Source organism: Lepidochelys kempii, chromosome 6, assembly GCF_965140285.1.
Source record: "Lepidochelys kempii isolate rLepKem1 chromosome 6, rLepKem1.hap1, whole genome shotgun sequence".
Taxonomy (NCBI): domain Eukaryota; kingdom Metazoa; phylum Chordata; order Testudines; family Cheloniidae; genus Lepidochelys; species Lepidochelys kempii.
The window spans coordinates 126928118-127053467 of record NC_136385.1 but is presented as its reverse complement, the minus strand read 5'-3'; the positions used below and the strand labels follow the sequence as shown (position 1 = coordinate 127053467).

General features: G+C 49.0%; 2 protein-coding genes across 4 annotated transcripts; one reads left to right on the top strand and one right to left on the bottom strand.

The window, feature by feature from the left end:
• Positions 1-13632: 13632 nt before the first annotated feature.
• Positions 13633-37238, top strand: RTRAF (RNA transcription, translation and transport factor). 2 transcript variants are annotated; one of them, XM_073350142.2, is made up of 8 exons: positions 13633-13828; positions 18657-18781; positions 20894-20993; positions 21966-22052; positions 25432-25520; positions 29551-29619; positions 35991-36039; positions 36898-37238. In XM_073350142.2, exons 1-8 carry the CDS (start codon positions 13768-13770, stop codon positions 37050-37052), a joined length of 735 nt encoding a protein of 244 aa, XP_073206243.1. In that variant the 5' UTR covers positions 13633-13767; the 3' UTR covers positions 37053-37238. The 2 variants fall into 2 exon arrangements, with proteins under 2 accessions (XP_073206243.1, XP_073206241.1); XM_073350140.2 differs by lacking the exon at positions 13633-13828 and adding an exon at positions 15489-15794.
• A 188-nt stretch (positions 37239-37426) lies between these two features.
• NID2 (nidogen 2) lies at positions 37427-91322 on the bottom strand. 2 transcript variants are annotated; one of them, XM_073350138.2, is made up of 21 exons: positions 90986-91322; positions 89699-90010; positions 73922-74154; positions 69894-70609; positions 67470-67619; positions 67135-67380; positions 65590-65790; positions 64076-64306; positions 58531-58674; positions 54972-55100; positions 52093-52236; positions 50050-50169; positions 48247-48489; positions 46350-46571; positions 45526-45695; positions 43640-43769; positions 42750-42921; positions 41616-41773; positions 39310-39433; positions 38257-38369; positions 37427-38160 (listed from the first exon to the last, which is right to left on the bottom strand). In XM_073350138.2, the coding sequence occupies exons 1-21, from the start codon at positions 91196-91198 to the stop codon at positions 38150-38152; spliced, it is 4182 nt and encodes a 1393-aa protein (XP_073206239.2). In that variant the 5' UTR covers positions 91199-91322; the 3' UTR covers positions 37427-38149. The 2 variants fall into 2 exon arrangements, with proteins under 2 accessions (XP_073206239.2, XP_073206238.2); XM_073350137.2 differs by having other exon boundaries at positions 37427-38369; positions 90986-91317.
• Positions 91323-125350: the final 34028 nt, after the last annotated feature.

The window sequence follows — 125350 nt, the reverse complement described above, 5'->3', positions numbered from 1 at the left end:
GACCAGTCTGCCATCAGTAAAAGGTACCAGGAAGCAAAGGGTTCCAAGTTCACCTCCCCATCTCCGGCAGACGCTTTTGTCTCCCAGAAAAAGGCAGATCTCCTCTCTTGTGGGGGCACGTGCTCAGCCTTTCCAGGATGAGACTCCAAATTCCCGGTTGCTGCATGGGAGCTCTGTGTGAAACACCAGCTTAGTGTCACTCACCTAGGTTCACTTAAACTGGCCCAGCGTGTGGTCATGCCCCTGTGGAAATAATCCAGATTCCATTCTTTTTTTCCTATAAACTGTCTCCCCTTCCATACAAGCATACATCCACCCAGTGTGTGCAGCTGTCTTCTTCCTGGGGAAGCTTTGTTTTCCCACCATCTTCTCCTAAGGTCTTCACAGCATGAGTGGCTGCTTTACTTCCTCTGTGCGGACAACATAAGTGCATCCTTTCCCAGTCCAAAGGAAAGGCTCCCACTCCCTGTTGCAATGACCTTCCAGCTGGTCAGTGTAAGCTCCTTGTACTGTCTGTGTCCCGTACAGTGCTGAGCATGCTGGTACTTAACTAATAGCCTCTCCTTAACAAGAGGAATTAAATCAACATTTATCTTGAAGGGTGCTGCATTCCCCTGAGTCTCTCTCTATTGAAGCACTAACTGGAAATGAAATGCTTGCTCAGGGGATCAATACTGGCCCAGGATACAGAAAGCTTTCGCCTCTCGCTCATAGGCTCAGATATAGGACAGTACAATAGTAACTAACAGTCTTTACTATACAGAAGATGTATGTGAAATTCAGTTGGTCTCAGCTCAGTTGTTCCTAGGGGATGTCCACCTCGCAAAAGCTGACTAGTTAACTTGTAGTGAATTATTTGTTTTTGGTTTAATTTAGCATCTTTGTTCCCCATATGGAAAAGAACCGTAGAATTCCATTGGAACGATCCAACAGCATTCCACAGAAATGAACATAAGAATGACCATACTGGGTCAGGCCAGTGGACCATCTAGCCCAATATCCTGTCTTCCAACAGTGGCCAATGCCAGGTGTTTCAGAGGGAATGAATAGAACAGAACAAATATCAAGTGATCCATCCCCAGTGGTCCAGTCTCAGCTTCTGGCAGTCAGAGGTTTAGGGAGAGCCAGAGGATAGGGTTGTCCCTGACCATCTTGGCTAGTAGCCATTGATGGACCTATCCTCCATGTGTTATACCAAGAAAATAAAAAACAGCAGGATCTTATTAAAGGGAATAAGGCAAAATGCCACATTTATTGTGAATACAGAAAGAATCAGAGTAAGCAATCAGTTATCACTATAACATCTCATTCACTCACACACACATAGCCACACAAGTTCTGAAAAGTTGCTATAGTTACCAGCCTAGGAGTTGCTCATGCCAAGTCACTGGCCAGGTGGCCTGGACACGAGGGTGGAGCAGGGCCTTGTCAGATGCACATCCAATGCTCCTGGAGGTTGGTTTGCAGAATCAGACCCAAAGTCTTCAGGGTCTGTTTTCATAGGGATTTATCATCATACAAGTTTACAGGGTTTGCTTCATCATGCTGTTCTCATGTTTGAAGTGATAGTCAATCACTGTTCTCACGTTTGAGGTGATAGTCAATCATGCAGATGGCACAGCAATGACAGAATGTCAGTATGTTGTTATCTTGTTCTTTGGCCTTCCTGTCCTTGGGGCAAGTATGCCCTCAGGGTTATCGGGCTATCTCGTCCACTGTATTCTTCAGCCAAACAGTCTTATTTTAAGGCTGGCACCTCAACCTTTAATCTTTCATTCTTCATTCAATCATACATACATGGATACAATCACACTCGCACGCCAATGTATATCCTGTTACATCTGCATTTTATCATCTACCCATCCTTTAACATAACCATTCTAAAATCAGTGGGACGTGGCAGACTTCAATAAGTCTATTCATCCCACTTATTATATCTAAAAGGAAATGAACAAGATAAGCATGCAAGGGTGGGGGGTTCACACATCTTATTCCAGAGGTCAGGAAAACAAAGTTGTACCAACCAAAAAGGACAGCTGTTAGCTTGTTACTTTTGGAACAATCTCTTTGTCTCTGGATGTGCTTCTACAGTTCACAGTGACCTTGTAAAACTGACAGGCAATTTCAGTCGACATAGACTCAGCAGGGTGGCTGAGAAACCTATTTCTTTCTGGTTTCAGAGTAGCAGCCATGTTAATCTGTATTCGCGAAAAGAAAAGGAGGACTTGTGGCACCTTAGAGACTAACCAATTTATTTGAGCATAAGCTTTCGTGAGCTACAGCTCACTTCATCCGATGCATATTTCTTTCTAATGGTCAGACCAAATTCTGGGGTCTGCTGTGGAGTCACTCTTTCTTACATTTCCCATATCAGAAATATACCAGTTATCAATCTAGTCCAACACATGAAGGTATCTGGGTTCAAAAAAGAATTAGATATGATATTGGCCTTCACAACATCCCCGGCAACGAGTTCTACGGGTTGACTTTGTATTGTGTGAACAAGTACTTCCTTTTGTTTGTTTTAAATCTGCTACCAATTTCATTGGGTGAACCCTGGTCCTTGTGTTATGTGAAGGGGTAGATAATCACTTTCTCCACACCATTCAGGATTTTATAGCCCGCTATCATATCCCCCGTTTAGGCGTCTCTTTTCTAAATTGAGCAGCCCCGGTCTTTTTTATCTCTCCTTGTATGGAAGCTGTTCCATACTGTTACGATATAGATATTCAGGCCTGTCTGTAAAGGCCTGTACTTTAAGAATTTAGGTGTATTCTTATCACTTGGCTAGTTAGAGGTATAAAAGAAAGAATCAAAATCACTGTCTGCCAATGTAAGGTCCTTCTCTTACTGTGACAGTCTGGGGCCCTGTTCTTAGGCTAAGGCCTTTGGCTAAGCGACAGAGGCAGCCATAAGCTGGGAAGCGACCGGTCACATCCTCACATTCCAAAGTAGTCACATGGAAAGAAGGTGCTATTGGGCTGTTAGGAATACAATCCTGTCCTGATAGTGCCTATCAGCTCCAGAGAAAGGGAAGTGCCTGGAAAATGTAAAAGAAAACTTAGTTTGATAGCATCCTGTCTGGCAAGAACTCACTTATCAATACTGGGACGTGAAATCCTCACTTCTGTATTGTCTTGCCATTATAGTTCCCACTTTGCTATTGTTTGTCTGTATAATCTCTGTCTGGTTCTGTGATTGTTCCTGTCTGCTGTATAATTAATTTTGCTGGGTGTAAACTAATTAAGGTGGTGGGATATAATTGGTTACATAATCATGTTACAATATGTTAGGATTGGTTAGTTAAATTTTAGTAGAATGATTGGTTAAGGTATAGCTAAGAATATTACTATATAAATTAGGGGCAAACAGGAAGTAAGTTGGGATTCGGAAATAAGGAAAAGGAACTTGTATTTAAGCTTGCTGGAAGTTCACCCCAATAAACATCGAATTGTTTGCACCTTCGGACTTCGGGTATTGTTGCTCTCTGTTCATGTGAGAAGGACCAGGGAAGTGAGAGAGTGAAGGAATAAGCTCTCTAACACATACCCCTCATCTATTTTGTTGCCCTTTTCTGTCTTTTCCAAGATATATTCTAAAATATCTTTTTTGAGATGGGGTGACCAGACCTGCACGTAATATTCAAGGTGTGGGTGTACTATGGACTTATATAGTGGCATTATGATATTCACTGTTTTATTATCTATCCCTTTTCTAATGGTTTCTGTTACCTTTTTTGACTGCTGCTGCACACTGAGAGGATGTTTTCAGAGAATTATTCAGGGTTCTATGTAACAGGATTTTATATAAGGAACTCTGTGTGACACTCTGTACCTCGGGGGAGCACCCTGTAACCTCCGTGTTCCTCATTTGTATATAATTGTGATCTTGCATATAAAGCATGCCATGTATGGTATCGGGGAAAGGTTAGGATCTGCAGAAAGTCACTGTTCTATCTAAATATATATATCATTAGTGCACATGAAGTTATGAGATTGTGTTGTATGGTTGTCAGTCACACATGCTGTAAGTTGGGGAATCAGCCAGATATTATCTCCCCAGAGACAACAGCAAGGAAAATAACCAATGCCCGGGCAGGTGTCAAACAACCATCAACAGCCATTATCCAGCAAGGGAGATACAATTCAATGACTCACCTGCATAAGGCCACACCAGGGGAATTGTTCAACCTTGCATGTGGACTCAGCAATGCCCACCAGACATGGTTGGCCCTGGACTTGTATTCTCCAAGCACACAGACTAAGTGTATAAAACAGAACACAGGGGCCCCGTGCTTGGCCTTTATCTTTCCCCTACCTACGCTGCCAGTAACAAGGACACTGAGAAGACTGAAGTCTCCAACAGAAGGGACTGGCCCAGGTTTCAGGGGTGAAACCTGTGTACTATGAACTGCAGTAGCCAGTGGGGTGAGAAAAACTGCTTAATCTAGATGTTGCCCAGTCTTATAGGGTTGCGAGTTTAGACTGACTGCTTATATTTTCTTTTTCTTTGGTAAGTAACTCTGACTTTTTGCTTATCACTTATAATCACTTAAAATCTATCTTTTGTAGTCAATAACTTTGTTTAACTCTTTATCTTTACTGTAACTTCACCCTTACCAAATAGTTCAGGCATCTATCCACGTTCCACTGATGAAGTGGTGAGCCAATTAATAAATTTGCACTGCTTGTCTTGAGCAGTGCAAGATGTTATATTCCTGAGGTACAAGGTTGGGAGCTGGGGGGATTAGGCTGGTGCCTTTCTCTGTGTGATTCGTGCTTGGCTCTGGGAGCATTCATGCAATCTAGCTGGGTGTGGGGACTCCACATGTGGTTGTGCTGAGTGATAACAGCACCTGGAGGGGCTTGCTGCTTGTCACTAGCAAAGCGTTGTGAGAGACAGCCCAGACTGGAGAGTTAAGGGGGCACAGCAGTCTCATGGCCCCAGGTTGCACCCCGGGGATCCTGTCACGCTCTAAAAACCTGCAGAATTCAATAGAGAAGGATACCCTTTCACTGGTGCTTTGAATCTTCCTATAGAATGCTATAGCAGGGGTATAATTCTCTTTTAAATTCTATGCCAGTTCCAAAAACCTCTAGAAAAGCTAACAGGATCAAAAAGACTCCAGAATTCCAGTTGAATTCTATAAGGGTCATGACTTTTCACTGTTTTATTGAATGCATTTGTTAGAAATTACTTGGTGAATGTTTTTATGAAGAACTCTTAAAAGTGACCCAGGAAGGTCTTAGGCGGCAGTGTGTAGTCAGCATTCGAAATACAAGTCATGTTGGTTCATTTTGATTGGATATACAATAGGGTTCAGTTTCCTGAATGGATGAGCTCTAAGAATGAGGTTTCAGTTTTCAAGTCTCTTGTTTACAAATTGTACTGGAACCGTTCTGAGAACTACATCACTGTCATTTGGTACTTCTGCTTCCAGAGCGGCATGGAATGGAAACACAGCAGTAATATTTATGGTATGATGTAAAATACACAGTAGGGTCTGGTAGTCATCTGGCAGCAAATATTGGCATTTCCAAAGCCATATGGGCCATTTCTGGACTCCATGCCCTGGAGACTACCTTATAAGTCAGGAGCAATATGAGCTAAACAATTTTTGTAATACAATTTGGTGCAAAGAGACTTTAACTCAGCTGGAGTTACTTTAAATTCACTCTGGTGCAACAATGGCCAAATAAAAAGGCAATTTTTGCTCACAGTGAAAGCTTGGTTAGAAGCCACATGCTATCATGGCATTTTCCTTATCTGGTAGCTTAGCTTCCATGCACCTTAATCTGCCTAGCTGTAAAAATAGCACCTCCCTGAAAAGTGGATGTTGAACTGAAGTTGATCTTAGGAAAATAAATGTAAAGGAAAAGATGGGCAAAGCTAAAGCCAATAAAAGGAAAATTCTTATTTCATATCCATGGGCCTTGTGAGTTTATTATAGGAACAAGACTGCAATTGGCGAGTGTCTTAACAGAACTGCTCCATGGCCATATTTTTCCTAAAAGATAGGGACAGTGAGAGGAGGAAGTGGATTGTAGCAATAACAGGAAAGGTATGAAGAGAAGAAAAGGGTGTGCAAAATCATACGGTGTGTAGCCCTTTTAATATTTATTTTTTAAATGCCTGATAGAAATCTAACTTTCATCTTCATCCTCCTTTCTTTAATTTTGGTCATAAAACTCCGTATTTAGCTAGAAAGCAGTGTTTAAGTTCAGCTTTATGAACGGATGTTTGCATTTGCACCTAAAAGATGCATATCGTATCTAATTAAAATGTGAAAAACGTTACTATAAATGTATCACACTTTTCTTACAAATGCACTGTAAAGAATCAGGAATTAGTACATTTCTCATAAGCCCTCTGCTGGCCAGTTTGGACTTCTGCAGGCAAATTCTAACTTCATCCACCTAAAGCAGGCAGGTAAGGGAAACTCAATTCTTTCTCTTGTTTCCTGGCACAACAGTCTCATTGCCCATCTATCTCTGCGACTTCTACTGTACACAGCCTAACTGCTGGAGTACTTACCTTCTGTGGAGAATGCTGCAGCTTTGAAACACGTGTTCTAGTCTTATTTGAACTCAAATTCAAAAGGCGGTGAAAGCCAGAGATCCGTAAATGTAAATGTATTTTCTTATTTATAAAAAACCCACCCAAACTGTGCTTGGTACTGTCCATATAGCTAAGTTAAGATGGTCCTTGCCCTAGAGGTTGCACACTCTAAACAGCCAGTGACTAGACAAGGGACAGCAAATAGGATGTACCAAAAGCAGATGAATGAATAGTGATGTTAAGTATGTATCTTCCCCCCCCCCCAAATATTTATAATTTGTAAATACTTTGAGAGGATAATTTGGGCATGTAGCCTCTCAGAAGAAAGTGTTTGCAAGAAGAATGTGCAGGCAGATCAGCTTCGGAAAGGGCTCGAAAAAAGTGTCTCTCAACCTTTCTAGACGACTGTACCCTTTTCAGGAGTCCGATTTGTCTTGCGTACCCCCAAGTTTCACCTCACTTAAAAACTACTTGCTTACAAAATCAGACATAAAAATACAGAAGTATCACAGCGCAGTAGTACTGAACAATGGCTGACTTTCTCATTTTTACCATATAATTCTTAAATCAATCAACTGGAATATAAATACTGCACTTGCATTTCAGGGTAGAGTGGATAGAGCAGTATAAACAAGTTATTGTCTGTATGAAATTTTAGTTTGTCCTGACTTCGCTAGTGCTTTTTATGTAGCCTGTTGTAAAACTAGGCGAATATCTAGATGAGTTGTTGATGTACCTCCTGGAAGACGTCTGCATACATGTACCCCTGGTTGAGAACCACTGCTCTAAACCCACAGGACCATATGGAAGAAAGAATAAGAAAGGACACAAGAGGGGCAGTTAGACATGCAGTTTTGGCAGAGCAAAACGGGCACAAGCCCAGTGGTGGTTCACTACGCTATGTAAGCAACTTTTATTCAGGCCAGACATACTCACTACATCTAACACACTGTTGTCATAATCTATAACCAAAACGTGGCATGTAATGTATCATTGGAAAACTAATAACTCACTGATCATTAATATTCTTGCATGATGCATGCATGGCAAACCCACAACGGACTTTATAGATAATATGCCGGAAATAGGTGATTAAATTGTGTTTAAACCAGGTAAGTCAGGGGGAAGTTGATAAACCGGTTTTCTCCAAAGGAAAGATGCCAGCACCTGAAACCAGGTGTGACCAAATTCAGTGGGTTATTCCTTTGTATTGGAGGTTGCAGGAAGAGATCATTTGCATTGTGAAAATTACCAGTGGGAAGAAGACAGCGTGGTGTTCGCACCCAGCAGGGAAAAGGAACTCTATCTGGGGATACATTTCAGAAGAATACATTTCAAAGAGCGGAGGAGTGAACCCCTACATTATCCTTCACATAAGGAGACAAGGAAAAGCAGCACCTTGGACACTGTGGGGCGACTAAGAGCTAGTCAGCCACTGCTGGAAAAGGAAAATTGGTGAAGAAACCACCTTGAACAAAGACAGCAGCTTAAGTTAGGTCATAGCCATTAGCAAGAGTAGTTTTACTTTGTTTGTTTGTAACCCTTTCTATCTCTATCCCTTACACGTGAACTCCCTTAAAACCTGTTTTACTTTTATCTGAACCAATCCAATGCTTTGATTGAACTGATTTTTAGCTCCAGTCAAGATAACAAGTTGCTCTTTAAAGGAGCAGGGTATTTCATTACTTCTGTGAGTGTCCAAGGGCTGGATGTCGCAGGGAGACAATTTTGGGGAAATTCAGGACTGGGTGGTATTGGAGTCACTCTGAAAATAGCAACTGGACAGTGGAAGCCAGGGTGTGATCTGCATGCATGTATGCCAGCTGTTGGTGTCTGGGCTGTGAGCACCTTGGGCTGCAGGGCAAATGGTGACACAACCCCTCACTGGTCTGGTATGAATCCCAAAACATCACGGGTCCTACCCCAAATAGTTTACAATCTAAGTACAAAATGATAGCCAACAGGTGATGGGGGAGCACAAGGAAACAGTAAGAACAAAACTCTTACAGTTACTTGGCTTCTGCTCTCTAAAGGCAGTGGGAGAAGTGCCCATCTTTCCTAAATGTGAGCTGGCTGGGGACTGAAGATCTAAAGTGATTATCTTTACATGAATAATTTAATAATGCCAGCCACATACAGTGTGTGCTTACAGAAGGGAGTTTCCCTGGACATTTTAGTTATCCTACAATCATAACTATCGTTTTAGCTTAAATGCAAAGTGTGAGTGTAGATACTGGACTCGGTAACTTTCTTAATATTAAATGAGTGATATTTGACTCCTACACAGTTGCTGCCTTAAATGTTAAATTACTGTAATTTAGACTTCATATTTGAGGAGGAAGTCCATCCGTCTCTGACGGAAGCAGTCCTCCTAAAATGAATATTTAGAATAAGGTCAAATCTTGTCTTAAAGAATGTGTCCAAAATAAGGCTTCAGTATTGTAGTAGCATATGCTGCGACAAACCCTGCACTGTGCCATGTTCCATTAACTTCAGCAGCACAGAGGTGATCCTGGGGAGCCTACAACAGGGCGTAAAATCTGACTTTATAACAATTATAAGTCATCTTAAGGTGGCATTGGGCTCGGTTACTCAGTTGCCATCTATGGGAAAGCTCTGCCATGGCCTTCTAGTTCATTAAATGGATTTTTCTACAACCATGTAAAAAACAGAGGCTTGACTAAAGGTTTCAGAGTAGCAGCCGTGTTAGTCTGCATCTGCAAAAAGAAAAGGAGGACTTGTGGTACCTTCGAGACTAACACATTTATTTGAGCATAAGCTTTTGTGAGCTACAGCTCACTTCATCGGATGCATTCAGAGGCTTGACTGTCTTTTTGTTTTAAAAGGAGTCTTAATTTTGCCTCTAACTTTTCATTCATATTTCATCGACTGCATATGCATGCCTAGCACTCTTCCAGCCTTTCACCACATTAGAAGCAAATGGACTTGGTCCAGTTATGGCAGGAGTAAAAGCAGATGGACTGGCTTGAAGCCTGTATACTCGCTGACAGGTGTAGAGAAGTTGCTGGCAGATGAAATGGAAGAAGAGAGTAATAGGGTGTACACAAGATCTGTAGAGCCATTTGGTGGATGGGAATGACTAGGCCCAGGCAGATGGAGAAGAAGGGACTACCCAGATGGAGACAAACACAGAGCAGAAAAGCAGGGTCCTGTTGACAAATCCTCAGATGACCCTGATTTTTAGTTCACTGTTTTCCTTTTTGTTTTGGACTCGATCACTGCGGAAGGAGTAGGACTCTAGAATGCCTTCGCCAGAAGGCTAAGGCACTATGGCACTAGATTGGTGGGGGGTAACACCCAACAGTTGGGGACCCGCAGCGGTGAAGTTATGCCTGATCATAGAATCATAGAATATCAGGGTTGGAAGGGACCTCAGGAGGTCATCTAGTCCAACCCCCTGCTCAAAGCAGGACCAATCCCCAACTAAACCATCCCAGCCAGGGCTTTGTCAAGCCAGGCCTTAAAAACTTCAAAGGAAGGAGATTCCACCACCTCCCTAGGTAACGCATTCCAGTGTTTCACCACCCTCCTAGTGAAAAAGTTTTTCCTAATATCCAACCTAGACCTCCCCCACTGCAACTTGAGACCATTACTCCTTGTTCTGTCATCTGCTACCACTGAGAACAGTCTAGATCCATCCTCTTTGGAACCCCCTTTCAGGTAGTTGAAAGCAGCTATCAAATCCCGACTCATTCTTCTCGTCCGCAGACTAAACAAGCCCAGTTCCCTCAGCCTCTCCTCATAATTCATGTGTTCCAGTCCCCTAATCATTTTTGTTGCCCTCCACTGGACGCTTTCCAATTTTTTCACATCCTTCTTCTAATGTGGGGCCCAAAACTGGACACAGTACTTCAGATGAGGCCTCACCAATGCTGAACAGAGGGGAATGATCACGTCCCTCGATCTGCTGTCAATGCCCCTACTTATACATCCCAAAATGCCATTGGCCTTCTTGGCAACAAGGGCACACTGTTGACTCATATCCAGCTTCTCGTCCACCGTAACCCCTATGTCCTTTTCTGTAGAACTGCTACCTAGCTATTCGGTCCCCAGCCTGTAGCGGTGCATGGGATTCTTCCATCCTAAGTGCAGGACTCTGCACTTGTCCTTGTTGAACCTCATCAGATTTCTTTTGGCCCAATCATCCAATTTGTCTAAGTCCTTCTGTATTCTATCCCTACCCTCCAGCGTATCTACCTCTTCTCCCAGTTTAGTGCCATCTGCAAACTTGCTGAGGGTGCAATCCATGCCATCCTCCAGATCATTAATGAAGATATTGAACAAAACCGGCCCCAGGACCAACCCCTGGGACACTCCACTTGATACCAGCTGCCAACTAGACATGGAGCCATTGATCACTACCCATTGAGCCCGACAATCTAGCCAGCTTTCTATCCACCTTATAGTCCATTCATCCAGCCCATACTTCTTTAACGTGCTGACAAGAATACTGTGGGAGACCGTGTCAAAAGCTTTGCTAAAGTCAAGGAATAACACGTCCACTGCTTTCCCCTCATCCACAGAGCCAATTATCTCATCACAGAAGGCAATTAGATTAGTCAGGCATAACTTGCCCTTGGTGAATCCATGCTGACTGTTCCTGATCACTTTCCTCTCCTCTAAGTACTTCAGAATTGATTCCTTGAGGACCTGCTCCATGATTTTTCCAGGGACTGAGGTGAGGCTGACTGGCCTGTAGTTCCCATGATCCTCCTCCTTCCCTTTTTTAAAGATGGGCACTACACTATCCTTTTTCCAGTCATCTGGGACCTTCCCCGATCACCATGAGTTTTCAAAGATAATGGCCCATGGCTCTGCAATCACATCCGCCAACTCCTTTATCACTCTCGGATGCAGCGCATCAGGCCCCATGGAGGGGCCACAAGGGGGCACAACCGTACAAACTTGGTGGAGAATGTGGACATTGATCTAGCCGCTGGAGAAGGGAGCAGGTCAGGACTTTAAACAAAAAACAAAACCTAAGAAATGCATCCCCAGCAGCAGGGACATGGATCAACTGCTGTAACAGATGGCAGAGCAGAATGCCCAACACCAACAACACCTCCAGCAGATGGTTACACCGCAGCAGCAGCTGATCCAGGATTTAGCTGCCCGGCAGCAACCGCAACAACAGCTAGTGCAACAAGTCACAAACAGATTGTGATCTCCCACAGTGGCAGGGCCTTGCCTTTCTGATCCTATCAGACCAACAATGATGTGACCTGAGGATGATTCAGAGGGTCTTTCTCAAAATGTTTGAAAGGGCGGCAGTGGCAGCATGATGGCAACCTGAGCCATGGGTAATCTTTTTGGTCCTGTACTGGACCAGGATGGCGCAAACAGCCTCGTATAAGTTACCGCTAGTAACATCCTGAGTTTATGCGGGACTCATATTTTGGACCCCTTGGGTATCTTGGAGGAAACATTCCACCAGCAATTTCAGGAGTGGTATCCTCCAGGGGCCTGACCCTACATTGTGGCACAGAAATTGTGAGATCTGTGAAGGCGGTGGACAGGGGTCCAAGTACCAGCAATGATTTTGCTGGAACAATTTATGTAGATACCCCTCATCATGTGAGAAGACTGAGTCTTATACCACTGATCCAAGTCAACAGCTGAAGCCTTCCAGCTAATGAAGAATGATATAATGGCTAGGACAGCTATAGTGACATCCCGATAGGGACCCCTTAGGGCCAACGGATGGGCTCTGGTGAATGGGAACCTGCCTGGGAGGCTCCTAGGCCCAGTTGATCCTGCCTTACTAAACCTACAGCCAATGTCAGGTGTGGAGAGGGGAGTTAAAAGAAGGTGACCTAGACCAGTTGAGGGCTGACCAGCAAGGACAGCAGAGCTCTGCTACTTCCTCAGTGAGCCAGCCCCCACCCCATACCTCTTCCCCAGCCACCTCCCCTCCCCCTCCATCTGTAGCCCTCCCGCAGCCACCTCCCCTCCCCCTCCATCTGTAGCCCTCCCGCAGCCACCTCCCCTCCCCCTCCATCTGTAGCCCTCCCCAGCCACCTCCCCTCCCCCTCCATCTGTAGCCCTCCCCAGCCACCTCCCCTCCCCCTCCATCTGTAGCCCTCCCCAGCCACCTCCCCTCCCCCTCCATCTGTAGCCCTCCCGCAGCCACCTCCCCTCCCCCTCCATCTGTAGCCCTCCCCAGCCACCTCCCCTCCCCCTCCATCTGTAGCCCTCCCCAGCCACCTCCCCTCCCCCTCCATCTGTAGCCCTCCCGCAGCCACCTCCCCTCCCCTCCCCCTCCATCTGTAGCCCTCCCGCAGCCACCTCCCCTCCCCCTCCATCTGTAGCCCTCCCCAGCCACCTCCCCTCCCCCTCCATCTGTAGCCCTCCCCAGCCACCTCCCCTCCCCCTCCATCTGTAGCCCTCCCCAGCCACCTCCCCTCCCCCTCCATCTGTAGCCCTCCCGCAGCCACCTCCCCTCCCCTCCCCCTCCATCTGTAGCCCTCCCCAGCCACCTCCCCTCCCCCTCCATCTGTAGCCCTCCCCAGCCACCTCCCCTCCCCTCCCCCTCCATCTGTAGCCCTCCCCAGCCACCTCCCCTCCCCCTCCATCTGTAGCCCTCCCCAGCCACCTCCCCTCCCCTCCCCCTCCATCTGTAGCCCTCCCCAGCCACCTCCCCTCCCCCTCCATCTGTAGCCCTCCCCAGCCACCTCCCCTCCCCCTCCATCTGTAGCCCTCCCGCAGCCACCTCCCCTCCCCTCCCCCTCCATCTGTAGCCCTCCCCAGCCACCTCCCCTCCCCCTCCATCTGTAGCCCTCCCCAGCCACCTCCCCTCCCTTCCCTTTCCCCCATCTGTGCCTCTCCCTGTGCCCTAATTGCCCTTCTCCCTCCCTAAGCCCCGCCCACAGCCCCCACCCCCTCTCTCGGCCCCGCCCCCCGCCATCTATCCCTCTGCCCCGCCCCTCCGCTGCCTGCCCGTGTCCGCCTGCGGCGCTGTCAATAAAGTTGGTTGAACGCGAGACCCCTCTGCCGGCCTGCCTCCCCGCTGGCGTCGTCCCTCGCGCTCGCTCCGCGGGCAGCCGATTGGTCGCGGCCGCTGCCGCTCTCGGCCTTGGGCCAGTGGGCGGCCTAGGCCGCCCCTTTCTCCCCGCCCCTCTCCTGCTGCCCGGCGCTGCGAGCGAGCGGCTGCTGCGCGGAGGCTGAGGCGCTGCGGCCCGCGGAGGGACCATGTTCCGCCGAAAGCTGACGGCGCTGGATTACCACAACCCCGCCGGCTTCAACTGCAGAGGTGCGGGGCCGGGCGCCGCGAGCGAGGGGACGAGGCCGCGGGCCCCTCTCCCCGGGCGGGCTCCGCCTCCCGCAAGCTGCTCCGGGCCCTTCTCACCGTCCGCGGGCTACCCTGAGCCATGCCCCCGCCGCCTCCGCCTCCAAAGAGCTGACCCGCCCCTTCCCCCTCCGGCCTGCTCTGCCGCCTCCCCCGCGGCCCTTCCCCCTCCGGCCTGCTCTGCCCCCTCCCCCCCTGCCGCTGCCCCGCCCCTTCCCCCCTCAGGCCTGCTCTGCCCCGCCCCCCCGCGGCCCTTTCCCCTCAGGCCTGCTCTGCCCCCTCCCCCCCCTGCCGCTGCCCCGCCCCTTCCCCCCTCAGGCCTGGTCTGCCCCCTCCCCCCCGCGGCCCTTCCCCCTCCGGCCTGCTCTGCCCCCTCCCCTTCCCCCTCCGGCCTGCTCTGCCCCCTCCCGCCGCCGCCCCGCGGCCCTTCCCCCTCCGGCCTGCTCTGCCCCCTCCCCCCCCTGCCGCTCCCCCGCCCCTTCCCCCCTCAGGCCTGGTCTGCCCCCTCCCCCCCGCGGCCCTTCCCCCTCCGGCCTGCTCTGCCCCCTCCCCTTCCCCCTCCGGCCTGCTCTGCCCCCTCCCCCCCCTGCCGCTGCCCCGCCCCTTCCCCCCTCAGGCCTGGTCTGCCCCCTCCCCCCCGCGGCCCTTCCCCCTCTGGCCTGCTCTGCCCCCTCCCCCCCGCCCCTTCCCCCTCCGGCCTGCTCTGCCCCCTCCCGCCGCCGCCCCGCGGCCCTTCCCCCTCCGGCCTGCTCTGCCCCCTCCCCCCCCCTGCCGCTCCCCCGCCCCTTCCCCCCTCAGGCCTGGTCTGCCCCCTCCCCCCCGCGGCCCTTCCCCCCTCCGGCCTGCTCTGCCCCCTCCCCCCCCGCCCCGCCCCTCCCCTTCCCCCTCCGGCCTGCTCTGCCCCCTCCCCTTCCCCCTCCGGCCTGCTCTGCCCCCTCCCGCCGCCGCCCCGCGGCCCTTCCCCCTCCGGCCTGCTCTGCCCCCTCCCCCCCGCCCCGCCCCTTCCCCCTCCGGCCTGCTCTGCCCCCTCCCGCCGCCGCCCCGCGGCCCTTCCCCCTCCGGCCTGCTCTGCCCCCTCCCCAAAGACCTGACCTGCCCCTTCCCCCTCCGGCCTGCTCTGCCGCCCCCGCCGCCACGCCCCTTCCCTCCTCAGGCCTGGTCTGCCCCCCCACCCCCCAAAGAGCTGACCTGCCCCTTCCTTCTCAGGCCTACTCTGCCCCCTCCCCCGCGGCCCTTCCCCCTCCGGCCTGCTCTGCCGCCTCCCCCCCCCTGCCGCTGCCGCCACGCCCCTTCCCCCCTCAGGCCTGGTCTGCCCCCCCACCCCCCAAAGAGCTGACCTGCCCCTTCCTTCTCAGGCCTACTCTGCCCCCTCCCCCGCGGCCCTTCCCCCTCCGGCCTGCTATGCCCCCCCCCCCCAAAAAAGCTGACCTGTCCCTTCCCCCTCAGGCCTGCTCTCCCGCCCCCCCCCCGCTCTGGTGGCCCCCAGGGCACCCTGTCCTCCTCTGCTTTGGTAGCCCCCCTATCGTCATCCCTAGCTTTGGCCTTAGAGCGCCCCTCCCCTCCGGCTCCTGCAGAGCTCCAGGGCTGCTCCCAAATGCGCTACTGGACCCTTTGGCTTCCGCCCTCCAATAAAAACGCTTGCCGCCTCTGGCCCCATATGCCCAGCTGCTGGTTGGCAGCTGCTCCAGCCTTTATTGCTGGCTTCATGCACACAGGGTTGTGTGGCCCGGCGTCCTCCCCTCCCCTAGGAAAGAAAAGTGTGTGTTTGGGGTGGGTGGATTCCCCACTGCCGGCTTGCCTGGACTGGGGAAAGGCAGCGTTAGGAATGGTGTTAACTAACAATCCATGCAGACTAACACAGCTGCTACTCTGAAATCCATGCTTTGTCCTTCCTGGCAATCAGGCTATGAAAGAGATGTTCCTGGACAATGTACGATAAGGCTGTTTCTGGTCAAAATCTGTGTTTTTATTTTTTAATTCATTTTAAATTTAATTCATGAAGGTGGTGAAGTGACACTGTAAAAAGTTAGCAAATGCCAGAATTCAAGTTGCCTGTGCAACCTTACTTCAGCTGGGTGTGTGCATTGTTTTATAGTGTGTAATTACCTGATCATATTCAATTTTTTTTCCACAGGCTGCTGTCTCCGTGCATAGGATTTGCTTAGTTAATGAGCAGCTATTCTATATTTTGTTTCATCTTCGTTGTTAAGGATGTGGCCCTAGACCTACCTGACCGCACACTATTTAAACCCTTCCCTGATCACAGAATTATTTCCTCATGAGTTTTTCCATGGTGTTTATCACAACAGTACCTGAGTGCTTCCCAAACAGTAATGAATTTATTTTCACAAGACTTCTGGGGGCTAAGGTGGTGATATTATATACCCATGTTTGCAGTTATCGACCGGAGGAGGCACAGATGTCCAGTTTGAGATGCTTAGTAACTGATTTTTCAGAGTGCTTTCCATTATATATTGCTTTATGTGTTCAGACGCAGCTTGGATTGATTGACTTTGGTTGCAACTGTGAGTGCTCAGCACTTCTGTAGTTCAGATCCCAGGATCTCAAGTTGGACACCTAAAAAAATGAACACACAGTTTAGTTGCTACCTGTGAAAAGTCTGGTTTTAAGTAACCTACCAAGCCTGCTGTAGGAGCTCTGTGCCAGAGGCAGGGATAAAACCCAGTTCTGCAGTGCACCGTTTGGCTGACTTTTTACCATGAGACCATCCTTTCTCTTCCTGCAATCCCTACCTTGTTCACTACACACCTTCCAACATCAACAACCAAGGAGGTACAGTTGTCCTGCAGACAGGTCTCATTCACACATAGCCCTGATTCATTCCCCAGAGCAGGTCCAACCTTCACTGAATCAGGTGGTGTTCCTATGGAAAAAATAGTACCTGATCATGTAATTATAGACTGTATCATAATGCATGTGCACAGGCATCCCTACTTCTGGCACTTCCTAACTTTTCAGCGCTTGATTTTTGCAGCCTTAATGTTCTTTTACTGTAGTCTTTTGGGAGATAGACATATATAGATCGATAGATGTGTAGTTTGGCTTGTGTGTTCAGTTTTAAGCTTCAGGTGGTTTGTTGTCTTTTTCCATGGTGGCTCCTTCAGAAAGTGGAAAAGAGATGTTCTTGCATACTGACATTTGCCATTGTTGCTTGTCTAAAGTGCTTTGTGGTGCACCTTGATCACTGTTGAGTCTACCTTATCAAATCTATCTTGTCAGGCAGTTCCACTTCATTTAGGTTGGGAGCACATCTCTTTTTTGTTTTTTCCCTTCTGCTTTCAACAGGATTAGGGTACATTATTCTGCCAAAACATTTTTTCAGGCATTGGGAATATCGATTTCCACCCCTTCTGAAAGAATGGCTCACTGCAAGGATTGAAAATTAACCCTCGTCCGAGGTCCAGGAGTAGAATTTGCTACAGGATATTAAGCACTGAACCAATGCAAAATAGCCCTGCTGCTTTGAGGGGCCAATGTGAGATACTATAGCTTAAAAATATCCATCAACTGTGTGTAGAAATTAACGTGTTATATCACTGAAGAGCAGGTTTTTGTTTTCTGGATCTCATGGCCAAAGAGAGAACCATCTTGCACCCCTCCCTCCATCCCCAGACCTCAATTCGTCTAATTTAGTGATTGTTCTGTAGGACCTGTTAGATTTGAAATAAGCATTTTACATTGAATGAGAGCCAGGAAACCCAGGTCTACATTCGCCAAGGGGCTTAGGTGCTTAATTGCCATGTTAAGTGCCTAAATCCCAGAATCAAACCCCACTGGGATTCACAAAACCCCTGTTTATCTGCTCTGAACCCTGTAGGTGCCTGAACTCACTCAATACTTAAGTTTTTGCAAAAAAAAGTTTCCTAGGCATACGTTTTTCTGCGTCTGAGCATGCACAGTGCTTCGTCACTCGAGACATCCAGATGCCTAAGCTCTAGTGTGATGGTACGCTAGCTTGGGACACTAGCCTCCGAGAAACTAGACTGACAGGAAATTTTGAAAAGTGAAATAACACCCATACTCTAAGCACTGAAATTTTGCATTCTGACTAAGAATGCTTTCACAGATGGATACAGATACTGCTGGGGCCATTATGTGTTTCTGATTTAATGTAATTTAGCACAGTATCTTAATTATCTCACCCTAAGAATCTGCATGGACAGTTTTTAATATTTTAAGTTTGTTCATGTCAGTCCTGGATCACTGATCAGGAACAAAATTCTTTCTGCCTCATGAGGGGGTAGAGGGGCGTGTACATGTATCATATATATGAATGTTGTCTTTACAAGACAGTGTTGATGCACATTACAAAATGTAGCATCCTTGTTTCAGTGACCTGCTAGCCAATCCGTCTTGTAACCTGTGACTTGATAGAGTATTGAATTGCAATTTTTTCCTATCATTGCTTTGTTCTCCTTTCTCTTCATACTTTGCTTAGTTGTAATTATAACTACATTTTCTGACAAAAATCTGTTCTTGTTGTTGACTGATTAGAAGTTTAAGCCCATTTTTTAACATGATTAAACACTCAAGTAAATTCTCACCAAGAGACCACATGGTGAAAGATTATAAATTAAGGTGTATTATTGGAATCACTGGACAATAGAATTTAAAAAGAAAATTAATTGGCTGGGGACACAGGTATTTAAATTACCTCCATGCAGTGGATCAGAATTTAAGGGCCTGCTTCTTCCCTCATTGACTTCTGTTTCTAAGAAAACATTACTTTATTCTGATTTATTTCTTAGCTTATTTTTATTTCTGGCTTTAGATGAAACAGAATTTAGAAACTTTATTGTCTGGCTCGAAGACCAGAAAATCAGACACTACAAGATTGAAGACCGAGGAAATCTAAGAAACATACACAATGACGAATGGCCTAAAGCCTTTGAAAAGGTAACTTTGTACCTGAAATAGTAGAACACGTTATAGCCTATGTGTGGTGGTAGTTTTTGGTGATAAACCATTTCTCTTTTTACTCAATTTATATGTTACAACAAATATTTGAGAGAAAAGGTGGGTGAGGGAATATTTTTTTTATTGGACCAATTTTTGTTGGTGTGTGACACAAGTTTTTGTGCTTACACAAAGCTGAAGAAGAGACCAACAGAAGTTGGTCCAATCTAAGATATTCCCTCAAACATACTGTCTAATATCCTGGGGCCAAGGTGGCTATAACAGCACTGCATACAAAAAATATGTATGAAAGGGGGAAAATGATGAATTCGAAATTTGCTAGAAATCTAAATATTTTACAGAAACCAAAATGCAGGGGTGATTGAACGCTTTAATTTGTTGTACATAATTTCCACTTTAATCTAAACACTATCAGTTTTTGCAATATTTGGTATCTTTACCTCTTTACTGGATAAGGTATTTCTGCCTTTGATGCAGAAGGAAAGGGACTAAAAATAGTCAGTTTTTCTCTAAATGAAACTATACACCAAGGTGGAAACTGACTAGGATCAGATAATCCTAGTTTTAGCAGCATATAAAGGTCTACTGTAGCCAACTCCATCTGTTGCTACTTCTGATGGATGATTGTCCACTGCGTGCAGAAAGCATGGTAGACAGCCATCTATTTGTGGCAGACCTGCTGTGCATGAACACTTTGACACTCTCCTCACTGTCTGTGTGTGACATCCACATTCCTTTCTGTCTGAAGGCACAATCCTGCAAGGTGCTGAACACTCTCTGGATCTGATGCTGCAAAGCCGTTAGTCTTTCAGCACATTTATTTCAGTGGGACTGCTTGCATGCTTCAGTGTCTTGAGGGATGAGGCTAAAGTGCTCAGGACTTTGTAGAATTGAGCCCTAAAGCACTGGAGGTGTAGTTCTTCAGTTTTTCTGACCTGTCCTTTGCTTTCCCTGCTTGTGTTGTTGGAAGAAATGTGGGGGCTCAGGGTGGTGGCATAAAATATAAATTTAATTAGAATGTTTTAGAGTGTCTTAAATCTCTTGTGTATAATATTATAAGGAAAACATCAATTATTCACTAGCTCAGAAGCAGATATGATTCCAGTATAAGCTGTGTTATCCGGCCCTATACCAACTGGAAAGCTCTATAAACCGACATTTCTAATCTTCATAGAAAGTCCAGTGTATAGTCCAGTTGGCTTGGGGCCAGCAAGGCTGGCTCTGTGTGGCTCTCTGGAAGCTGCTCCTAGTGTGGGAGAGGGTGCGGGGCTGGGGGTTGGGGTCCAGGAGGGGGTGTGGGGTGTAGGCTCTGGAGGGAGTTTGGGTGCCGGAGGGGGCTTGGGGTGTGGGAGGGGTTTTGGGATCTGGGGGTAGGGCACTCACCTCAGGCAGCTCCCCGCAAGCCGCGACCTGTCCCAGCTGCTCCTAGGCGGCAGCTGTATGCTGCCTCTACCTGCACACACAACCCCCTCAGCTGCCATTGGCTGCGGTTCCCAGCCAATGGGAGCTGCGGAGCTAGTGATCAAGGCGGGGTGAGGGCAGCACGCAGAGCCACTTCCTGCACCTCTGCCTAGGAACAGCCGGGACAGGTTGCCGCTTGCAGGGAGCTTCTTGAGATGAGTGCCCCCCCCTCCAATCCAGCACCCCAAAACCCCTCCCACACCCCAAGCTGCTGCCTCGAGCTCCCTCCCAGAGCCCATACCCCCTCCCGTGACCCAGCCCCCTGCCCCCTCCCACACCCAAAGTCACTCCCTCTTAGTTAACCGGCATTTTTCACTCACTCATTGACATTCCCCCAACAAGCCGGATAAAAAAGCTTTTACTGTACTAAGCTGAGAGACATGGATGAATTGTGGCATGGGAAGCACTGAAATGCCTCAGAGGAACCACAGTGGGAGTATAACGAATTTCAGGATGACATCATTCATTAATATTAGCCTTCTGACAATACAGAGCTTGATAGAAGAGGTGATTGTCCATAATGCTTATTTATCAAAGCAGTTCTGCCCTGCTGACTCGTTCGTGGATATGTTCTCTCCCAACCAGCCATGATGATGGATGCGTTTTCCCTTTTTTTTCCCTCCTCTACAGTATCTGAAAGATGTTAACTGTCCCTTCAAGATACAAGAACGACAGGAAACAATTGATTGGCTTCTTGGGTTAGCTGTTAGGCTTGAGTATGGAGATAATGGTATGGTTGATTTTTTAAATACCTTTACTTAAAGGTGGTAGGGAAATGGTTTTGAATGATTTTTGTTAATATTTTACAGGATTTTTCAAACTGAGGCAAGGAGAACGCACAGAAAGTTTGTTTATTAAAAAGGTGTAATTTACTTTCAGCGTTTTTATGAATTCCTATTTTTATTTTGTAACATTCAAAATAAGAGTTTTTTCTCCTTTCCAGAGCAACTTCTCTGGGTTGATTTTTAACAGCAAACTCAAAATTGGTTTCCTAGTTTGTTGGCAGAGGAAGGATTGAAGTAATACACAGAGTTGACTTCACTATGGGATCAATGTGAGGCACGGAGGTGCAGAAAAAGACATCTTTGTCTGTCTTCAGCATATCTTTGATCTTCAGAAATAACAAGTCACATGTTCTTAGCAAGATATACTTAATTTTTTTCCCCAATATGAAAGCAAATGGCAATATTCCTATCATGTTATCCAATAGGAATGGTGTCAGTTGTATAGTAAAGTGTCATACTCATCCATCCAATGTCCAAGGATCAGGGTCAACTGAAATGTGTGACTAATGGTCCCATCTAGAGTGATTACTGAATGTCACCTTCATTAATATTGAAGCGGCTCTAACTTGGAAAGCTAGTTGACAACCTTTTTTTATAGTAGTTCTTAACTCTACAAGAATCAAATTGTTCCTTTGAGCTAGTACGTAGGCAGTAGTAACAACTCCTACTTGAGTAAGGTTTATTAGAATCTTACTCTTCTGGCGTTTCAGTAGTGGGGAAACAACTGAAACCTCTACAAACTGATTTGGCTGCCAGTCTTCTACCGTGTGGTGAAAATGCAGCTGGCCCAATTGCAGCTAACAATGTGCATTAATAATGCTTTTTTCTATGCTTTTGAGCTCTATTAATTTTTAACTAATTATTAGCTCTCACTTGAATTTTACATTCATGAAGCAAAACTGTTTTTATTTTGGCAGCTGATAAGTATAAGGACTCCACGCCTGACAGTGCTAAAAATACTGATAATGCAGCAAAAAATGCAGAGCCACTGATAAACTTGGATGGTAAGTATGTAGTAACTTTATCTTTTTGATCTCTAGAAAAACGTTTTTGTTGTTGCATCTTCCTTCAATCTGTTCCACTTAAATCTACAACCTCTATGTATATTTTAAGCGAGAACCTGAAAGTCAATATTTTAGCATTTTGGATACCAGATAAATTGAGAAAATCATCTTCTGAGTTTTTGAAATTTGTGGGTTCTGATATTCTAATCCTGTACTGAAAATACCTATCTCAGGGCATGCTATGTCTTTTGATGTTCATTTTGAAAGCTTTATTTCCCAAGATTCTGCATTTATACTGAAGGAGAGACGAGTGCTAGTGTTTTGCTCCAAAATAGCTACTCCATTTTAATTTCAGTCTTTTTTAATTGGATTGATGAAGAGCTTGTTTTGGTGGGAGAATCTTTTTCCTGTAGAGCAAAATACCTAGAGTTTTATTCGGGCATGAGGAGGAAGGAACGCAAGCCAGAAGAAGGGGGGTGGGGGGAAAGAGAATATTCTAAATAATCTAGTCTAGTCTAGTCTAGATGTAGTGTAGTCGGCAGGGCCTGATGAAATGCACCGTAAGTACTTAAGGAACTAGCTGAAGCAATGTCGGAATGATTAGTGTTCTCTTTGAGAACTCAAGGAGGATGGGTTATGTCCCAGAGGACTGGAGAAGGGCAAACAATAGTACGTATCTGTAAAAAGATGACCTGGGTAATTACACTGTAATTTTGATCCCTAGAAAGATATTGGAGCAAATTATTAAGTGACCAATTTGTAAGCACCTAGTGGATAATAAGTTGATAAGTAATAGCCAACATGAATGTCAAGAACAAATCATGCCAAACCAATCTAATTTCCTTCTTTGACAGGGTTACTGGACTAGTGGATGGGGGAGAGCAATCAACATGCTATGTCTTGATTTTTATTAATGCTTTTAACGCAGTCCCATGTGACATTCCCAGAAGCAAACTGGTAAATACACTTTACCAAGTGATCCAGATCCCTGTCCTCTTCATTATTTACCATTTCCCCAATCTCTGCGTTGTCTGCAAACTTGATCAGTGATGATTTCATGTTTGCTTTCAGATTATTCATAAAAAGCTTAAATAGCATAGGGCCAAGAACTGATTCTTGTGGGATCCCACTGGAAACATACCCGATTGATGATGATTTTACAGTTACATTTTGAGACCTATCAGTTAGCCAGTTTTTAATCCATTTTATACGAGCTACGTTAATTTTATTTAGTTCTATTTTTTTAATCAAAATGTCATGTGGTACCAAGTCAGATGACTTACAGAAGTCTAAGGATGTTATGTCAACACCACATTTATCAACCAAACTTGTAATTTAATGAAAAATATCAGGTTAGTTCGATAGGATCTATTTTCTAAAAACATGTTGATTTGCATTAATTACTTTACCCTCCTTTAAGTATTTGAGTCCCAGGATCGATGTCAAGCTGACAGGCCTAAAATTAAGGCTCTGATTTTGTCATGGATATTTTTAGTAAAAGCCATGGACAGGTCATGGGCAATAAACAAAAAGTCACAGAAGCTGTGACCTGTCCCTGACTTTTACTAAAAACATCCCTGACAAAATGGGGAGAGAGGAGGGTCCAGCACCTGGCCCCGCTGCATGCAGCGGCTGAGAGCTGCGGCCTCCCACCACTGGCCAGTGGCTGGGAGTTGTGTGTGGGGGGGTGTCCCCCACTGCTCTTGGTAACTAGGAGCTGTGGGGCGGGGCGCTGCCTGTGGGGGCTGGGAGCTGCAGGGGTCCACACCGCCGGTAGCACCTGGGGAGCTCTGGGGTCCCTCTGCTGCCCATGGGGCTGGGAGCTGGGAGGGATCCCTCACTGCCCTACAGGGCTGGGCAGCTTCCGGCTCCCCCTTCACCCCTGCCTGTGGCAGCTGCTGGGAAGCTGCCTGGTCCTCCCCACAGCAGCTGGGCAGCTGTGGTGCCCCAGTGTCTCGGAGGTCTCTGGAAGTCATGGATTCCGTGACTTCTGCGACCTCCTTGACGTAATCTTAGCCTTACCTATAATTACCTGGATCGTGCCATTGAGCCTTTTTAAAAATTGGCAAAAGATTAGCTTTCCTTCAGTTTTCTGTAACTGGTCCAGTATACTCCTCAGCCAGCTCTTTGAAAATTATTGGATGCAACTTACCTGGACTTTCTCATTTTAAAATGTTTTACTTTAGTTGCTTCTGTTTATCTTGCTCTGGAGATACTAGCAGAATGGAAAAAGTGGTTATCACCATAGGATGAGATTTTATCATCTGTCTCCCCCTCCCCCATAGAAAAGACAATTTGATTGAACACTTCTGCCTTTTCTGCATTATTATGATGATTCTACCATTTCCATCTAGTAATGTACCAGTACCATTGTTAGGGTTCTTTTTGTTCCTTGTATATTTAAAAAACTCCCTCTTATTCTCTCTAACTCTGCTGCCCATAGATTTCTCCTTGTGTCCCTTTGCTTCGTTTGTCCTAAAATTCTTAACTTCTGATTTATATTCATTATTGGGATGTAAATATTTTTAAAATTACCCATTGAATCTGTTAAAATTATATCTGTTTACTAATATTTTACATCCCTAGTTGCTACCCCGTCAACACCCCCTCCTGCACACTGTCATGGCAATGCGGGGAGGGGAACACCATCACATGATCTGGGAGTGTTATGGTGGTGGGGAGAACCTGTCATGTGACCGGGAGGTGTCATGGCGACATCAGCCTCCCCATCACATGACCCAGTCTCCCTCGGTACCTTGTGGGACTTTGGCAGTTGCCTGTACAATAGGAGTATGGATGATGTCCAGGGGCCCGGTGGAGTCCCCGGGGGGGGGCAAGGGGTATTCCGGGGGGCTAGGGCAGTGGCTGCTCCCCAGGCAAGGGGCCCATGTCTGTGGGGGAGGGGATGTGCCTGGCCACGGTCCCTGTGCTGGCTCCTGGAGGGGAGCAAGACACCCAGCCCTGGGAGCTGGTGCTGATCGCCCAAGAGCACAATGCATTCTGACTGCCTCTGGTCCCTGCTGTTCCGGACTGGCCTTCTGCTTCTTAAGACATTTCCATGTATTTAACATGCATACTGGGTTGAAAATAATGCTAATTACACTTTATTGCCATTTTTATATAATCAGTTTTCAGAATACAGCTTCACTTTAATTGCTCAGCAGTTCTCAGGGTTTGCTTGCTTTATAAAATGAAATGTAGATTAAACAAACATATTGCCAGATTGTGAATCCCTTACTCACCTATGTAGTCTTGTGGGATTACTCATGCAAGTTACTGTGAACCCCTTATTCAAATTTGTGATCAGTCTGATACATGCAGAGCTAGAAATCTGACCTGCATTTTAGAACCAAATATAATGACAGTATTTATCTTGCAGTGAATAATCCTGACTTTAAGGCTGGAGTGATGGCTTTGGCTAACCTTCTTCAAATCCAGCGACATGACGACTATTTGGTAATGCTTAAGGTGAGGTTCACATCTTTAGTTTTTCATCTTTTGGGAATCTGGTCTGAGCAACTATTATCTACCAGGAAACAAACTCACCCATAACATAGTGTGTGAAGACAGTAACTTTTGATTTTTTAGGTGCAAATAAAAGTTTGTCTGTTAATACATTTTGTACTTAATTTCTGGTTGGAGTAAAAGAAAAATGATCTTCCAAATTGAAGATATGGGCATTCAAAGATTTTCAACAAATGTTGGTAGAATTCCTGAAGTCGTTATCTGAGAATTCGTGTTCAGTACTTGGAATGCTTCTGAGCCATCTAAAGCTACTGCTTTGCACTTATTTCATGCCTTTTATTCCAGCATCTCTGAATGCTTTAAAAATGTTAATGAATGTAAACCTGACAACATACCTGTGAGATAAATAATGGTATTCTATTCTAGAGATGGGAGAAACTTAAAGACAGAGGCTAGGTGATATGTCCAGAGTCTCTTAAAAAATCTGTGGCAGAGCCAGAATTAGAACCTGTTTCTCCTGACTTCCAGTCCTGTACTTTTTCCACATGACTGTCATTCCACTTTGCCTTAACTAAAGCAGATTTTATTTTATCCTGTAAATTAATCAGACTTTCTAGTGGCCAGATAAAGCAAATTGGCTGATTAATTTTCTAATTTATGCTCCGATCCCAAGTACTAATTGAAAGGCACAGAAGATCTGTGGTTCAGTGATGGAACTCTGGAAGTCTTCTATGAATCTCAGTTCAAAACTGTATTCTTACATAATTGTACTGGATTGGAGCAAACTAACAAAATCATTTCCACATTTTATTATAAGCTTTGTTTTGTTCAGCAACCAAAAACCTGCTAGGTATTTCAGACAAATAAAAGGATAAGGTCCCTGCCCTGCAGAGTCTACAATCTAGTGTAAATTTGTTTTGGAGATAGTGTGGATTTAGAAGTTTGTAATGCCTTCTTATGAAGTATATGGAAACCTGTAATAGCTATGTTAAAAATGTAGTTTTTACATTTTCACTATATCCAGTGCTAGACAGCAATAATTGCTATATTTTAAGGCTGTCAGGCGATTTAAAAAATTAATCGCAATGTTAAACAAGAATGGAATAACATGTTTTTAGATGTAGTCTACACTTTCAAATGTAATTGAAATCAGTATAACACAAAATACAAAGTGTACAGTGTTCCCTTTATATTTATTTTTGATTACAAATATTTCCACTGTAAAAAACAAAATAGTACTTTTCAATTGCACTACAGTACTTGTATTAGGTTAATCTCATTATCATGAAAGTTGAATTTAAAAATGTAGAATTATGTACAAAAAGTAACTCCATTGCAAAAATAAAACCATGTAAAACTTTAGAGCCTATAAGTCCACTTAGTCCTACTTCTTGTTCAGCCAATGACCAAGACAAACAAGTTTGTTTACATTTGCAGGAGATAAGCCTGCCCACTTCTTGTTTACAGTGTCACCTGAAAGTGAGAACAGGTGTTCAACATGGCACGGTTGTAGCTGGTGTCGCAAGATATTTATGTGCTAGATGCTCTAAAGATTCATATGTCCCTTCATGCTTAACCACCATTCCAGAAGACTTGCGTCCATGCTGATGGGTTCTGCTCGATAATGAGCCAAAACAGTGCAGACCAGTGCATGTTCATTTTCATCATCCGAGTCAGATGCCACCAGCAGAAGGTTGATTTTCTTTTTTGGTGGTTTGGGTTCTGTAGTTTCCGCATCGGAGTGTTCTTTTAAGACTTCTGAAAGCATGCTCCACACCCCATCCCGATCAGATTTTGGAAGGCGTTGCAGATGCTTAAACCTCGCGTTGAATGCTGTAGCTATCTTTAGAAATTTCACATTGGTACCTTCTTTGCTTTTTTTCAAATCTGCAGTGAAAGTGTTCTTAAAACCAACAACATGTGTTAGGTCATCATCTGAGACTGCCATAACATAAAATATATGCAGGAGACCTACAATTCTTCCCCAAGGAGTTCAGTCACATTTAATTAATACATTATTTTTTTAACGAGTGTCATCAGCATGGAAGCATGTCCTCTGGAATGGAGGCCAATGCATGAAGGGGCGTCCTAATGTTTAGCATATCTGGCACATAAATACCTTGCAATGCTGGCTACAAAAGTGCTGTGCGAACACCTGTTCTCACTGTCAGGTGACATTGTAAATAAGAAGCCCGCAGCATTATCTCCCGTAAGTGTAAACAAACTTGTTTGTCTTAGTGATTGGCTGGACAAGAAATAGGACTGAGTGGACTTTTAGGCTCTAAAGTTTTACATTGTTTTGTTTTTGAGTGCAGTTATGTAACACACAAAAAAGTGTATTTGTAAGTTGTACTTTCATGATAAAGACATTGCACTACAGTACTTGTATGAGGTGAATTGTAAAATACTATTTCTTTATCATTTTTACTGTGCCAAATATTCGTAATGAATAATATAAAGTGAGCATTGCACACTTTGTATTCAGTGTTGTAATTGAAATCAATATATTTGAAAATGTAGAAAACATCCAAAATATTTAACAAATTTCAATTGGTATTCTATTGTTTAACAGTGAGATTAAAACTGCGATTAACTCAAATTAATCTTGATTTAAAATATTAATCACAATTCATCGCAAGTTAACTGCGATTAATTGACAGCCCTACTATATTTGTACTATGTTCTTCTATGTAAATGTGTTTGGGGAAAAAAAAAATTGAGAGAAAAGCAGTGAATAGGACCAGAAATGTGGAGAGGATGACAAAACAAATCAGGCAAGAGGAGAGTATGGCAAAGAACATCCTGAGAGAGCTCTTTTGCTCTTAACTGGGTTAAGACTAAAATTCCATGTTGGCAGTTCTGGCTACATAAACCACCCTAATTTTGTTCTCGTGGCTTGATATTGCTAGAATGTGTCGGTGGAATTGCGGTTTGTGCACAATTTTGTGATGCATAATATCTGTATGTGAACAATGTGATAATCTAAATTAATACTTGGATGTTATACAATGGCTGCTTTAGAAAAACCTAAGAGAGAACGAGTTCCAGCTAAAATTTACTAAACCTTAGTAGCTAGTAAAGCAAAAATTCCTTTATGTTCTCTTTGCCCAACTAACATTTTGAGAAGTTGGCCGGGAAGAACATCTTCCTCACAGGTACCAACTGTGCTAAAATAATTTTCTTTTTGCTACGTCTCATTATTTTGATGATCATCCGAGATGTAATGATTTCATGAGATATACTAAACAAATTCATATTCTTAGTCAAATTAATCTCTCTCAATGCTAGCTCCCCTGGTTTGAAAGAAAATTCTGTATTGCCATAGATCAATTTGTAATGTCACATGTCAACTTTAATCATATGCCAAGCAACAGGAGAAATAGAAAGTGAAGTGATGCATGAAGTAATTTTGAGTGCTTTTGTCAAACTTGGATAACTCAGCAAGGAAATGGTGAGAGAAACCGCTGTAATGAGCAGGCTTTTTGCTTTGTTATGGTCGAATTCTGGCTCGCTCATATCCCTTGTTATTTTTAGAGGCCTTTATACAGGCGTGTATCAATATGAATAGTCCTGGAGTGGTGCAAGTTGCCAAGTGCAGGAGCCAGTAAATTAATCAGATGGGCAGAAGGATTCTAAGATATCCAAGATCAAGGCTGGACTTTTTTCCCCCATTTTTAAATATTACAGGTCCTTTTGATTTCACATTTTATAAACAATTCAATAGCCAGATTTACTTCAGATTCTGTGCGCGTGGATGAGGGCTTAGATCATCGCAAAGGACTCCCAGCTGCAGAAAGCACATTCAATGGAAAGGTTCCAGTAGTGCAAAATTTTGGGGGCCTTGCAGTTGACAGCATAGCCTCAAAAGTAGGTACTGCTGACTTGGGAGGGGACCATGGCTAGTTCATCCTGGGGGTGAGCTAGCCTCTGGTAGAGGTTAAAGCTGCTTCAAGCTGTTTGACTTCCTTGGAGTACTGGAGAGACATGCATCAACATGGAATTCTTATGTTGGTCTTCAAATTTTGTTTCCTAGGCAATTCGCATTTTGGTTCAAGAGCGCTTGACTCAGGACGCCATAGGAAAGGCAAATCAATCAAAGGAGGTATGTGCATGTAACACAAGTCCACCTGATGTAATGAGTCTTTACAGTGTTCAGTCAAGTACATTTAAATATAGAAATGTTATTTGTATGTGGTAGCATTCAGGTAGGAGAAGTAGAAGATGATTTATCCACTTCATACAGCAAACCTGAATCTGAAAGAGCAAAGGAAAAGTCACAAAGCATAATCAAATGCATGTGATTTTTCATATTACAAATATAGCTATATTTGTAAATGATAGTTATTTAAACAAAAGTTTACTGCTTAATGGAGTGTAATCACAATCCTCTAACATTACAGTAATGTACACTACGACAGGTTTCAGTATCATTTCAGTGAAATTGGCAGAGAGGTCCTGGGCTGACTCTTGTTTCCAAGTAGTAGTGGTGGCTAAATAAACAAGTGGAAATATTTTATTTTCTTCTCTGTAGTGTAGAATATGCTGTTTCTAGCTTCTCATGTGACTTTTGTGGGAGTTTGGGAGGGAATCTAGGCTTCTTTCCCCCCCATCCAAGAGAAATGACGGAGATGTATAATTCCGTAATTAAAGAATTGCATGAATAATATATCTGTGCAAATACGGCTACAGAGCCATTTTGAATACTAATAGGTTTGTAAGGCATTCAGAATGCTTTTGGACAAACATCACAGAAGGAATGTTCACAGGGAATAATTCTGGTTTATCAGAGTCGTTTCTTAAACATTCTGGCCATTCATTCCATTACTTGCAGTACGAGCTGCTGGTGTGGTGTACTGAGTTCAGGTAGTAAAGGCAACTTGTACACCTTTAGGGCAAAGCATCGTCCAGAACTGTTCCTAAAAAGCATCTATATGTGCTCAAGAGTAGCAGGTCCCTTCATTCCTCATAATACCTACATCACAGCACACATACTGTATGATAAATAGATGGCACTTCTTGTACTTGTTAACTGGTGACTACAAATGAGTCTTGAGTTATAACCCACACTGACTTAGTAAGCAGTGGTGCAATAAACAAAGGCCGAAATGTACATGTGATAGGTTCCCCAGTTCCAGTTGGCACCTTGGGTGGTTCCACTGAGCCCTCTGACCCACCAGCCTGGGCTCCCTCTCACACTGTGCTGCTGGGACAAGCTGCAGACTGCTCCCAGTTCTACACTCCCACCAGCATTCACGTGGGCAGGGACACACTGAGCTACCGTTACATGCCAGCTGTCCAGCCACTGCATGAACCAACAATAGAGAGGCTACAGCCAAGATATCCCCAGCTTCCCAGCCTAGGACCCCAGAGCTGTACCGCTCTGCCCTGGTCGAAACTCCAACCGGTATGAATTTATTTTCCGGTTCACCTCTCCCTCAACATGGAGAGAAACATGCAACAAACTTGTGTTAACCAAGTTGAGATTTTTTTTCCCAGACACTTCACTTAAAGGCAAACAGGTTTAGGTCAAAACATAAAACAAGTTTATAAACTAAAAAAAGATAGATTTTAAGTGATAGCAAACCGATCAAAGCAGATTACCTAGTAAATACACAAAACCACAACCTAAACCTAAGATATTAGAAAGATTGGGTGTGAATTAGCTATTTCTCACCCTGACTGATGATACAAGAAGGCTTGCAGATTCTCAAGGCACAAGCTGCACTTGCTTTGCAGTTGGGCTCCCTGCTGCCATTCCAAGTCCTTTTCTTTTAGAGCTTCTTTCAGGTGTTCAGTTGTGGAGGAGTGAAGAACAGATGATGTCACTCCCTGCCTTATATAGCTTTTCCATATAGTGGGAACCCTTTGTTTCAAACTTGGTTCCCAGACCAGTTTGTGGAAAAAATACAGGTACCCGAAATGGAGTATAGAGTCATGTGGTCTGGTCAGATGCCCTTGAGTCATAGCAGCCATTACTGACAGGCTGTCTGGAGTTCTCAGGAAGGCTCACCAGGTGGGGGATAAGCTTCTCCTAAGGCTTATTGTTTTTCCTAATGGCCCATTATCCTAAATAGGCCCTTCACCACCAGCTGTCTAGCTGGAAGCATTTTGCCTAGTGGGTGTTACCCAGGTGTAACCACATTTGAAATACAGATATATATATATATATATATATATATATATATAGTCAATATTCATAACTTCAGATACAAAAATGATACATGCATACAAATAGGATAATCATATTTAGCAAATCATAACTTTTCCAATGACCGCTTACATGACCCATCCTGTATGAAATGCATCATTATTATGCCATAATCCTATCATCATAATATTACTATGACCAATATGAGGTGCATTGTCACAGTACCTTAGTGGTTGAATTAGATTTTAAAACTATTACCAGAAGAGAAATGTGAACAGCTGAGATTACGATATCAATTTCAGTTATAGGATGTTAAGCTTGTAAAATTGAAAGCTAACCCTCTGCTGCTGTGACTTGCGTCACTACGGTGTTGGAGTAGGAAAACAGAAGTTTGATTTCTCCCCGCCCTGCCCCCCCACTAGTAACTGCTATGAGAAAACATAAGCCTATTCTTTGTTTGGGAGAGGGTAGAATTCCATTTTGTTCTCTACTTTCGGCAATCAGGGTTATCTGTTAATATTTTGTAGTTCCCAGAGGTGTGTTTGGCTCTTCACAGAAGGCATAGAACGAGCCAGTAACTAGCCCAGAGTTCTTATGGACTAAATTTTTAGAGTGATGCAGTAAGTGACCAAGACAAATAGTAAGGAGGAAATCGGTTTGTGAGAGGATGAGTGTTTTGGTAACATAACCACTCAGATACTTAGTTAATGAATGTACACAACTTGGTGGTGCTGCATAGAGTTGGGAAATCAGATTAGCAGAATAAATAGATTATATAATGAACTACTGGATCTTCCACAACACACCTTCTAGGAGGAAGAAAGACCAAAGGTGCCAAATTGATCAAAATGTCTTTTAGGAAGTTAAATCATTAGGAATTTAATGGGATAGAGAGGGTAACAAACTTTTCAGACTTTGCCCAACTTTGGACACTACCAACCTGAGCTGTCTGATGGCTATTAAATAACTGCTTTCAGTGAAGCTATGGTCTCTTTCCTGTGCCCCTTGGACAAGACTCTGCATAAAAATTGTCGTACTGACATTCTTGGCAGCCTCAACACAATGGCTAAGGATTAAATGGATGTAGAAATGGAACTCCTAGAGATGATTTCTCCAACTGAAGGATGAGGCATGCTGCCAGGACTCTGTGGGGAGACTTGCACAACCCCACCTGTTTTTTACCAGCTCTGTGAATAAACTGAAAACTTAAGTTGGCTAGGACTCTCAAAAACTACATCTTTTAAGGTCAGTAGATTTACTTACTTAAATAGGAACTAGGATTTTTTTTAACTGACACTTTATAGCTCTAGGTCAATATTTAATCAGAGTCTAGACTAAGATTCTGATTATACTTTTAGCTGAAGAGAAACTTTTATCACTGACTTGAATATGAACACTTTCCAATTCCTGTAATGTACCTTAGGTATATTTGAAATATGAAAACAAATTCCGTCTATAAACATAAGAAGCTTTCAGTACAAGATCATTTTATCTGTATTACAGTATTTAAAGGTTTGCAATCAGTGTCCATACTGTAAAGTCTTTACAGTAGACACAAGGGAGAGGAAGTAGTTACATTAATTATTTTGGTGTCTTGCCACAAGACCACATTCTCATCCCTTCATAAAGCCTCTTTATGACACAAAGGGGATATAAAGCTGCCTTAAGACAGCATCTGATTCCTGGGGTTTTTCTGACATAGGGAGTGTCAGAGGTAGGAAGGGGTAGGTCAAGTCCAATGTGCTCCAGTGAATCTGGCCAACAGAGAGGCCCTTTGAGAGGGCCATTAACGGTCAGCACGAGTTAACGAATACCCCAGGGGCTGGTTCAGGAGCTCAAGTGTAAAACGGACAAGGGCATTTTTACCACCATATTGTCTAGACCTTGCTGTACAGTGCACATGATTCAATGCAGCACTGCTTACTTCATCTGGTATAAATGTATACTAGAGTCACTGGAAAACAATAACTGTCTTGTGTAACAAATTGTATAATGGCATCCCTCAGTGCTTCTAAAGAAAAGATAGCCCTCTATTTTAAGGGACTAGTATTTAAAATTTTAGTGACACTTCCGTGCTGGATAAAACGTGCATGGAACGGCTAGTCTTGAAGCAAAGGTTTTGCACAGCCTGAAATCAGGCAGGCTTTCATTTTATTTGCACTGGATTGCAAAAACGATAGGTGACTTCAATTATTTTTGGTCACACAAAATTGAAATTGGTTGCTTATTAAATTTGATTCTTCCTGGACATGAGTCTGTAAAGTGAATTAGTGTAGTGGATGGAGGGGATTTTAAATGACCACTTGTTTCCTTTTCTTTATGTATTGTAGTCAGGGCCTAATTTCAGGTTGCCAGCTCACCATTAGAGAACTAAAAATCACTTTGGGCAAAAAGCCTGGAGCCACTGGGGGAATAAGAGCACACCCACTGTTGCTGCAGAAACATCTGTTGCTCCCACAGCTCCTTGCCTGCCCCAATAACAGATACCACATGATCCAGGAAGAGAATGACTTCCCTGCCGCTTTGCCAGGATGAACAGCTGCTATGAGAGCCATAGATCACTGTGTATCACCAAAAGGACTCTCTGTTCCAGGGACAGAGCTGACGCCATGTCCATGTGGGAAGGAGGCATTACCAAATAGTATTTCTCATCAGAAAAGTAACATTAGTGGCCTCAGTCCTCCAACACACTTTAAAACTAACAAGTCACCAATTTACGACTGGTTGTTGTCATGTTTATGTTGTAGAAATATTTTTTTCGCTTTCTTCCGAAACGAAGAATTTCACATGGATTATCTGGCCCCCGGAAGCTAGGGGCTTTCATATGTGGGTAACAACTTTCTGAGTAGTAGCTTCAAAGCCTGCTGTAGATCTTGCATGAGTAGTTCCTAAACACCGAATTTGCATTGAAACATTGGGCCATGACTGTTTTGAAAGTGTGTCCATGCTCATTCAAGACTGAAGATGCTAGTTGTAGCTTTGTGGGGTTTCTTTGTATGTGGGAACCAGTCCACAAGGAACTGACTGAGTTCACTTACGTCCACAGGCCTCTAAGGCCCCATAAGGCAATGAGGGTCAACTTAGGTCCCAAGTTTGGGTTTTTTTTAAATGCGTGTTTATAGAAAACATCTATAGCGGTTCACAAATTTTAAAAATTGTTTCCATTGAAATTTAATGTTCTTCTGGAGCGTTTGCAATACAAACATATAGCATCTTGTGAATGTACAGTATGATACTGATTAGAGAAAATTGTTTTCATCGTGTCAGATGAATGTAGTAGAAGAGGTAAACAGAATAAATTGTGGGAAATAAGACTTTAGATGATTACAAGTAAAGACTTAAAAAATCTAAGAGGTAGGAAATTTAATATAAAAGTTTGAATCTGACAGTTACCCTTTACAGGTTGGAGATGGAGAGAACATTGCATATAAAGGACCACTTACTTTCCTCATGCTCTAGGAGCCTTTGTGTAGCTGGACTGAGGGTGTTGTGCTACATTTAACTTAATTCGCTTGGTTTGGCTGTGACCTCTCAGTCTTACATAAAATTTGAACTGCCTTAGTAATTGGATTGTTCCCTCTTGTGTTTAAGTAGTCTTGTATTATCCTTGTCCATGGACTTCTGTCTCCCAGCCAGTAAAATCTCAGCTGAAACTATTAGGCCTGGTCTGCACCTAAAACTAAATTTTAATCTAGCCACGTCACTCAGGGCATGCAAATTTTTCATAGCCCTGAATACCATAGTTAGGTAGACCTAATCCCTGGTGTAGATGCGTGTAGGCCTTCAGAAACCTTCTTCCATTGATGTACCTACCACTTCTCAGGGATGTAGATTATCTACGTTGAGGGGAAAAAACCTTTTTTGTCAATGTAGGAAGTGTCTAAACTGGGGCTCTACAGTGGCGTAGCTGCGTCACTGCAGTGTAGACGTAACCTTACAGTGGTGCCACTGTGAGATTGTCTTGGCATTTCTATTAGCAATGCTGTAGAAATAGGACTTAGAAACTTGGCTACCGCAATCTGCTCGAAAGCTGGAAGGTGATCCAAAGTGTGCACTCTGTGCTCTACGAGCAGGCAAGAGAATGAATGAATGTAGGGAATGGTGTTAAGGATGAAACTTTCCCTTTGATGTACAGCTAGATTACACATTGCACTAAACTGGGTCAAATGCTGTCCTTGTGAGGAACATGGTACTCAGGTGGGTTCAACCGGAATGATCACATTTGTGTTTTAGTTAGACTAAACTTTGGAATAAAATGGACCATAATTTTGCCCAATTTTTTCCCAAGCATTTCTAATGGCATTTTAATTTTTTTTCCTTTTAAGGGTTTGCCTGTTGCTTTAGAAAAGCACATTCTTGGTTTTGACACAGGAGGTAAGAGATTTTATTCTTTATATGCTGTTTTAAACATGATGCTGCATTGGACGAAGTACATAGTTAATCTCTAGAAGTACATGACATGTTCAGTAAAAAGGCATAATTTTTCCAGAAGCGGATAGAAGCCAAAAAGGGATGGTTTTTCTTACTTGCAGGAATTTGTTTACAAAAGTTCTTCTACTTTTATGCTCCAGCAGAAGATGGAAGACTACTGGTATATTGATAGAGTAGAATATGTCTCAGGATAATGTTTACATGTTGCTGCCATATAAAGACTGACATAGTTTATTGCAGGAGGGATTTATCCTTTTGAAAGTGTCTTGTTTATAAAACCTTGTTTCTCCTGGCAGAGGACTTCTGTTGATTTAATGGTTGCCAAAGGAACCAGTGTTGATCTGCTGTGTTTTGATTATTGGTTTGCAGGTAGCATACTTGAGCCAGACATAATAGTACAAACTGATGTGCTCTCTGTTTGAGTGAATAATGGTTAACTGTCTACAGTCTAGTCTACTCTGACTGCCACAGATATAGTTTTTACCCTTAAACTACTACTCAAAACTAATTCATTTTCAGGTCTGCTGCAGCTCCCTTGTTCACTTAATCCTGGGCAGCTTCAGATTTGGAGTACCACAGAGGTTGTGTAAAGCCAATTTAGGTCTTGCACAGAACACGCTGGCCAGGCCTGAGAATCAGGCCCATTATTACAAAAGGGTTCATGGCAAATTTGGAATACTTTAGTTTGTGCTCTGAGCTTTTCATACAACTGTGAATTATTCTTGTCTGAGTGTCTCCATGTTTTAAAAGGGAAAGTGCTTATTAGCTATTAATCCATTTCTCCTTTTGCCAATGAACTAGATGCTGTTCTTAATGAAGCTGCCCAAATTCTTCGATTGCTGCATATAGAGGAACTCCGAGAGCTGCAAACAAAAATTAATGAAGCTATCGTAGCAGTTCAGGCAATTATTGCTGATCCAAAGACAGACCACAGACTGGGGAAAGTTGGAAGATGAGCAAGTGAAGACTATAGTCTCCTGTGTACTTAGTACAATTAGGAGCTATGTACAACTCTGGCATGCATTTTGAAGTGGATATTCCACTCTCTTGAAAGAAAGCAGAGGAAATGGAATCCTGACTGGTCTAGTGGACTACCATCATTTTTCTTTTAAATAAAGTTGGGGAAATGCTAAACAGAACAATGTGTATCTATAAGTTGCCAAGTATAGTAGTCATTCTTATTCCTTGCTTTGTTTTTGTGTTTGCAAATCTTTATATAACACGCCCTTTTAGAGTTCTGTGTTGCTATATTCTGCATTATGAAATCCTAGTTTTGGTACAGTTACTACTACTCTGAACTCTGCTATGCAACAAAAACCTAGATCATATGGAAAATTCAAAACATACTTTATTTAATTACTGAAATAACCTAGAAAAAGTGAGAAGTTACATTTCAACAGATATTTACGAACATGGATTGGTCAATAATGGGTAGGTCTCTGGAGGCACTTAAGGACCATAGTTAGCATATTCTTCTAATATAAATACTAAAAGACATGCATTGAGGCAGAGGGAAAGATATCTAGAACTGTATGTTGGAAAATCTTTAATGCATTTGCCATTTCCCAGCACAGTTTCTAAAATACACACAAGATCAGGGCTGTAGATTAATTGACCCAGGTAAGACACTGCATTAAAATCTTTCCATTCACATTTAAGTTTTTGGCTAAAAAGAACCTATTGGTCAGATTGTCGATTTTGTTTTAATTTCCTCCCATAAAATACTGGATTAAGAAAGTTACACTAAATTTTTTTTAAATTGCTTACATAAGCAAAAATTAGAGTAATGGCATAGTATTCCCAGAGCCATTATATTTTCTTGCAATATATCAAAATGTCATCTTAAAAAAATACAGTAGTAAAGATTGAGGTATAACTTAAAAAATACTTGATAATCTTTTGCATTAAACTAGATCACTTCATTGCCTTCAGTAAATATCAATGGCCTTTTTTGTAGTTTCTTCCCCTCAGTGGTGTGCAGTGATAATTTTCTGGGTCTGGAATTCTTCCTCCTGGTGTAAAGATTGAACTTTTTTTCACTTGAAGTAGCAGATTATTTTCTTGCTGCAGAGGGAGAGGAAATAGATGGAAGTTCATGTTAAGATAGTGAAATTTACATATTGGCAGTAGCTGGTCTACACTAAACAAGATGGACTTTACCTCCTGGGCAGTATGGGTAAACTGCAGTTATTCCATAGAGATGTGATCTCTGCTCTGGAAGATACTCATCAGTAAGGAAGCCATTGTCTTTATTCACAGCTATAACACCATCCCTATGAACAAAAGTGAGAAATCCTTTAGTCTCCCACAGAAATAAATAGTCTTTCAATCTTCAGAATAAATTATAATGGTTCCTTGTGTCTTAAATTCTATGACCACCTGCATAACACAGGCCAGAGACCCTCACCCAGTAACTCTGCATCAAGCCACTTCGTTGTGCTAATGTTATTTTAATCAGCACAGGGCAGAATCATTAAGGGAACTTTCAAAGGCAGTGGTATTACGTCCCAAATGTCTGTCATTAAAAATTTGGAAAGGACACACAGGTTTAAATTGAAAATAATGGAATGAGGTTGGGAGTGGTTCTTTGTTGCCACTACTGTCACTATAAGGGTTTTTTGGAGTGGGTGGAAGAAACAGGAAGAGGACCTTAGTTATGGGGCATGTTTCCCATTTGGAAATGGGAGTCTCAAGATTTTTCCTAACACCAAGAATGTTTTATAAAAATGTAGCTGTGGCCCCATTCATACTTTTTTTGCATTGATAATGTGAAAGCTGGGGTAGGTTCTTTTAAAATCATCATATACCTTTGTACGCTGCTTTTAATACAAAGCGCATATTCCATTTGGGCCTCCATTGAAAGGACTACTAACCAGAACTGGCTTGAAGAATATGGGGTTGATTTTGCAGTCTATTTGACACAAATGGTTTCTGTAAAAATGACTAACTTGTATATTAGTTAAAATTCAGTTGAAAACCCCTGCCTATAGTACCAAGGCAACTTGGAAAACAAGAACCTGATATTCTAGTGAGTTAACATCATTCAGTGTAGGCTGAACAATTGCGATGGAACAGAAACTTCCCAAACCATGCCATAACTGTTACTAATACAACTCTCAGAATAGGCTGTGCTTGCTGCTTAATATGACATGCTGGCATTTTGCCTTTTAAATAGTTAGGTGACCATCCAGGGTGTAATAGTTACTAGCCTACCTTCTCCAGTCAGTGTGATAAAAGTGATTGGCATAACTAACAATGCTGAAGGGGTAGTTGAGGTTATGCTGAATGACACGCCTTCGTGTTCCATCTGGTAACGTGCACTCCAGCTTTTTAGTACCTTTTACAAATAAAACATTTAATCAGGCAAGAAATAGTGTATTTTCCATGGAATTTTACTCAAGCTAGAAGTTGATAATAATCAGAACAGTCCTGATCAGTAAACTTGTATCCTAGGTCCCTTCCTTCTAAAGAATGTGAAAATCCACATAATTCAGGAGGACTAGAATTTTGGTTTTTAGGGTGTTTTCTTTACCCTAGAGGAATTAGAATCATAGAATATCAGGGTTGGAAGGGACCTCAGGAGGTCATCTAGTCCAACCCCCTGCTCAAAAGCAGGACCGATCCCCAAAATTAAATCATCCCAGCCAGGCCTTTGTCAAGCCTGACCTTCTCTAAGGAAGGAGATTCCACCACCTCCCTAGGTTACGCATTCCAGTGTTTCACCACCCTCCTAGTGAAAAAGTTTGTCCTGATATCCAACTTAAATCTCCCCCACTGCAACTTGAGACCATTAATCCTTGTCCTGTCATCCACTACCACTGAGAATAGTTTAGATCCATCCTCTTTGGAACCCCCTTTCAGGTAGTTGAAAGCAGCTATCAAACCCCCCCTCATTCTTCTCTTCCGCAGACTAAACAATCCCAGTTCCCTCAGCTTCTCCTCAGAAGTCATGTGTTCCAGTCCCCTAATCATTTTTGTTGCCCTCCGCTGGACTCTCTCCAATTTTTCCACATCCTTCTTGTAGTGTGGGGCCCAAAACTGGACCCAGTACTCCAGACGAGGCCTCACCAATGTCGAATTGATTCTATCCTGGGAGTATAGTGACAAATGGCATTCCCACTTTGACTGGGTACATACGCACGCACCTCTACTCAATCCACTATAGGGATGTAAAGGAAAGCATTTACCATATATACTTGTTCATAAGCTGAATTTTTTTGGTTAAAAAGTGAAGCATTAAAGAGAAGGGGTTGGCTTATTGATGGGTCTACACCAAAATTTGACGATTTTAAGCTCTATTGAATATCTAATACATTGTTGTTTTGCTTACCTGGAGCGTTCACAGGCACAGAGCCCCTCAGCTCCCAGTGGCCGCGGTTCGTTGTTCCCAGCCCATAGGAGTTGTGGGATATGGTGGCCAGCATGTTCCTCGGCCCGCGCCACTTCCCGCAGCTCCCATTGGCTGGGAATGGCAAACCGCGGCCACTGGGAGCTGAGGGGCTCCGTGCCTGCGAACGTTCGAGGTAAACAAGATGTCCTGACCCAGTAGCAGCTTACCCTGATGGGCCGGGAGCGAAAGTTTGCCAACTCCTGAAATGAAAGGTTCATATAGTTTTTGCCATTTTTACCTATCCATCTTGGGGGGGTCAGCTTATAAACAAACGGGCTAATGAACAAGTATATAGGGTACTTTATTTTTGTCTGTGCGCCTGAGTACAGAGGCTCAGTTCTTCAATCTGTGCCATATATACAGTATTCACTGAAAGACCCATGTAGACTCTAAACTCGGTCCTGAAACATATCTCAGTACAAAATGCATCTACACCTGCATTCTCCTTAGATGCTGTATAGGTACAGAAAATGTCCATCTGTGTATAGCAGCCAATACACCCTTGTGATGAAGTACGAGCTGTTGTGTGTTAAATGTTACAATTCCACATTAATATTCATGACAGTCAAAACAGCATGCAAAAGAACTGTGGAGAAATCCAAACAAGGAACGCTTTTGTAGAAACTATAAAGGGGCATCCCAATTTTAGAAGTTAAATTATTTCACCTTTCCTTTAAAAATAAAAATCTCCTATCTACGTTGAGTTTCTACATTCTACTGCTTGAAGTTGGAAGCCTTTGTTCTATATACAGCCCTCTGCCGGTGGCTCTAAAGCTGGTCTGCCCTACGCTCACTTAACCTGTGAAGACATCCACACTTTATTCACATACATAATCCTAATTCGTGGTAGAGGAATATCGTCCACAATCTTTTAGCTGACAGAGGCCAGCTAACACACTTACACAGCCTCAGCAAGACCATATTATTCAGTAGGACATTTTCAGAAGTCAGTAAAGTATTTTTTGCCTTTTCAATCTAAAATTTGTCATGTTTAGACAGGCAATGTGTGAAAAAAGTCTACTGTGTTTGTTTGTTATGGGGGGATGATGGGAGGTGAGGAAGCGTAAGGAGAATTTTTATAGCTGTGCTTTGTTTCCAGTATGTTTCAATCTGTATTAGCTTAAGTTACCTGCGTCTGCCCAGCAAATCAGTTTGGAGAACGGGTCAAAAGTCAAGCCATTTGGTAAGCCGATGTCCTTATTCACCAGAATCCTCCTGTTAGCTCCATCTATGGTTGAGGTTTCAATTTTAGGTGCTTCACGATTCCAGTCAGTCCAGTAAAGGTTGCTGTGAGGGAACCAATTAAAAAACCTCAGTAAGGATGCACAGTGGGTGAACCAATTTAAAAAAAAACAAAAACAGAATTTGCAATAACTATCAGAAAAGTCCCAGACCTCTCAGTCTGCTTTCTGGAACAGATCATTAGCGGATTTGAAAGTCCATAAAAGGAAAGCTGAACAAGCTCCAGAACGTTTTTTTACAACCAATCATTTGCAATGATTAGATTAAAGATATTCTTCCGTGATTAGGGCCAGTCCCATTAACTTTCTAGATAGCAACTGTACATACATGGGGGGTTATAACAATCGTCATAAAACCTGTGTTCCAAATTTGCACAAGATTCAAACCTTTCAATAATATTTTAAATCTGAACACAGAATATAATTGGCAAATTTAGCCAAATACTAGATTAGTAAATAAAAGGGGACAATGCATAGGGCAAAAGTGTTTCACGCTCTGACTGTTGCGATTTTGAGAGCTTCCTTCCTACACACCCTTAAGGAAATAACTAGCTGGAGCGTGTGCACATGAGAGAAATGTCTATCATGCCAGACAGTACCACTATTACTTGATTTGCAGCTAGGTAGCATTTACTCATTATTTAGAGCACAGAGAGTTTTGTCTCAGTGACTGATTAATAAATTACTGTAGGGGGCAGCATGTACATGAGGAAAATTCAGATCACTTAGCCACCGGTGCTTTTCCAGCAGGGTAGCCAGGAGGCCAATGTATTTACTAGCAGGTTTCTCTAACCCTGTTCTGAGACTTGTCTACACTACAGCTTCCACTATTGCAGCGGTGCTAGAGGTGAATTGTGGGTCTGACTTTTAACACTGAAAATGCGGCTCCTAGGTCCAGCATTGTAGTCAGTGGCCCTGTAGGTGAATCTCATTTCATTCCAACCCACCCTATGAACATACTGACACAAAGGTCTGTGAGAAGACAGCCTTTTCCAAAGCATGGGTGCTGTGCTGCCATTTACCCTCTGATTGCATCCACAGCGATTGCACGAGGATTCACAAGGTCTGCATCAAACAGAACTCGGCGCTCAGAACCATCCAATCTTGCACGCTCAATTTTGTCCAGGCCGCTATCTGTCCAAAACATGGTTCTGCGGAAGTGGTCGATGGCGAGTCCTTCGGGACTCATCAGGCCTGGAAGGATATGCAAAGAGGAGCACGGTCAGTATATGTGCAAGGGAGTATTTCATGCTCATACTTGGTATTTATGTACAGTAGAACATCAGGGTTACGAACACCTCGAGAATGGAGGTTGTTCGTAACTCTGAACAAAACGTTCTGATTCTTTCAAAAATTTACAGCGGAACATGGACTTAATACAGCTTTGAAACGTTACTTTGCGGAAGAAAAATGCTGCTTTCCCTTGATTTTTTTAGTAGTTTACATTTAACACAGCACTTTACTGTATTTGCTTTTCTTTTTTCTTCCCCCCGTCTCTGCTGCTGGCTGATTGCATACTTCTGCTTCCAAACGAGGTGTGTGGTTGACTGGTCACTTTGTAACTCTGGTGTTGGTAACTCAGGTTCTACTGTAATACATTATATTACAAAATTTAAAGTAATTAATCCTCCCTGTACCCCTGTCTGGCGGTTTACTATTATCCCTGTTGTTCCATCTTGCTTGGTAATCATAGTTCTCCTCCCCAGAATCTATCATAATTTGTGATGCCTAATTGGGAAAGCCAGGCAGATAATGGCTTGCCAAAGGTTATAGAGAGTGACCGCGTCAAAGCTGGGATTAGAGCTCAAAAATTCCTCATTCCCAGCCCCACTGTGATTCTGCTATGTGGACGACAGCTTCAATGTCTGTGTTCAAACCCGCCATATTCAATCCCAAGGAAATGGTGTTTTACCTGAGTTAATAATGGTTTCAGGTTCAGCCCCTGGTTCTAAACTTGCTCGGTTAACTGTCCGACCAGCAACGTCTGTCCAATAGACCATTTTTTCTCGACAATCATAATCTAGTCCAACCACTATGGAACCCTGTAGGGATAAATATATCTATAAATTATTTTTACTTATTCTTCTCCACTGCAAAGGTCTTTACGTGGCTGCAGCTGATGGGAGGCAGAGCTGACGCAGGCAATCCTGGATGCCTGGCTCGGCGTTCTAGCCGTAGCTTGAGGTTTGTCACTTTAGTTCTGCTGGGTACAATTTGGTTAAAATGAGCAACCTTTCTGTGTGCGGGAATAAGATTGTAAGACATCAAAGTTCAAAATGGGTGGTTATACTTTAATTCAACCAGCGGGGCCAAATTCTGTGCTGCTGTAAGTGGCTGCAGCTCTACCAACTTGAGTTGCGTTTCAGCCAGCAGAGAATTTGAACCGCTCTATTTGTCTGACTTTTGTTTGGTTTGAGAGACTCAGGCTGGAAGAATGTAGAAGTGCTTCCTTCTACGCTGAAGCACTGGTGTGTTACTGTCCAGGTTTTGTTAGTTGCACGGCCTAAGGGTTTGTACTGAAATCTTTGGGAATTCTTATTTAAGACAGATGTCCAAGCCACATGTCTGTCTCCAGCTGGGCTTTAAAAAAACCTCCGGGATCAAGCAGAGACTTGTACAAGATTGTAGCCAACACATGTAATGCCCTTCAAGCTTTCAGGAGGGAATATTTCACAAGTATATTTTCCACCAAGATACAGATTTGATGGTCATGCCCCAATTCTTAGTGTCTGTCTGCCTGTTTAACCCCTTTTGAGATATGTGTGACTAAGTGGCTTGTCTCTAATGGGGAGGAGGAGGAGGAGGGAGAAAAGATATAAAAAGAGAAGGGGCTGGGGAAAGGTTCAAATACTTTCTCAACGGAGTATCTGAAGCAAAAGCTCAAATGGACGTTACACCTTGGAATCATTTGTATAGTTGAGAGCAATCTCTTATTTGGCCTGAAAAGAGATATTTACAGAGTGACGATGTGGATAGTGTCTTAAAAACAGACTGGGGCAGAGGAGAGCAAAAAAGTCGCTCAGGAACGTTGAGAGGAGGGAGACGAATGCTGCCCATGTTGCTGGGGTAGTGGAGGCAAGTGACTGGGAAAGAGGAGGGGCTGTCTTTCATACAGTAGGGATAACTGACCGGTTTTGCCTCCTGTTTTCTGGTCGTTGGAACCTCACCACCTCAGAGTCTGGTTTTATTTTATTGGATGGAGAAAGAGGAGAGAGATGACAAAACTGAAAATATTATCCTGATACACAAGCCAGGCCCACTGGGTGAGGGGCTTTGTGTCCCTCTAGTGGTGGCCATGGCACAGCAAGGTCGATGAGTCTACTACAGCCTTGTCTCCAAGACCTGGGTCTTGCAGTTCAGGAAGCAGAAGCACATACATTCAGAGCCGGAGGTTCAATCCCCGGCTCTGACAACACACGCGGGGCATGGCAATACAAGTGGTGGCCTGTACAGAGAACTCAACTGGGAAACCTCAAGTTCAAGCTGGCCAGGTGGAATGCGTAAGCCATGTCCGCTTGGCGTAGTGCTCGGTCTCCTCCTGGTGGGGGCTAGGCCGCACTGCGATTGATTAGCCTGCTCCAGTTTGGGCAAGAGAGTTGGGTTTGTTTTTAACTTAGTCAGACAATTCCCATCACCCGGCCCCTCTCCCCGGGGTACTGGTGTTACATACATATACATTACTTATACAGACAGCTCATCTCCCGAGGCAAAGATTCTGTATCGACTTGTCACCACAGAATACGCATCCTTTAAAGCCTGAGCTGCTGGACTCAACGCATTCTGAAGAAGATACTTTACATGCAATGAGAGCAGGGTCTTTGCCATCTCTTTCTGAAGCCTTGTGCCGTTCAGCGGTAAATAGCCTATTTGCTGTCCCTGAGCATACAGCAGGAAGGTGCCTGCAGTGGGCGGAGTCACATCAGGACGAGGAGAGGGCTGGACCGTGGGAGGAGCAAGGCTGGGGAGACCTGTCAGTCAAACACAAAGATTACATTCCTGCTTGACCTCACACAGAGAGACTTTAAGGATGCAGTGACCTCCGGAAGGGGAAGATCAGCTGTTCTGAGCAGAGTTCAAGGTGGAGACGTGTGCGTGTGTGGGGGGGGGAGAGGGGGGGAACACTCTCGTTTGCCCCTCGCTCCACCACCATTTTCTTTGTCAAAACTTTGTTTTGATGGGAATTTTCCACCCAGCTCTAAGACTGTGTGTGGGCAAGTGCACGCACACACAGAGACAATGTGGGAGAGGTCGTATCTTTTATCGGACCCCCTTCTCTTGGTGGGAGAGAGACCAGCTTTCAAGCTACACCGAGTTCTTCCTCCGGTTCCACACTTCTGAAATCTACCACACTGGAATCATTGCTAGATGGATGACAGTTCAGCTTCCTGATGATTGATTTAGGGCCTGATCCTGCACTTGGAGCAGCACAGACATCTGGATCCCATTGCAGCATCAGGACCTTAATCAGTTATATCCTCTGATCTGCAATGTCTATAGACCCTTGGCTGTGACCCAAGTGAATCTACGAGCATTAGACTAGCAGCAGTGTGACTGTTTTCCTTGCCCCAACAAGCCTTTTGTTTCATACACCATTTCCCCCCAGCAAATCATTGCGTACTCACACGGAGGGGGAATGCCAGGTTGCGATCTCGTTCCTTGAACCTCTCTGCCGCTTTCATCCACGCACCAACAATACCCACTGTTGCCATGACACTGCAGCGGGTTAAAGTTGCCCAGAGCATCACACTGGGGTACGTACTGGTCTTCACGTGGCCTGCCACCGTAGTGCTCAAGAAGGCTTTGCCTCCAGCGTTCACACATCGTCTGCGGTCTCTGGGTGGGCTCTACAGCGAAGGGTAAGAGGTTCGGATGGGAGCAGGGCCAGACTCTCCTTACAACACACACAAGCCCTACGCACAGGCTCCACCTTGCAAGGCTCACCGGCGTTCCTGCACCAGGCCCATCAATGACGCTAAAAAAAGTTTAGCGCCCAAAATAATTAAAATTGACTCGAGCTTAATGGAAAACGTGCAGCCATCTGAAGTATTTTCAGGCTGGTTTATAATAGCTTTCAATGGGACGGCGTCCCTTTAAGGACTTACTCATCGCTCCCAACCCAGGTCATTCTAACCCGTACAATGCCAGCCTTGGCAATCGGTATCCATGAAAAGAGACGGTGGCATTTACTACAGTAAAGAGAAGATACATTTTGAGGACCGAAGCAGGGTCAAGTACAGGAATTGACACTTTGACTCTGGGCTCTGGAAACCGTCTGAGCCAATGATAAGCCCTGGAGAGCAGCCGACTGGTTTATACAGAACACAGCGGGAACTCTGCTTAGGAAAGTATTTAGAGGTTAAGCAAAAGGCTATAGCCTTACGGCTAAAGAAGGGGGGTGGTTTCTGTTTGAATTATTTTCTGAACAGCTTTTAGCACCGGTTACACAACCCACTGAGCTGAGTGCAATTTGGAAATGGGGGGTGCTGATCGTAAGCTGGGCCATCCCCGATCGCGTGCCCAGAAGGGCAAAATATAACCAGCCAGCGAGGACAGTGATGGGATGGGAATGGAAGGGAGAATGGAGAAATCCCTTTTGTACCAATGCAGCTCTGACCCCAGGTGTGAGCACTGGGCATCTCACAACCTCCCTAGGAAGGGCCTTTGCCTTTAGCTCAGGAACGGTACGAGAAAAGGCTCCGATTTGTGGGGCTGGGATCTCAAAGGGGAGCTGAAAACAGAAAAGGTCACGTTGATTTGGGAAGCTCCCCAGTGACCTTCTTCCTCCCCCAAAGCAGCAGGGGGCCGAGGCTCAGCACCTCAAAGGGATTTAGGTGCTTAACTTCCAGAGATTTCAATGGGAGTCAGGTGTCACAATATCCTTAAGCATCTGGGCCCGAGTGGCTTCAGCCTGCTTGGACTTCACCGGGGGCAGGGGGGGCTTGTTCCATCATGGGACAAGCCCTGCTCCACGTACTTTGCCTTACTCAGCAGACAGATTAGTAACCCTCTCTGTTCACTCTCAGCAGAGGGACCTTAATACACCTGCTGCTCTGGGCCTGATGCTGAGAGGTGTGGTGCACCCACAGCTCCAGTATATTATGACAATAGCTAGTGTGCTAGGTGCTGTACAAATACCTAGGGAGGGACCGTCCCTGCCCCAGAGAGCTTCCAATCGAAAGCGGTAAAGTGAGTTACGCAAGCTCAGTGGCAGAGCTGGAAATAGACCCTCTGGCACCTGGAGCCCAATCCAGTGCCCGGGCCCCACTGCCAGCCAATATGTGTGGAGGAGCAGGAGGGAACAGGGCTCAAAGCCTCAACATCAGCCCCTAAGCCAGGGCTCATAGACCTACAGCGCCACCTCCCCCATTGCCACCCCCCGTGCCCAGGGCTGGGGCTGCGTAGTACTCAGGAACCCAGGTGCATTTTGGCTGTGCACGCTGAAAAGCGGGCGTCCTTGGTACCGGTGTCACGGCCCCCGGCAGTTCCCACGGTGGCCTCAGGAGGGCGGGGCTCACTCACCCGATGTCCCGCAGCGCGGCGGGGCGGTGCCCGGTGGGCGTCTGCTCCCAGCGATCTCCTGCCCAGCTCCGTCCACACACCAGCAAGAGCCAGTGCTACCGTGGCACTGTAGCGGCCTGTAGCGCCCCTCGGCGTCGCACTGGGGTCTGTGGAGCCCCAGGCGGGCGGAAACCCCCCCCGGCCCACCGGCGGGCTTTGGATAGAGGCGCTCCTGCTCACACGGCGTCAGGCGCTGGGCGGCTTCTGCCCACAGGCACGCAACAGCGAGCAACCGACACAGCAACGAAAGAGGGGTGAGGCCGAGGTAAAAATCAAACACTCGTGGACAGCCCCGGATAGCCGGGGCCAGGGGAGGCTAAGTCTCCCCAAACAGTCCGGGTGACCCCGCCCATGCTCCACCGCAAGACCCCCCTCCTGCCTCCCGCTCTTCCCTTGTGGGCCCAGACCAGGCTGCTCCTCTGCCCACCCTTGCTCAGCCTCTCCCCCGAAGCGGGCAGGGGCTAGCGTGGGCCGGCAGCCTGGACTCGGGGTGGCTGGGGCCGGTGCTTGGGCTGGCCGGTTGGGGCCAGGGCTGGCCAGCACTCCGGGCTGGCTGGTGGGCTGGGACTCAGGGCTCCTCTGGTCGTGGTGGGGGGCTTGGGGCTCTGGCGGGGGAGGGGGAGAAGGGTGGGGCTTCAGTCTGAAGGGACGGGGCTGGGGACTAGTCCCACCGCCCATGGGGACAGTCGTTCCCCCCAGCCTCTCTGAGCTTGTTCCGGGCAGTGCTCCAGCCTTAGGCACCTTTGCATGGGAAGCAAATAGCACAATCCCCTTTCTATTGGTAAACTGAGACACAGAGAGGTCGGGTGATCAGCCAAGGCCACACAGCACGTCACTGGCAGAGTCAGGACTAGACCCCATGAGTCGCAACTGCTTCTCCCTTGCTCTAACCACTTGACACCCCCCCTCCCCACCTTGCAATCCAGCTTCCTTTACTTGCCCAGATTTTGGGTATTTGTTTTCATATTGCCCCCCATGGCAAACATTGGCCAAACCAGACAGATAAGCTTTGGCCACATACATACTCATGCTGTACATACACCAGTGAATGGTGCTATAAATTACAATCCGCCCGTTAAAGTACTCATTACTTGTTCTGCCCAGCATCAGCAGGGTTTGTCCCTGGCCCCTTCAGCAGGGCCTCTACCATTTGAGCGAATGGCGCACCTCTGGTAGCAGTAGTAGGCAATTATCCTCTAGCAGTGCAGTCAATAGAAAGGGGAGCATGGTATACACGTTGCCAGTGTGCTCAGCTAAAGAGAACTAGGCTCATGTGTTCAGTGACTTTTGTCCAACCTTGGGCAAGAACACACAAAACAGGCTGCACGAGGGAAGCCAATACAAGGCTAGCAGTCAGAGTCGGTGGGTATAAGAGGCCAGGGGAGGCTAAGCCTCCCCAAACAGCCGGCCCCACGGCCTTTGGTATGCGCCACCACCAAAATAGTGGGTGCTTTGGCTGCGGCCCCACCATCACACCCCGCTCCAACTCGTCCTCCTCCCCTGAGGGGCGAGCGGCAGACGGGGTGGTCAGGGGTGGGGGCCTTGAGGAGGGGGCCGAGCAGGGCCGGTGATGGAGTGTGGGTGGGGCTTTGAGGGGAGGAGGCTGAATGGGGGTGGGGCCACAGTCTGAGCACGGACCGCCTCCCCCCCCAACGGAGCAGTCACACGCCTTCCACGCGAGCAGTGTTTATATGATGCTCAGACGACGCATGGGCCTGTCCTGACGTTCGTACTGCATCAGGCCTTCAGCCCGTGAGCCCTTACCAGGTGTGCAGTGGAAGCCGTCCCCTTGGTAGCCTGGTTTACAGCGGCATGAAAAGGAGCCGGGCGTGTTGTAGCACGCGGCGGCTTGGTGACATCTGCCTTCGGCGCATTCATCCACATCTGCAGTAGAGTCAGAATCTCAGGGTTGGAAGGGACCTCAGGAGGGCATCTAGTCCAACCCCCTGCTCAAAGCAGGACTAAATCCCCAGATCCCTAAATGGCCCCCTCAAGGATTGAACTCACAACCCTGGGTTTAGCAGGCCAATGCTCCAACCACTGAGCTATCCCAGGTAGCAGTTTACAGCTGGTCTATACCACCATGTTTAACCCTCCCCTGCCCCACCCCAGGTGCAGGCTCAGCGGTGCCATGGTAGAGCCCGGGTTGTCGGTTTCGCACTCACCCACCCGGGGGATGCAGCAAGCGAGGGCGTAGTCCTGCTTATTCCCAGACCCAGGCTCCAGGTTGCCGGCGCAGGAGCGTGAGTGGGGGACTGACTCCCTTGCACGTCACCCTTGACCCCACAGAGCGCAACCCGCATTGAAGACCCGATTGAAACTGACCGACCCTGTTGCTATCGATTGTCCCCAGCCCAGAGCTCTGTGTCGGGAAGCAGGCCAGCGTCCCATCCCATCGGTTTCCACGGCGGCTAGGAATATAGCTACAGCCTACAGCCTGCTTCATTGATACGTTTCCCTAGTCGTGTTAGGGCAGTACACCGGGATCAGGAAAGTGCAAGGCACGTGTGAGTGTCTGGGTTCCTGCACGCGGTCATTCTGCCCATCCCTTCCGGCTAGCCCAGGGCGCGCCCGTCGGCACTGCTCTCGCGGCCCGGCTGCCGCAGCGACACCTCCAGCTGCAGAAAGGCAGCGAATGTATTGGGCACGGTAAATACAGATGTGGAGCAGGACAGAGCCTAAGGGGAGGGAAGGAGAAGCCCCCCGGCAGAAGAATGTTCAGGGCCTCCGCCAAGACGCTGGCTTTCCCCCTTCTGCAGGGAGCGGTTTGGCTGTCCACGGCCCCGGCTGCGGGCATCACCCGAGCCTCGAGGGGTGGACTCGATCAACGGGTTGCAAACCCTCCATGCTGCAGAAACTGATGCCCTCGACAGCTGGCTGTGGTGATGCGTACCACGGCAGCCCCTGCTGAGCCCAGTTGTACCAGACTCTCGGGCCATGGTCTGCAGGGGCTTGTGGAGAGGAATGCAGCGAGTTCAGACCCTGGACTATGCATCTGTGTAAGAGAATAAAATCCCTCCTTACGCTGGATCTCCAGTCCTTGGGCAAGGGACTAAACCGGACTAAGAATCCTTTTGCTCCATCCCTGAAGCACGGGGATGGGGCGTGGGCAGGGCCTTGGCTCGTCCCACCCACTCACCAGCCAGCACAGCTGAGTTGGCACAGGGGTTGGGATTGCCATAATTTACTCCTGGTCCAAGCCAGCAACAAGTCGCTACCCCATTCCCACGCCTCTCCCCAGAGGGCAATGAGGAGGCAGAAGAGGATTCTGGGTCTAAAGTCACAACCCAGTCCTGAGGCTAAAGGAGGATCCAGTCCTGCTCCTGCTGAAGACACTGGCCCAATGCCCACTGGCATCAATGAACATAGGAGCTGGATCCTGGGCGAGGTGCCCGCTTGCGAGGAAAATCCAACAGGCATAAGGCTCGCAGTAACCCTGCCTCCTCCTGCCCAGGCTGTACGTTCTGTTGCCCAACAAGGGCCAGGACACACCTGGGGATAAGTTAATGTACAGATGGGCCCAGAACAGCCCCTCAGCTCCAAAGGACCCCGTCCTTTAGGAGTGTTCACAGTCTGAACCCAGAAACGTGGCTGAATTTTGCAAATGGCCTCTCTCTTTGGAATGGGGCCATGCCAACATCCCCTGAATGTTGAGTCCAGATCCGGATTTTGCAGCATGTTATCACCAACCCAAACTGGCATCTCCCCCTGACGGTCCAAGCAGAGAACAGTGGTCCTGACAGGGGAGCACTCCAGAGGGAAAGAGGTAGGTGGGGAGCCCAGCAAGGCCAGTCTGAGTGAACATACCAGAGCAATTATGCCCGTTGCCCGTATAACCCGAGAGACACACGCAGCTGAATGAGCCGCCTCCGTGGTGAACGCAGTGGGCCCGGTCTGCCGAAGCGCAGGTGTGGCTGCCGTCTTCGCAGGGGTTGGACGGCGGGGGGATTGCTGGAAAGGGAACAACATGATACGAGGATTGTGAGTGGCCTGGGGCTGCCTGCTCTCTCGGACTCCTAGACTTTAAGGCCAAAAGGGACCATCATGATCATCTAGTCTGACCATGGAACCTCACCCACTCCTGGAATAGACCCCTAACCTCTGACTGAGTTACTGACGTCCTTGAATCATGGTTTAAAGACTTCGAGTTACAGAGAATCCACCATTTACACTAGTTTAAACCTGCAAGTGACCCATGTCCCACGCTGCAAGGGAAGGTGAAAAAGCCCCAGGGTCTCTGCCAATCTGACCTGGGGGAAATTCCTTCCTGACCCAAAATCTGGCAATCAGTTAGACCAGGGGTGGATACTTTTTGGCCCAAGGGCCACATCTGGGAGGGGAAATTGCATGCAGAGCTGGGGCAGGGGGTTGGGGTGCGGGAAGGAGTGCAGTGTGTGGGAGGGGATGTAGTGTGCAGGAAGGGGCTCAGGGCAAGGGGTTGGGGTGCAGGAGGGGTGCGGCAGGGGGCTAGGGGTCTCAGGGTTGGGGTGCAGGGTGCACGAGGGGTTCAACATTCACACTCCGGCCTGACGCCACTTACCTTGAGTGACTCCGGGATGGCAGCAGCATGCAGTGGGGCTAAGGCAGGCTCCCTGCCTCCCCTGGCCCCGCGTTGCTCCCGAAAGTGCCCAGCGTGTCCAGCAGTGGCTCCTGAGGGTTGGGTGGGGCAAGCGCTTCTGCCCCACGCTGCCCTTGCCTGCGGGTCCCACCCCCAAGCTCCCATTGGCCACAGTTCCCCGTTCCCGGCCAATGGGAGCTGAGGGGGCAATGCCTGGAGGTGAGGGCAGCACACGGAGCCCTCCGCCCCCCCACTCCAAGGGCCACAGGGACATTGTGCTGGCCACTTCTGGGAGCGGCACGGGGCCAGGGCAGGCAGGGCGCCTGCCTTAGCCCTGCAGCGCCATGGGGTTGGCAATCCCGTGGGCCAGATTGTAAGCCCTGATGGGCCGGATCCAGCTCGAGCCCAAGTTTGCCCTCCCCTGAGTTAGGCCCTGAGCCTGTGGGTGAGATCCCCCAGCCAGGCACCTGGGAAAGAATTCTCTGTAGTCGCTCAGAGCCCTCCCCATCTAGTGTCCCATCACCGGCCGTTGCAGATATTTGCTGCTGGCAGTGGCAGATCGGCTACGTGCCATTGTAGGCAGGCTCACCAGAGCGCTGGGTACAGCAGCGAGAGGGCCCAGCCCTGGCCCGTCTGCCATTCAAAGGAATAGGCCCAACAAGAGCCCCTACAAGGAAAGCATCTTCCCCTGTGGGCGTGGGTTTTACATTGTCACATAAATGACCAGCAGCCAGCCAGCCCTCTCCATCCCACCGCACTGTCACAGGGCAAATGGGTCAGGCCCTGGCACAGCATCGCCATCTCTATGCTTCCACTCCCATTGCACAGAAGGGCCTGGCAGGGCTGCGGGGGGGCCTGGCCAGAGTGTGCTGAGCTCTGGTGATGCCCACTGGCTTTACAGCCCTCGCGGGGGCATTACAAGCCATCACAGCCCCCAGGCTGCTTTAACTTGTGCTGTTGGCCTGCGCCAGGCTGAAAGATGGTGGAAGGCCACCTTTGCCCCATCCCACCTCCCTGGGCCTGGGTTATTGCAGGGTTAGCCCGGGGAGTTGCACCCGGGTCCGAGCTCCAAGTCAGCCTCGCCCAGGTGCGAGCAGCCACCCTGCAAAGCCCCGCCTGCGTGACTGGGTCCTCACTGGTGCTGCGGTCCCCCGTGCGTGTCGGCAGGGTTTCTGGGGAGGGGCGCACCCCGTGGCGCACAGGGTGCTGAGCCGCAGTGAGTGGCGGGAGAATGTGTCTGTCCTTCTGGGTGCACAGGGGGCATTGTGGGAAGGCGATGGAGGACGAGCAGCACTCGGGTGAGCTATCTGCATGAAAGCAGCCCCCGAGCTCAGGGAAGAGGGCTCTGTGTGCGGGCCAACACCTTGGCAAGCGCCAGCCCTAACTCCACCACCCCTGAGCACGGTAATTAACAAATGCTCACCAGGGTGGTCCCCTGGCAATCAACGGGGGCAGCTCACGGGAGTGCAGCGCTGATCAGGGTGAATACGGGTGGCCCAGCAAGGCCCCAACTCAGGGGTGGCCAACCTGAGCCTGAGAAGGAGCTAGAATCTACCGATGTACATTGCCAAAGAGCCACAGTAATAGATCAGCAGCCCCCCACCCCATCAGCTCCCCCGCCCCCCACGCCTCCCGCCCACCAGCAGCCCCGCCAATCAGCACCTCCCCGCACCTCCTAATCAGCTGTTTCGTGGCGTGCAGGAGGCTCTGGGGGGGAAGAGGGGAGGAGCAAGGACATGGCAGGCTCAGGGGAGGCGGCGGGAAGGGGTGGAGTGGGGGCAGAGCCAGGGGTTGAGCGGTGAGCGCCCCCCCAGCACATTGGAAAGTTGGCGCCTGTAGGTCCAGCCCCGGAGTCTGTGACTAGACAAGGAGCCGCATGTTAACTTCTGAAGAGCCGAGTGTGGCTCTGGAGATGCTGGTTGGCCACCCCGCCCCAACTGAACGGGCCCCGGCGAGTGCTTGGGGCCAACTCTCGATTAACTGCCAGGCGATGGCAAAGCTCCCTCCGACTCCAGTGGGAGCAGGATCCTGGGAAAGACGCCTTTGACCCGTGCTATAGCATGCAGGGAATGTACAGCTGGGGTCGCGGGGAGGGGGAGGAAGACTCGCAAATGGGCTCGACACTTACGCACGCAGGTGTGTCTGTCAACAGCCAGCTGGTACCCGCCGGGGCACTCGCACCGGTAGCTGCCTGGAGAGTTGATGCACATGGAGCGGTGGCCGCATCTGCTGAGGCTCTCCGCACACTCGTCGACGTCTGAGCAGGAAGAGAAGAATCCGATTACACAGACAGATGGGGAAAACATTTGCTTTTAACACTTCCCGGGGGCCTCAGCGCAGGGGTCTCCGTTTAAACCGGCTGATCAGGAGCGTAAACGTTTCCTTCCTAAGCACTGGTTTGGCTCTCTTTCAGCGGGAACATTTCGCCCCCCTCCACTAGAGCCAACACAGAGAGAGAGAAATGTCTGCAGATGTTTTTAAGGGGAAGCAGATCTATGAGCTCCTTCCTGTACTAACAAACATCAGCTCAGTCTGAGAAAAACACCAACTCGGCTCAAACGCACAGAGCCCGAGCCGGACCTCGCTTACACCAGTGTAACCCCACCGACGTCAGTGAAGCTGCTCCCAAATTCCATGACAGTCACTGAGGGCAGAATCAGGCTCCGAATATCCCACTTCCCCCCAAACATGTGTCTATAATTTCCTCCCTTCCAGCAAAGTTCTTGGAAGACTTTTTTCCCTCCCCCACTAAAAATGTTCAACATAATTAGAGCATAATTAGATGACGGGGCTACACCCTGGAGCTGGGCCAAAACCCGCAACCAAGCTCCCGGAAACTTTGGATTCCAGTTCAGCAGGTAGGCCCAGCACTACTAGACTTCAGGGAATCTATTCCCGCCTCTGTCACAGGCCCACAAAGGAGGCAGCATGGTCCAGGGGATAGAGCGCAGGCCTGAGCGTCAGGAGACCTACGGTCTATTGGCCTGAAGAGTCACCATGGGCAAGTCATTGTGCCTCCCTGCCTCAGTTTCCCCATTTGTACAATGTGGGTACTGCTGCTGCTGACCTTCTTTCGTAAAGTGCTTGGGGCTGCATGGACGAAGGATGCTACCTACTAGGTAAGTATTATTCTATTACGACGTGGCTTTTGGCAAGTCGCTGGCCCAGATCCTCCAAGGCACATAGGCGTCGCTCGGCAGCATTGCAACACCTCCCCCCTCGGCGGCCTGAGGCATTCTCTGCCCCAAGCGAGGCACCCGTGCTCTCTGTACAACGCATGGGGTGAGTGAGGCTCCTCCGACAAGGATCCTCAGAAGCCAGCACGCTGCAGGGGGTGCTGCCAAAGCTAGCCAGGAGGGAAATGCCAAGGAGCGGGGCAGGGAAGGAGCAGGACTCAAGACGCCTAGGCCGTGGCCTGGTGTTCCAGGCTGATGCACCAGAGATGGGCACCTTCCTCTGCCACAAACCTGCTCCTGGAGACAGGCCCCTGAGCCAGGTCAGTCGCTGAGGCAGCTGATACCAGTCAGCTCTGTGTTCTTGGGGAACCAGGGTGCAGTATCCAGCCTGTGGGACTCATGAAAGACACCCCCTCCCCTCGTTTAAACCAAAATCCATCAGAGGAAAAAACTTGCAGAGAGCAGGGAAGGGTGTTGGGAGACACACTTAGACCCCTCCTGACAAGGGTGACGAGATTAACACATCTCCATTAGCATACAGAATGAAGAACAGAAACAACTCCCCTAGCCTCATCTGCATGAGAGATGGGACAGGGAGACATCTCAATTTGCATACAGAATGGAGACTGGAGAACCGCACTGAACTCTGGGACCAGAAAAGCAGGCACACACTGCATCATGGGAATCTCTGCTCCAGATGTTAATGAACCTACACCGGCCCACACCCAGCTCAGCAGTTATCAGACCAATTCTAGCAATAAATCCTTGACTGATAGTCCAAAATACTGACAGGTTTCAGAGTAACAGCCGTGTTAGTCTGTATTCGCAAAAAGAAAAGGAGGACTTGTGGCACCTTAGAGACTAACCACTTTATCTGAGCATTTCCGAAATACTGAAGCAGCCTAGTTGCACTGTGAGCTCCCTGGAAGAAAACACCGCCAAGAGTGATCGGCTTCTATTGTCTAGCCTAAAGAAAACCCTTGAGTCATCAGTTTATCTATAAACAAATCTAGTGTTCGCCCTTGAACCATTGTATTTTCTCTGTAAATACCCCTACCTATGCCCAAGTAAGTGTTCTGATGCTTAGATCCAAACTTTGCATCAGTTCCACTGGGAATCCATCTTCTCCTGACTGACCATGCTGGGGGCTCTGCCTGTCTCCAGCCCTCAGCACCCTGAGCTACCCCCATCACCTGGGAACCCCGACCAGTTCAAGCCTCCTGGAGTGGGTGAGAGCCCCCTCTTTCTCTCCATTTTCCTTTCTACCTCAGGTATTAACCTTTAACCATGTACGTTATGTTGGTTTAGCCCTCCTTGTGTAGTGATCACTATTATTCAGTAAATAACTGTTATGGTTAAGCAGGTTGCTTCTCTCTCTGAACTTTACTCTTTTGTGTTTTTAGCTTCCCCCATGCTAGATCCCTGTAGTGCCCCAGAATACTGTGGGGTTTGCTCATCAAGTGCTACCATCAGTACAACTGTGAGGTGAAAGTGGGAGAGGGACGTGTTAAACCTGTGGCCTTGACAGTGCTGCTCAATCCAGCCCACTGAGTACGGGGACAGATAAGGGGATCAGCTGGAGAGCGCTGATTGACCCGGTCAGACTTGCTCTGTTAGTGTGTGAGCCCATCTAGTTCTAGGGCTGGAGGAACCCAGCCCCGGGGAACCTGGGGCCTGCAGGAGAGCTCCATTGGGAGGGGACTTGCAGAAGGAAGGAGTAGAGCTCCATACGAAGACACAAGTGACATAAGCAGTACATTAATAGAATTACAGAATCCCCCCCGCCCAGAAGAGTAACCCTAATAAATGAGCATACCCCAAAGTAACGGGCACACCTGGTAACACAGCCCAGGCCCTAGCAGTCTGCTGCTCACACTCTCCCGCCCACCCTACATTTCCATGGGCACTGGCGGTCTTTGTGTGGGTGCTGTGAGCACCCCCTAGTATCAGCAGCCTGCTTCCAGCCCTCCTCCTGACAGGTGTCAGGCCTGAGGCAGACTCAGAACATGCCTCTGGGGTCAGGCCCTGCTGGTGAGACAGGATCCCTGCCTGGTCTGAGAATCCTCTGGGCCCACAAGGCTTCAGCTTGAGCGGGGCTCAGAGCAGCTTGTTAGCTGGGAGGTGGCATCGGCGGGGAGGCTGCTTTGCAGAAACTTAGGAGCCTGGGGGATTTAGGCACCTCCTGGGTTAGACGGCAGCTGAACAGTGGCTTTGGAAATGCCAGTAGCACCTAAATGGCGGATAGGTACCTAAATACCTGTGCAGATCGGGGCCGTACCTGCTGGGTGCCTCAGTTTCCCCATGACCATGATACTGACCCTACTTTGAGCTCATCCGGTGAAAAGTGCTGGGTACACTCCCACTAAGCAAGTATCATTATAAATCTCCCTTCGGCCGTTCAGTAAGGACATACAGAGACAGGCAAGATGGTGGACTGTAGATCACGACGCCTGACCCGCAGAATTGAGCCTGCGATCGGGCGAGCAGCCGCTAGCGGGGTTCTCCACTTACCCACACAGTCTCTGCCATCTCCCCGATAGCCGGCCGTGCACTCACAGGCGTAATCCAGACCGGTGCCCGGCTGGCACCGTGCTGTCGTGTCACACGCATGGGTGCCGTCATAACAGGGGTTCACTGTGCTCAAGTCGGCGCCACCTAGATTGGCCAGAAAGCAAAAGGCAAAGCTGGCTGAGGAGCCTCGGGACAGGTATTTATATTACAGGAGAAGCCAGAAGCCCCCACTGAGCTCAGAACCCCGTTGTACTAGGCACAGACACCTAGCAAGAGTCTCCCTGCCCCAAAGTGAGGGAAGGAAGGAAAACAGAAATGAGGTGACTTGCCCAAGGTCACCCAGCAGGGCAGTGGCAGAGCTCAGAACAGAACCCAGCTCTCCCGACTCCCAGTCCAGGGCCTTACCCACTGAACCACACTGCCTCCCCAGGGCACACAGCTGTACGGCATGGGCTAGGCAATGAAGATGCCGCTGGTGCCACTACAGCTTGCCCCTTGGCCACCGTATCACTCGCACACAGAGCAGAAGGGCGAAGTTCTCTAACCCACCAGGCGAACCTGGCCTGTGGCATTCTGCTCCCCTTACATGCGTCGGATGCAGAGAGGGGGAAGAACATCCCAGTGCTGTGCAGATCGGGAGGATAATGGTGTCCTAGAGGTGCAGAAAGACCCAGGCACGCAATGGTGAGTGAATGCACCTTGCCTGCTGGCACTTTCTAAAGCTAAACCAAGCACAGCTGGTCACCCAAATAAAGGAAGAACCACAGTACATGCTGCTGGGGATGCAGCTATTGGCTAATTTGGGGCTGGACGCTGCTCTGTCCTGCATCCCATATAGACCATAAGGAGGTGGAAGGCACCCCCTTAATCCGCTAGACGGGCTCCCCATAGATAGGCTCCTCCTGCACGTGAAAGGATGGAAAACAGTGCAGCTTTGGCTCGAGCCTGCCAACACAACAGCCAACGCACCTGTGCCAGGGTGCGTCCCCCACGGAGCAGGGGGAAACCAGGACGCAGAGTGTGACTCCGAAACAATCTGCCCCCAGTCTGTTCCTATGTGCTGCCCCCTGCACGGTGCCTGGGCAAAGCCAGGACTGGCTCTTGAAGTTCCTTGTTTAGGGAAGTCAGGGAGAGATTGAATTCGGCTTTGGACTTTGTCTCTAGGTTACCTCTTAATTCACTGGCAAGATCAGTTCATAATGGAGAGGAGCCTGACCCAACACCCAGTGGAGTCCAAGGGGGTCTTTCCCATGGAGTCTGCATGGCTTCAATGGGTGCTGGATTGGGCCCTTGAGTAGAAATTTCAAAAGCCCCTGAGTGATTTAGGATTCTAATTCCCATTTTCAATAGCACCTAGGTGGCTTAGGAGCCTAAGTCTCAGGGAAGTCATTGATTTCAATGGGAGTTAGATGCCTGAATGCCTTTGAGGATCTGGGCCTAGGTGACATAGGTGCTTTTGAAAATGTTTACCCTGACCAGCTGCAAGTTTGCGAGGAAATCGAGAACTGCTGGTTAAGGTCTCCTAGAAACAACCCTGAAAAACTCAACGAAAGGACTTTCCAGGATGGTAAAGTTCCACCAGCTTTAAATAAATACAGACCAGTCAGGACCAAACCCTGAAGTCTATATTCCGTTCTTACACGAGCAAAACGCCTGTTGACCTCACCTTACGAAGTGAGTAAAGACTCGCCAGCTTTCAACCAAGCTCGTAATTCAAATGATTTAGCCTCTGCTTCTGCGTTTTCATGGGGTTTCCTGATGGAAACTGGCATGATCTACATTGGCCCATCTGAAAACCAGCTGGAAGAACACCCTGATTTATAATGTTACCGTCTCGACTCTAGAGGGAGCAGGTGTGATCTACTGTACATTTGGACAGGTCCCAGAATACCCCTCTGGGTAACGAATGCAAACCACAAAATCATTCCAATGGCTGGAAGTTGAGACCAGATAAATTCAGACTGGAAATAAGGTGTACATTTTTAAGGGCGAGTGTAATTAACCAGGGGAACAATTTGCCAAGAGTTGTGGTGGATTCTCCATCGGTGACTTTTAAATCAAGGTTGGCTGTTTTTCCAAAAGCCCTGTGGCAGGAATTATCCAGGGGCAGTTCTCTGGCCTGGGCTATGCAGGCAGTCAGATTGGACGATCACAATGGTCCTGTCTGGCCTTGGACTCCATGAATCGGATTCCATAGGGCTGGACTGTGTTTTCACCAGAAGCCCTGAGTAAGGGACTGGGTGTAGCTGTGCTGGCCAATGCACGAGGGCTGGGACTTCCCCCACTCCCCATCAACCTGCACAGGGACCAGGGGCTTGCAAGGGCTGCTCTCCTACCAGGCTGTGATGTGTGATCCAGGAAGCCCAGCCGGGGGAGCACTCAGGCATTTTACAGCTCCTTACTCACCAGGGCACATGCTCTGGGCCAGAGACAAGCTGCCCGGCCCAGCGTAGATTCAGCCCAGCATGCAGGAGCGGCTTTAGCAGCAGAACTCCCACTAGCGTGGGACTAACATGACTCCGGCAGCTCCAGCCAGAAGCGTATTGCTGAGAATGCATCGGACCGGCACTGGGAACGTTCCAGCCCAAGGCCCCCGGGCACACACTGCCTGGCTTTCGGGAGGCTGCCGGGGCTTCTGCTGGCTGTGGCCGGAGCACAGCCCCACCTACAAATCGCAGCTGCTAACTCCAGCCCCAGCCTTCCCGCGGACCCGGTTTTGCTTTGCCCCTTTACACCGAGAAGGGCTGGCAGCGGAGCAGCCTGCGGATCTGAATCTCCCCCAAGTTCTGGGGGTGCTGGGACCTGGGTTCTCATGCCCATCTCTGCGATCAGCCCAGGTGGGCGCTACGCAGCCTTGGCCGTGATCCTGGTGTAATTCGTTTGCTACAAGCCCCCGACACTGAGACGTCCCTGAGTTGCAGACTCTGAATCCCTCTCACATTCGGTCCTGGTTGTGCTCTCAAAAGCTTCCTCCTCTATCTCATTATTGCACTTGGCTAGCCAACAGGAGCATCCCCCTTTGGATCCTTTATGGCCTCTATTAAATGGCTTGACTTCCTGACCCCAAGAGCTGGAGCTAATTTACTTGCTTGGAGTAGGAGGCTGGGGAGGCTTTTGTCCAAGGAGCGGCTCCTTAAGCAGAGCACATCCACCCTGCACGCTCCCTCTCTCTTCACCCTGTAGGGGGAAGAGCGCTCCACTCCCAGGTGATTGCCCCCGCGAGAGTCAACGTGCCCTTTAAATTCCACACAGTCAGGAAGGGAAGAGGGGGGTCAATAGCTCTGGCTCCCAATTACTGATTCAGGAAGGACACGGCCCTTTGACTCCATCCTCCTGGAAACAATGAGGCTCCCAGAAAGCGCAGACAGCTGTGTTGTCCTACACGCATTCCAATTAGATAACAGCTCCCTGGGGACCAACAGGGAGATTGGGTTTCAGGCTCCACTCAGAGGAAGATCCCTCTTCGGAGGGATTACCAGCTTTCTACTCTGAGGGCAGCAGCGGGAGACAGAGAAGAGCCAGCGTCCCCCACCTAACCAACCAGACGGTGGCTAGCACCCACCCACCTGGCCTTAATCAGCTCTCTCCCATGGTATATCCACACTTCAGGCCTTCCGGCTTCTCTGTCTTTTCGCCACCGATGGTGATATGCAACTCAACAGGTAACGATGCAGACACAGCCGGGGCCTGATCCAGCGCCCCTGGAGTCTTTACACTGCTGCCAGACGCACCCAGAACAATGCCCACTGCACACATGGTACTACGAAATACACTCGGCACCACCTCTGATCACCCCACTCCCACTCCGGGAAATAAAAGGAATACAGCATCTGGCTCCAAATCTGGTCCTGTACAGACATAGAGAGAGCTTTTCTTCTATCTTTTCTTGAGCAACTCCTGGGCCAGTAGATTAGACAGAGATTACTTACACACACACACACACACACCCCGTACACAGAACTCCCAGTAAGGTTTAATGTAGAATCTGCTTTGGCTGGAGAGCAAAAATAATGAAGCAGCAATGTGGAATTTCCACCCCACTCTGCAAACGGGCTGTCCTGATGCTGTGCAAGAAGGGATGGAAATGGCTAGATGGGTAACACGTGGATGTCCCGGTGCATTTTTGAATGAGGAGACACCAAGTCCGTTTGTAGCTGTGTTACCAACCTAGCTATTTCGTTCTCCTCTAACACAGGACACCACCACAGTAGAGCTGGGTGGAAAAAAATCCCCATTTTTGCTACTTTACTTTTGTCTTAGAGCCAAAGCGGAATCGTGTGAAAGTTCACAAAGCCGGGGTAAATGGTACCACTTTCTTGACTAAAGTTTTGAAGTTGTAGGAAGCAGCAGTGGCTGCTGGGAAATGGGGTTCATTGTATTTCAAACTATGGGCCACCGTATCACTGGCTATGCCAGCCTGGAGACAGACCTCTGCCAAGAGAAGGCAGGAGGAGATGGGGGTGGGAGGTGTGGGGCGGGGAGGGTACTTGCTTTCCACCTGGCCTGTCACTACATTTTTTCATGGCTGGGGAGGGTTTGCAAGTCCAACAAACCAACCAGACCCCAGAGTTCTGCCTTTCAACACTGAGAATAAAACTCAGCACGAAGCAACACTGCAGGGCGATTCTGGACCAGCTCTGCCCGCAGCATGGATAGCTTTGTACCCAGCCGTGCAGCAGAGTTTACAGCGGGAAAAAGCTGCCTACAAACAACGTGTCTCAAAGCACAGCATAGGCCTGCCAGCAAAACCCTCGCTGGTACCCCAGGCACTCAAACTAACAGCTTTTGCTGGGGGGCAAATCCTGAGCAGATGAAGTCCTGCAGGGATCTATCATCATGGCAGGTGCTTAGCAGGACAAAAAATCCAATCCCTTCATAGTCATCTAACAGCTGTGGGGAAACTCCACCTGGGTGAAAACGGGGCAAAGCCAGAGAGGTCAGCGGCATTTGGCCCCTGTCCACACGGCCTACAGGAGCTCCACAGATATTTTCTACAGGGAAAATTGGAGCGTGTACAAGCCTGGGTGTGCTCACAGGAACTGTATCATTCCACCAGCAGTTACACCCAGGGCCAGACTGCCACGTGGACCATGTGTCTGTGCAGAGGAGGAAAAATTCACCTTGCCCTTGCGCATGGGCTACCGAGACCTTTGGTCTGGGGCCACTGGAGTCAGCCGGTCACTCCTCCTAGAGCAGATGAACAGAGAGCTCTGACTCTATCCCGTCCACCCCCTGCCCAGCCCCGCTGAGCCACTGGGGGGTGGTGCAATTTACTGCTAGGAAATCACAACCCCCAGGGACCAAGGGGAAGCAGGGGAGGGTTGTGACTCAGTGGCACAAGGCCCCCCAGGTCTAGTCCCGGTGATGCAGCTCATCGCTCCGCTCACAGCCATGCCTGTAGTCACGGTAGACTGACACCGATCTTCCTTCTCCTTGCCGCCTGCTGTTTTAGGCCTCGCTGAAAGTGGGGGCGTTGCACCGGCAGGGAATTCGGCCCTTGCTTTCAACAGGCCAACGGAGTCGGGGAGGACTCGGCAGAGCTCACCTTCGCTGGAGCCAATCTGGTTGGCGATGGCGTAGCGCAGGACCCGTTCCTCGTCGTTGTACAAAGCGAAGATCCGATCCACGCTCAGCCGCTGAACGGCAGGAACGACCCTGTGGTGGCGGGCGGGCAGGCAGTCCTGGAAGGTAATGTTCTGGTGCAGTCGGTAGGCAAAGGTCTGGTTGATACTCCCAAAGGTGAGGAAATACCGCCGGTAAGCTGTGGAAGTCACGGCTGCAAAACAGCGTAAAGGACCCTGGTCACACAAGCACGCGGTAGCTTGATGAATTATTATTATTTGCACCGCAGCAGTGCCTAGAGGCTCCCATCAGGGATGCAGGCCCTGCTGGGCTGGGCACTTTCCAAACATGGAGTCCCTGCTCCAAGGAGTAATGCAACAACTGGTGGATAAGCCCAAGCAATGGGGAAGGGGTGGGGGAGAAGACGAAGAAAGGAATAAATACAACCGTGTTTTCACAGACTAATTCTGTGCACTGATGACTATGATACTTTCGCTCTCTGGAGATGTGAGCACTGGGCTTGGGCCAATGGCCTTTGGTTAGCCCTGAGCACTGCCATGCAGGAAATAGGGTGGCCAGATTGAAAAGCGGACCTGATAGCGTCCAGTCAGATCTACTGACCGGACAACCAAAGTCCAGTTACTGCGGGCGGGGGAGGCTCTGGGTCATCACCCACGCCAGCCCCTACTCAGCCAGAGCCGCTTCCTACCTGCATCGGGCAGCTGCAGCTCCCACCCCAGCTCCGCAGGAGAGTCCCTCCTGAACCAGGCTGTGGGGGGGAAGCCATGAAGACCAGCGGGCGACAGGGGGAGGGGGAATGAGGAGCAAATGGAGGCAGGGCAGAGGCAGGGCCCCGGGGGGGGAAGAGGCAGGGCGGGAGAGATTCCATTTTTAAATATTACGAAGTTGGCAACCCTAGCAGGAAACGTAGTGATTTCATGATGAGCAAGCATGCACAGCACAGGGTGGGGGAGGAAGATGATGGGAGGGAGGCGGTCTATCACTCAAACGTGACTCCTGCAGCCACGTTACAATGGCAGCCATGCCAATCTGAGATTACAAAATCCGAGTCAGGGCTCAGCTCTGGATTCCAAACACCCCAATATTCTGGACTGTTCGGTTCCTGGCTTTCGGCTGATCCCTTCAACGAGGCAGAGCCCATCTGCCAAATTCAGGGGAGGATTTTGATCTGGGATTTGGACTCCATCTCTGCAGTCCAGCCCTTTTCGGCTGGGAGAATGTTATAGGAGACCCGGAAATGCACTGAGTCCTTCTGCCTAGAAAAGGGAGAGCGTGAGTGCTGCAAGGAAGCAGTTTCTCAGCAGATACTGGTGGAAAAAAATTAAAAATGACCATTGGTTACTTGAAAAAACCCTGCAGAACACTGCGGAATTCCAGTGTGTATATCAAGCTGTGGGCAGCCTGGCTAAGAGCAGGCGAACAACATTTGCTCTGCAAAACAAAAACACACAATGCATGAGAGTCCTTCAGTCCTACCTGAGTGAGAGTAGTGGTAAAGCTCCTTGTACGGTGCAATGTGGACAGTAAAGTTCTCCGGAATAAAAGGCACCTGGCCCTGAATATTTGTCTTAAGGCTTAGGTAATTTTCTGGACCCAGGCCATCAGCTGTTTGAGTGATATGGACCTTCTCCTCTCCTGGGTAGAAAGTGACTTCCAAACTGTGGGTGAATTTAGCACCTACAATGAACAGGGAAGAAAACCAAGCTCTGCTACAGCCGTTTTAATGGATAAACGAACAATCTTTTTACCCATTCCTTAGAGTATATTTGAGACAGATAACACAAACCGATCATTAGCACAGAGCGGCACCAGAAAATACCAGTCAATAATACCGACCTTTTCTGAAGCCTTTTGATTCAAGAGGCTGTTTTAAAGATCTGCATGTGCTAATATCACACACTGCCTGCATCTACAAAGGGGAGACTAATCGGTTACACATCCAAGTCGTTACCCAGCCCGGAATAGGTCAACGCTGCTAGTCACTTGGAGTCCAAACCCGAGTTCGCACTACGCGTTCAGAAGTTTTTTGGCAATAACGTTTTCAGTGTAAAGGCTGGGCCAACACTGGTGTAATGGGATCACAGGGAGATGGAGATTCTGCTTGGTGCTTTAGCTTCCAAGTCTGCGGGGTCTGGGAGCACCCAGAGACAGCACACTTAAGCCCCAGTCCTCGGAGGTATTGCGGCACCTACCTCCCACTGGCTATGGGCCTTAGTCCCGGGGGGAGAGAAATGCCTCTTGCCCCTGTAGTGAACCCTCTGGCCACTCCAGGAGAGCTCCAGAGAAGACCAGCCAGCAGACAGGGAGTGTCACATAAGGGGAATAAAAAGGAGGAATGGGGGTTAGGGCGCTCAAGGTTGAAAGACATCAGGTGTGAGGAGAGGAGGGGAAATTTAAGGAAGTATATAACCATTACACAAGACAACTTAATACCCCTGTCCCAGAGGCCCGAGGCCTAGCCAGGCCTGATTACAAAGGAGCCACACCTGGGTTGGATCAGGTGGTCCCACCAGAAGGCTCCCACCGTGACGGCGGTCTGGAGAGTTGCTGAGGGGCAGGGTCAGAGCCTCAGCCCAGCAGGGGAATAGTTACTGTGTCAGACGTAGCTCTGGTTTGCCGTATGGGGAAAAGGAAATAAAAGCCTGGCCAGGAGGGCCTGGGAGAAGGGAATGTAACGGGAGAGCCCTGAAGAGGGGAGAAATTGTTAGCAGGGCACCACAGAAGCATGCCTGGCTGGGGGGGAGGGTGTGGATGGCAGGCAGCTAACCCTGCCACAATCCCCCAGAATAACTAGTTTCCTCCATCAGTAGAACCAGCCCCATAACTTTGGAGATTCAGAAGGAGAAAACAAGCAGCAGCTCAGAAGACACTGGGCGTTCCTGACGATTAGCTGTTTCATGCCACCCCTCTCACTCCTTGAGAGCCCCCCAAAGTCAACGGGAGAGGCTCCCCTGGGGAACAATGGGCCCCAGCCCATGCCCTGTTTGCACTGCGTAGTCAAACGTGACACACTCCACTTACCAGTGACACTAAAGCCGTTCTCGTAGCCTGGTTTTTCCAGAGCAAAAAGCCACCCGAAGAGACCTCCGATTGGAGTCAGCGGCATGAGCGCACGAGCTGCCGGCTGAGGTATATGGCTAATGGCGGTGTAGGCTCTCCCATCGTTTCCAACTATGTAGGCATGTAAGTCAACGGCACTAAACCGCACGGGCGTTTGTCCCACAAGGAGATTCCCACTTACTTTACCGTTGAGACGGTGAGCGGCCCCTGGAAGAAGACACGACGCCTTGGATCAGTCTCAAAGAACAAGTCAATGCCAGAAGCTTTGAAGCCTGCAAACACCCGCTACAATTTACCTTCTGGCAAGCAGTGTCTGCCGTTCCCATAGAACTTGGGCTGGCAGTGGCAGCAGAAGCCAGTGGCGTAGTCCGTGCAGAAGGCATGCTGGGAACACAGGCTCTGGTTCCACTGGCAGGTTTCCTTGCTGGCGGTATTGTACGTGAACCCTACACGCAAAGCACAGGTTAGCACGTAGTAAGGAACCATGCCTTCGCACATCGCCAGTTGCACAGCAGTCTACTAGCAAAGCTGTACAAAGAAGGACAAAACCTTCAGATCTTAAAGGAAACCTGACAACACCTGCCATCTCGCCGTCGTTGTTTGGAGTTGGACAGTCAGCTGTCCCTTCAAGGTGGGTGGGATTCTGCACAGACAAAGCTCTCGCTGACCCCAAAGGGAGTTTAGCCTGCAGCAGGACTGAAGGATCGGGGCCTGCAAACACCCGCTACAACTGAAAACACGATAGGTGTTCCACGGGTGAACAAGACAATAGGTGCCTTATAAATGCCCTAGAGAGACAGCCAGTGGTTTCCACCATTCCCCAGTTCTACCCAGGTGCCAGGCATGTAGTAATGGAAAAATCCTTCCCAAGGAGAATTGCAGAGGTACAGGAAACCTGCAAACTCTATTCCATCATGGGGTCTGCAGCCAGCCAGTGTCCCCATCCACAGGGGTGAACTCCCCCCTGCCACAGACTGGGGTGGGATTGGTGACTGTGTGAATGATGAAACCCAACACCTCCACTGGCCATTCTCAAGGGTGTACACGGGGAGATGTTCTTAATTACCGCCCTGTACTGTAGGAAAGGACAGTTGTAAAATTCATGTAGGCTGGGAGGTTTGAAGGGGCTTAGGGAGTTAGGCACCCAACCGCAACTGAAGATCAATGGGATTTTAGCACCTAACTCCTTAGCCCCAAGTGAAAACTCCAGCCTGCATCCCTCCTAGATACTGAGAGACACGATCACCATTGGTCTGCCCTGGGCCCGTGCGTGACCTCATTTCATATGCCACGATTCACTAGAGCGAAGTGGCTTACAAAGCTGCAGCCTTTGTGGGCATCACCGTAAAAGAGCCGACGTCCTTGAGTTCAGTGCAATCACACCTGGGGCGAGTTTGGCCCAGCGTACGTCAAACTTCACACACAACTACAGCTGGCCTTGGTGCTCTCGAGCATTTGCCTTGGTAAGGGCCAGTTCTCAACTGCCCGTCGTTGCAATGGCTGAAAGGTTCAATTTCTGGAATTTCTTGCTTTTCACCTTCCTGGCCAACTTTTTCTCATGCAGCTTGTAATTCTCACCCAACAGCCAGGCTACGTCCTTTATCTGGCAGCTGTTAAACATCATGCCTCATCCTTCAGAAGGGCTGGAATCCCCAACCCCGCTCTCTCTGCACATCAATAACAACAACTCCTTACTCTCCTTCCCTGTCAGCTCACTCAGGAGGACATCTGGCAGAGCTCCCTCCGGCTTGTGCCAGCTGTCATAGGGACAGACAAGCACAATGAGCCAGCCAATGCAAGCTTCTCACACAAAGACGCTACCTCCCACCGAGACGGTTCTGCTGTTGGGGACTCATTACCTTCTCCCACATTCCTGCCCCCCCCATCCCCGGTGTAGGACCAAGGGATCTGGCCCCATTACCATGTCCTTAAAAAGTCTCCAAAAAACTCTCAGGCAATCTCGTCACCTCCACCTGGTCCTTGTGGAGTATGAAGCTTGGAGTAAGCTTGGAGTTCGCTCTGTTCTGGATCGTCCAATCCCCCTAAGAGTTCACGTAGCTCCCCTGCCTTTTGGGAGCCGGGGCAGCCCCTCATACCCTTGTTACAGGAAGTTAAAAAATAAGATTTCTAAATATTAGAAGCATTTGTCAAATGTGTTATCTTGGCAATTAGTTCCCTGCGGTGGAGAAATCTCTCTCACCCAAAGCCAGTGTAGGGTTATACCGTGACCCCCTCCCAACAATGCCCAAAATAACAATGCTCCTGCCACTGTATTATCTGTACTTCCACACTCCGAACCTTAAGCTAAATCTCCCTTCCCTTTGATGTAGCTGAATTCTAGGTAAGGGTATCAGAATCTGGCCTTGTGTTACTCTGCTTTCAGTTCACACTGCTGGGGTGAAGGTCATTTACTGCTCAGTGGATATGATATTCAAAGTTCTGCGGGACATCGCCAAGTTAAATCGCTCACGATGGGCCACATCCTCAGCTGGTGTGAATCGGCGTCGCTCCCCGGACTTCAGTGGAAGTCAACTCCTAAGTCCAGCTGGCTTCAATGCAGTCGATGCCAGTTTACGCTAGGGAAGGTTCTGGCTCAGTGGATCTTAATTTCACTCATTTCCTGATCAACAAACAGGTCCTTTTGGTGAAAACGTTGTTAGCTACAAAGAAACCCAACAGCTGGAAATCAGTTACAGACACTTTGGATTCAATTCACTTACCCTCCCGGTTAAAGCTGCCGTCTTCGTCCACACCAACTACCTGCCTCCCACGATTAAAGGGAGGGGAGTTCTCTGGGTAGCCCTGAAGCATGACCTCCCCCTGTGGGTAGACTGAAAAGATGTCCGTCTCGGACGGTACAGTTCCACTGTCTGGGTAGGGCTGGGCATTGTCCTGTTCAGGGTTTGCTGGCAGCCCCTGGGTCGTTAGCTCCAGCAGGCTGTCCTCGGTCTCTAGTGAGGATGGGTTTCTGATTCCTGTTTCTTGGGAGGACTCCACTTCATCTTCCAACGCAGGAGGCAGCTGGGATGGGCCTTCCTTCATCCCGGGCACTTCAGGATAGGCCGGGCGACGGCTGGACACCGGATACGGCAATGTGGATTCCAGCTCCGAATCCAGCCTGGCACCGGAGTGTCTTGGCTCGCTGTACAAAACATCAAGTCTCGTGTAAACATCAGGCACCAGCTCGGTCGGGTACTCAATGTCGTCTTCTTCGTTCTCATCGTAAAAGGGCTCGGCATAGTCTATGTTCTCATCGGGGTAGTCAGCATCCAGGATGTTCTGCTCCAAGGTGGCACTGCTGAGCGTGCTCTCCGGAGTTTGCTGGGAATGCCCCTCAGAAGGCTTTTCACCAACTCGAGCTGGCATGACATTGTCCAGCGGGGAGGTGCTGCCAATGTGGAAGGCCCATACGCCAGGAATCCCTGAGTTGCTTGTTCTAGAGACAAATTACAAACAGTTACATGCCACTGCTATTTACAGCTGCTTACAAATCACAGAGCGTCCCATCCAGCAACTCCTGCTCAGACAAAATCTCCCACTGTGCTCCATGGGAGATCTGCCTGAGAAAAGACTGTACAACTGGAGCTATGGGTCAAAACGGTCAGAAATGGCGAGTAATTTGGGGGGGCAAACACCTGAAACACCTTAAAGGGGCCTGATTTTCAGAAAGTGCTAACTACTCACCCTCTCAATAAACAGACCCCTTTAATAATACCTAGCCCCTGTCATCGGTAGATCTCCAAGTGCTTTACAAAGGAGGACCAGTATCATCATCTCCATTTTACAGATGGGGAAACTGAGGAACAAAGCAGGGCAGTGACTTGCCCAAGGTCACCCAACAAGCCAATGGCCAAGCCAGGTCTCCTGAGTGCAGTATTCTCTCCACTACACTGCCTCCCTTAAGGGGCCTCAAATTGGCCCCCCTTAATTTGGAATCACTCATCCCATTTGAAAATTTCAGCAATGATCTTTCTGGCACAGGAGAGGGTCAATATTTATTAGGTCAGGAGGAAAAATCAAAAGTTTATTTCTTATAAAATCCCATTCCATATGTTTTCACAGCTGTTTTTTAATTCAATTTGATCAGCTCTAACCAGCCTGCGATTTGAGCTGCGCCCGGCCTTAAAAGGCACTAGTGCCTTGTGGGAAAAAACGTTTCTTTAGAAACAGTTGTGTTTTTATGTCACATTTTCTGCATTTTTTTTTTTCTTTTTCTTCCCTTGTTCTTTACGGCTGAGGTCAGCTGTGCGCAGAACAGCTGGTCCTTGAGAACAGTGATAATGTACAGAACGGCTGCCATTTCACAAGCTCAACGGCTCCCATTGTTTGGATGAAATCCCCCCTCTGTGCAGAAGGCCAATACAAGGCCTATAGGACACTTCAGGATCATATAAGCCCAGCTTTGACGGCTTCACCGGTGTTCTGCCTCTCTGTACGTGGGTGAGTTTCAGCCCTACTGAAGTCTGTAACGGGTTGGTGACATCACAATCGCTTCCACAGCAACCGATTCTGATGTCTCCGGCTCTAACTTTCTCAGAATTCATACACTCCTAGACACCTAGGGCTAAAAGGGAGCTCCAGAGGTCATCTAGTCCATCCTGTGTGCTGATGCAGAAGTAAGTACACCTCAACAAGCCCTGACAGGTACTTGTCTAACCTGTTCTTCAAAACCTCCAATGACGGGTTTCCACAACTGGCCTTGGTAACCTATTCTAGTGCTTAACTATCCTTAGAGTTAGAAAGTTTTTTCCTAATATCTAACTTCAGTCTCCCTGGCTGCAACATAAACTGATCACTTCTTGTCCTACCCTTGGTGGACATGGAGAACAACTGATCACCTAAGTTCCCTGTAAGCCGTGTGGCCATGCAGCCACCTATTTAGTGCCGCTCAGGCACTCAGGGAACCCGGCCAGATCTGCTGCTACGGGGCACCCCTCTTCCAACCCCAACTTAGCCTGCGGCCTGGACCTGCCGCGGCTGGGGCGGCATGGCCAGATCGGGCCCAGACGCAGCCAGGGAGGTGTGGCGCGGCCCAGCCCGACCCCGGAGTGGCCTGGCCCAGACCCAGGCATGGCAGGGGCAGCCCTCCCCCAGCCTGGAGCTGCTGGGGTGCGCTGCCCCTACCATGCCTGGAGGGACCCCTATCCTTCAGCCCCAGCTCCAGAGCTGCTGTGGCAGGGAGAGTGTGGGGGGGTGGGAGGGCGGGAAGAAGAGTCCTCTCTCCCCACCGTAGCCTGATCACCCTCCTGCACCCCAAACCCCTCATTCCTGGTCCCACTCCAGAGCCCGCACCCCCCCCAGCGCCCAATCCTCTGCCCCAGCCCTGAGCCCCTCATCCCTGGGCCCATGCCAGAGCCTGCACCCCCAGCCAGAGCCTTCACACCCCTGCACTCCAACCCTCTGCCCCAGCCCTGAGCCCCAGCCCTGAGCCCCGGCCCCATCCCAGCCACATGGATGTTGTTATGTGCACCACTATTGAGGTGATGTGTCAGAAATATTGATGCACATAACAAAATTCATTCTGCACATGGGTGGGAAAAATTAGAGGGACCACTGCTGATCACCCTCCTCTTTCTAACCACCTTTGACACACCTGAAAACAGCGAGCATGTTGCTATAACGATAGCCTGTTCCACAAAACTTGGACTATGTTCTACCTCATCAAAAGCACCGAGGAGCATTGGCAAGAACAGGTGAAATTCTGGAGCTGCTAAAGTCAACGGCAAACCTCTCATTGACTTCCATGGAGCCGGGGCTTCACCCAACATATGGGCTTGACCAATGTCAATACACAACCCATCCAGCCTGCTTGTTTCCATATTTTCCATGTCTTAATAGCACCTATTATGATCTCCAAGCCAGCCAGCTCATCAAGTGATCCATCCCCTGTGGCCCAGTTCCAGCTTCTGGCAAACAGAGGCTAGGGACACCATCCCTGCCCAATCGCCATTGATGGACCTATCCTCCAGGAACTTGTCTAGGTCTTTTTTGAACCCCTGTTATAGTCTTGGCCTTCTCTAGCAAGGAGTTCCACAGGTTGACTGTGCGTTTTACAAAGAAATACTTCCTTTTGTTTTCAACCTGCTGCCTATTAATTTCATTTGGTGACCCCCTAGTTCTTGTGTTATGAGAAGGAGTAAATAACACTGATTCAGCTAGTCCAGTGGTCCCCAAACTTTTTAGCTCGCGACCCCCAAAGCCCTGTCCGCACCCTCCCCCACAGGGCCGGGAGCGGGGTCACGGCTCCGGGAGGATGGGTAAGGGTGTCAAGGCTGGGGCCGCAGCTGGGGCGGGGGCAGCGTTTCGGCCAGGGCCAAGGCCGACAGTTGGGACCCCAATTGTAGGGCAGGCAGCCAGGACCAGCAGCCGGAGTCGGGGCCAGGAGCAGAGCTGGGTGGCGCTTGCTCCCTCCCTGCCCCGCAAGGGGGCTGGCCTGGGCCCCAGACACGCCCCCCGAATGTTCTTCTAGACCCCCGTAGGGGGACCTCTGAGCTAGTCATTACCTAAGTGCAATAACAGGGGTAAGTAAACAGTAGGAAACCAGCAATCAAGGCAACATGATCAGTATGCATTTCTGCGTAACAGGATCCCAAAGCAGAAGACGGTTTCCAAAGGGGATGTTTTCCCTGAGGCAGCCTCTGCTTTTAGTTCTGACAGATCCAGCATTTCAGCAGCCTGGGGTTTTAACTGATGAAAGAACCGCGTTATACAGACACGCCGTTCAACGCGCTCCCATCGCGCTACTTACTGGTAGAGATTTTTCACAGATTGCTCGCTGCTGGTGACAGTGTAATACGGCCCTTCTCTCTTTACGTAATCCGTTTCGCCTCTGCTGAAACCCACTCTGGCTGGCAGCTCCAGTTGGACGTTGTAAGACTCCTTGGGCCGAGTCCCAAAGAACTGAAGGCCGTCATCGGGATAAAGGAAAAGGGCGTAGGTGTCGGAGTCATCATAGGCTAAGACTGCCTGGAAGGTATTCAGCTGCAGAAGAAAGCATCATCACAAACGTATGGGAGACTTGTTAAAGGCCTGGATGCGTGAGAGAAAGCCCTGGAATGAGGGACACAAACTGACCTCAGCTACATGGGACTTTGGTTTTGATGCAATTAGTTTACAGCAGTGGTTCCCAAATTTTAACAACCGGTGTACCCCTTTCACTAAAATGTCAAGTCTCGCAAACCCCCTCCTAAAAATGAATATTTCCAGGGATTTTCTCCTTTACCTGAGTATAAATGATAAAAGCAGTGATCTTGGAAATATAAAATTTGTTTTTATGACATGCTTATTACACACTATTATTAATTATTATTTATCATTACAGTATTTTTATCACATTATGAAAATGGCAACACTCTTCCAAGATCTCACTTTCGTAGCCTGTATCACTTGGAATAAGCCTGTTATAAGACAAGGCTCCTATGGTTCGTCAAGGAGTATCAGATGTGAGAAAGCATGACAGTATTTAAGAAGCCAACTCAAATCGTTCCTCCTACACACGCATTCAGGGCCTTGAGCAGTCCAGGCAAACGATGCACGGTACAACAAAGCTTAAACTTGTTCTTCATAATAATTTTAGAAAACAAGACTAGCTATTTAATTTTAAAAACAGCAAAAAATATCTACCTCCCTTTCCATTTCTTATAAGGAGTCTTGAAGTTTAAATCTCCTCAATGTGACAGATACGCTTGCTTTGATCTGCTTAGTTCTTGGAAGTCCAGGGGCTCCGTGCTGCCCGGGGTCCCAAGCGACAGCTCTGTGCACCATTAGGGAATTTTTTCCCCCCGAGAACCCCCTGTAACATTTCACGAACCACCAGGGGTTCACAAACCCCAGTTTGGGAACCACTGGTTTACAGCAATTAAAAATAAGGGTGCATCAAAGGGGCTTGGGACTTTGGGACCAGACTGGATAACATCTCCTGTGATGAAAACTTGAGAGGTAGGGACAACGGCTATGTTAGGGTTCCCTCCCCACTCTGAACTCTAGGGTACAGATGTGGAGACCTGCATGAAAGACCCCCTAAGCTTATTTTAACCAGCTTAGGTTAAAAACTTCCCCAAGGCACAAATTCTTCCTTGTCCTTGGAACAGTATCGCTGCCACCACCAAGTGAGTTAGACAAAGATTTAGGAAAAGGACCACTTGGAGTTCCTGTTTCCTCAAAAAAAATATCCCCCAAAGCCCTTCAACCCCTTTCCTGGGGAGGCTTGAGAGTAAACAAGGTGAGCACAGACCAGACCCTTGGGTTTATAGGACACTACAAACCCCAATCAGGTTCTTAAAAGCAGAACTTTATTATAAAGAAAAAGTAAAAGAAGCACCTCTGTAAAATCAGGATGGAAGGTAATTTTACAGGGTAATCAGATTCAAAACACAGAGGATGCCCCTCTAGGCAAAACTTTAAAGTTACCAAAAAAAACCAGGAATAAACCTCCCTCTTAGCCTAGGGAAAATTCACAAGTTAAAACAAAAGATAATCTAACATATTTCCTTCCTATTACTTACAATTTGTAATCTTAGATGCTTAGTTCAGGTATGGCTTTAGGAGCTGTATTTTCCCTGCCCTGATTCCTCACTGACCCGGAGAGAACACAAAGAAACACAAAACAAAAACCTTCCCCCACAGATTTGAAAGTATCTTCTCCCCTTATTGGTCCTTTTGGTCAGCTGCCAACCAGGTTATCTGAGGTTCTTAACCCTTTACAGGTAAAGGAGGGATTTTATGCTACCTTAGCTGTATGTTTATGACAGACTAGGATTTCACAGGAGAGTTATGCCTCTCTGAAATTCTCTGGGAACCTCATTCCCTTGGAAAATCCCACTCAACGTGCTTAACCAGAAAAATGTGTCAATAGCAATGTGTCTCTTTCCCCCTTCCCCATGTATGGCCAGCATTAGAATTATTACAAACCCCCACGTCTCTTTCATTGAGGAGCGAATTATTACAATCATCGCCTTTTGAATCTAGGAAAATAATTTAGTGTCACAATCTTACATGTGTTACAAAATGATCCGTAAGTGTGATCTGTTCTGGGTGTTTAAAACAGGAAAGGGGGGAAATTGTCTCCAACACACAGACAGAGAGAGAGCACGCTGGCATTCAAGAGAAGAGAATGAGGGCCCAGAATATTAGCTGGAACTACAAGAAATGTGCAATCTGGGGCTTTAACGCTGAAGAGAGACCTCCTAGCATATCATAGGGAATGCCATGCAAAAAAATTGAGTCTGGAATGTGCTAATAGAATTGCTGTTACCAACCCCAGCACTGTACAGAGGAACAAATGCAGTGTGTGCCTGCCACTTTTCATGTAATTTGTGTTTGACTGAATGCTAACATTGAATTCTTGCCTCAGCTCACACAGGAAAGCAGCCAGAGATCAATAGCGGCTCAGGAAGAACCAAAACCATACCACATTCAGCATTCGTTATTTTGTATGAGAGAGAGATGGCTCATTGGCTCAACAGGATGTGGTTTAAATTTGGCTTAATGAGATTTTTTTGTGGAATTGGTGCAAATGGTCCACTTCAAACAAGGAGAGAATGATCAGTTCACACCACAATGATCCCATCATAAGGAGTTTCCACTGTTTGGAAATCCAGGCATAAACTTCTACAGTACTGCCCACCAGCCAGTCAGACCACGAGACTCACCATCTGTCCATAGATTAGTCCTCAGTCTCCAGACATGTTACATGTGAAACAAATTTTGCTGGCCCCAGACACAGTCCCTAGGGAGCAAGACAGCCCAGATGGCAACCTCTGGTCAGGACAGCAGAGGACCAAACAAGGGCAGGAGAACAGGGCTGCGGTCAGGAACAGAGATCATTCACCAGACTGTGTGGGGACTATGGTTTCCACAGCTCTTCCTCCCATTACTCACCTGCCTTTCACGCTGATCTGATGTTCAGACATAAACAACCCTCCCAAGACTGTCAGCGTCCCTTGTTACATAAACAGGGGGCTGTGTAGGAATTAGCGATGACGAACACAGCACCCTAGCTCACCCCCACCAAGTGGTGATGCCTCAAGCTTCTGTCCAACTCAGACAGGGGCAAGAGAGACACCTGAATTTGCCACTGTGAGCCAGGAAATGCCCCTGTGAAGTGTTTTTGAGCATCCTCCGGCTACAGGAAGACACATTATTAACAACGTGAGGCTAGATTCTGTTCTCACTTATACCTGGAGTCCCTATCTCTAGTTTCTATCTCTCTAGTCATAGAATCATAGAAATGTAGGGCTGGAAGGGATCTCAAAAGGGGGGCCAGCACCACATGATGAGGCAGAGTTAAATATACCTAGTCCAGGGGTTCTCAAGACAAAATTTTTGGTGGCTTCAGATTGCGGCCATCAATTCTTGCTGGTGGCCACTCTCATACTTTTTCCTACAATACTTCATTAGCTTTAGGAAAAACAAACAAATATGCACATAGACACGTCCAAATCATTGTAGTTTGTTTATTGCTAGCTAGTGAGACTGCTGTGAAAAGTGATATTAACAAACATACAAGTATCACTTTTCACAGCAGACTTACTCAGCCCAGGCAAGCCTGGGGACAAATTCAACCCTGGGTAAGGGTCAGGGGAGGCAGTGAGGGTGGGTGGGTGGCCGGGGGAGGTTGGAGCACGAAGCCCTGTGGTCAGATCCCAAAGCCCCACGGCTGGGGAACGGGGCCCGGGGACAGAGCCCGAAGCTCTGTGGCTGGAGCCCAGGGCTGGAACCTGGACCCCCGTGGCCAGAGCCTGCCGCCTCCCCAGGGCTAATGCCCAAAGCCTGAGCTCCACCACCTCTGGGATGGTGGGGAACTCACTGGCTGCCTGCTCCTCCAGTTTTGTGTCCCAGATGTCCCCAGACCCAACCCCTGCTGACAGCCCCAGCAACAGCCACCAACACCAAGGCAGTACATCCAGCAGCAACAAGGAGTGGCCTCTACTTTCCCTCTTTCCCACCCATCACAGCCCAGGAGATTGTGGCGTCAAGAAAAGCCCCTTGGTGGCTGCATGCGGCCACATTTGAGAAACGCTGACCTAGACCAGCCCTGACAGGACTTTGTCCAACCTGACCTTAAAATCCTCCACGGATGGAGATTCCACAACCTCCCTAGGTAGCCTCTTCCTGTGCTTAGCTACCCTTAGCGTCAGTAAGCCTTTCCAAACATCTAACCTCAATCTTCCTGGCTGCAGATTAAGCCACTTCTTGTCCTTGTCATGGAGAACAACCGATCACTGTCCTCTTTATAACAACCTTGGACATATTTGAGGGCTGAGATCATTTCCCCCCTCAGCCTTCTCTTCTCTAGATAAACATGCCCAGTTCTTTCAACCTTTCCGCAGAGGTCAGGTTCTGTTAACCTCCTCTCCTTTCTGCTGCTCTCCGCTGGACTCTCTCCAATTTGCTTGCAGTCTTTCTTCAAGCGCGTTGTCCATTGGATCAGAGGAGATCAGAATCTGTTCCAAAATCCTGAGATTGTCAGTTTACGACTACTTAGGCTATGTCTGTGTAACCCACACACCTCCTGGGTGTGGTGTTCTGCCCCACCTAGTGGTACTGAGACCACGTGAAGGTTAATGAGTCTGCTCTACAGCCTTAGAGAAGTGCCACAAGGCTTTTGGCTCACGCACTAAGCTCCAGAGGTCCCAGGTTCAATCCCACCCGCTGATGACCAGGGTCGGTCGGCGTTACATCTACACTAGAAGTGCTTGACCAGCACACTATACTCCCAGTGTGGATGCAGCTATGCTAGCAAAGCCGCAGTTCGTATGAGTGTCGTACAACAACTACACTGGTAAAAGGGCAGGTTTGCGGCTATATCTACATTGTGCTGGCACGGCTCAGTCGGTCAGGGATCACACCTCTTTGCACCCCTGACTGACACAGCTACACCTGCAGAAGGTTGTAGCGTAGACGTGGCTGTAGCCCTTGTCTACACACAGGTTTTGTACTGTTATCAATGTGAATTTTTTCCCAACATAGTTTTACTGGTACAACCCCACATGTGGACATAATTATATCAGTATAAAGGTGCCTTCTACCAGTGTAGCTTATTCCTCTTCCCAGTCACTGTACGATATCCCAGTATAAACACATTTATACCGGCATAACTGTCCCAACACTAGTGGCTTGGTGCAACTTGTGTGTGGAGACAAGGCCCAATGCACTGGAAGGAAGCTGCTAATTCCTCAGAAGGTGACTCAGTATATCACAGGTCTCCTTGGAGGAGATGTACCTTGTAACCAACACCGGGCCATGTAAATGGCATCGCCCCAGTGAAGCCAGTAGACCTGTGCTGATTTACACTGGCCTTGTCTAAAAACTAGTTATAAGCAGGAATTTTTAGACTGATCAAGGAGCGGCTCCAGTTAGCGAAGCTCATAGGGCGTCCCAAAATTAAAATAGGTCCCTGGTCCATTGTCCTTGGGTGAAATTCACCCTGGGCAGCCACCCAGCACATCTATCTGAGAACTTCACCAACACTATTTGATTTCATCCCCAGTCCCCATCTGAGCTATAGCAGTGCTATTAGCCCCATAGGAAACTGACGCTCGGGGAAGATTAAATGACTTGCCCAAGGTCACACAGGAATTCTGTGACTCAGCCAGGAACTGAGTCCAAGTCCAGTGCCCTATCCCCATCCTTCCTCCTCAAAAGAAGTGCTGAGCAGGTCTCGTACTGGTCCTCTGTCCAGGGCTGAATTCCATCACCTGAGGGGCGATCAGCCACATAACAAGCACTGCATTGTGACACTTGCATGGCTCCAGGGTGAGACATTCATCTGCTTCAACGCCATCCTAAACAAATTCCACTTCCCTCCCTTCCTCCCCACAGGCTCCCAGTGAGTTATTACCAGGACGTTCTATTCCCCTGCAATGGGGCTCTTCCATCATTTTCTCTACTTTATCTTCTGGGCTCTTAACCCCAGCTCTTCTTTTCCTGAGCATACAAGAAACTCCTCCACAACATCTGATTTTTCCTTCACAACCAGGAGACTTTTATCCTTCTGCCGTCACCTAATCTCCCAAACTCTCTCTCCAAACTGAGCCCCAAGGCCTGGCTTCACATCAACACCCTTGGTCAGAACATTGGGAGAATAGAGAGAAAACACATCGCTGGCCACATTCTGGACTCCGGTACATTGCTTGCTCAGAAGTTGACCCCCTAGTACAAGATCATCAGGACCTGCATAAAACTGCTGTCTCTGTTACCACAGTGCGCTGCTACCAGGTGGGCATTTCGAGAGGTCCTGAAAATTTGGGGTGAAATCCTGGCACCAGCGCAATCAATGGGAGCTTTGTCACTGACTTCGGCAAAGCCAGGAGGTTATCCTCAATCAGGTGCATGTTTCCCCTGAATGTTCCGCGGAGCGTTCATGAGCAGCGGGCATTCACAGCTAGCCCCTTGCAGGGTAACTAGTCCTAACTCATCCTGAGCGAGCTACCTTGCAGGACAACCCACACCTCTGATATGCTGAACTCCTTTGGACTTGCCTTTCAACCTTGCCTCTAGGTTTAAAGGAACCTTTGTACTGCATTCTGAGTGATCCTGAAACACGATTCTCCTGTATCTCACATCAGCCCTCTCATGGCTGTAACCCCATTAGCTGCTTTGGAGTTACTCCTTCTTTGCACCAGCGGGAGTAGAATCCGTCCCCCAGTCTCTACGAAAACATTTTTCCCCCCTGAGTTTTGGGCTCCCTGATTTAATGAGGCTGAATCTCTGTGTCCATCAATTCCCCAGCTGGAAATTGCATGATAATACTTCCTTTCTCACTGTCTTTGTCTTGTCCTTTCATACCGGCAGGGACTGTCTCCTACTATGTGTATGTACCACGTGCCTAGTGTAACACCAACAGACCCCAGCTGTTGGTGGGTGGGATCGAACCTAGGATCTCTGGAGCTAAACACATGAGCCTCTACTGCATGGGCTAAAAGCCACCTGGCTCTTAGCCAACGCTGTAGCAGACTCGTTAATCTCTTGCTGGTCTAGGTACCACTAGAGGGGACAGCGCGTCACACCAAGCAGGCATGGGTTATGTACTTCCCCTCGCCGAGGAAGCAGACCCCAAGCTTCTGAGACTTCCCAGTTGATAGCCCAGACGAGGCCCCACTTGTAACACTGTCGGCAGGTGGGATCAAACCTGCGACCTCTGAAACTTACTGCATAAGCCTCTACTGCATGAGCTAAAAGCCACATGGCTCTTTGGTGGCTGTAGCAATCTCATTAACTCTAAGTGGTCTAGGTGCCACTAGAGAGGGACAGAGCCCCACACCCAGCAGGCATGGATTACACTAGCACAAAGGGGCCCTGCTCTCAAATCGGGTCCTTTAAGGGCTACTGAAACATAAGTACAGAATGAGAGTGAGCTGCTAGTGTTTTATCTGGGGGGGAAGGAAGGCATTGAAATGATGTTTTAAAGCCTTTTCAGAGAAATGATGGAAAATAAAATCCTACTAATGATCCAATTCTAAGTGTGACGATGCGGGTAAAGTCACGGAAAGATGCCCTCCCACGTCGGTTAGCCTTTGGCTTGACAGACACTCAGCAGCATGGACTTTTCTCATTACAGTAATTTCAGCAGCCAAAAAGGGGCCCCAGCTCTATTTGTAGAGTTTCTTAGCATTTCCACAAGGCAGTCATCATCCCTCCTATATAAAGGGAGTTTGTTGTGAAGGACGCACACCCACACTCACAACCCCAGGCATTTAGGACTATGCCCCAGTGACAGCAGTTCAGCAACACAAACAAAGCTACACTGAAAAAGATCTGGGGTGGGACGGGGGACACAAACACATTACAAAGCTGGGCAATCAGAGACTGCACCAAATCCATCCCTGGTGCAACCTCACTGCAGTCAGAGTTTACTCTGGAGCTTGATTCTGCCCACTAAGTCCTTACTGAACAAACTGAGGATAATCAGATGGGAATCACTGCTAAGGTTTGCCAGAAGGGTTAGAGAGAAATCGGACAGATAAGAGGGATGGATGGAGTGTAAAGGACAGAGGTCAAAGAGCAAGAACGGTTAGCTCAGAGCTTGTTACTAGGCTGATCTAAATGGAGTTTGGCCGTTTAAACACTTGTTAAAAGAGCCATAGAAGGCAAATTCCACCTCAGTGCAGCTTCCCAGAGCTCCAGCTAAGGGTAAGCCAGATTTCAACTCGCTTCACTGTGCAGGCTGCCAGAGACCATACTGCTCACAAACACTGTTGCTGTTTTCAGTTACTCGATCAAGAGAGTGTGCCATTGTATAAAAAACACCATGGAGAAATGTCTGCAAAATGCCGTCCCTAAACAAACTCAGTAGCAGCACTGTCAGCAACAGTATATTGATCCAGCATTGCTACATCTTGCGGTTTTATCGCAAGTCTCATTCGGTGTCTATTTTAAAGCTCCTGCTCTTGGAGTCATGTGATTATGTGAGAATCTCAAATTTTTTTTTTTAAATGCAAGTAAGGTACTAATTCATGCATGCAGAGAAAAGCTTGAAAATGTGACCCCAAAGGTTCAAAACCTAGAAGGCAAACAGAACCCCTCTTTTTTTAAAAAAAAAGCCTCATGATTTTTAAGTCACTCACGATTTTTTTGAGTTGGAGGGACAGATTTTTGAACACTTGAGTTCAACAAAATTGTTGCTCCTTGAGTGATCGATGCTTGGCATGTCACAAGTAGCTGATATTTTAATTAGTGATTGTACGATTCTTTTCCCGATGCATATAGCAACTTCCTCCTTCAAAAAGAATATATTTTTCTTCACTCCCATTTGGTACCAGGTTAGGAAGTCTTGAAATGCTGTCACTCCATTTCTCTCTTGCTCTTTCCCAAACCGGCCATAAAAACCCTCAGCACAAACCCCACCGGTGACCCTCACTTCCTATGTCAGACCAACATCCTGCAACAGAGATGCACTGGCATGGCCCCAAAACCCACAACTGGGCCAGGCGGCTCCAGCGACAGCAACCCTGCTAAGCAGTGGACTTTTTAAGAAGATGTGTTGAGGGGAGGACTGCACTCCTGTTCGCTGCTTGGCACGGCATGGGATTTTTCTTCCAGTCAATCAGCCAACCTCCAGGAGACCCACTGGGTCCACAGAGGAAGGCGGTGGACGATACTGCTCCACTTGGGAATGGGAGATGCATTGCCAAAGGAAAAGAGGCACTTTGACAGCTTGAAAGGCAACTTGACATTCAGCCAGACTGTTCATCACAAGCATGGAGAGGCAGCAGAAAGGGCTGATAAACAACCTAATAAGAGCCCATGGGAAGAGAGAAAGAGAGTCTATTTGTAAGGTTCTTGAAGCAAAGAGGCCAGGGGCCAGTGCTTTGGAGATTTCTCGGTCCTAAAACAGGCTGTTCCACATCCCATGCTTGACCTGAAGGAGGAGCTGCAGAAAGACATTCATGGGGAAGCAGCACTAGCCTATATGCTGGATGGATGAGGAGAGTAAAGGTCAAAGGAGACCTTGTTTTCTGAAGACACCCTTAACCGTTGCAACCTCTTAATACTATAGTACAAGTGCAGAATAGTGAAATTCTCTCACCACATGGCAATGCTGGGCCACATTATCTCCACCACAGGATCAGGCTCTTCTATTTGCCTTCTCATCATCATACAAAAACAAGAGGATGGCAGCAAATTTAAAACTTGATTAAAGGAAATATTTTGCATATACAACATGTGGCTGGTTAGCCGGCGGAACTCATTGCCACAAGGTACCAGCGAGGTCCAGGGTTTAGCAGGATGCAAAAAAGGATAGGGCACTTGTACAGACAACTGGATAATGAGAACAGTCAGCGTTACATTACAGTAGAACCTCAAAGATATGAGCACCAGAGTTCCGGACTTATTGGTCAACCAGACACCCTCTGGAACAAAAAGTAATCAGGCAGCCGCGGAGACAGACAGACAGACAGACACACAAAGCAAATACTTTATTGCCTCTGGGCTTTAGCTTGCTCCGGGCAGGGTCAGAGCTTCTGACCCTCGGGAGCACTGGGCTCAGGATTTTAGGCCTGGGGGAGTGCTGGGGCTTGTGGCTTCAGCCCCATGGCTCCGTTCCCAGTTTCAGTCCTGTGGGGGGCACTGGGGCTTGGGGCTTTAGCTATGAGGGGAGCGCTGGTTTCAGCCCCAGCGCTCCCCCTATAGCTAAAGGCCAGGCACCCCTCCCCTCATTCAAACCAAGAGCAGAGCCGTGGAGAGTCCTGAGCCCTGGTGCCCCCCAGGGCAAAAGCCAGGAATGGAGCTGCAGGGCTGAAGCCCTGAGCCCTGGTGCCCCCCGCGAGGCTGAAACTGGGAGAAGAGCTGTGGGGCTGAAGCCCCAAGCTCCTCCCAGATCTAAAGCCCAGAGCTCTGGTGCTCCCGAGGGTCAGAAGCCCTGACCCCGGCCACAGCCTTAACACGTACCCCCACCCGTGGCTGCAGCCCCAACCCTCTGTCTCCCTCCCCATGGATGACGGCTGTAATGTCTTGTTCAGAGTTAAGGACATTTCAGAGTTATGGACAACCTCCATTTCCGAGGTGTTCGTAACTCTGCGATTCTACTGTAATTTTTTTTGAAAAGTCGGGTGGGGGGGAGAGAAATATAGGCAGCCTAGATGTAGCCATGATATAAATATCATGTGTATATATAAATAATCATATAAATATTCATGCTTCAGGGTACAAACCAGCTCCTAACTGATAGGGTTGGGAAGAAAATTCCCTACTGCAATTTATTCAATAATTGCCCATCTCTGAAGCATCTGGTACTAGTCACCGTCAGAGACAGGGATGCTGGATTAGATGGAGCACTAGGCTGACCTGGGATGACAACTGCTATGTTCCTATCATGTTGCAACATGATGTTAGCATGTCATCAGCAAGCTGCACGCAGGTAGCTCAGAACAGCAAATCAACGGTATTTTTCAAGAAGTTTTTTCTCTGCAACCCAAAAGAATTCCAGATTTAAAAAACAAAAACAAAACAAAAACTACAGCCAGGCTTTCAGGGCACATGAGAGATGTGCAAATAGCACTATAAAAGTCAAGGAGCGGGGCAATGACAACACTAGGAGCTCCCTACCCCCTCAGTAAGGAATCAGACCAGTGAACAGCGTTCATCATGACAGCAATTTCCGCCTTCATGGGCCAGAGCCATGAAATGACTTGGGAATCCAAGTGCTGTGAATCTGAAAGTGTTTCAGTCTATTCATGAGTGTTATCAGTTCGTGTCTCTGAAAAGCATGCATCACTGCAGGAAGTTCTTGAGACCCGATCTAAGTGGTGCCTACTTTCCATATCAACCCACAGTGGAAATTCTGAAAGCTATTCCCCACAGACATTTGTTAACGAGTAGCTTGGAAAACAAACCCCAGAAAAGGAGAATAGGAGCCGAAATCATTAACAAAATGTTTGGAGTGCTTAAAAAATATTTTTTTAAAAATCAAATCACAAATCCTGGGCCAAACCCTACCTGATATACTCACAAGTATCAGTCCCTCTGAGCCAGATTCGGATCTCAGTTACACCATTGTAAATCCAGAGCAACTGTATTGAAGGTACATTTGCAGCTGAACCTTTCAGCAAAGGCCAGTGGGGGATTTCTGCACTACCTCTAGCTAATACCATCACCCGGAGCATTCTAAGCGCCTGCTTGGCTCTCTCTTTGTCTATACTTAAGCCCCTTCGTTTTTGGTTTAAACCAATTTTTACAAAAAAACCCCAACAACCCCAGGTTTTACGAAAAGAATTACTTGTTTCTTTTCTGATTTTCAACCTACTTTTGTATCATTCCAATATATTTTAAAAAAATCAATCGTTTTATTAGGGAAATACATCTCTCTCATGCAATGGATTGTTGTACAATAATACATTTTAGTCTGTGTGTATATGCAAAGCTGTCTGTTGAAATAAGGCTGTGTATTGGGCTAGACGATACACACAACAAACAGGTATGCACACAACTCTGAAGTGCGTGCGCATCTGAATGTACTCATGAATATTACGCCTGCCCCGCACACATTTCAAGCTGTTAGCAGATAACGGTTTAAAGATCTGATACACTAACATGGGAAGAAAATGAAAATCTGTCTCAGAATACGTTTCAGAACACAAGAAAGTATTTAAAATTAAAAAAAAAAAACAGGCGAAAAGGATGAAGTTGAGTGTATGCGCTGCAAATGATGTGGCCCAATTATTAAATGTAAATATTTATAGGCTAATAGTTCTAAGTCTACAACAGTAAACTGTTTATTCAAATGAAAAGATTCATCGGGGGGATGAGAGATGTACTGTTTTCTTAAACTCAGAGGTGACACTTTGTTTTCAGTTCTGTTTTAGTTCTGCAGCAAACCACATTGAATTCCACTCATCAAAGCTACTGGAGACTTTTCCCCCGAGCTGCCATCCACCAAAATAAACCCCAATATTTACCCAGAAAAATTATTAATTGTTTTTTCCACCTGTTTTCGTTGTTGTAGTAATAAACACCGATAAATTCCCAGGAAAATTAAATATAATAAAAACTGAAAACAAAAGGCCCTATCTGTACTGTACTGCAAGGTCTTTGCAGCAGAGACCACCAGAGTCTTTGTATATGTTGAGTGGATGCTGTTAGTAGTCAAATTATAATAGCTCATGACCGTTGATTTCCACCACTGGTGTTTGCAAGAGAGATCGTGAATCCCTTGTGAGAAGTGAGTGACAAGAGTAGCCCAGCTGACTTCAGCACGACTCCTTGGAGTCAGGGTCTCACAATCGGTCCTTAAGGGGTTTGTGAATGGTATTCTAGCCTCACCAAGAGAGATCCAAGCTGTGCTGCCCTCAGCTGTTCAATTGTAGTCCCTCTAGACCACGGAGTTTGGGCTGTGACTCCACGTCTGAGCTCTGGCTCAGCTGATGCTCCATGAGATGTTCGAGAGCACGTGAGTGAACAGGTCTTAGGGTATGTCTACCATGGGCGCCAATTTCTCCTGGTACCAGTGGGTGCTCGTGCCCCCTCACCTCTGGCCCCGCCCCAACTCCATCCCCCTTCCCCAAAGTCCCCACCCCGGCCCTGCCTCTTCCCCACCTCCCCCCCGAGTGGGCCATGTCCTCGCTACTCCCCCCTCCCTCCCATAGCTGTTTCACAGCAGCAAGCACTGGGAGGAGAAGTGGGGAGGGCGCGCTCAGGGGAGGAGACGGAGGCGAGGTGGGGAGCTGCCGGTGGGTGCAGAGCACCCACCAATTTTTCCCTGTGGGTGCTCCAGCCCCGGAGCACCCAGGGAGTCGGACCCTAGGATGTCTACACTGCACAGTTAAGCCAGAGGCACTTTAAGCCCAGGCTAGCCAACCCAGCTGGGGGTATGGGTTAGAGCCTGAACTCCACTTTAACTCAGGTTGAAAGCCAACCATTTTGCAGTAAAGATAAGGGCTAAATCACTCAAGTGCTGATTGTCCTCTGGGGGGAGTTGTGGGAAGGGCATTGGAGGACTGACAAGTTCTTCAGTAATTGACATAACTTACAGGGAAGGAATCCTAGAGTGTCTCATCACAGACAGCCCTCCTGCGATCTGCCCCCCCCCCCCCACACACACACACACGGGTGAGGGTAGAAACACTGGGGACACAGTAATGCAGGTAGTACTTTGTGTAACCCACACACCTCCTGGGTGTGGTGTTCTGTCCCATCTAGTGGCACCGAGACCACTTAGCGAGAGATTAAGGAGTCTGCTCTACAGACTTAGCTAAGGGCTATATGGCTTTTAGCTCATGCGGTAGAGGCTCATGCACTAAGCTTCAGAGGTCCCAGGTTCGATCCTGCCCACCAACAACCAGGGACTGTCGGTGTTACAAGCAGGGGCTCATCCGGGATTTCAACTGGGAAGTGTCTGAACATGGACTTCCACGTAGGGGAAGTATGTAACCCACACACCTCCTGGGTGTGGTGTTTTGACCACTTTAGTGGTACCGAGACCACTTAGAGAGAGAGAATAATAAGTTTACTCTACAGCCTTAGCTAAGAGCCATGTGGCTTTTGGCTCATGCACTAAGCTTCAGCGGTCCCAGGTTCGATCCCACTCGACAACGACCGGGGTCTGTCATTCTTACATTTGCAGTGGGCATGCTCACACCTGAGTAAGGCTAACCAGGGTGCTCAGACCCTGGTGCCAGTCACCTGGGATAACTGTGCAGTGTAGACATAACCTTAGTCTGGAAAACTGGTACAGATGCTCAAAAACAGGGGCCATTGACGTGGGTAATATTTGCACCATGCATTTCTGGTTAGAAACCTTTTCCCAGCCACATCTCTCTCTGGAATTACACTGTTTCTTCAGATCCCAATGGGATCACAGCAGCTAACATTAACATTGGCAGGTTTCAGAGTAGCAGCCATGTTAGCCTGTATCACCAAAAGTATAGTACACCAGTATACCAAAAGTATATACACCAAAAGGAGTACTTGTGGCACCATAGAGACTAACAAATTTATTTGAGCATAAGCTTTCATGGGCTACCGCCCACTTCATTGGATGCATAGAATGGAACATATAGTAAGAAGATATTTATACAGGTGATTTATAGCAGGTGAACACGCCCCAGATGGTGTGGCTGATGTGATTAGGTCCTAGAGTGGTGTTCCCTGAATATGGGGACAGAGTTGGCATCGGGCTTGGTTGCCAGAATAGGTTCCTGGGTTAGTGTTTTTGCACTCTCACAGATCTTGGGAGACAGGCCAGTCTTCGCTTACAGACAGCCCCCCAACCTGAAGCAAATACTCACCAGCAACCACACACCACACAACAAAACCACTAACCCAGGAATCTATCCTGGCAACAAAGCCCAATGCCAACTCTGTTCACATATCTATTCAGGGAACACCATCATAGGACCTAATCACATCAGCCACACCATCCAGGGTTTGTTCACCTGTACATCTACCGATGTGATATATGCTGGCACATGATGGCAATGCCCCTCTGCCATGTACATTGGCCAAACTGGACAGTCTCTATGGAAAAGAATAAACAGACACAAATCTGACATCAGGAATCATAACATTCAAAAACCAGTAGGAGAACATTTCAACCTCTCTAATCACTCAGTGACAGACTTAAAGGTGGCAATTTTGCAACAGAAAAGCTTCAAAAACAGACTCCAATGAGAAGCTGCTGAACTTGAATTAATATGAAAACTAGATACCATTAACTTAGGTTTGAACAGAGACTGGGAATGTCTCGGTCATTATACTAACTGAATCTACTTCCCCATGTTAAGTATCCTCACACCTTCGTGTCAACTGTCCGAAATGGGCCATCTTGATTATCACTTCAAAAGTTTCCGCCCCCCCCTTTCCCCCCCCGCTGATAATAGCTCCTCTTAATTAATTCACCTCTTACAGTTGGTATGGGTACTTCCACCTTTTCATGTTCTCTGTATGTATAAACATCTTCTTACTATATGTTTCATTCTATGCATCCGATGAAGTGGACTGTAGCCCACGAAAGCTCATGCTCAGATAAATTGGTTAGTCTCTAAGGTGCCACGGGTACTCCTGTTCTTTTTATTAACACTGGCCTTACCTTCTTGGAGGGCTCCGAGTTTCGAGACACTTCCTCATAGGCACCCACGTTCTCCCAGGTGGCGACGAAGGCATGGGTGGGAGCGAAGGCAGCTGCAGCTGCACTAGGAAATCCAGCATGGATAAGGCGAGCGGCCTGGCCCAGCACCTCGATGGACTCATCCTCCCGGTAATAGATCTTCCCCCTCCCACCGCTGGTGTCAATATCGGACATGAAGGGGGCGATCGCTGGGAAGTCAGTGGGGAAGTCATCGTCCACATACTGGGTTTCTCTGGGGAAATCCTGGGTGGAGATGATCCCATTGGTTCCTACCTACAAGAGACAGCAAACAACTCTGCTCAAAGCCCTCTCCACCATCTCCTCCACCCACACAGGACTCCTGTCAACAGGCAGCAACAGCTGCAGCGCAGAAAGATCCCATTCAGTGCAACACTCCCACCCTTCCTCTGCATCACCAGTTCCTCCCTCCGAGCCAAGTCCTTCCACCCACCCCATCCAGGGGCTTTCAGTCCAGCCGGGGCCCAGCCACAAGGGACCTCACTTACCCAACATTACGGGGGGGGGGGGGCAGGGGGGAAGGAGGGGGGACGACGACAAAGACTCAGCTTCCTCTCTTTCCTCTCCACCCATGTAAGCTCCATCCCCAGCTGCAGGCTCACTCCAGGCAACCCCCCACGCCAGGGGAAGCAGCTGGGCACAATGTTTTCCAGCACCATTAGCTAGACAGAGGGGTAGGAATAGCTAGGTGAAAGGGGAGCACGTAGGACAATCTACGGATGCACCAAGTTCTTCGCAACTTCTGAGACCAGGGCTGGACAAACTACGGCCAACGTCCAGCCCATCAGACCCTTTAATCTGGCCCTCGAGCTCCTGCTGGGGAGCGGGGTCGGGGGCTTGCCCTGCTCCATGCGTGCCGTGGCTCCGTGCGGCTACCGGGAAGCAGCAGCCTCTCCCCCCTGTCTGGCTCCTATGTGTAGGGGAAGCCAGGGGGCTCCACACACTACCCCTGCCCCAAGCGCCGGCTCTGCAGTTCCCATTGGCCAGGATCCACGGCCAATGGGAGGGACGGGGCGGCCCGCCATGCCATTTCCATACCCAGAGGTGGCCCTCGGGCCAAAAGGTTTGCCCAGTCCCGGACCAATAGCCCCGCTGCGGGCTGTTATTGGCCCTTCAGCTTTAGTTCTTGCCGCCGGGGGGCTGTAGCCTGGGCGTGCCCGGGAGCCCCGGGGCGAGCGGCCGCGGGTTCGAGCCCGGGCCCGGGCGCTCAGCCCCGCGGCGGGCACTCACGTAGAGGTGGCTGAAGCGCGTCTCGTAGAAGAGCAGCGGCTTCCCGAGCGTCACTACGGCCGAGGTCTCGTCGTCCCCGTCCTGCAGCAGCCGATCGCCCCGGGGCGCCCCGAAGGGGAGCAGCTCCCGCCGGGGAAGCGCGACCGCCCAGCCCAGCAGCAGGCAGGGAACGAGCAGCAGCGGCGGCGGCAGCAGCAGCGCGGGGAGCCCCATGCTGGGCCCTGGCGAGGCGGCGGCGGCGGCCCGGGGCTGGCTCCCCTCCCGGGCGGCGGCGGCAGGGGCAGGAATCTCCAGCCCAGGAGCCGCTTCCACCACGTCCGACCTGCGCTCCCGGCGCTGGCCGGGGCGGGGTCTCGGCTCTGCCCCAGCGCCGCCATTGGGCGCCCCGAGCCCGGCCAGCGGCCAATCGCGCCCGGCCCCAGAAACCGGAGCGGCGCCGCGGCTGGTTCGTGTTAAGCCCGGCGGTGCCCTGGGGGGTCCCCCCCCCACACCCCCGGCAGGAGCCTAGCGCCCCCCAGCCCCGCGTGTGGGGGACGCGGGGCCCCCGTTGGCCGGGGGCTGGAGAAGCACAACCCGGCCCCGCTGGTGCGCTGCACACTCCGGATTATAGGGGGGGAAAGGTCGGGGTTACGATCAACCCCTCTGTGTATGAGACCCCCCCCCAGCTGTGGGGTGGTGGAGGGACTGAATCAGCCCCCTGGGGTGCTAAGGGCTGGACTGCTCACACCCCGGCCAGGGAGGGTGACCAGATGTCCCGATGTTATAGCGACAGTCCCGATATTTGGGGCTTTTTCTTATATAGGCTCCTATTACAACCCCCCACCCTCTGTCCCGATTTTTCACACTTGCTCTCCGGTCACCCTACTGCCACGGCCAGACATGCAGTGAGGGGCTGGTGTGCCAACGTGGCTCTGGTGTGGGGAGCCCTCTGGGCTGGTTTGGCCCCCCTGCGTTGACTGCCGGTGAGGTTCACTTGACTCCATCTCCCCCCAGGGGCAAGGCAATCCGAAGCTGCAAGGCTTGGAGGAAGGCTGGGCACGTCTCTTGGCCAGCTGACGACGAGGAAACACACACACACGACTGTGAGCCCGTGGAGATTTTACGCTGGCGTTTTGCAAACCTACAGCATGCAGCTGGTTGCCCTTCCTTAGACCCCGCTCCGGCCCATCCCAACGGGGGTGCAGAAAGCCAGGGAAGCCACATCACTCAATCAAATGTTCGACAGCCGAGAGTTTCACCAGGGATGAGTCCTTCTGGGGGGGCCTCCATTTTTGGGTACCCAAGTTGATCCCCCATAAAGGAGATTTGCCAAAGGAGGAGTGCTCGGCACTCTCCAAGACACAGGCCCCTCTAAGGTGTCTCAACTTGGGCCCCCCAAAATGGAGGCAGCCAGTAGCGCCAGCTGCTTTTGAAAATCTTGGCCTGATTCTTTACCGTTGTAAACCTTGATCTTCTCCAGCTAATAATCTGACTATACCTTTCACATTCCCTACTTATGCCCCTTTGGCCTGAAACATTGTATTATCTCTGCACAAGCACCTACTGACATCCCTTTGGACCGAGCGGAGCTGGCATCCAGGGGGAGCAAGCGGAGTGGCTGGCGGGGCACAGAGCCAGCAGCTGGCACAGCAGCAAGAGGCTGGTGAGGTGGCCAGTGGTGCAATTGGAGTGGCTGAAGGAGTGACCAAGGTGCCTTCTCCACCCCCTTCCCCCCCCAAGGTGAACTCACACTAATGCCCTTCTGAAATCTGGGTCTTCACTGACCGAGGACAACAGCTGTGAGTGGGGTGCGGTAGAGGGAGAAGGGAGGGGCACAGTAAAGAAACTTTTGGTTGTTGGACTTAAGAACCCGTGGCAAAAGACACTGCCCAGTGGATGGACTCTGGGTTGTGGGTTTTGTATTTCCAATAGCTAACACCGCAATCTTTGTCTGCTGGGCTTTAATTATTTTAATAGTTCCGTCTTAACAAAGAGACATGCTTATTATCAACCACGTGTGTTCCTTTTGCTTGGTCCTGAAAAGTAGAAACAGATCGGGCTCTCTTTTTTTTCAAAGGTAATAATATGGAATACATTTGTGTACAAAGAAGATTTTTAACAGCCATGAAAGCATTCAGGAGGGCAGTTATCAAGTCTAACATCCGCCGCCTTCTAAAGCTGTACGCTGGGTAGAAACAGGCCGAACGCCGTGCTGATTCATCACTGCTGTGTCTGGCCATCACTTGGACTGTCCCCATTCAGCTCGTAATTTGCCGCTTTGAGTGGCCACATAATTGACACTTTCCCACCTGCTGATTTGCAGTGGGTAAAACCCACAAATGATCAGCCCCTTTTTCATGCCATTCTACAAGCATCATTAAATACAGTTTGAGAGGGAGGGGTTGGTTTATTTCATCAATGGATAGTTCGTACCTAATCCCATAGTCGGTTATATTATCCACCACTTGTAAAGCCACACACCTTGGTGGCCACTGGTGTCTTACAAATGCTTAGCTAGCTACTTCCTTAGCAGCCTTCCCCCCACACTGTCTGTTATCTCAGGCTGCACTGTGATTCCATATCTGCATAGCTCCCAGCAGGGCCCCATTGCCATACCATGCAAGGGCCTAAATTAACACCTCCTCACACCTTTCCCCTAGAGAGATTAAGCGACTTGCCCAAGATAAAACAGGAAGAGGATTGAACCCAGCTCTCCTGAGTCCCACTCCAGTGCTGTAACCTCAAGCCCCATGGTTCTTAACGCCGCAGCCTGCAGTAAGGGGCAGTGTGCCCCACTGGGAACTTCTGGAATGGGAATGGAGCCGGAGTTAGGGGCAGGCAACCTAGGCGACCACCTGGGGTGCCGGGTTTGGGGGGCGCCACGCTCGGGGTGCTGTATTAAGGTAATAAGGTATTCAAAAGCTTAACAAATGGAAGGGGGAGGTGCCAAAGATGCTCCTCGCCTGGGGCACTATTTGGTCTAGGGCGGGCCCTGCATAGGAACATGGCTGGTGTGCCATTTTCAAGCAGGGTGCAGCGTACACTCCCCCCCCCCAGCACAGAGATGGGCATGGCCCTCGCCCCCTTTGGAGAGCTAGCAGCACTGGGCTGGAGCACACTCAGAGGAACACAAGGACGGAGACTATGCCTGGAATGAAAAGGGAGGTCGGGTGCAAAAATGCCTTCCCCCTTCTTCCCCACCCCAACCACACACGCTATGCACCCAGACATGACCAGACACAATCAAGTCTTTATACTGCATGCTACTCTGGACAGGGACCTCAGTTTGTACCCGTCTGCAAAGTGCCATCTGCACCGATGAGGCCTGATAGTCAACAATATTTACCCACACACCCTGGACCCACGGAGGGAAAACTACAGCTAGACTCGACACCAGAGAGCATGTGAGAGTTTGTGGGGCTGCAGCACGGACAGGAAATCCCCACAGCCCTTGGAGAGTTGATTAGAAATTGCACCAGGGGAAGCTAAGAAAATAAACAGGAAATGCTAATTTCTCCTGGGACGTTTTGAAGACAAAAACGGATTCCAAGTGATGTTGTCATTGTGCTTCTATTTGAGGTCGTCATGTTATGGCGTAAGGACCATGCGGAGAACAGGCTGGTTTGGGTTATGTTTTGATTCTACAAGGATCAGAACAGGAGCAAAGGATTCTTTGTAATAGTGTGGGGAGGGGGCCCACCAGGCCCCGCCCCTGCCCCTCTTCCCCCGAGGCCCTGCCCCCCGGGCAAGCCGGAAGCTGGAGCCGGGTCCCCACAGCTGCCTGGGCTTCCTTGCCCACCCTTACTTGAGCCAGGCTCCTGCTTCCAGCCTGGTCGGGATGAGGGGGCAGGGCCTCAGGGAAGAGGAGGGGCAGAGGGCCAGCCCCATGGCGAAAAGGCCTGTCCACTTTCAGAAGCGGAAGGGTCATGGCCCCTTCCCCCCGTTCCAGCACCCTTGAATCAGAACAGAAACAACGTAGAGTTCTTAAACCTAACCTCAAAGCCTAATCATCTTCATCTGTCTGCCTTAGGGTATGCACTGGGTGCCCATTAATTGTTGTTATTAATTTGTATTACTACAGGAGCCCTACTCATGGACCAGGAGCCCATTGTGCTAGGCGCTGTACAAATGCTGAACAAAAGACAGTCCCTGCCCCCAAGAGCTTCCAATCTAGGTAGAAGACGAGAGCTACAAATGGATTCAGACAAAAGGGAGAGCACAAGGAAACAGCGAGATGAAATCGGTCAGCCTGATCGGCTGCGGTCTCAGCACACTGGCAGTCTAACCGCTGTTGCAGCACAGCAAAGGAGCGTTTGGAGCAGGGATTTGAAGGGAAATATGGAGGTAGCTTTGTGTCCGTTTACGGGGAGCTCCTCCCAAGCAGGAGGGCCAGCATAGGAGAAAGCAGGAAGGTGTCTGTTTGAAAACATAGCAAGTTTTTCAGTGCCTCCTAAATTAACAGATCGGCAGCACGAGGTTGCTAGTGTATTTCATGTAGTCTCCTCCCCTCATCTGCTTCCCTGGTTAGAGGAAGCTCTGCCTGGGGTTGATTTCTTTGAAGGGGAGGGCTGTGGTTACTGCTTTAAATGTTCTTCTGGTCTTGGTGGAAAAGCTTTGCTCAAAGAGGAAGGGCTTGCTGTTAAGTGTTTGGACTCTGGCATGGGGTTAGTTTCACTGGTATTATTTGTGTCCACATTTGGTCTCAGTTTTGTATGGGTGTGGATTTAAATGCCACCACATGGTGCTCACTTTTGAGGTCAAGACATAGAGACAGTGAACACAGCCATCCTGCTTCACGTTCACAGGGATTTTTTAAAAACGTTTGCAGGGATATAAACCCTCTGGCTTCAAGTCATAACCCAAGCGCTGGGAGTAGGAAGAAACAGGAGATCTCAAAGCACTCTACAAAGGAGAGATGGGGAAACTGAGGCAGAGGGAGGTTAAAGTGACCTGCCAAAGGGCACCTAGCGGGCCAGGGGCAGAGAAAAGAACAGAGCCCAGATCTTATGAGTCCCAGTCCAGTGTGTTACCCACTAAGGGAACACTATGCTCCTAAAACAGCTGGACTGAATTTATGGATGGGAAAGCAAAAATTAGTTCAATACTTCTGTGCTCAGTAAAGCTGAGCTTGATCCAGTATTAAACCCAGAGGGTGAACTCCTAGTCCCACTGAGATGAGTGGGAGTTTTGCCTTTAGTGGGACCAGGATTCCCCCCCTAACACAGGCATTCAGCCTGACACGATACCTGCAGTAGCTCTTATCAACGCTTTGACAGAGTGCAGGCAACAGTTGCTTCTGTTAACCCGGCAAATATTGTACACGCACAACATTCAGCCCCGGGTCGGTTCGCAGTCTGTGCTGATGTCATCCGGGAAGGAAAGGGAATGTTTGTCTGAAGCATGTCAATTCCAAGAGGGCTTAGCAGACGTCCCTGCGGTGACATACCGTGAGAGCTTCGCACTCTCATGCACGGCTCTAACTTCGCTGGTAAGGAGCAAGGCCGGGAGCATTTTTTAAAGGGGGAAAAGCATTAAGATGCTTAAACAGCAGGAGACCGCACCACATGGCAGAGGCGCTCAGGAGGGGAGAGAGGAAATGTACGAGACGGATGGGGGGTATTTCCTCCCTTTCCCCTCTTCATATTACTAATCTTTTGGCTTTTGAGCGAATCTCTTACAGCTGCTCGATCTTGCGTCTTGGCCAAGGACCCTTTGTTCGTCCGATCTGCACCCACATATGTCTTCGCACACAAAGTCCGCAGCTTTGGGAGTAATAGATGCTGTCACCTCCAGGCCTGAGCAGCACAGAACCGCTGCAGGATTCCTTTGCCAGCAAGTGAAGCACACATGGGCCCGTTTCCTCACCCTTAGAGCTAAGGGTGAAATCCTGGCTCCACTGAACTCTGTGCGAGTTTGGCCACTGAAGCCAGGATTTCACTCTAGATTTTCAAAATGGTGCCCAGCCCCCAGATACGTATAGATGGCACTTGTGTGCACACGGACACGGATGATGTAGCTGAACGACTTCCCCAATGTGTCTTTCTCTCTATTTCACCTCGTCAGATACATAGGCCCTGATTCAGAAAAGCATGCCAATCCGGGAGAGCATTATGCACACGCTTACGTTCCACTGGCTAAAATAACACCCAGTGGTTTAGCACATTCTTAAGTGCTTTCCCCTGAAGCAGGGCCTTAGTTGTATGCTCTGGGGCACGGTCTGTTTTTTGTTGTGTGTACAGGGCCTGGCACAATAGACCCTGATCCCTAAGTCAGGACCCCTGGGTGGTACCACAGTATAAATAGTAAATAATGTGCAACCAAGACCAGATGACAACTAGCTGAGTCAGACTCACTCTTGTTAAGGCAGAGGTCATGCCTGGAGCTGTGGGGAGCAACTGGAATCAAAAGCAGAGATGCTTTATTCCACCACATTTCTAGGGAAGACGTCCACTATTTGTTTGCCAGGTTCATGCCCCAGGGGTGGGGGGAGGTTGGGTGGATTTCTAGAGTGATGGTGTTTTTGTGATGTGCACAACAGACCCATTCCTTGGATAAATGCTTTGGGCCAGAGCAATAATTTTCTCTGTGTTGTACAGTCCCAACTGGCTGAGACGTTTGGCAGTCATAAAATAACAGAATACGACCAACAACTCCTTTCATGTTGGGTAGATCACTAAATAGCTATCAAATGACAACAACTTGGAGTCATGATTGATATCAGAGAGCCTACATTTAGTCCATTTGGCCTACTTCATAGCACTGAACTTTTCTTGTGGCGAATTTGGCTACCACTCCAAATCCAGAACTCCACAATATCTTCTACAAAATAGGGCAGCAGCTGCTGATTTATCTTTAGTAATGATTGCAGCTGATTGCGTCCCTTTTTTTTTTTTAAGTGAATGTTTTTGCCTTCTTTTTGTTGTTGTTCTTTTCAGTGAGAAGTCGATGATTGTCTACTACAAAGATACGTGCTAAGCAAAGCCACAGGTCTGCAGGATTTATAGCTTGTCTGAGTCAACATTTACAGGAGAAATCTATTTTCTTCACTCTTGTCCAACTAGTCCTTCCTCAGCATTCCCAAAAGCTGGCAGTACCCACTGGGTTCTGCAGTCATTATTATATCATGGTGCCTAGGAGCCCCAGTCATGGACCAAGATCCCATTATGCTAGGTGCTATACAAACACAGACCAAAAAGAGAAGTCCCTGCCCCAAAGAGCTTATGATCTAAGTATTGGGAAAGAGACAACAGACGGATACAGACAGGTTCTCACTGCTCTATATGGTAGCACACACTAAACACTACAGTGTAACTAAGTCACGCTATAGGCCACCCACTGATCTCAGTGACACCCAGTGAGTGGGGGTTACACGGTGATATCTACAATCAGGATTTGGCTCAGTGTTTCTGCACAAGGACATAATTTACTGAGGCCTTCACAAATGGTCACTATTTTCTGGGTGCCTCACTGTCCAACTTGTGACCCCTGAGCTTTGATTTTAAGAGTTGCCGAGCACTTGCAGCTTCAGTACCCCCATTGACTGCAATTCTAGCTATACTGGGGACTTATCTGTAGCATCTGAGCACCTCACCGTCTTTAATGGATTTATTCTCACAACCCCCCAGGAGATGAGGAAGTGCTATCACTTGTGGAATGGAGGCTCAGAGAGAGACTTAAGTGACTTGCTCAAGGTCACACGAGAAGTCTGTGGCCAAACAAGGACCCACACAGGAACCTGGGTCTCCTAAGTCCAAGACTAGTGCCCTAATCACTGGCCCATCCTCCCACCTCTGGATTTATGGGTGCAAAACATTTCTGAAAACCCAGCTCCCAGGTGTCAAAAACGGAGGTGTTGAAAATGTCCTTAGCTTTGTTTGTTGGCCAACTGAACGGCTGCTGTGATTTAACCAGAGAGATCCCCGAAAGAAAGGTACAGTACGTGTTCTATAGCCAACTGGTAGTTTAGGTCTTTCACCAGGGCAAATGAAGTGCAGCAATGGGAAACGCTTCTCTTAAACCGGTTCACTCTGCTCCTTGCTCATCACCCATTGCAATTAGGGTCTGATTTTGCAAACTTGAGTCAACAGGAGTTGTGCCAAGACGCAGTCGCAGGTCATGTGCTGACAATTTTCTCAATGGGATTTCCTGTTTCCCGGATATTGAAAACTCCACGGAAGTTACTAGGAAATTCTTTGATCAGGGCGCTTTGCTAATCAAGCTGAGCGTGATGCTCAGCACATTCTCACCACGTATCCCTGAGTCACGCTAAAGGCTAATGCTGGCCTCTCAACCAAAGTGCTATTATCTAGCGGCAAATAAACACTGCTCATAGTCTTCGGAAGGGAAAATTAGTTTCTTCTCCATCCCACTCGTTTTCCATGTGATCGTGGCAGCTGCAGTAAGAATGGCTGATGTTCCTCCAAAAATGAACGATTATCCTTGCTGCTGCAACTCCCACAGGTCAGAGTGAGTGGAAGTGCGGGAGCCTATCTGGAGAAATGATAGATGCAATCTAAAGCTATTAGCCATTTTGTGTCTGAAACAGATGGATCTAATTATAGTCAAACGGGCCCATTGGCTGGATGCTCAGATTTCTTTACTTAATTGATCCAAGCTGCCGAACCATGAATATTAAAAGCTTGATCACAAATCAACAACATTCTCTCACACAGATCGCTACAGGCAAGAAGGAGATTGGTTCACTTTGGCCCAGATCCTCAACGGTATTTAGGCTCCTAACTTCCACTGAAATCAATAGACATAGGAGCCTGTGAGGATCTGGGCCTTTGTGCCTACTTCTGCCCTGACCTAGGAACAGCCAAACTGAGCCAGACCAGTGGTCTTTCTAGCATCTACTCTGTGACAATGGCCAGTACCAGCTGCTTCTGGGGTAGACAACTCTGGATTAAACTGCCGATGGGTGATGTTTCCTCCTGACCCCCACTGGGTAGTAGTTATTGCTATTGCACAAAATGTAAAGAAGAGCAGGATTTGGTCCTTTGTATTTTTCTGTATCCCAACACATTAGGAATGGCTCTGCTTGAGCTTTGGTAATAGAATCATAGAATCATAGAATATCAGGGTTGGAAGGGACCCCAGAAGGTCATCTAGTCCAACCCCCTGCTCAAAGCAGGACCAATTCCCAGTTAAATCATCCCAGCCAGGGCTTTGTCAAGCCTGACCTTAAAAACCTCTAAGGAAGGAGATTCTACCACCTCCCTAGGTAACTCATTCCAGTGTTTCACCACCCTCTTAGTGAAAAAGTTTTTCCTAATATCCAATCTAAACCTCCCCCACTGCAACTTGAGACCATTACTCCTCGTTCTGTCATCTGCTACCATTGAGAACAGTCTAGAGCCATCCTCTTTGGAACCCCCTTTCAGGTAGTTGAAAGCAGCTATCAAATCCCCCCTCATTCTTCTCTTCTGCAGGCTAAACAATCCCAGCTCCCTCAGCCTCTCCTCATAACTCATGTGTTCCAGACCCCTAATCATTTTTGTTGCCCTTCGCTGGACTCTCTCCAATTTATCCACATCCTTCTTGAAGTGTGGGGCCCAAAACTGGACACAGTACTCCAGATGAGGCCTCACCAATGTCGAATAGAGGGGAACGATCACGTCCCTCGATCTGCTCGCTATGCCCCTACTTATACATCCCAAAATGCCATTGGCCTTCTTGGCAACAAGGGCACACTGCTGACTCATATCCAGCTTCTCGTCCACTGTCACCCCTAGGTCCTTTTCCGCAGAACTGCTGCCTAGCCATTCGGTCCCTAGTCTGTAGCTGTGCATTGGGTTCTTCCGTCCTAAGTGCAGGACCCTGCACTTATCCTTATTGAACCTCATCAGATTCCTTTTGGCCCAATCTTCCAATTGGTCTAGGTCCTTCTGTATCCTATCCCTCCCCTCCAGCGTATCTACCACTCCTCCCAGTTTAGTATCATCCGCAAATTTGCTGAGAGTGCAATCCACACCATCCTCCAGATCATTTATGAAGATATTGAATAAAACCGGCCCCAGGACCGACCCTTGGGGCACTCCACTTGATAATGTGGATCTTAGAATCATAGGACTGGAAGGGACCTCGAGAGGTCATCTAGTCCAGTCCCCTGCACTCAAGGCAGGGCTAAGTATTATCTAGACCATCACTGAGACGTGTTTGTCCAACTTGCTCTGAAAAATCTCCAGTGATGGAGATTCCACAACCTCCCTAGGCAAGTTATGCCAGTGCTTAACCACCCTGACAGGAAGTTTTTCCTAATGTCCAACCTAAACCTCCCTTGCTGCAATTTAAGCCCATTGCTTCTTGTCCTATCCTCAGAGGTTAAGAACAACAATTTTTCTCCCTCCTCCTTGTAACAACCTTTTACGTACTTGAAAACTGTTATGTCCCCACTCAGTCTTCTCTTCTCCAGACTAAACAAACCCAATTTTTTCAATCTTCCCTCATAGGTCATGTTTTCTAGACCTTTGTGCCCTGGCCTTTTGGACTTTAACTCATTTCCATCTGAAATGTTGCACAGAACCATCTGGGTCTGCATTTACCTCCATAGTGAGTCCAGGGGAAGCCCCTTTTGGGTTCCTCCGGCAGCTTGGAAGTCAATGGGGCTATGCTGATTTTCATCAGCTGAGCAACTGGCCCTGTGTCTCTAGAGCCTCATTAATATTTCCCTTTTTGGGACAAGATTTCATTTAATTTGTATATCTCTTCTTTAGAGCAGAAAGTGACTTCTGCTGACTCATCTCCTTCTTGGACTCTCCCACTGCTCAGATGGGGAAGGGAAGGGGGCATGCCGGTGTCCACTCTGGGTCTGAGCAACGTGGGGCCCAGCTGTCGTTCCCCCAATAGTCCCTGAGATTAGCACAGTGAAAGGTTTGATTGATGATGTCGATAAGAGAGGCCTCCACACAGAGAGATGGAGCCAAATTTATCCCAGCGGTAACTCCAGCTGAGCTCGGCTGTGGAAAGGTGCCTTTACGTGTGGAGGAGAAAAAATGTGGACCTGTTACTTTGAAAGGCCAGCTACTGAAGCTGATTTATTCCTGGTTCTCCCAGCCAGAGATGTAGCAAGGCTGAGAATTTCTAAGTCAACCAAGGGATCTGAGTTCCTTGTCCTTGTTCGAGGAGAACAGGATTGGGGTTTCAAATCCTATAGGCAGGTTTGGAAAATCTCAGCTCAACTGGCTAATGCAAATCCTTAAAAATGTATTTAAGAGGCAAAGTTTGAAAAGAAAAAGGAATTGTATCTGTTGTACCCCTTTCTTCCTTCCTTCCTTATCAATAGCTTGACCTTTCTTTGCCACCGCATGTCAGGAGATGACCATTAAATGATGAGAATGAAACACGGCCCCAGCTCCTTGGCTGTTGTAAGTCAGCATAGCTCCATTGACTTCAGTCGTGGTGTCTGTCCGGCCCTTCCCCCACTAGAAAGTGAGATGGCATCTGTAACTACATCTGGCAGGTTTCAGAGTAGCAGCCGTGTTAGTCTGTATTCGCAAAAAGAAAAGGAGGACTTGTGGCAGTCACTAAGGTGCCACAAGTACTCCTTTTCTTTTTACATCTGGCAGTGATTGATTTTCTTAGTGACAGTCTCACTTTGGGACAAAGCCAGAAGTCCTTACTTGGTTCTTATTCATGCAAAACTCTTCCTGATGTAAAGGATTTCATTCAATTCAATTATGGAGAAACACAAGACGCTCTTGTTTAATATCAGCTCATATTGCATAAGTGTTTTGCATTTCCAATACAGAGCCATCATTTTCCCATGTGCTGAAACTGTGCTTTCTTCTTACTGCCATATAGAAATATTTTCAGGCGTCTTAAAGTGCTGATCTTTACAGAAGGAACCTTTTGTTGTATATTTCCCCAAACAACTCTCAGGTTTCCGCAATGCTCATTGAGACACACGTATCCTGATGCCTGTCCCTGATTCCTGGCTTTTCACTGTGTAGAAATTCCTTCTGCTACAGTTCGTTGCTCAAAGGCAAAAATCAAATGTTTTAGGTAATTCGGCACCAGCAAAGAGGGGATTAAATGCAGAGCAACCATCTTTCGCTGTGGAAGCCGGTGGCAAGTGTGGGACAGTGGTAGCGATAAGTATTACATTGTTCATTGTGAGACACAGAGGTATCTCCTGGCCAGGCAAGGATCGATGAATGAGGGGAGTGGCATTTTGTATCTTTTGACAGGACAATCAGAAATTCCAAACCCTGCTCAAACACATAACAGAGGTCAGAGCGAGACCCACCCATGGGCATCCTAAAAGAGGGGAATTTTAAAAAGAGGATATGTTTAGGGTGACGTGACCATATTTCCCAAAGGGAAAATGGGACACCATGCAAGGCAGCCCCTCCCCCTTCCCATCCTGGGGCTGGCCCAAGCCACTTGCCAAGCCCCCATCCCCATGCAGGGGGCAGGCAGGATTCAGGCGAGCAGCGACACACATATTAAATAGGGTGACCATATTTCCAAAAGACTGGGGCTGGCATCGCTGCTCACCCGAGCCTTGCTTGCCACCCGCATGAGACTGCTGGCTAGAGCCCTGCCTGCCCCCCCCACTGGAGCTCTGCCTCTCCCTTCTCCCCCTGCGCAGGGCTGGCATCACCACTCCCCCCTCACATGTTCCACTGCACCCCATTTCCCCCCCCCAAGTGGGCATTTGTCCCGTTTGCTTTTGCCAACTGATCACATTGGACAAATGCCCACTTTTGCCATAAAAAAGCCAGGACAGCTAGGACAGGCTTAAAAAAGGGACTGTCCCAGCCAAAATTGGATGTACGGTCTCCCTAGGTATGTTTGAAATGCAGCACGGTACCTCGTCTGCGCCATAAGTCACACTGCCGATATGCAGTGCATAGGTCCCCTCTTCTCCAAAGCAGGCAACAGTTAGTGCTCTGAGAACATGCGGCTTGAAAGCCCTCTGTGTCGTTGGCCCTGTGGCCTCATATTTGATACAGCCCTTTTGGCCCGGCAGTGAACGAGCAGCAGCATTCTTTGAATTTTTATGCAGACGATGTTGCACAGGCCAGGCGCTGCAGCAGGAGCATATGAGGAAATCCCTAACGACTGCTCAGATGGAAAGTTCTTCAACCGATGCTGCAGGAAGCTGACACCCCCGGGAGATTTTTTGATGCTCTGGACTGTAGGAAGCCCAGATCCCGTTACTATATTAACGCAAGACAGACATTTGCTGACTCCATCCTAGTTAGGCTTTGTATACAGGTGTGGGAGCCTATAAATAAGCTGGAACAGGAACTCTTTGGCTGGAAAAGGCCGGCCTTTTCCAACAGGGAATAGATTTCCATTGTTAGCTCTTCCGCATCCTTTCCACAATAAGGGCTTCATCCAAAATCCATTGAAAACAATGGAAAGACTCCCACTGATTTCAATGGGCTTTGCATCAGGCCTTGGTGCTAGAGGGTCAATGGGCAGATGTAGCTCCACTGAAGTCAATGATCTGCACCATTTGAGGATCTGGCCCAGGTGATCATTTCTATTCCTGTTTCTCCTCTCACAACTGTGCTTTAATATATTGGAGATGGACCCCGATAGCCTTCCTCCTGCTAACTAGTGTCTTGTTCCATGAGTAGTCTCGTTGAAATCTAAGAGTAAGGTGCTACTCAGCATAATCTGGCCCTCTACAGCCTGTGGAATGGGCTATTAATGCCACTCTGAGAAACTTCCCAAGGTCATCCGCAGACTCCTGAGCATTTAAATCAATAACCCAGAGAGACAGTAACATGAAGTTACCCTTAGTCGCAGACAGAGCCGAGGAAGGACAGAGTCCATGCTGAAGAGTAAGGTACTCTGACTGCTGGAAGGTTGTTGTCTTTGATCTATTCTTAAGGATTCGCATAGGAATCTCCATTTGCGTGGCAGCACTTCTCCACCTCAGAACTCAATAGCAGTGCCTCTAATAGAAATGTTCAGACCCTTCCCAGAGTCTGGCGCTTGCTCTGCTCATCTCACCCCAAGCGGGATTCCACCATTGATTTTCCAGATCCTAAATATGTCACTGGAGCTGATTTTTAGTGGCACGCTGCTGCCAGCCGGGGTCCCGGCTGCTGGCCCCGCTCAGCCTGCTGCCAGCCTGGATGGATGGAACCCCGGGCCAGCAGCCGGAACCCCAGACCGGCAGTGGGCTGAGCCGCTCAGCACGCTGCTGGTCTGGGGTTCTGTCTGCCAGCCCCTGCCAGCCGGGGTCCCGGCCGCCGGCACCGCTCAGCCCACTGCCAGTCTGGGGTTCCGTCGGGGGGGCCCCTCTAAATGTAAAATTTATTACTGGGATGCAAAACCTTAAATTAATGAAGACTTGGCACACCACTTCTCAAAGGTTGCCGACCCCTGAGCTAGATCTCTAAATTTAGGATTTTGGGGGGATAAACAATGCAAACTTATGGGTGTTTCACAGGAAGGGTCTTTTAGGCAGGAGTGATCCTCTTAGAATGTAGAGCAGGTTGGGAAAAAATTGAAAATCTAAATTTCTATGAGAAATCACAAAACATATTGGCAGCAATTACACCAAAATTTCCTCCATCTTTCAGCCAACGCCAATTAGTCAAAATAGTCTAGAGGGGAAAATCCCCAAGAGTTTGGAAGGGATCTAACCCCTCATACTTGACCGCTTAAGCCAGTTTCTAATTAAACCCTTGTTTACCCAAGAAAATTGCACTGGTTTAATTTAAATCACTTTTCAAATTGGTGCAAATGGTGGGCAGTTATTCTGATTTAAGAGTCATTTATTCCAATTTAGCTTAAACAATTCCTATTCGATTTAAACTAACCAAAAGAAACCAGTGTTAGACCTAAATAAGGGCATCCATGGGGGAGTGGGGATTGAACCCATTTAACTAAATTGCTAGAAATTCACATCTGATGTTAAACTGATTGAACTTCCTTGTGTAGACATGGCCTAATGGGGGTTGGAAAGAAACTCTCCCTGGGGTCAGGTTACCCCATAACTACCTTCTGCAGAGTTTTTTTTGCTGAAGCAGCTAGTGCTGGCCATACTAGAGAAAGGATACTGAACAAGATGGACCCCCGGGCAACTCCTATTCAAATGAAAGGTCTGGCTCAAACATCATGCCGCAATAAGGATTAGATGAGCATGAAGATTTGTCAAACAACATTAAACTCCCCTGTGGAGCCATATGAAAGCAAATGCAATTGTAGCCTAATGATAGTCAGATACTTACAAATCATTTCCGAGAGCACAGACCGAATGAATACATCCCTGGAGAGAGGATGAGAGGGAGAAACAAACCAGACAGGACAGATGCTAGTCACGACTCTCGATGCACAATGAGAAGGGGTGCAACTACTCCGGTAAGGAGGGGAGAATCAGAACCTGACTCAGATAGAATCATGTTTGAGGTGGCAGGGACTCTTCCCCCTCACGCTGTGCCCCAGCTAACTGCTGTCTTCCCCACCTCTGCAGGGCGACGGTTGATACATCCTCATAGATGCAGACCCACCTCTTCACCAGTCTGCCGCTAAACCCACCAGCAGACCTTGCACGGCTGGTGCGCTCTGAATTCTGTTCCCTTTCTGAGTAGTGGAACCACAACTCTGCTCTGCCCAGTGCCTTCCCAGTGCGGGTCAGGACTTGCTTCTTTTGTGTTTAATAAATGAGGGGTTACGAGGTTTTTTTTTACCATGCAATGGCAGTAATGCATTGCAGAGGGGAAGATCTTCTCCGCTTCTGGCTGCTTTGCTCCCTGGTATTTTCCACATTATGTACTAGGCAGATTTTAAAAGAAAAAAAAAAGAAAAAAACAAGAAGTGGGTACAAAACTTGATGAAGCTTTCAGGGCCTTTTCCATGCAGGGCAGCGAAGGTGAGAATTTGTAATGACAATTGCACCCTCTGTTGTGTAAAGTGGAAAAGACACCCTCCTAGTAGTCTGTATCAGCAAAAAGAACAAGGAGTCATTGTGGCACCTTAGAGACTAACAAATTTATTTGAGCATAAGCTTTTATGGGCTACAGCCCACTTCATCGGATGCATAGAATGGAACATATAGTAAGAAGATATTTATACATATAGAGAACATGCAAAGGTGGAAGTACCCATACCAACTGTAAGAGGCTAATTAATTAAGAGGCGCTATTATCAGCAGTGGAAAATACAATAGGAAGATAGATAGATAGATATACACACACATTCAGAGAACATGAAAAAATGGGTGTTGCCATACACACTATAACGAGAGTGATCAATTAAGGTGAGCTATGATCAGCAGGAGAAAAAAACCTTTTGTAGTGATCATCAGGATGGCCCATTCCAACAGTTGACAAGAAGGCGTGAGTAACAGTGGGGAGGGAAATAAGCATTGGGAAATAATTTTGCTTTGTGTAATGACCCATCTACTCCCAGTCTTTAATCAAGCCTAATTTAATGGTGTCCAGTTTGCAAATTAATTCCAATTCAGCAGTCTCTTGTTGGAGTCTGTTTTTGAAGTTTTTTTGTTGTAATATTGTGACTTTTAGGTCTGTAATTCAGTGACTGGGGAGATTGAAGTGTTCTCCGACTGGTTTTTGAATGTTATAATTCTTGACGTCTGATTTGTGTCCATTTATTCTTTTACGTAGAGACTGTCCAGTTTGGGCAATGTATATGGCAGAGGGGCATTGCTGGCACATGATGGCATATATCACATTGGTAGATGTGCAGGTGAACAAGCCTCTGATAGTGTAGTTGATGTGATCAGGTCCTATGATGATATCCTCTGAATAGATATGTGGACACAGTTGGCAAAGGGCTTTGTTGCAAGGATAGGTTCCTGGGTTAGTGTTTTTGTTGTGTGGTGTGTGGTTGCTAGTGAGTATTTGCTTCAGATTGGGGGGGCTTTCTGTAAGCAAGGACTGGCCTGTCTCCCAAGATCTGTGAGAGCGAGGGGCTGTCCTTCAGGATAGGTTGTAGATCCTTGATGATGCGCTGGAGAGGTTTTAGTTGGAGGCTGAAGGTGATGGCTAGTGGTGTTCTGTTATTTTCTTTGTTGGGCCAGTCCTGTAGTAGGTGACTTCTGGGTACTCTTCTGGCTCTGTCAATTTGTTTCTTCACTTCAGCAGGTGGGTACTGTAGTTGTAAGAATGCTTGATAGAGATCTTGTAGGTGTTTGTCTCTGTCTGAGGGGTTGGAGCAAATGCAGTTGTATCGTAGAGCTTGGCTGTAGACAATGGATTGTGTGGTGTGGTCTGGATGAAAGCTGGAGGCATGTAAAAGTACAGCGGTCAGTAGGCTTCTGATATAGGGTGGTGTTTATGTGACCATCGCTTATTAGCACTGTAGTGTCCAGGAAGTGGATCTCTTGTGTGGACTGGTCCAGGCTGAGGTTGATGGTGGGATGGAAATTGTTGAAATCATGGTGGAATTCCTCAAGGGCTTCTGTTCCATGGGTCCAGATGATGAAGATGTCATCAATGTAGTGCAAGTAGAGTAGGGGCATTAGGGGACGAGAGCTGAGGAAGCATTGTTCTAAGTCAGCCATAAAAATGTTGGCATACTGTGGGGCCATGCGGGTACCCATAGCAGTGCCGCTGATTTGAAGGTATACATTGTCCCCAAATGTAAAATAGTTATGGGTAAGGACAAAGTCACAAAGTTCAGTCACCAGGTTAGCCGTGACATTATCGGGGATAGTGTTCCTGACGGCTTGTAGTCCATCTTTGTGTGGAATGTTGGTGTAGAGGGCTTCTACATCCATAGTGGCCAGGATGGTGTTATCAGGAAGATCATCGATGGATTGTAGTTTCCTCAGGAAGTCAGTGGTGTCTCAAAGATAGCTGGGAGTGCTGGTAGCGTAGGGCCTGAGGAGGGAGTCTACATAGCCAGACATCCTGCTGTCAGGGTGCCAATGCCTGAGATGATGGGGCATCCAGGATTTCCAGGTTTATGGATCTTGGGTAGCAGATAGAATACCCCAGGTCAGGGTTCTAGGCATGTGTCTGCACAGATCTGTTCCTGTGCTTTGTCAGGGAGTTTCTTGAGCAGATGGTGCAGTTTCTTTTGGTAACCCTCAGTGGGATCAGAGGGTAATGGCTTGTAGAAAGTGGTGTTGGAGAGCTGCCGAGCAGCCTCTTGTTTCTATTCCGACCTATTCATGATGACGACATGACGACTTTTTTCTCCTGTTGATAATAGCTCACCTGAATTGATCACTCTCGTTATAGTGGGCATGGCAACACCCATTGTTTCATGTTCTCTATGTATATATATATCTTCCGTTGTCTTGCTCACTCTTGCTCTCTCTGGGACTCAGCTTGCTCCCGCTGACTTGCTCTTCATGGCTTGGCCCTCCAGCTAGGTCCTTCCCTTCTGGGGTTATCACAGCCCCATTGGACAGCTGTCTCAGCCAATCTTCTGGTCCACTGTCCACGCTGTGCCACTTCCCCAGTGGCTGGTAGGGGAACATGGTCCTGTTCACTATTCCGGGTCCCAATCCAGGGACTACAACCAGCAGCCAACATCTCACTGCCCCAAACCTTGCTGCTGTTTCCCTGGATTGTTTCCTACACCCCCTCTATCAGGCTCCTTCTCTGACACCTCTCTGGGTACGCCTTTCCCTCAGGGCCCGGATCCTCGGGCTTTTATTCTCCCCCTGGCTTCCTCCTTTCCCTCGCTAAGCCCAGAGCATGACTGCAGATCTTCCATACTGCAGCCCCTTTCTCACTGCCGCTTTCCTGGCTTTGTACCAGCCCCGCCTGTTCCTTCTTATCTGGGCTCCATCATCAGTCAGGAGTTGCTTAGGCCACCTAATTCCCCTCAGCTGCAGCATTATCTGATTCTCAGCCTCATTAACCCCTTCCAGGCTAGTGTGGGGGTGAACACTCCATCACCTGTGGACTTGGGCAAGTCACTTAGCCTCTCTGTTCCCCACAGGGGGGCTCTGAGGATGAATACATTAAAGATCATGAGGATCTCAGATGCCATGGTGATGGGGACCATCGAAGTACCATAGATAGATAAAACCAAATTAGATTAGATGCCCATTAGTCTGAATGAGTTAATCAGTGGATCCAGTACTGTCCTCCTCGAGTTCCTTTGACTTCAAGAGAGTTTGGCCAGAGCACAGACTTCAGGCTATGTCCCATTACATATAACAGTGGAAATGAATATATGTCTCTGGACTGTGGCCATAAGATAAGCAAGTTGCGACGTTGACTTCACATCTAGCCCTAGGAGAGGATGCAGTCTGCTAACAATCTTGTTTCCCCATCTCATCACTTTGCCGATGGCACAGTAAAATCCACTTACAATCATTGGAGCCTGATAAATGACGCAGCTGGGACATTGACTAGGGATGGCATCAGCAATGAATTAATGTACAGCTCACCTAAAGGCAACAAGCCCATTAAAACAGCCTACCTGTGTAACACCGACAGACCCCAGTCGTTGGCGTGTGGGATCGAACCAGGGACCTCTGGAGCTTAGTGCATGAACCTCTGCTGCATGAGCTAAAAGCCACATGGCCCTTAGCCGAGGCTGTAAAACAGACTTGGTCTCTCTCTAAGTGGTCTCGGTACCACTAGATGGGACAGAGCACCACGCCCAGGAGGTGTGTGGGTTACACCTGGCTTTACCGTGTCTGCAGCCTACTTGCAGACCCTAGCAGGATTCGAGTTTGCTTCTATGCATTTCCAGATTTGTAGCTCCTGGACTGATTCCTTCTTGTGCTAGGGCTGCTGGATGATGTGAGCTGCATATATAGCTTTCTGGGGAGAGTGAAATAGTTAATTAACTTCCACTAAATGCTTTATTTCATTTCCTTCTCCTCCTCCCTGAAACAGGAGGCGTGTGCGCTGCCTGTGAGCATCATCTAGGTAATTTCAGACTGAAAAGGACAAACTTCACCTGCTCACCCCAGGTACTGAGTTTCAGGATTGCATTTGTTTAACCTGTTATGGTGGGTGTCACCCGTGGGTGCAGTTACATTTATTCGTTCTTTGTGTCAGAGCAGAGTACAATCTTGGAAGAAGCGCTGCATTGGTGTTAGTTTTGTGATGCTGTATCTTTAAGGGGGAGGTGTTGCAAGCAGCAGGGGAGTTTGCGCTCTGCCGTCATCTCTCTATCTAGAGCCACTTTTGTGGGGGCGGAGATGCTCCCTGGGAACCCAGGCATTGGTGTCTGGGCTGGGATCCTGTGCGCTGTTTGTGACCACCTCTGTTCCAGGACTGGTAAATAAAACAAGTTACCTTAAGAATATAGCCAGACTCCTCATCACTGATTTCACCTCCAATGAGAAGCCGACCACTGGGGCCCCAACCACACGGCAAAGGGGTGACAATACGAATCAGTTATTTACATTGTCCTGTTCTTCCACAGCCACGCAGGAGAAAAAGGTCCACCTCACTCCAGCTGCCACACGGCTACATAGGAAATACCCAGATCTTGGGCCAGGTCATAGGGCTTGCGTACCTCATACTCCTGCCAAGCAAGGAAGTGGGTAGGAAGGGGGATGCGAGGGGCAGGGAGCGGCGGGGAGCAGGCAGAGCTATATCTTCACCCCACCGGCACCGGAGGGTAAAGGGCTTGTCTTGTAAGGGCCGTTGCAGGACGGTCTTCCCCCGCTATGAAGGGGAGCTCTGACAGACCGTGCCTCAGAGAGGTGTCTGTGCTCCTCCCCAGAAAGCAGAACTACGGGCTGTCCCGTGCTCGGGGCTGAGCCTAACGCCCCCATCTGGCCCTTTAGAAAACAAATCCCACAAGCACAGGCTTGGGATCGGCTTTCCCAGGCACATTTTCAGGGCGCGGCCCCCCACAGGACCGGCAGGGAACGACTGGTCACCGCTCCCTTCCCCACTGCAGCGGACAGGGGGCCGGATCACGCCCACCTCCTTCCCTCCCCAGCCCACGAGAAGGCTGCTGCTGGGCACGGAACGTTTCTCCACACCGTTCCTGTGCGACTGGCACTAGCCGAACACAGGCAGCCTCCACCTCGCCGGGCCTGCAGGCACGACAGCGCGAGGCCCCTCCACCCCGCCCCACTGCGGGACACAGAGCCGGCCTGTAAGGCCTCCAAAGCAGGTGACGCCAGGACAGGAGATAGCTGGGCCAGGCCAATGCCGCTCTTATAGCCACTGCTCCTGTAACGACTCGCCCTCGACAGAGCCTGTTGCCGCTCAGTGATCGCGCTGCCCCTGGGAGCTGAACATCCCCATGGGAGCTGGGGGGGGTGGCACAGAGACACCATGTTTTATACTCAGCCACTTGCCTTGTCCGGAGGCCGTGTGTGCAGGGCAGCCGTGCCCCAGCTTGGATGGGCACAGGCTAGTGTCCACCGCCCTATGGGGGGGCGGCCCTTTCACCACCACGTGCTTGATTGTGCTCAATGAGAAAACAGGGCCTTTACTTCCCCTCCATCCCTTGCTCCTCCACCCCCTTTTGCTTTAGTCCTGCAGCATAGCCTGCAGCATGGCCCCCAAACTGTTTTTACGGGGTGAGACTGGCGCAAAGGTCAAGCTGAATGACGACGCGCCGGGTCTCTGTTATGATTAAAGGGTAAACGTTGTCTCTGGAGCATATCCCGACGCCTCTGCCTGCAAAGAGGGGGGTCTCCGGGAACTTCCAACAGCCTGGTACCGGCAGGCTGTAAAGCACGCCCCAGCACATCAGCACTGATCTGGCAAGAGAGCTGCAGGGAATTTAATCCACCCAGGGCGCTGAGCCGGCTCGGGGAATGAATGTTTAGTTTCACAAGGACGCTGATAAAAAAAACAACTTGAAAATGGGCTGATCCGGCAGCATACCTGGAGCCTTATAAACTCCTGTGAGAAAATCCCATTAAACAGAGAAAGTCCATGAGCCACATGCTAAAGGAACGCAGGCAGGGCTGGCTGTGTGTGATTAATATACTGAACTGGCAGCCTTTGCAATCCTATGAGACGTGCTGGGGCTACGGTTGCCAACCCTCCAGGATTGTCCTGGAGTCTCCAGGAATGAAAGATTGGGCTGTATTCGTAGGAGCATTGCCAGCAAATTGAGGGAAGTGATTATTCTCCTCTATTCGGCACTGGTGAGGCCACACCTGGAGTATTGCGTCCAGTTTTGGGGCCCCAACTACAAAAGGGATGTGGACAAATTGGAGAGAGTCCAGCTGAGGGCAATGAAAATGATTAGGCACATGACTTATGAGGAGAGGCTGCAGGAACTGGGCTTGTTTAGTTTGCAGAAGAGAAGCGTGAGGGGGGATTTGATAGCAGCCTTCAACTACCTGAAAGGGGGTTCCAAAGAGGATGGATCTAGACTGATCTCAGTGGGAGCTGATGACAGAATGAGGAGTAATGGTCTCAAGTTGCAGTGGGGGAGGTCTAGGCTGGATATTAGGAAAAACTTTTTCACTAGGAGGGTGGTGAAGCCCTGGAATGCGTTACCTAGGGAGGTGGTGGAATCTCCTTCCTTAGAGGTTTTTAAGGCCTGGCTTGACAAAGCCCTGGCTGGGATGATTTAGTTGGGGTTGGTCCTGCTTTGAGCAGGGGGTTGGACTAGATGACCTCCTGAAGTCTCTTCAGCCCCTAATTTTCTATGATTCTATGAATTTGTCCTGTGACGAGACCTCCAGGAATACGTCCAGCCAGCGCTGGCCACTCTAGCTGTGGCAGCATCTCTTCTGCTCCGCCGCACGGAAGGCTGGGAGACATTGTGTCTGAGGGCCGTGCAGTGCATCACGGGGGAATCACATTCTGACCCCGGCACCTGTTCTAACCTGCTCCCAGGGGCTAAGGAAGAGGGAGGGGAGGAGCCAGAAGTCCCCCGAAGGGGAAGTAGGGCCAGATTCTGTCCCCTTGGGGCTGTCATAGGAACACAGGAACTGCCAGACCCCATCAGACCTGAGGTCTGTCTAGCCCAGCATCCTGCCTCTGAAAGTGGCCGGCACCAGGGCCATTATTTGCTATGGGATGGGAGTTGGGGGGCAGTTGCTCCCCCAACCTTGGTGTTTGTGTGTCGTCCCCCCCCCGCGACTTTTCATACTGCTCGCCAGCCAGCGCTGTGGTGTCTCCCCAAGGCCTGTGTGTGCTGCTGTGGGGTGGGCTGGGTCAGGGCTGCTAATCGCCACATTGTCAGCAGCACCTCTCTGCCCCCCAGCCAGCCGGGTCGCAGCACTGGCAGCTTGGGCTGGAGCCGAGGATGGAGTGAATGAGCCAGTCCCACTCCCTGTCCTAGGGCCAGTCACTGGTGAGACAGCCCCCTTCCGCCCCCAACACACACACACTCCTCGGGATAGGACCAGCCCGCCAGCTCCCCGCCCCCTGTCTAGGATGGGACTGGCCCACTAACCCCCCACGAGTAGCCGTGGCCTCGAGGGGGAGGTGGGAGTGGCGATGATGACACAACTTTGCCCACCCCAAAATTTTTAAGGAATGATGCTCTGGCTGACACCAGATGCTTTACATGAATGGTTTTCAAACTTCCTTTTGGGGGACCCAGTTGAAGAAAATTGTTGATGCCCACGACCCAGTGGAGCTGGGGTTGAGGGGTTTGGGGTGTGGGAGGGGCTCAGGGCTGGGGCAGAGGGTTGGAGTGCGGGTGTGAGGGCTGCAGGGTGGGGCCAGGAATGAGGGGTTCAGGTTGTGGGAGGGGGCTTTGGGTTGGGGCAGGGGGTTGGGGTGCAGGAGGGGGTCAGGGCTCTGGGGTGGGGATGAGAGGTTTGGGGTGCAGGAGGGGCTATGGGTTTAGGAGGGTTCAGGGTTGAGGCAGGGATTTGGGGTGCAGGAGGGTGTCAGGGCTCTGGAGTGGGGATGAGAGGTTTGGGGAGCAGGAGGGGCTATGGGTTTGGGAGGGTTCAGGGCTGGGTCAGGGAGTTGGGGTGCAGGAGGGGGGTCAGGGCTCTGAGCAGGGGTTCCAGGCTTTTTTAATGTCCCGGTCGGCGGTGCTGACCAGAGAAAGGTGACCCAGCGCCTTGCATGCCGCGACCCAGCAGTGGGTCACGACCCATGGTTTGAAAAACACTGCGTTAGAGGAAGTGTGAGAACTCAACTGATGGGAGAAAAAGCCCATTCATCAAAACCAAACCAGTTCATGGGAAAGGGTTTGGTCTCCATGAATTTCCCATGTGGGGATAGTCTGTGTGTGTGTGTGTGTGGGGTGATTGGGGGCAGAAGCGTGGATGTCTAAACATCCCATTCTGACATTCGCTGAATGAAAAGTTCTAGTTTTGGGACTGACACAACTCTTCATTTTAAAATGTAAGTGAATTTAGAATTATAAAAACTATAAAACATAGATACACACTAAAAAGGATGAAATCAAAAAGAAACGTTTAGAAATGATCAGAACGAAAGGGGACCCGATCTGAATTTTTTTTTTTTCATATTTTCAGTTTGTGACTATTTTAAAGATTTCAATTTTTCCTCCTGATTCAGGACGGGAAAGATTTTTGGACAGCTTGACAATTCTCATGGAACGTGTAAAACTGTTCCCAGCCCGTGTCTAGTAAGAACGGATAATCTGCCCCCTACTCTGGTCTCCTGTAGTCAGAGATAGAGATCGGCATGAACCCTGAAACACAAGGTTTAATAGCCCTTACAAAATTTTGTTCTTGTTAATTATGGTAACTGGCTATTCTTGTTATTCTTGTAAATCTTTTTTAGAACCCTGTTAATGGCAAAAGGATATCACAACATCTATGTCCCTTTAATTCAATTCAACCAAAGGAACAGAACCTACTCAGTACGACAATTCGTCTGCTCTTCAGCAACGGGAAATATATGGGACTGTAATGGGGTGCACTGACCTCTCGTGAGCACCCCCTGGTCCAGTATGTGCGTGCCTGCAGGTTTTCCCTCCATTTCCTCTGTGGTCTGCTGCGCTTGCCAAGCCGGTCTTCAGGGACTCAGCCCTCCAACCGAGTCACACTCGGTCCGGGTGCGAAACAAACAACCCCCTTCCTGGGTACACAATCCAAACTGTCCTTCAGCCCTCCCTGGGCTCAGTCTTTAATCAGTCCGACAAGGCCCATCACGGTACCTTCGCTTGGTCTGGCTAGGTTGCAAGGCTCCTACTCTGCAATTGAGCAGCATCCCAAAGGCTTCTTCCCGGGGGCTCCTTGCCTATACTTGAGTCCTCAGTTACCCCAGCCTTTCTGCTGAGCCAGGTTCACTGCCCGCAGCTCCCCGCTGAGTCAGTCCCAGGGCAGCCCCCTTCCCTGGGGGGCCACAGTTCTAATTCCCTTCCTTAGGGTGCAGCCACTTCCCGCAGTGGCTGGTGGGGGGGGAGGGACTTGCTCCCACCCACTGGTCCGGGTCCCAACCCAGGGACCCTTTAAGCATAGCAGCCTCGTGATGCGTCCCTTTACTAATTGCTGCTCTACGTTTCCCTGGGTCACTTCCCCGTAGCCCGTCTTTGAGTCTGGCAACCAGTCAGAAGCTATTCGCTCGCTCACCCAGTCCCTGCCAGCAACTGATCTGCCCAGCCCTTTCAGCCCCTGGAGCCAGTCCCCCAGCCCCTGCCAGCAGACTAGGGTGACCAGATGTCCCAATTTCATAGGGACAGTCCTGATATTTGGGGCTTTTTTTTTTATATGGGCTCCTATTATCCTCCCACCCCCGTCCCAACTTTTCACACTTACTATCTGGTCACCCTACAACTCTCATGCTGGGCCTGCAGATCTCACACTGGCCCTGCAGCTCCTATTATATGGCCTGCTGAGCCCTGATTGGCTGCTCCCTGCAGAGTCTCTCATTGGCTGCTTCCCCTGCAGCCACTCTAGCCCACTTGAAGGACCTCTACTGCTCCTTTCCTGGGATGGGCGTGGCAGGACCCGGAGACCTCCAGCCCACCCCCTCACTGGGACACCAGGCTGGCTGGTGAGGACTCTGTTAAGAACTGGCAAGTTAATCTCTGCTTCCTTAGCTCAGGGCATCAGCCCTCCTTCATCAAAGACCTTCGCCATCTTAGGGACTTTGGACTCCTCCCTTCTTTCAGCTCTGGCTGGCCTGAGGATTGCAAGATGCAGATTCCATCTCGATAACCCAGGCTTGTGTCTCCTCATTGCAGCTCTTTTGCAACATACTGTAGCAGCTGGGGCTAACCTGATAGCTGCTCTGGGCCTCCCACTGGTGCAGTATGGGGCTGCTCTCCTTTTACATAGGACAGAATGAGAGAGCGTAACATCCCTGTGCACCACACTCTGCCTTGGCTGCCGGTTCCCTTCCAAGTGAAATTCAGGGTATGGGTCGTCATCTGCTATCTCTGAGGTCAGCCCCTCGTTAGCCCTAGTGCAATCTGGAGACAAGCTTCTCTAAACAACAGGCCCTGACCCTGGAATTTGACCTGCCAGAAATACATTGTCCAAACTGTAAGATAACTCTTCATTTCGTCTTTCTGGTAGCATCCGACACTGGATTCCCCAGCTATTTAGAGCCGGAGCGTCACATAAGCAATTGTGCATGCAAAGATATGGGCACATATGCATGCCTATTTGTGTAGGTAATTGTGATTGCCTGCACACATTTGGTATTTGCATGTGCAAATGGCCAGTTATACAAATAAGAACAGTGTTGCTGCTGACCAAGGAGCAGAAAGCTCTTTGTTCTACTTAGCGTTTTAATAAAATCGCAGTCAGTCTCCAACCATAGCTGTAACTGTGCTAGCATTTTCTGCTGTGAGATCCACGAGGGTTTGCAGCAAAATTGTTACCCAGTAGATGGCGGAGCATCTCCGCGAATGTTCAACAGCTCTGGGTTCTTGTAAGAACATTTCACTGACTTTCACTTGCTGGAAGCATATTTGTTAGCACTCAGGGGTCATGTAGGAGCCAGGATAGTTTTCAGAAGGATAATGTATACAGCAAACCAAAATATTTGAGAATTTGATTCTTTCACCGACCGGTTCTCAAGCCGTTCCCCAAGGTCCAGCCCTTTTTAAGACACTCAGCTGCCTCTGCCCCAACCTCCCAGTCCTGACTTCGCACCGCGCCTTGCCCACCCTGGGCTAGGCTGAGAGTTTCCCCTCCACTCTGTGTAGGCCCAGGAGGGACTCGGGAGAGGAACTGTGACTCACAGAGATGCCTGAGTCATGGTTCCTGCCAAGCCCCTGTGCTGTAAGGGGCTGCGGGGAACAGCGCGCTGAGTCAGCTCAATACCAGCGCAGGCCCAGCAGCTCCCTGTATCCCTACCCCACGCCCCAAACCCGCTTGGGTGTGGAGTTTGTGGGGTAGGGGGAAGCACTGGACAGGCAGGCCCTGTTGTCTCCCTGTGTCTGGAGCCAAGATCCGGGTAGGTCTCTGCAGCTTCTGTAACCTCTGTGCAGCGCCCAATCTCACCCCTGACAAAGTCCTAGTAGGGGACGCGTCAGAAGCCAGGACGCAGTAAAGCTGCCTGCGATGGCCTGGGTGTGGCAGCTTGGTTCTATCCCTGCTATTTTTAAATCTGGGCCCTGTATTTCCTGCGCAGGCTGGTGACAGCACGAATAGGCACGACTGCCGGGTGCGGTTCCGCACAGAGCCGCCTTCCATCAGCCCGGCTAAAGAACATTCTGGGCTGGGCTGAGGACCCACCGCTTCTGGTCTCCCTTCCTCCAATTTCCTCAGCCCTCACTTTCCAGGGCCCCGAGCGGTTTGGGTCGTTCCTTCCCTTTGTCTGGCCAGGCTAGCGCCGCCCACCAGCGCCACCCACCCCCATCCCCCCCCCCCGCGCCCCCCAGAACAGCGACAGTTATACCCAGAGCGGCACAGGGCCACATCTACACTGCACTGTCTGGGCTTGTGGACTCAGCGTTTCCAAGCCCATGCTGCATGGTGAGCCTGGGCTTACAATTGCTTGACCCGGGTCTTCCAGCCACGCCAACGTGTCCATACTGCACTATGCAGATCTTCCAATTCAGGTCTGTGGCGTGAACTGCATCCACACGGCAAAGCAACAGGCTCCGATCCACCCCCACTGCAGGGCCCTAGGACCCAGGTCCTGAATTTTTGCGGACCCGAGTCAGCCTGCTTTGTATAGGTTGGCTTGGGCTCAAACCCGAGTCTCTTCCTGGCCTTAATACGCAGTGTAGACACCCAAGGAAACATGCGCCACTGAAAGGCCCACGCGGGAGTGCGGCTGGAAGATTCATGTACTCACCGCAGTACCACCGCTCTATCCAGCTAACTTCGGTGCTTACATGGCCCCCGCACCCCGGGTCGGAGCGCCTCACAGTCTGGGAATGTATCTCTCTTCACATCACCTCTGTGAGGCAGGGAAGTGCCAGTATCCCAGTTGAAATCAGTGGAAGTTAGGAGCCTAAATACCTTTGAGGATCTTGGCCTAACTGCCTTAGGAGCCTCCCATTTTCAAAAGTGATGCAGGCCCTTCGAGCCTTTCCGGGAGACGTGGGCCCTTAAGCACCAAAGTCACTTTGGAAAATGGGACTTAGGCACCTAAGTCATGTACATCTACATGGTGGGAAATAAACTCAGGCAGCGAGTAAAGAGCTGGGTAAATATTCCAGTTTGGACTGGAGCTTGGGCTCTGAAACCCACTCCCCACCCTGGCTTCAGAGCCAGACCTCCAGCATCCACACAGCTGTTTTTAGCGCCATGGCACAAGCCCACCTCTGCAGACTCAAGCTGCTGCAGGGGCAGTGTAACGGTGCGAGACTCACCCAGCGGCGCCTCCTGCTGGCTGTCTGGGAATTAGCTCTTTTTACCAGCTCCAGAGCACCCTCTGCCAGTGTCTCGCTGTCCCTGGCCCCCGTGTCCCTCCCGGACCCTGGTGCCCTTTTACCTGGGGTGCTGCCCCTCCAGGCAATACCCTGCAGATCTGGGTCTCCCCTCCCTGGGGAACCGCCACCCTCTATCCCCACCTTGCCTCAGCCTATGGGCTACTGCCAGTCACCATCTAGCCCCCTTTCACTGAGGCTGACTAAAGTTTGTATAAGCCAGTCATCATAGGCAAGGGGGCCTTCCTCGGCACTCTGGATCCTGGTCCTGGGCGAGGACTTCAACACCACCCTCGAGGGCCGGGACCGCTCAGGAGTCGAGACATCCCAGGCAGCCGCGGGCGTCTTCAGGGAGATCGTGGATCATCACTCCCAGTGGAAGTCTGGCACGACCACCACCGGACGACGATGTTACCTTTACTTATGTCCGGGTGGAGGGGGTTCGGTCGTGCCACTCCCAGTTGGACCGCATTTATATCTCGCATTTCCATCTGGCACGAGCCTACGCCTCCGGCATCCGGCTGGCCCCGTTCTCGGATCACCACTTGGTGACCGTGACAGCCTCTCTCAGTTCGGGGCCGGCCTATTGCCATTTTAATAACAGCTTGCTGGAGGACTTGGGCTTCGTTGCGTCCTTCCAGGAGTTCTGTCTGGCCTGGCGGGGGCAGCGGCGTGCCTTTCCCTCGGCAAGGTGGTTGTTGGATGTGGGGAAGGTGTGCGCACGGCTCTTCTGCCGCTACTACTCCTGGAGTGCCACCCGGCAGAGGGATGCGGCGATAGGGCAGTTGGAGCGGGAGGTTTTAGAGCTAGAGAGGCGTCTCACCTCCGGCCCCGAGGATCCACCGCTCCGTGCAGCATACCGGGAGAAGAGGGAGGAGCTCCGGGCCCTGGAGGACCATCGAGCCCGGGGGGCTTTTGTTCGATCCCGCATCTGCCTCCTTCGGGAGATGGATCGCGGCTCCTACTTCTTCTACACCCTGGAGAAAAGGAGAGGGGCCAAAAAGCACTTCACCTGCCTCCTGGCGGAGGCCAGGACCCCCCTCACGGATCCGGAGGAGATGCATGGAAGGGCCAGGGCCTTCTACGCTAACCTTTTCTCCCCAGATCCGACCGACACCGATGTTCGCAGGGTGCTCTAGACCGAACTCCCGATGGTCAGCGTGGGCGACTGAGAACAGCTGGAGTTACCTTTCTCTCTGGCCGAGCTCTTGGAAGCCCTCCGTCACATGCCCACTAATAAATCTCTGGGCATGGATGGGCTGACCATGGAGTTCTACCATGTGTTCTGGGACGTCCTCGGCCTGGACCTTGTCATCGTCTGGGCTGAGTCCTTGCAAATTGGGGTCCTCCCTCTCTCTTGCAGGTGAGCTGTGCTCGCCTTATTGCCGAAGAAGGGGGACCTCTGCGACTTACGGAATTGGAGTTCCGTCTCGTTCCTCAGCATGGACTACAAGGTCGTAGCGAAGGCCATCTCACTGCGGCTGGGGTCCGTGCTGGCGGACGTGGTCCATCCTGACCAGACCTACACTGTCCCGGGCCGGACCATCTTTGACAACTTGTATTTGGTCCAGGACCTCTTGGAACTGGGGCGTAGGGATGGTCTGTCATTTGCCCTCCTGTTGCTGGACCAGGAGAAGGCGTCCGAGAGGGTGGACCACGGGTATCTCCTGGGCACCCTGCGGGCATTCGGCTTCGGGCCCCAGTTTGTAGGCTTTCTCCAGGTGCTGTACGCCGATGCAGAGTGTCTGGTCAGGCTCAACTGGACCCTGACCAAGCCGGTCAGCTTAGGGCGGGGAGTACGGCAAGGGTGCCCCCTCTCGGGCCAGCTGTATGCTCTGGCAATCGAGCCCTTCCTCCGTCTCCTCCACCAGAGGTTGACGGGGTTGGCGCTTCAGGAGCCGGAATTGCGGCTGGTCCTGTCGGCGTACACCGACAACGTGCTCCTCATAGTCCAGGACCCAGACGACCTGGTGGAGGCCTGCCAGGCCATTTACTCGGCGGCCTCCTCTGCCCGGGTCAACTGGGTCAAGAGCTCTGGCCTGGTGGTCAGGGACGGGTGGCAGGCGAGTTCCCTCCCACCCGTGCTTCAAGCCATCCGCTTGCTCTATCTTGGCGTTCATCTATCCGCCACACATCCTTCTCCGCCAGAGAACTGGCAGGATTTGGAGGCCAGGCTGGGTGAGCGGCTGCGGAGATGGACAGGACTCTTCTGGTGTCTCTCCCTGCGAAGAAGGGCGCTGGTGCTGAACCAACTGGTCCTGTCCATGCTCTGGCACCAACTCAACACCCTGAGCCCGGCCCCAAGGATCCTGGCCAGGCTCCAGAGGATGGCACTGGAGTTCTTCTGGCCGGGGCTGCACTGGGTCTCTGCAGGGGCTCTGAGTCTTCCCCTGGAGGAGGGAGGACAGGGCCTGGTTTGCTTGTGCAGCCAGGTCCATGTTCTTCCTCCTCCAGGCCCTGCAGAGACTCCTTTACGGTGCAGGTAGTCCGGCGTGGTTGGTGCACGCCTTCCTCCGCCGCCTCTGAGGGCTCCGATATGACGGGCAGCTCTTTTTTCCCCATCCGAGAGGCCTTCCATGAGACCTCTCCAAGCTGCCGGTCTTCTTCCAGGACCTCCTCTGGACCTGGAAGCTTTTTTCAGCGACCAGGTTATTTGTGGCCACTGAGGGAGCGGACCTCCTCGCGGAGCCCCTGCTACACAACCTCAATCTCCGTGTGCAGGTGGCGGAGTCTCCCTCGGTGTGTCGGAGGTTGGTCCTGGCAGAAACCACCAGAGTCGGAGACTTCCTGGACTACGACGGGGGGACTGGGAGGTGCCTCGCGTGCTTGGTCGACGCATGGGGCTCTCCACCCTTACGACCCCTAGGTGCGTACTCCAGGAGGTGAAGGCCGCCTTGTCACCCGATTCTTTCGTTTTCCTGCAGCGAGCCCTGCGAGAGGATGCTCCCCGCTCACCCCTCACCCCTGGCCCTCTGGACATTATTCTTGGGCCCGTTCCATGAGCCCCCCCGGCCTCCCCGCTCCCACGCTCTGAGCCGGCTGCATACTCTGCAACCGGTCCGGTTTCGAACCATGCCCAGAAACCATCTATACACGCTCGTCCTCCATACATTGCATTTTCTCACCCTTGTGTCCCGCCCCGACACCAAATGGCGGGACTATCTTCCACCTAGAGAGGGTGAGGAGCCCTGGTGGGCCAGCCTTTATTCCACCTTGGTCCCACAGCCCGCCGGGGACATCCACTGGTGGCTCCTTCATGGAGCCATGAGCATGGGCATGCACCTGGCATGGTTCACCCCTATACCTGAGGCCTGCCCCTTTTGCGGCGTGAGGGAGAACCTGGTGCACACCTATCTCGAATGCGCCAGGTTGCAGCCCCTATTCCGGCTCCTCCAGAACCTCTTGTTGAGATTCTGGCTGCACTTTTTGTCACACTTATTCCTTTTCGCACACCCTATCCATAGCCTCACGAAGTCGCGAGACCGCCTCATCAACCTCCTCCTGGCTCTGGCCAAAGTCTCCATCTATAATACCAGGAGGAGGATGTTGGACGAGGTGGTGCTCTGCGACTGCGGGGCCTATTTCCATTCCTCCCTAGTTTCATGCATCCGGGCAGAGTTCCACTGGGCAGAGTCCGCTGGCTCTCTCGACAGCTTTGAGGAGCAGTGGGCGCTGTTCGGGGTTCTCTGCTCAGTGTCCCCATCCAGTATCCTCGTTTTGAACCTATGACCTTCACTCCGATCCCTGTTTTTCATTAATTGTGCCCCGTAATCAGTTGGTCCCTGGGTCCAGTGGAGGAGGAGCCTTTAAAACTTCCCGGGTTTTCCAATACGACCCTGCTACAGGCAGTCATCAGTGTAGACCTGTCCTCTGGCCCTTCTGAAAACGTTCCCCAGAGAGTCTATTTGTTCTCTGGGGATGGCGCTGGAGTCTTTTGAAAAATTGGCCTTAAACTTTTATTTGGATTCTTAAATGCAAAAGAGAGACAAGAAAAGGAGCCACTGCCTAAAGTCTGCTGAACAGAATGGCGTCTTATTCAGGAGGGAATCCTAGTGACCTGCTCCCCCAGGAAGGGTGTGCTGTAGACATCCTTACTGACTTATGGGTTGATAGATAATTGTCTCTTGGGCTGTTTTTCATCTAGCATAGTCCACATTGCGTTTTATGTCATGTCCTAAAAGAAGCACAATAGTCTACACAGCACAGAAAGGGGAAAGAGGCCACGTTTGCAGCAGTATTCTTTGCGTGCAGATGTGGTCGCCCCATCTCAAAAAAGATAGATTGGCATTGGAAAAGGTTCAGAAAAGGGCAACAAAAATGTTTAGAGGTATGGAACAGCTGCTGAATGAGGAGAGATGAATAAGACTGGGCCTTTTCACCTTGGAAAAGGGACGACTAAGGGGGCATATGATTGAGGTCTATAAAATCATGGAGAAAGTAAATAAGGAGGTGTTATTTACTCCTTCTCATAACTCAAGAACTAGTGGTCACCCAATGAAATTAATAGTTGGCAGGTTTAAAACAAACAAAAGGAAGTATTTTTTTCACACAACGCACAACCTGTGGAACTCCTTGCCAGAGGATGTTGTGAAGGCCAAGATTATAACAGGGTTCAGAAAAGAACTAGATAAATTCATGGAGGGTAGGTCCATCTATGGCTATTAGCCAGGATGGGCAGGGATGGTGTCCCTAGCCTCTGTTTGCCAGAAGCTGGGAATGGGTGACTTGGTGATCACCTGTTCTGTTCATTCCCTCAGAAGACAGGATACTGGGCTAGATGGACCTTTGGTCTGACCCAGTATGGCCGTTCTTTTGTAGCACTGACTGTCATTGACATATCCAGGCACTAGATTTGGGTCTGCAGTCAGAAACCTCTGTGACAGCAATTGCACTGGAAATCACTCCATACGCAGAACTGTTCTGGGAGTCATTTGCACCCCAGAAAAGTACAGGTGCAAAAAGAAGTGAGGCAGAAAAGTCAGCTCCTTAATCACTTCATAGAACCGGACTTTCATAAAAGCTCAGCCACTACAGTCGGCCCTGATTTTCAAATGCACCCAGCACGCTGGTTGCATGATAGATGCTGAGGGCTTTTCGAAATCTGGCTACTTATTTAGGTGTGTACGGGAGAGCTGAGCTGTTTGGAAAAATCTGGCCCACACTGTGCCTGAGAGTTACTAGAAATCTGAGCCATTTGCTGTTGGCCCAGCTTTCTTTGCCACTACCCCGGCTTATCTGTAAACAGTCCCCCGAGACAAAAGCGCAATCAGCAAATCAGTTCATACATCCTCTGCCTCTCCTGCATCGAGGTATCTGATGTAAAAACCCAGCTGGCATCTTATCAGAACGTCTGACAACCACTACAGCAGCTGTCTTATATCCCGTGTAATTAACACGGAGATGGACCCTTTAAACAGATGGCCCCTTAACTCCTGCACTGAGTCCCTATGCTGAAATCCACAGCACTCTGTCACTGTGGAAAGGGCCACATGTGCATGGTTGTGGGATTGGTCCATGGGGATTTCCAGGAAATAACTTTTCTTCTTTCAAATAACTCTGCTTGTTCCACTAACTCCCACAATTACATCATACCAGCATCCTCACAATTTCCACAGCAACCAACTACAGTGCCCCCAACGCCCATAGGACTAGCCAACCTGTGCTCATTACAGAACCTCAGTGGGGAGGGAGAAGGCAAAAGGTCATTTGCCCCCCTTTTGCAGCTGCCTGATTTTGGGGCCTGCCAGGGGC

Excerpts from the sequence above, each read along its gene's own strand:
- RTRAF (XM_073350140.2), top strand. The coding sequence starts at position 15,710 with ATGCAGACTAACACAGCTGCTACTCTGAAATCCATGCTTTGTCCTTCC. Across the intron at positions 22,053-25,431 it reads GCCACTGATAAACTTGGATG|TGAATAATCCTGACTTTAAG; the intron begins GTAAGTATGTAG and ends TTTATCTTGCAG. Across the intron at positions 36,040-36,897 it reads TCTTGGTTTTGACACAGGAG|ATGCTGTTCTTAATGAAGCT; the intron begins GTAAGAGATTTT and ends CCAATGAACTAG.
- NID2 (XM_073350137.2), bottom strand. The coding sequence starts at position 91,198 with ATGGGGCTCCCCGCGCTGCTGCTGCCGCCGCCGCTGCTGCTCGTTCCC. Across the intron at positions 74,155-89,698 it reads ACTCGGAGCCCTCCAAGAAG|CTGAATACCTTCCAGGCAGT; the intron begins GTAAGGCCAGTG and ends TTTCTTCTGCAG. Across the intron at positions 67,381-67,469 it reads CAGACACTGCTTGCCAGAAG|GGGCCGCTCACCGTCTCAAC; the intron begins GTAAATTGTAGC and ends GTCTTCTTCCAG.